The sequence below is a fragment of the Theropithecus gelada genome, chromosome 8 (assembly GCF_003255815.1).
Source record: "Theropithecus gelada isolate Dixy chromosome 8, Tgel_1.0, whole genome shotgun sequence".
Lineage (NCBI taxonomy): Eukaryota > Metazoa > Chordata > Mammalia > Primates > Cercopithecidae > Theropithecus > Theropithecus gelada.
The window spans coordinates 57,951,017-58,057,939 of NC_037676.1; the positions used below are offsets into that span (position 1 = coordinate 57,951,017).

Below are 106,923 nucleotides of genomic sequence, written 5' to 3' on the forward strand. Positions count from 1 at the left end.
GCCGGGCGCGGTGGCTCAAGCCTGTAATCCCAGCACTTTGGGAGGCCGAGACGGGCGGATCACAAGGTCAGGAGATCGAGACCATCCTGGCTAACACGGCGAAACCCCGTCTCTACTAAAAACACAAAAAATTAGCCGGGCGAGGTGGCGGCGCCTGTGGTCCCAGCTACTCGGGAGGCTGAGGCAGGAGAATAGCGGGAACCCGGGAGGCGGAGCTTGCAGTGAGCTGAGATCTGGCCACTGCACTCCAGCCTGGGCGACAGAGCGAGACTCCGTCTCAAAAAAAAAAAAAAATAAAATAAATAAATAAATAAATAAATAAATAAATAAAATAAATACTAGCTAACTGAATCCAACAACATATCAAAAAGATAATCCACCATGACCAAGTGAGTTTCATACAGGGATGCAGGGATGGTTTAACATATGCAAGTCAATAAACATGATATGGGTACGGTGAGGTGGCCCATGCCTGAAATCCCAGCACTTTGGGAGGCCAGGGTGGGTGAAGCACCTGAGGTCAGGAGTTTGAGACCAGCGTGGCCAAGATGGTGAAACCCCATCTCCACTGAAAACACAAAAATTATCTGGGTGTGGTGGCATGTGCCCATAACCCGAGCTACTCAGGAGGCTGAGACAGGAGAATCGCTTGAACCTGGGAGGCGGAGGTTGTAGTGAATCTAGATCACGCCATTGCAATCCAGCCTGGGCGATGAGTGAAATTCCATCTCAAAATAAATAAATAAATAAATAAATAAATAAATAAATAAATAAATGTGATACACCACATAAACAGAACTAAAAACGAAAATCACATGATCATTTCAATAGATGCAGAAAAAGCATTTGACAAAATCCAACATCTCTTTATGATTAAAACTCTCAGCAAAAGCAGCATACAAGGGACATACCTTAATGTACTAAAAGTCATCCATGACAAACCTACAGCCAACATAATACTGAAAGGGGAAAAGTTGAAAACATTCCCTCTGAGAATTAGAACAAGACAAAGGTGCCCACTGTCACCACTCCTCTTAAACCTAGTACTGGAAGTCCTAGCCAGAGCAATCAGACAAGAGAAAGAAATAAAGAGCATCCAAATCGGTAAAAAGGAGGTCAAATTGTCACTGTTTGCTGATGATTTAATCATTTACCTTGAAAACCATAACCTTCAGAAAGCTCCTAGAACTGATAAAAGAATTCAGCAAAGTTTCCAGATACAAGATTAATGAACACAAATCAGTAGCTCTTCTATACACAAACAGCGACCAAGCAAAGAATCAAATCAAGAAGTCAATCCCTTTTACAATAGCTGCAAATAAATAAATAAATAAATAAATAAAATACTTCAGAATATACCTAACCAAGGAGTTGAAAGACCTCTACAAGGAAAACTACAAATACTGCTGAAAAAAATCATAGATGACACAAACAAATTGAAACATATCTCATGCTCATGGATGGGTAGAATCAATATTGTGAAAACGACTCTACTGCCAAAAGCAATCTAAAAATTCAAAGCAATCCCCTTCAAAATACCACCATCATTCTTCACAGAATTAGAAAAAGCAATTCTAAAATTCATATGGAAAGAAAAAAAAGCCCACATAGCCAAAGCAAGACTAAGCAAAAAGAACAAATCTGGAAGCATCACACTACCTGATTTCAAACTATACTATAAGGTCATAGTCACCAAAACAGCATAGTAGTCATACAAAAATAGTTACATAGGCCAATGAAACAAACATAGAGAACCATGAAATAAACCCAAATACTTACAGCCAACTGATCTTCGAGAAAGGAAACAAAAACATAAAGTGGGAAAGGATACCCTTTTCAACAAATGGTGCTGGGGCAATTGGCTAGCCACATGTAGGAGAATGAAACTGGATCCTCATCTCTCACCTTATACAAAAATCAACTCAAGATGGATTAAGGACTTAAACCTAAGACCTGAAACTATAAAAATTCTAAAAGATAACATTGGAAAAACCCTTCTAGACATTGGCTTAGGCAAGGATTTAATGACCAAGAACCCAAAATGCAAAGATAAATACCTGGGACCTAATTAAACTAAAGAGCTTTTGCACAGCAAAAGAAGCAGTCAGCAGAGTAAACAGGCAACCCACAGAGTAGTAGAAAATTTTCACAATCTATACATCTGACAAAGGACTAATATCTAGAATCTACAATGAACTCAAACAAATCAGTAAGAAAAAACCAAACAATCCCATCAGCAAGTGGGCTAAGGACATGAATAGACAATTCCCAAAAGAAGATAATACAAATGGCCAATAAACATATGAAAAAATGCTCAACATCACTAATGATCAGAGAAATGCAAATCAAAACCACCATGCAATACCACCTCACTCCTGCAAGAATGGCCATAATCAAAAATATCAAAAAACAGTAGATTTTGGGGATGGCTGCAGTGAACAGGGAACACTTCTACACTGCTGATGGGAATGTAAACTAGTACAGCCACTATGGAATACAGTGTGGCTATTCCTTAAAGAACTAAAAGTAGAATAACCATTCGATCCAACAATCCCACTATTGAGTATCTACCCAGAGGAAAAGAAGTCGTTATTCAAAAAAGACACTTGCACACGCATGTTTATAGCAGCACAATTCACAATTGCAAACTCGTGGAACCAACACAAATGCCCATCAATCAATGAGTGGTTAAAGAAATTGTGATATAATATATATATATAAAATATATATCACAATTTATTATATATTATATATATCATATATATATGATAGAATATTATGCAGCCATGAAAAGGAATGAATTACCAGCATTTGCAGTGACCTGGACGAGATTGGACACTATGATTCTAAGTGAAGTAACTCAGGAATGGAAAACCAAATATTGTATGTTCTCACTGATATGTGGGAGCTAAGCTATGAGGACACAAATGCATAAGAACGATACGATGGACTTTGGGGACTTGGGGGGAAGAGTGGGAAGGGAGGCAAGGAATAAAAGACTACAAATATGATGCAGTGTGTACTGCTGGAATAATAGGTGCACCAAAATCTCATAAATCACCACTAAAGAACTTACTCGTATAACCTAATACCACCTGTACCCAAATAACTTGTGAAAAATATTTTAAAAACAAAAAAAAACTGCTTCATAGATATTGAGTTTAAACCTAAAATAATATGATAAAGTCTCTCAAATACCAAAATAACCCTAATACCACAGCCAGCCTGATGTGTAGACGTTAATATATGCAATATGGAAGAGATTTATAGGTTCATATCTTATTATTTTAGTTACATTCACACAAATAGGCATCATCTCTGAACATAAAAAATGAGGCTGAGCATGGTGGCTCATGCCTATAATTCCTGTACAGGCTGAGGCAGGAGGATCACTTAAGACCAGGAGTTAAAGATCAGCCTGGGCAATATAGCAAGACTCTGTCTCTACAATAAATAAATAAATAAATTTTTAAAAAATTAATTAGCCAAATGTGGCATCTCTACAGCTGGAGTGACCCTAAAAAATAAATGAAAAAAAAAAATGTGGTGGCACATGCCCATAGTACTAGCTACTCAGAGGAGGTGGGAGGATCCCTTGAAACCAGGAGTTTAAGACTGCAGTGAGCTATGATTGTGCCACTGCTCCCCAGCCTGGATGATGGAGCAAGAGCCTGTTCTAAGCAAATAAAAATATAAATACATAAGTAAATAAAAAATAATCATATAAAACTAATTAGGTGTGTCTTCACCACATCTATTCAACAAATTATAGGAAGTTCTAGTCAGAGCTCATGAGGCAAGCATAAGAAAGAAAATGTATCCCGACTGGAAAAGAAGAAGTAAAATTGTTAACAAAAATGGTTTCCAATCCAGACCCCAAAAGAGGGGTCTTGGTTCTTGCACAAGAAAGAATTTGAGGCAAGTCTATATAGTAAAGTGAAAGCAAGTTTATTAACAAAGTACAGAAACAAAAGAATGGCTACTCCACAGGCAGAGCAGCAGCATGGGCTGCTCAACTGAGTATAGTTATAGGTTATAGTTATTTCTTGGTTATATGCTAAACAAGGGGTGAATTATTCATGGATTTTCCAGAAAGGGGTGGAGGATTCTTGGAACTGAGAGTTCTTCCCCTTCTTAGACCATATGGGTAGCTTCCAGACATTACCATGGCATTTGTGAAGTGTCATGGTGCTGGTGGGAGTCTTTTAGCATGCTAATGAATTATAATTAGTGTATAATGAGCAGCAAGGATGACCAGAGTTCACTTTCATTGCCATCTTGGTTTTGGTGGCAGCTTTTATGCCATATTCTGTTTTATCAGCAGGGTCTTTGTGGTCTGTATCTTGTGATACCAATCCTGCCAACCTATCTCATCCTGTGGCTAAGAATGCCTAACCTCCTGGGAATGCAGCCCAGCAGCTCAGATCCTCATTTTACCCACTCCCTATTCAAGTTGGAGTCACTCTGGTTCGAATGCCTCTGACATATCCCACGCCAGCTTTTAAAAGGGGACCCTTAATCCCAAGGGTTGTAGCGGCATAAAGATCCATCTTCTGTGAATTCTTCAGGTTGAATAGGGGCAATGATATTCCTGCCTAACTACCAGGGTCTCTTGTATTCAGGGTAGAGAGGAGCTCAGTCAGCATCAGAATGGTGAGAGCCATTCATAACTCTGAGTCTTAACAAAAGGTGATATCTGGAAGATGAATGTCTGTTCCATTTAAGAAAACGTTTAGTAAGCTTATCCTGCATTCCTACACAAAGAGTACAACAGCAATATATTCCATAACAGTAAAGCAAAACAAGTAAAATTATCCCAAAGTAAACTAAATAAGGCTTTCCATGAGCTAGACAACTGATAGAACGAAGCTGATGTGGAGTCACTAGCCAATTCCAATATGTGCCCAGAATTAGATTATTGATCCAGATTTTTACATTTCCCATCCCTCTTATTTCTTCTGAGCTGCAGCCAGAGATCACTGGTTGGTTCACAGGAATAAGCAGAGTCAGTCTAAAATGCAGAAAATCTCAAAATGGTTGAGACTAGAATCTAATAAAAAAAACCCATAGTTTTTGAAACATAATTTTTCTCTCCCCAGTCTCCATTTTTATTAAAAACAAACTGCAATAGGATGGATTTGTCTGCAAAATAAGTTTTAGTTTTATTATACTTGACCTGATTATTTGTATAAGGTGCAGCAAGAATAATTACTTGCCATGTAGGCTCTTTTTGAATTAGCTTTGAAGGAACTTTGTTCCATAAGGAATCTCAGATTGGACCTTTGAAGCTTTGAGCCCAGCGATGGGTTTATCTTTGCCTGCAAATACCTATATGAATTGGGTAAATTCCTCTTCTCTTGAGGTCTCAAGATAACCTGGGGCTCCTGGGCCTATCAGAAAGTGAAATTCTTTACTTACCACAGGTTAAGAATCCTGTACAGGGAATGCATAGGCAAGGTATGAAGCTAGTTTTTCCAAGGGGCTTTTATTGGCTCTATGAGTCAACTTTGATTCCTTAGAGCAGGCTGTTTCTATTTGAAAGCATGCCATTCCAGTCAAAGTCTTGGTAAAAATAAATACATAAATAAATAAATTTCTCCAATTGTGTCCTATTACAAAAGAAAACAGATTCTTATTGCACTTATGCAAATAACTGTATCGCCATGCAAATACTCACAAATAGTTTCCAAATTCTGCTAAAATCAGGTGCAGTGAGATATGCTCCAAATATTTATTTACGGGACTATCCTTTACTTAACTGCTACATTTTAAGCAAAAAGTCATAAAAAGATTACTTTGACCTTTTATTAGTTTAGCCTTCACAGTTAACTCCTGTTTTGCTCAACATTTATGAATACATTGGTTTTCCAAGAGAATCTTGGAAGTTCTTTCCTCTTTATTTTAATAGCACACTTCCCAAAATTATCAGAGACTACATTTAAGAGTACTCATGACAGTGGTATAGCTAATTATAAACTGTCTTTGAAGGATGATCAAAATAAGGCAACAATTGTCTGTGGATGACAAAAAGTCTTAGAGCAGTCACAATCAAAGACAAAATTGATAAGAAAATTTGGTTACTACTTTGGTACACAACAATTTAACATAGTAATTATATTTATTACTCAAAACATATACCAAGTCATATCAGAATTACAGGATTTTCCCATAATTTTGGAACACATACCAATAACATACTTATACAAATACAACCTAAAGAAAACCAAACACCATTTCATATTTGACAATGCTACCTGTATGATTTTAATATACCAGAATAATCCAAATATGTCATTTTTGGACTTTAGGGGACTTAATATCTAAAAGATTAGTTAGGTAAGAAAAAGACATCACTTACAATTTGATTCTGGAAAGTTTGTCAAGTATCAAAGGTTTAAAATGCTTGTAAAATAAAATTCCATGTCACCATTAGTCATTTATTTAGCCAAAATGATGACTAAAAATTTTTTTAAAGGCAAAAACCTGTATTCATTGATAGAAGGAAGACTTCATTTTCCAAACCATCTCTTTTCTCCCCTCTTTTTATTGTAATTTATTCAAAAGGCAAACAGAAATCTTTCATTATCTTTTAATATTACACGAAAATTTTGTTTGAGAGAAAGCCAAATTTCACCTTTGCATTAGAGTACTATGAATGTCAAATCCAATTCTTAATAAAATCTTATAGACAAAGTATTCAACCTTTATCAGTTTGACCATGAGGTAAGATTATCATAAACCTTTTAGCAATTTTCTGCTAAACAGCAGATCAGGCCAAGTGTGGTGGCTCATTTCTGTAATCTCAGCACTTTGGGAGGCTGAATGGGCAGACTGCTTGTGCCCAGAAGTTCAAGACCAGCCTATGCAACATGGCAAAGCCCTGTCTCTACAAGAAATACAAAAAATTAGCTAAGACTAGGCACAGTGGCTCATGCCTATAATCCTACTACTTTGAGAGGTCAAGGTGAGTGGATTCCTTGAGCCCAGGAGTTGGAGACCAGCCTGGGAAACATGACAAAACCCCATCTCTACAAAAAATACAAAAATTAGCCAGGCATGGTGGCACACGCCTGTAGTTCCAGCTACTAGGGAGGCGAAGGTGGGAGAATCACTTGAGCTCAGGAGGTGAGGCTGCAGAGAGCTGTGATTGTGCCACTGCATTCTGGTCTGAGTGATACGGTGAGACCCTGCCTCCAAAAAAAATAAAAATAAAAATAAATTTAAAAAAATAAAGAGAGTAGATCAATATTCTTAAAAAAAAAAAAAACCCTCTTGTGCTTTTATTTTGATGTTCAATTTATTTAAAAATTAAATAATATTCCTTTAACTTTAGTCAATAGGTTCATATACAGAATTTTTTTACAAGATTAACTTCACAGCCCTTCATTTCTAGTCTATCTAACTTAAAACAATCCTTTAACTTTCTAATATAGGCACATAGAAAAATTCCATATTCCCATGCCTTCTTATAATCTTGTACTAAAACACATTTTACTTTCCTTACCCACCTTGCATGTAAAACTATTTTGCTAGTAGTCTCAATTATATATGTTTCAGTATTAACTCTTAGCAACTTTTATTTTGGTAAAAACTCTGGCAAGTAAGTGATTTTTTTTTTTTTTTTTTTTTTTTGAGGCGGAGTCTTCACTCTGTCCCCCAGGCTGGAGTGCAGTGGCACCATCTCGGCTCACTGCAAGCTCTGCCTCCCGGGTTCGCGCCATTCTCCTGCCTCAGCCTCCCGAGTAGCTGGGACTACAGGCGCCCGCCACCGCGCCCAGCTAATTTTTTTTGTATTTTAGTAGAGACGGGGTTTCACCTTGTTAGCCAGGATGGTCTCGATCTCCTGACCTCGTGATCCGCCCGCCTCGGCCTCCCAAAGTGCAGGGATTACAGGCGTGAGCCACCGCGCCCGGCCAAGTAAGTGATTTTATTTAGGTACCAGGTGTGGAGCCTAGGATACCAGACAGAAGTACAGATAAGGTCTGACTCTTTCCAGCATAGCTAGGGGGTATGGTTAACTCCACATGTCCCCTGCTTTATCTGGAATTTAGTGGCTCCAAGGCAAGTAATTTGAACAATTATCAAGTTAAAGAAGTAGTTTATGACATTAAGGCATTTATCAAATCTGTGACCTAATTTAGACCAAATGTCTAAATTTTGAAGGCATTTTTATTTTACTAATAATCTTTAAAACTGTCTTTATTGCCTAAAGATTGCTAAAGTCATATGAACTAAAAGGCATTAAAGTCTTTATTTTTCTGAGAAAATCTTTGATAAATAAGTGCTTATTTTTAAGCCAATTAAGCAGAGCTCTCATATATAAACATCACACACACAATACATATAAATAGAAACAGAAGAAGATCCAGTACTTGTAAGATTTTTCATTTCCCAGTTTTTAAGTTTCTTAATTAGATTACTGGCTTCTGGGTACAGCCCTTCAAGAAACAGGACCAGGAAGCATGCAGTTTCTATGGCCAAATAAGAAGGCACAGCTGGAAGGCAAAAAGAGATTGCTGAAAATTAAGAGTTCAATTCTTATACCAGGTCCTGTATACCAAAAAGAGGGAATTAGCTTATCCTCCATGGGGATCTTACTTCTCAGTGGCAGTGGGTAGGGATGTAACCATACCTTCTAGGTGGCCAAGAGCATGCTTCCCTTATCCAAACATGCAAAAAGCTGAGTTATCTCCCCATAATTGCCATTAGCCATCCCTAAAAGTATATTTTCCTACCTAGTTATTACCATTAAAGCTCTCTCATAATGCAAAGTAATTTCTGATACCCACCAACATCAAAGATATCAGGTAACTCAATGCAAAACAGAACAGAACCTTAGATTTTGAGAGGGATCTATTCACTTTCGATTCTTGGGGTTCCATGAGTAAATCAGAAGGTTTTCCCAAAATGGGGTCTGTGGCACCTCCTCTGCCTTTCTCCAGGAGTCCCAGGCTGTTAGAAATTACCTTAGGTCCTCTCATTTGGGTGTCAATAGTGGCAAGTCGATAAAATGGAGAAAAACAATTCAATCAACTAAGAAGAAAATAACTTTTTTCAGAAAAACAAGATTCAACCAGAGGGGGGAAAAAACCATAAAGACCTTTTAAATACATGTATAGCTTGAATAATCTGCTTTTACTTAAGCTGATGTTTAACCAGATCTCTTATTACCAGACTCTAGCAAGGACCTACAGCCACTATTTCTGGCTTTTGAACTTTACTAAAGGTAACTTCCCAGGTGAAACAATAAGCCTTAACTAAGTTTATGACTTCACCATGGGTGTATGAGGTATTTTCAAAGAGGTGGTAAGCAGTTTTTACAAGATCTAGAAACTTCAAAGGTAGCTCAGAGAAAGGAAAATTCAAGCTGGAAAGTCAGAGGTTGTTGTTCATGAAGGTGAAGAGAATCAACAAATGGCAAAGGTCACACAAATATCAACCAGAAAGTACTCATTCCCTAAGCTAGGAATTGAACCCAAGTCACCATTGTGAAATGGCAAAGCCTTAGCTTCTGAGATACAGCACTGGGCAGTGTTTATTGCCCTTCCCAGAAGGAACCTAGAGTGGCCAATTCTGAGCTTACAAAGGCTTTTAAGAGCCCAAGATATTAGGTTGGTGCAAAAGTAATCATAGTTTTGGCCATTTCAATGGCCAAAAGTTTTGGCCAAAATTCAGTGGCCTATAATTTTTAGGGCAACTATTGACATGAACCCCAAAATTTTCACCCTCTAGATAGTGGAGACCAAGAAAAAGTTTCCCCATATACTCATATCCTGAAACAGCTACATGCAGTTACGTGCTACATAGTAACATTTCAGTCAACAGTGGTCCCATAAGATTATAATACCTTATTTTTACTGTACCTTTTCTATATTTAGCTGTGTTTAGATACACAAATATTGTGTAGCAATTGCCCACAGTATTCAGTAGTCACATGCCGTATAGTTTTGTAGCCTAGGATCAACAGGCTGTACCATACAGCCTATTTGTGTAGTAGGCAATATATTTAGCTTTGTGTAAGTACACCTTATGATGTTCACACAATGACAAAATCGCCTGACGATGCATTTCTAGAATACATTCCCATCATTAAGCAATGCATGACTATACACAGTCTCAATCTCAAAATAAGTTTCCTTATTAAAAAGGGAAAAAATAGTAACTACAGGGAATGAACCTGGTGAATGCCATCTCAGCCAAGCGATCAAAGTTATTGCCACCACTAATGACACAAACCAACATATGTGCCTCCTGATGTGACGTCCTGGAGAGAGCCGCAGCATCATTCATGTTGTATTTCTAAAATAATGCATAGTCTGAATCAACTCGTAATGAAATGTGAGGCAAAAACAAACTGAGGGCTTATCTGCAAAATAAATGGTCCCTCCTCTCCAAAAAGGTCACTATCATTGAAGACAAAGAAGGGCTGAGGAATCATTCCAGATTAAAGGTGACTGAAGAAATAGGAAAACTAAATGCAATGTGTGATCCTTCCTTGGATGAATCAAGAAGAAAAATTGATATAAATGATATTACTGAGACAACTGGTGAAATTTAAATACGGTCTATAGATAGTAGTATTATGTCCATCAAGATTTTCCTGATTTTTTTTTTTAATCATTGTCTTGTGGTTTTATAAATGGATGATTTCACAGTCCAGGTAACAGTAAGGGGCATGGTATTTGCAATTTACTATCAGATGATCCAGGAGAAAAAGTATAGATATATATGTGGAGACAGCGAGGGCAACAGGAGTGTGAAAAGAATAAAACAAATGTGACATGTTACATTGGTGAATCTGGGTGAAGAGTATATGGGAGTACTCTGCACTATAATTGCAACTTTTCTGTAAGCTTCAAATTGTTTCAGAATGAAAGTTTTTAAAAATGAGTAAGAAAAACTTCCCATAAGTGGGCCATATTTACGCTTCTGGAGAGAGGCTCTTCATGCTTGCATCAGGTTCTGACTGTGAACACGCCTCAAAAAAGGGTCAAGACACATGAATAGAAGTGATAAGAAGGGAAAGAAAAATTATGGGAAAAAAAAAACTAATACACCTTCTTTCCATTACTTATGTTTCTTTTGTTTTTTCTTTTTTTTGAGACAGGGTCTCATTCTATTGCTGAGGCTGGAGTGCAGTGGCACAATCATTGCTCACTGCAGCCCTAATCTCTCCAGGCTCAACCTTCCACCTCAGCCTCCCAGGTAGCTGTAACTGCAGGTGTGCGCCACCATGCCCAGCTGATTTTTGTGGGGTTTTTTGTAGAGACAGGGTTTCACTTAGGCTGGTCTTGAATTCCTGGGCTCAAGTGACCCAGCTGCCTCAGCCTCCCAAAGTGTTAGGATGAGAGGTGTGAGCCACTGCACCCAGCTTAAAAAAAAAAAAAACAAGGCCGGGCGCGGTGGGTCAAGCCTGTAATCCCAGCACTTTGGGAGGCCGAGACGGGCGGATCACGAGGTCAGGAGATCGAGACCATCCTGGCTGACACGGTGAAACCCCGTCTCTACTAAAAAGTACAAAAAACTAGCCGGGCGAGGTGGCGGCGCCTGTAGTCCCAGCTACTTGGGAGGCTGAGGCAGGAGAATGGCTTAAACCCGGGAGGCGGAGCATGCCGTGAGCTGAGATCCGGCCACTGCACTCCAGCCTGGGCGACAGAATGAGACTCCGTCTCAAAACAAACAAACAAACAAACAAACAAAAAAAAACTTATTTGATAAGGGGTCTTGTTATGTTGCCCAGGTGGTCTCAAACTCCTGGCCTCAAGCAATCCTCCCAAAGGGCTGGGATTACAGGTGTGTGCCATCATGCCCAGACATATTTCTATATTTAGTCATATTCTCTGACTCTTATAAATGGGAATTAAACTCAAATAGCAAAGATAAAGATCTGAAGCACTGATGTTAGTCTGAATATCAGGGTTTTAAAACAAAAAAGGTTTTAATTGCCGGGCGCGGTGGCTCATGCCTGTAATCCCAGCACTTGAGGAAGCCGTGGGGGGCGGATCGCCTGAGGTCGGGAGTTCAAGACCAGCCTGACCAACATGGAGAAACCCCGTCTCTACTAAAAATACAAAATTAGCTGGGCGTGGTGGCACATGCCTGTAATCCCAGCTATTTGGGAGGCTGAGGCAGGAGAATTGCTTGAACTTGGGAGGCAGAGGTTGCGGTGAGCCGAGATCATGCCATTGCACTCCAGCCTGGGTAACAAGAGCAAAACTCTGTCTCAAAAAAAAAAAAAATTTAACTAAAGCAGTAAAACTTAAATATTGTAAAAATAATAGCTTTTGCCAAATTAGCAATAAATGTTGTTCTTTCTTTAGTCTTTATTAACAGAACCAGGGGCTTGCTCTATCACCCAGGCTGTGCAGTGGCACAATTGCAACTCACTGCAGCCTCGAACGCCTGGGCTCAAGCATTCCTCCCGCCTCAGCTTTCCAAGTAGCTGGACTACAGGTTCACGCCACCACTCCTGGCTAACTTCAGTCATTAAAACTCAATAGTTGACCCAAAACAAATTTCTCATTCATTTTATGATCATTTATTCATTCATTCTGAAATATTTCATCAATTTTGAACCAAACACTTCTCACTGCTGGGGGGAGGAAACTGCAAGTAATTATTAATTGACTCTTCTCATTGACCACAAAATTAAAATATATTTATTACACTGGAAAGTGAGGTTTCTTCATTGTGGTTACATAAAAGAATATGATTCTAGGTGAGAAATGTGTAAAGAGTACAAAAAAAAATCAATTTAAAATGATTATTTAGGGTGGGTGCAGTGGCTCACACCTGTAATCCCAGCACTTTTGGAGCCTGAGGTGGGCAGATCACCTGAGGCCAGGAGTTCAAGACCAGCCTGGCCAACATGATGAAACCCTGTCTCTATTAAAAATACAAAAATTAGCCAGGTGTGGTGGCGCACTTGTGTAATCCCAGCTACTCAGGAGGCTGAGGCAGGAGCATTGCTTGAACCTTGGAGGCGGAGGTTGCAGCCAGCCAAGACGGCGCCACTGCACTCCAGCCTGGGCAACAGACAGAGCAAGATTCCATCTCAAAAAAGAAAAAAAAAAAAAAAGATTTTTAAAATGTCACATGTAATTTCACAAGAAAATTAATTGCAACTCAGGTTTATTTTCACATTGTTTAATTTTATACACATTTCACATATCATAAATACACACAATACAAAAAGCTATACAAAAACCCTAGTAATTTAACATTTAAAAAAGGGAGAGGGAGATACTGTATTTGATTTCTGACACTTTTCTGTTTAAATAATACTTAAATTCATTTTTCAAGAAGACAAATTGAAAATCATTAATTTTTCAGAGGGCTCTGTGTTCCCATATATTTATCATTCAGGCTGGGCATGGTGGCTCACACCTGTAATCCCAGCAATTTGGGAGGCTGAGGCGGGTGGATCACCTAAGGTCAGGAGTTCGAGATCAGCCTGGCCAACGTGGCAAAACCCCATCTCTAAATAAAAACAAAACAAAACAAAAATAAATAAATTTATCATTCAAGTATATTTTTATTGAAGCAATAAACCACTTCATTGGCCGCAGAGTCAAACTGGGTAAGCCTCAATAGTGAGCAAAAGTAGAGAACTCTGCTTTCCTCAGCTTAGAATCAGCTTCTAACACACGAAATGCAGAGCATAACAGTGATTTTTAACTGGCGTTATTAAGACCATAGTATAGGGGTGACAATGCACAGCACACCCTATATTGTTTGCTTATAGACTCTTGTTAAAAATATCATACTAAAAATAATAAGAAATTTTATTTTTCCTAATTTCTTTTTTATTCAATTTAAAAAATAATAATCTTTTTCATTGTGCTTGGCAACTGGACATGATATCTGAAGACATAATTTAAACACACAATGGAGAAAATATATACATAACTCCTAAAGGATTTTGACATTGTTTAAATTAATTATAATTTTGGTTCAATAGTTATCAATCACAGCAAATATAAATAACAAAATAATATCATTCACCATACGATCATGTTTTTAAAAAGTGAATTGTTGAGGCACAAAAACATGACATGACTTGCCCAAGGTCATGAAGGGAATGAGGCGCAGAAAACAGCACTTTTTTTCTAATTTAAACAACTATACTAACCCCTAGCTTACGCCATCTATCAAAATCAGCTCAGGGCAACAGATACAGAAATTTAATGCATTATCCAGGAATGTTTGTTTAACCTAAACTGCTGTTATTAATAAACTTAACTTTAAGAATCTATATGTTTAGCATACATTATTAGGAATTTACAAATAAAACATATTTTTCTGAATTATTAGGTGTGTAATTTGTTAGTATTTGACACAATAGCAAAAACAAATTTGACAATACAATTTTAAACCAATGAATTCTGTGAAAGATGCTTACTAACATGATTTTTTAAAAAAATACTAATTATAGGACCTACAAAATTCAGAAGACAGTACCTTAGATACAAACACTTAATATAAATATAAATGTATTAAATCATCTTCTAGTTGACCCTTTATTATCAATGAAAACGTTCTAACAAAGCACTCATAATGTTTCCTGGTATTCTCTGATGCTTATCAATCAAAGCTTGAACAGCATTCTTCGTCTATTAAGAAAACAAAAGTTATTGTTAGTAGATCTTAATATAGATTGATTTACCTCCCATCACCCCTAAGAATTAATGATTTCCTTCTCAGTATACCCGAAGCATATATATTTTTCTTTTTTTTTATAGAGATGGGGTTTCACTATGTTTCCCAGGCTGTTCTCAAACTCCTGGGCCCAAGCAATACTTCCACCTTGGACTTCCAGTGTGCTGGGATTATAGGCATGGGCTACCGTGCCTAGCTGCAGCACATTTCTTATACTTATTTTATTAAGCCTTGAATTATAGTTGTTGTACACGTGTCTATTTTCTATACCACATTGTAAGCTCCTTAAGATACATCTTAGTATTTCTCCAGCATTAAGCACAGCAATATCTTGTACATGATAAACACTAAAGGGGACTTAAAGAAAAAATATTAAAAGGAAAAAAAGTAGAAAATTTTCAAGTAGGCAAATAGAAGACTTAGTTCTTTCCAGCTATTGGTAAACACTAATGTATATTTTCTTTTATCACCATATATACTGAATAATTATATCAGGGTCTCACTGTGTTGCTCGGGTTGGTCTCGAACTCCTGGACTCAAGAGATCCTCCTGCCTTGGCCTCCCAAGGTGCTGGGATTACAGGCATGAGTCATTATGCCTGGTCAATTTTTATTTTTAAATTGGTTTATGGCTATTTAAAATTCTGATATATGTATTTACATAGTTCATGGTACACACATATATACTTTTTTAGACTTTAACCTTTAAAGAAGATTAATAAACACTAGGCCAAAGATGTATTTTAAAAATACACCCCTTTGGCTGGGCATGGTGGCTCACACCTGTAATCCCAGGACTTTGGGAGGCTGAGGTGGGTGGATCACCTGAGGACAGGAGTTCGAGAGCAGCCTGACCAACATGGTGAAACCCCATCTCTACTAAAAATACAAAATTAGCAGGCATGGTGGCACATGCCTGTAATCCCAGCTACTTGGGAGGCTGAGGCAGGAGAATTACTTCAACACAGGAGGCGGAGGTTGCAGTGAGCCAAGATAGCGCCATTGCAATCTAGCCTGGGCAACAAGAATGAAACTTCATCTCAAAACAAAGCAAAACAAACAAACAAAAAAATGCCCCTCTAAACCACAGTTTTCATACCTGTAAAATGAGAACTACTTCATACAGTTATAAGGATTACATGAAACTGAAGGGACATCTTCAGGTACTTAACATAGTGACTGGCACATAGGTTGTGTTCTGTGATGTGTATTAAGTGTACCTCTAGAATTTTATTCATTCATTCAAAAAATATTAGGTGCTTTGGAAATTATAATATTAGTGAAACAAGTCTCTAATCTCAAGGAGTTCATAACTTAAAAGGAAGAATCAAGTACAAAATAACTAAAATGTGAGATCATTGGTGATGGGTATCATCTGAAGTATGAAAAGAAAGTGTTCAGAAGTTCAGACCTGAGAGCCCACTGGGTGGGCAGTGAGCAGGGGAGGACACATGAACAGGGTACTGTTTCGTGCGGGTCTCCAAGGACCCATAATATTCTAATAATGGTAAAGGAAGGAGCATGAGGAGAAAAGAGTACAGGAAAACCACAGTAAGGAATGGCGAGTTAGCCAGTTTGGCTGCAGTTTCAGGTATTCAAAGGTGGGTGAGGTAAGGCTTTAAAATTAATTTCAATTAAATCATGAAGGGAGTTAAATACCAAGTAAAAAAGCATAGACTTTGAGTATATAAAGCAAAAAAGTATAGACTTGTACCAAGTAAAAAAGTACAAACTGGTGGCATGTGTCTGTAATTCCAGCTATTTGGGAGGCTGAGGTACAAGAATCACTTGAATCTGGGAGACAAAGGTTGCAGTGAGTCAAGATTGCACCACTGCACTGCAGTCAGGGTTACAGAGTAAGACTGTATCAAAAAGGAAAGAAAGAAAAGAGGGAAATCCCATCACATGATACAACATAGATGAACCTTGAGGACATTATGTTAACTGAAATCAGTCAATCACAAAAAGACAAACACCATGTGATTTCACTCATATGAGGTATCTAAAGTGGTCAAAGTCTTAGAAAAGGAGAATGTTGGTTGCTAGGAGCTGGAGGAAGAGGAAATGGGAAGTTGGTGTTCAATAGGTATAGTCCATTTTGCAAGAAGAAAAAATTCTAGAGATCTGTTGCTCAACAATGTGAATGTACTTAATAGTACTGAACTGTATACTTTAAAATGGTTAAGATAGTACCTGTACCTGTTTTCAGAATAATTTGTTTTACTATGTTTTACCATATTATGTGTTTACCATATGTTTTACCATAATATGTGTTTTTACCATAATTTATATTTGTTTAAATAAATCAAACTATACATACACCAAAGACTATATAAAAATCATAATCAAAATATATTCATCCCATTTTATTTTTTGAGTGACAGTGTCTTACTCTGTTGCCCAGGCTGGCGTGCAGTGGCACAATCATAGTTCACTGTAACCTTGACCTCCTGGCCTCATGTCTTCCCACCTCAGCCTCCCAAGGTGCTCTGATTACAAGTGTGGGCCACCAAGCATGGCCCATTCATCCCATTTTCTAAATGATTCAGTTAACATGACATGTATTGCATTTAACAAGAATAGGGTAAAAAAGAAAAAGAGGAGAACATGACATTTGTTGGATTTTTTTTTTTTTTTTTTTTTTGTAATTATACTCTCTGAAAGTATAATTACAAGGTAGGCAGGCTTTTCTCCTCTTCATCTTCCTTCATCTCTTTTCAAAAACTAGTATTACTGACCATTCCCATTTTTTACTAAAACCTCACCTGCTGACTTCTGTCACACAAATTTACTTGTTCTCTTACCTCTCTGCCAGTTCCCTTTCAGTCAGCTCTGGCACTTCTTCCTTGGCCTTCTCCTTCAGTGCTACATCTCCTGCAGTCTGTTCTCAGCACTTTTCTTTCTCTCTCACCTGCCTTATAAAGCTCATGGCTTAAGTAACTGTCTCAGTGCAAATGACTGAAATCTCCATCATTAATTCTGACTTTCTCCCAAACTCCAGTCCAATATTTCCAAAATCATATGCATAGAAATATATTCCTATCCTATAGGTTACCATAAATTCTATCCCTGGCCCCCACCCATTAAATGTCTGTAGCACCCCCTCACACCCCAACTCCTGCCTGTAGTGACAATAAGTCTCCAGAGATTAGCAAATGTTCCCTAGGGGGTACAATCACCTCTGGTTGAGAACCAATGACCTAGACATGCTTGTAGAATATAAAAATAAATCAGCGACATTCAAAATATAATAATTGAAAATAAAAATCTGTCCTAAAACTAAAAAAGAAAAAGCAATTTACCTTTTCAGCTAATTCTTCCGCTGTTATCTTTGGGTCATACGGAATGGGGTCACCTAAATAGGTCCGTAACTTCACTGGAAAACCTCCATACATTGGAGCAAATGGATAGCGGAATTTTTCATAAAGCCACCTAAATAACCCTGTTTTAGAGTAAACACAATCATTTTAACTTGTTAAGTATTCTGATCATGTAATTGTAAACTTTCAAATTAATTATGTAGAATTTACAGGAAGGTGGCAAAAAGTATCATTTCTTGGCAATTCATACGATTTTTTAAAAAGAAGAGTTTTTCATCAATTATAACAAATATATCACACCAATGCAAGATATTAAAAATAGAAGAAATTGGGGGGTGGTGAGGAGATTTATGAGAACTCTCTGTACTTTCTATAAACCTAAAAATGCACCCCAAAAAAAGTCTATTAATTATTTTTTAATGAGCTTTTAAAAGTATAGAAATTTAACAAAAATAAGTAAAAATGAAAAATAAAAATAAAAATACAGTAATTTAAAAGGCAAACAAGTTACTATTATTGCAAAACAAAGGTTAAACTGCTACCAAACTACTAGAGGTGAAAAAGTCTAGAGACTCACAAATAAGAAACTTTGATAAATAAAAGACCAAAAAAAGGAAGAATAAATTTATGTAAATATGAGACTATAATGCAAAATAAACTAGGTAAAGACAAAACATTATTAATTAGGAAAAACACATCAAAGCAAATAACTACTAATACTAATGACCAAATATGAAATTTATCAGGATTAAATAAAAGTGGTAATAATGTAAAAATAAACTGATGGACTAAATTTTTTTTAAAATCTAAAATATCATCAAAGGAATCCAAAATAGGCAGGCCACATGGAACACACAGTCATGGATTGTACCAAAAGTTGAAAGTATTGCTTACACATCAAAACACAGAATACACCCTATCCTACAGGACACACACACACACACAAAATCACTAGATACTAGTTTTTGGAATATTCAACTTTAAAGTGAAAAAAAGTGAAAAAAAAAAAAAGCACAGGCAAAATGAATAAATAAAACGTCTGGAATAATTTCTGATTTGTCACAAATTCTAAATAAATTAGCCAAGAAAAAATTAGAAGAAATAGGCCGGGCATAGTGGCTCACACCTGTAATCCCAACACTTTGGAAGACTGAAGCGGGGTGGATCACATGAGGTCAGGAGTTCAAGACGAGCCTGGCCAACATGGCAAAACCGTGTCTCTGCTAAAAATACAAAAATTAGCCAGGCGTGCTGGCACATGCCTGTAGTCCCAGCTACTCTGGAGGCGAGGTGGGAGAATCACTGGAACCTGAGAGGTGAAGGTTGCAGTGAGCCGAGATCATGCCACCATACTCCAGCGTGGGTAACAGAGAGACTCTGTCTCAAAATAAATAGATAGATAGATGAAATAAATCCACCATGAAAGTTAAAGATCTCATCAATCTTCCTTTCCACTTTAAATCTGATAAAAAGGGAAAAAAATAAGACTTAAAAAACAGAATGCAGTATCAACAAAATAGCAATGTTATTATGCATATAAGAAACAAGGGCAGTTTAAAGCTCTTCAGAAGGGGACTTATAAGTGGATAGGAACACTAATAATAATAGTGCTAGGATAAAAAGCAAAACAAAACAAATAATAATGCTAGGAATATGTAATACAATCAATTACATATAATATGCAAACCATAGGGTACAACAACAAGCTGAATATTTCAAAATAAGAAAACAGGTATTGCAAAGAAAAAGCACACCTAATCATTTTTTTATTATTATACTTTAAGTTCTAGGGTACATGTGCACAACGTGCAGGTTTGTTACATATGTATACACGTGCCATGTTGGTGTGCTGCACTCATTAACTTGTCATTTACGTTAGGTGTATCTCCTAATGCTATCCCCCCTCCCCCCACCCCACGACAGGCCCCGATGTGTGATGTTCCCCTTCCTGTGTCCAAGTATTCTCATTGTTCAATTCCCATATATGAGTGAGAACATGCGGTGTTTGGTTTTTTGTCCTTGTGATAGTTTGCTGAGAATGATGGATTCCAGCTTCATCCATGTCCCTACAAAGGACACGAACTCATTCTTTTTTATGGCTGCACAGTATTCCATGAGCACACCCAATCATTAATATTGCTATAACTATATTAAAATCTGATTTTTAAAATCTATAAATAAAGGATAGGTAAAAAGAACTTTCCAGTGTAAATGTATTAGGCTGCAAAATATTTTTAAAAAGAACAAGAAGTGACAAATAAACCAAAGCATATGCTATTTCCTTAGGTAGTTCATCTTAGTTCAATATCACATTATCATCCATTTTTAAAGCTGTAACTTCTGGGGTAAGTTAACGAGACTGTTGGGATAGTTTGTAAATGTATTCTAAACCTTGTCACCATGGTTTAAAACAATAAACTAGCTAATTCACTGTGAAGTTTTTTTTTTTTTTTTTTTTTTTTGAGACAGAGTTTCACTCTTGTTGCCCAGGCTGGAGTGCAATGGCACAATCTTGGCTCACCACAACCCTCACCTCCTGGGTTCAAGTGATTCTCCTGCCTTAGCTTCCCGAGTAGCTGGGATTACAGGCACCTGCCACCATGCCCAGCTAATTTTGTATTTTTAGTAGAGATGGGGTTTCTCCACGTTGGCCAGGCTGGTCTCGACCCCTTGACCTCAGGTGATCCTCCCGCCTCGGCCTCCGAAAGTGCTGGGATTACAGGCGTGAGCCACCGCACCCGGCCTCACTATAAAGTTTTTAAAAGCCCATTTGAAGAACTTCAGTATGTATATGATACTCTCAACAAAAATAAGAGCATTAAGAACTGCCATTACTTAAAACTAGTTATCATTTGGACTTTAAACAGAAAAACGTCTAAACAGTATATCAATTTTCTAAAGATAATAATTCAAAAGGTTTCCTTGTAGGGTTCAACAGCCCAAATATTTTAAAAATTCCATTGTAATTCAAAACCATACAAATCAGAACTTACTTGTTCCTCCAAGTGATCTAAATCCTTCTCGAATATTTTGTGTAAACATAGGAATAATGGGCTAAAGAAAAGGAGAATTTGAATTAAAAAGTAAATAATCCATTCAATGTCTCCATTAAAGTAACTAATGCAAACTTTTTTTTTAAGAAAGAGAAAAGGCATCTATGGCCATGCCACCCTGAGCATGCCCTATTGCAGGATTAGGACAGCAGCCCGTAATGCAACGGGGTTCTCTCTTTGTTCCCAGGCAGATCGGCAGGTCGAGAAATAATAGACACACACAAGATAGTGAACGCTGGGTCCGGGGCGTCACCGCCTTCTGGTCCCGTGGTGCCACCAATGCACTGGATATGCCAGCATTTATTATTAAGTTTATTGAGGGCAGGGGTAGTTTAGTGAGGGATTTAGGGTCATTTGATTATGACAAGAGATGGTCACACGGGGATGAAGTAATTCTTTAACATAACATCTGTATGCAGAAGTACAGTATACAGAGATAAGAATTTACAATATAGTGTGTGCATCAGTAATTTCTAACAGAGCACTGAAACAGAAACACAGTCTTTCTATAACCTATGATTAGCAAGATATTAATCAGCAGTAACAGTTGCAGCAAGAGCTGGTTACAAACAATCCACAGAAACAGGATGTGAAGCTAGACAACCAGTTAGACCAGAAATTCTCAGAAGGGAGTATGCCTTAACCCTAAAGAGGCCTAGATGAGCCGTGGCAAGATGAGGGTGTTTATAGCCCTATCTTATTCATATGGACAGGCGTCCCTCATGCATCCATTTATAGGCTCTCCACAAGGGTCACATTCCATTCCCTGAGCTATGAACATCTGCTTTTCTGGGATAGGAATCTTGGTGATGTGAAACCTCCCTGACTGCACGTCCATTCATAGGCTCTCTGCAGGGGGAAGTACATCACGCACTGTTGGCTCATTCTGGCAGTCCAGCCTGGCATTGTCTTTACACAATCCTGCATGCAATTTTACATTTACAATAATCAGGAGCATTTTATCTTTTATTCTGTAGCAATAGTTTCAGGGGGTCTCCCTACAATGCCCAATCTCGTCTGATCTCAGAAGCTAAGCAGGGTCGGGTCTGGTTAGTACTGGCATAGGAGAAAGAGAAAAGGCATACAAATGTATTAGCATGGGAGTGTGGGGGATCACAAAGTGATTATGCAAACTTTTGAGGGCCTGTTTGATATTATGAAAACAAAATATTTTTAAAATAAAAGCACATATGATTGGTTTATCAACTAAATTCAACTTGATCATTTGTAAAAATAGAAATTGGAAACACTACCCTCCAGTGGTAATATATATTTCATTGACCAATTTTCCTAACATTTCACATAAAACCTTGAAACTCAAAATAGAGATTACAGTAATCACTAATTTCACTAAATAAAATGAATGTGGTAAACTGAATTGGCTTTAGTGGGCTACTGAATAGTACGCTCACTGGAAAAAAGTTGCAAGCAGGGATTCTAAGGGGAATTTTTCAGGGGGAGCTGGGGACAGAGTCTCACTCTGTGGCTCAGGCTGGATTGCAGTGGTGTGATCATGACTCACTGCAGCCTCAACCTCCCAGGTTCAAGCAATCCTCCTACCTTAGTCTCCCAAAGTGTTAGGATTATAGGCGTGAGTCACTGTACCTGGCTCCAAAGGGAAATTTATGTATATTTAAATGACAAGTTTTGGCAAGATGCTGTCATGGAATTGGTACAATTTTTTGTGAGTCTATTAAATCTAAAATACTCAACATCAATGAAAAGTAACTAGAAGACTCAACCACATAGACAAAAAGGAAAAGCACATATATTAAAGAATTTGGCCGGGTGCAGTGGCTCGTGCCTGTAATCTCAGCACTTTGGGAGACCAAGGCAGGTGGATCACTTGAGCCCAGAAGTTCGAGACCAGCCTAGGCAACATGGCAAAACCCTGTCTCTATAAAAAGATGTAAAATTATCCGGGTGTGGTGGTACGTGCCTGTAGTCTCAGTTACCTGAGAGGCTGAGGTGGGAGGATTGTTTAAGACCAGGAGGCAGAGGTTGCAGCGAACCACGATCACACCACTGCACTCCAGTATGGGCAACAGAGCGAGACACCGTCTCAAAAAAAAAAAAAAAGAATTCTCCATAATTGTTTGATGTTAGAGAATTTCTGCTAATAAGTTCATGATTTTTATTTTCCAAAAATATCAATGATCCAGTATGTTTTTTAATAATGAAGACCTTAAATACATATAAAATAATGAAATATTGATATGTAAAGAGGTTATGCCACTGTGAATACTGAAGTAGATAAAAAATTGAAACACTTGAAAATATACATAAGATACTGAATTAAATGATACTTCAGAATAGATAAAATTTTGGTTGGGGGAATATTATATTACTTACAGTCAACCATGAGTAAATGCCTAATACCAAATTACCTGCTTAATGAGTGAGATATTTAAATAAGCTGATATCTGAAAAGTCATTCCTACTAAGCTTTGGAAAACAGTAAAATACAGAGGACCGAAGGAAAGAGACTACAGGCAAAGCGTTCATAAAACCTACTACACTTCACACATAACTAACCAATCATTTGATATCTCTCTCCTCTCACCAGAAGGAAGATGCCTAATATACTGCAGCGACATTGTTTTGTTCACTGCTGTATAGCACCTAGAACAGTGCCTGGAATCCACTAGGTGCTAAAAGAAAGTGAGACGGAGGAATTAAACAAAGAGATAATGCTGCTAAATGAATTAATTTGTACTCTCTGAATACAAAAGTCAGAAGTAGACAGCAGCAATCTCAAAATCAGTTAGGAAAAGGGGAGAAGTTAGGTAAAGAAAAGCAGTCAGGGCTGGGTATGGTGGCTTACGCCTGTAATCCCAGCATTTTGGGAGGCCGAGGCAGGTGACTTGAGGTCAGGAGTTCGAGACCAGCCTGGCCAACATGGTGAAACCCCATCTCTACTAAAAGTACAAAAATTAGCCAGGCGTGGTGGCCGGCATCTGTAACCCCAGCTACTCGGGAGGCTGAGGCAGGAGAATCACTTGAACCCAGGAGGCAGAGGTTGCGGTAAGCAGAGATCACGCCATTGCGCTTCAATCTGGGTGACAGAGCAAGACTCTGTCTCAAAAAAAAATAAAAATAAAAAACAGCAGTCAAATGAAGAAATTAAAATTTGATGGAGTTAACTCATAAAGCTAAAAACACAAGAAGATAAAGAAGATAAAATACACTGAATTATTTATACATATAAGTAAATATAGTTTATTTGCTTGTTTTTGTAGAGATGGGGTCTTGCTTTGTTGCTCAGGTTAGTCTTGAACTGGCTTCAAGGGATCCTCCTGCCTCAGCCTCCCAAAGTGCTGGGATTACAGGCATGAGCCTCCATACCTGGCCTTTAATAATAATAATAATTATTATTATTATATAAATATTATATAATAGTTATATAATTATATTATTAATTATTATTATCTGGAAATCACTACTAGTTTTGTAAAATTAGTTATGTAAAATAAAATATTAGGATGGCTGAAATCATAATGTTTTAAATAGTTATAAAATGTCTTTAGAGTTGAGAACCGAAAATGTCCAAGAAGAAACAGAAATATTTCAGCTCGTGCGTATACCATTTGCCACTTCCAACCAGTATGGCTGGATTTATATCTACTGACTGGCATGATCCCAGAATTCTGTATTGATGTATGCATTTATAAAGACTTTTCTGTTGAAATATCATTCCTTAAATAGCTACCTCTCCAGAAGCTGGACATTTCTAGAGCCCACTAAATAAAAGAAAGCTTACCCTAGCAGGCTCAGTATTCCCCACTATAGTCTGGGAATATGGTTTCTACATTGGCACTCAAGCTTTCATCCTTAAAGCCACAAGCATTACTTTACCCCAACTTGATCTTGCAATATAATTATTCATTCCTCTTATTTAAGATGGAGTCTTGCTCTGTTGTTCAGGCTGGAGTGCAGTGGCATGATCTAGGCTCATTGCAACCTCCGCCTTTTGGGTTTTTAAGTGATTCTCCTGCCTCCGCTTCCCATGTAGCTGGGATTACAGGCATGCGCCACCACACCCAACTAATTTTTTTGCGTGTTTTTAGTAAAGACAGAGTTTGACCATGTTGGCCAGGCTGGTCTGGATCTCCTGACCTCAAGTGATCTGCCCGCCTCAGCCTTCGTTCCTTCTTTTATGCATACTTTGTACACAAAGGAGTTGCATCAGCAACCTAGAATTCAATTGTTTACATATATAAATGTGTCTATATGTATGTGTGTGTGTAAGAGCGGGGGGGAGAGAGACAGCGAGAGAGAGAAAGTATATATATTTTTTTTTTTGAGGCAGAGCCCTGCTGTTGCCCAGGCTGGAGCACAATGGCACAATCTTGGCTCACTGCAACCTCTGCCTCCCAAGCTCAAGTCATTCTCCAACCTCAGTTATCTGAGTAGCTAAGACTATGCCCAGCTAATTTTTGTACTTTTAGCAGAGATGGGGTTTCACCATGTTGCCCAGGCTGGTCTCGAACTCCTGGCCTCAAGTGATCCTCCTGCCTTGTCCTCCGAAAGTGCTGCGATTACAGGCATGAGCCTCCATGTTCAGCTAAGAATGTATATTTTTAAAAACTATTATTGGGGTCTTGACATCTTAACTCTGTCACTAAAAATGTGGTAGCCATTGTACAAGTTACTTACCATGTTTAAGCCTCACTTTCTTCATGCAAAACATGGGGATAAATAATAATAATTATCTCTATCTCAAAGCTTTTTATGGATAAAGTGAGATAATTAATATAATTTTATTGAAACAAAATATTATTTTCTTTTATATCTGCTATTTATTTTACAATTAAATGGGCTAGCTTTCTCAACTTATTTAGACATGAAATTAGCTAAAAAGTTCTTATCAAAGTCATAAATCTCAAGAATTCACAAAACCAGGGTGATTTGTATTATATCAAAAAGTCTGTCACTTTCAAATAAACCTTAATATTTTCTACCAATATTTGTGAACTTGCCTTGACAATCAGGCTTTTTCCCCTTTAATTTCTATTACTATGTCACAATTTAAATGTGGTTAATCCTATAACAATAGCCTTAAATTTTGTTCACAGCTTATAATTTTGTGAGGTCTATTAAGGGATTTTCCAGATGGGATACTTGTGCCACTTACAACTATATATATATATATATATTACTGAAAGGTTTCCCTCACGTATCTGGGAAGCCCCTTCAGTCTCGGATGTCAGCAGACTCACTGTGCAATGTAGTCAGGAATGGCAACAGTACCAGTTGCCTCGAGTTCTGAACTGTGTGCTCTGCTCTGCTGCTGCCTTGCTGAGTGACCAGATCCCTTCCATCCCTCCATCTCTCTGTGCCTGAGTCTCCTCATCTGCAACATTGGAATAATTATATGCATCACCTCCTTACTGAATAGGAGTACAAGATAGAGTTTAAAAGTGCTATGAGAGGCCGGGCGCGGTGGCTCAAGCCTGTAATCCCAGCACTTTGGGAGGCCGAGACGGGCGGATCACGAGGTCAGGAGATCGAGACCATCCTGGCTAACACGGTGAAACCCCGTCTCTACTAAAAATACAAAAAAAAAAAAATTAGCCGGGCGAGGTGGCGGGCGCCTGTAGTCCCAGCTACTCGGGAGGCTGAGGCAGGAGAATGGCCGGAACCCGGGAGGCGGAGCTTGCAGTGAGCCGAGATCCGGCCACTACACTCCAGCCTTGGTGACAGAGCAAGACTCCGTCTCAAAAAAAAAAAGTGCTATGAGATGTTAGGGTAGCACAATATTTATCAAATGTATAAGATTTCTGTTTGTTTTTAAACTTATAGAAAGGTATTTCTTAAACTTTCTGAAGTTTTATATACAAATCTCAATTAAATTATTTAGATTATTTAAATTAATTATCTGGAAACTCAAGGATTAGAAAGAGTTCTTTTCTCTATATCATTTATCCCTTTCAGGCCTTCTTCCAAGCAATATGCTGTTGAAAATGTAAACTAAAGAATGAGGAATTAGAATCCCATGGCATATTTATGTGATTTTAAATCTATTTTTGTCATCTTTATCTTAAACTTTTGAAGCAACAATTCTTTGAAAATATAAACTTGAAAACTTAACCTTATCTTTGATTAGGATTTTAGCTTTTATCATTGTTTTCATATACATTATATTATTCTTAATTTTTGTATAACTGCATATATCCTTTTATATTCTATATTATTCATATAGCCTAGGTTTTTGTTTTCTACGTCAGTGCTTAAGACTTTGAGAAATAAGTAAAATGTGCCATAATTCATTTTCTATACAACTAAAAAACTAAGTTACTGACAATATTCTTTAACTGGCCTGGAAAAAGAACAATACTCTATCAAACATAACTTCTTTTTCTGACAATCAAAATTAAACAGAAACCGAAGGAGAAACATCCCATAGGTAATAGATAAGTGTTTCATAGGCTAAAGTACAATATGGAGACCAAAAGGCTAGGAAATACTTTCCAAAGCCAAAATAAAAGAACAAAATGACATTCAAATTCTCCAGTCATGTTTTTTTTGTTGTTGTTGTTTTGTTTCTGAGAGAGAGTCTCGCTCTGTCACCCAGGCTGGAGTGCAGTGGTGTGATCTCAGCTCACTGCAACCTCCGCCTCCCAGGTTCAAGCAATTCTCCTGCCTCAGCCTCCCGAGTAGCTGGGATTACACGCATGCACCACCATGCCCAGCTAATTTTTGTATTTTTAGTAGAGACAAGGTTTCACCATGTTGGTCAGGCTGGTCTCAAACTCCTGACCTCGTGGTCCGCCCGTCTCAGCCTCCCAAAGTGCTGAGATTACAGATGTGAGCCACCGCACCTGGCCTATATACTAATTTTTAAAGTATTGCAGTGAAAGTGTCTAAGTTCTTATACACTTTGGCTCATTACTTAACCATGTATTTTAAATTTGACTAAACTTTACTTTAATAATTAATTTTATACAACTTACCACTTTTGCATCAATTGCAACCTGAGCAAAGCCTTTGCGATGACCCCATACAATGTTGTAAGTTTCATCACTAATTAGGGCTTCTCGAACTCCACCTGGTGAGATAGCTAACAAGTGGCCACTCCTCAGAATTTCAACACATTTTTCTCTTGGTCCATGTAGAGCACAAAACACATCCAGTAATAAACTAAAGCCTGTAAGAAACATGAGTATGAAGATACGACATAATTATTTCTTGTTTGATTCTTCTAAAGCAAAAATCTTCACAAACTACATAGTTTACTATTTATACTTAAATCATAACTTTTACGTTTTAAAATCAACAAAAACTCGAAAGGTTAACTTAAGCTTGATATTGTTGGTTAAGTAATAGCTGCATCTTACTTATCACCTACCATTGATTACCATCTCATACTGACTACCTACTACTCTGGCTCAAATTCTTAAGTAAAACTCACAACAATCTTGACAAACAGGTATTCTTCCCCCACCTTTACAAATGGGAAAACTTGGGCTTACAGAATAATAGCTTGCTCAAAGTCACACATCTAAGAAGTGGCAGGGCAGAGACTCCAGAAATGGGATTCTGATGGGATTCAAAAATGATATCCCATCAGCAATCAGAAATCTAATCTTCCATTAACCCTATAAAAAAGAGAATCACTCAGGAGAATGTTAATCAAACTATGCTTAGCTCTGCCAAAAGTGGCAAGATCATGATCAAATCTATTTAAATTAAAAGTTAGATAATGCTAATTCTATAATTAAATTTTTAAAATAATAATAGCAAACATCATTAAAAGATTTTAATAAAGTGAGAGTGCTTGACTCAGGAACAGCTAATTCCAAGTCTTAATATTTTACTGCTTTTCAAATTACAACTATTTATGGATGAAAGAAATAATCCTGTTTGTAATTAAATATTTTAATCAAATCACATATTGGAACTTCTGAGGACTGATGTTAGTATACATTATTCCCTGACAATGGGAAATATAGGGATGCATTTGATGTTAAAAACTACGCAGACTGGTCAGACACAATGGCTCACGCCTGTAATACCAGCACTTTGGGAGACAGAGGCAGGCGGATCACTTACAGTCAGGAGTTCAAGACCAACCTGGCCAACGTGGTGAAACCCTGTCTCTACTGAAAATACAAAAATCAGCCTGGCATGGTGGCATGTGCCTGTAATCCAACTACTCAGGAGGCTGAGGCAAGAGAATGGCTTCAACACAGGAGGCGGAGCTTGCAGTGAGCCAAGATCAAGCCACTGCACTCCAGTCTGGGCAACAGAGCGAGACTCTCTCAAAAAAAGGAAAAATAAAAATTTGTCACTCCACATCATACTAAATGTTCGCTGATTCAACTAGATACATTCTGATAATGAATGAATGAACAGGGGAGGATTCATACATAATAAAACATAAATTTTCTATTTTTTTTTGGAAACAGGGTCTTGCTCTGTCAACCAGGCTGGAACGCAGGGGCACAATAGTAGCTCACTAGAGCCTTGCTCTACTGGGCTCAAGCGATCCTCTCACTCAGCCTCCCAAGTAGATGGGACTCCAGGCACTGTGCCACCATGCCTGACTGATGTTTTTTTCTTTAACTTTTAGTAGAGACGAGGTCTTGCTATGTTGCCCAGGCTGGTTTCAACCTTCTGAGCTCCAGCAATACTCCACTTCAGCCTCACAACGTGCTGGAATTATAGCTGTGAGCCACAGCACTCACCCTAAAATCTCTCTTGTGCTGAGAATTATGATTTTATTCCTTCAGAAAGCAAAGAAGGACTTAAGGTAAATTAGTGTCAAAATATTTAAAAAATCATAAAGAGGGTAATTTTTTGAAAAAGGCAAATGCTAAAAATATTCACATTTTATTATTCCTAAAAACGAAAAAAAAAAAAAAAAAATAGAAGCAACCTAATGCTCCATAAGAGAAAAACAGTTAAGTAAATGTTCCAGTCATACACTAAAACTTTTTCTTATAAAACATGGTAAAAATGTTAATGCTAACATTAAATCTTAAAAAAAAAACCACAAAATTGCCTATGTGACTGTAAGTAAAAAAAATAAACTAAATAAAAAATGATAACATTATGTTAAGATGGTAAAATTATAATGATGTTCTGTTTTTTAGTTTCCAAATCTACTGCAGTGATCATGTTAGTTTTTTACAGAAAACATAGCCAATACTGCTTATACACAAAGTACAAACGGTTTTTTAGTGACACACGGATACCCAAAGCATTAGCTGTTATAGGCAATGAAGTAGATCATTACTTAATTCACTGTTTGGTTGTGTTTGTCTGGTTGATATGTCAGCTTTTGCTTTTATTCCACAGAACATACTATCAACTCTCTTGGCTTGTTTCTGGTGATTCAGTGACAGAAGAAAGTAAGATTTAATCTCAATGAGTTTACTCAAGAATGATATTTGTAAAACTCTAAACCATTTGGTTAATTAATCTTTTAAAAAAAAAAATATATATATATATATATATATAAGGGTGGCCAGGCACAGTGGCTCATGGCTATAATCTCAGTACTTTAGGGAGGCTGAGGTGGGCGAATCACCTGAGGTCAGGAGTTCGAGACCAGCCTGGCCAACACGGTGAAACGCCATCTCTACTAAAAGTACAAAAATTAGCCAGGCATGGTGGCGGGAGCCTGTAATCCCAGAGACTTGGGAGGCTGAGGCAGGAGAATCACTTGAACACGAGAGGCGGAAGTTGCAGTGAGCCGAGATTGCACCATTGCACTCCAGCCTGGGCAACAAGAGATTCCTTCACAAAATAAATAAATAAATACATAAACACATACACATACATACACATACACACACACACACATATGGCCAACCAGGCATGGCAGCTCATGCCTACAATCCCACCATTTTGAGAAACTGAGGCGGGTATATTACCTGGGGTCAGGAGTTCGAGACCAACCTGGACAACATGGTAAAACCCTCTCTACTAAAAATACAAAAATTAGCCAGGTTTGGTGACAGGCGCCTGCAATCCCAACTACTTGGGAGGCTAAGGCATGAGAACTGGTTGAACCCGGGAGGCAGAGGTTGCAGTGAGCCAAGATTGTGCCACTGCACTCTAGCCCAGGTGACAGAGCAAGACTCTGTCTCAAAATAAAAAAAATAAAATAAAAAAATATATATATACACACACACACACACACATATATACACACACACATACATACATATGACCTTTATAAACAGATTTTTTTTAATGTAATCTTCATGGCCGGGTGCAATGGCTCACACTTGTAATCCCAAACCTTTTGAAGGCCACAGTGGGACGATCACTTGAGGCAAGGAATTTGAGACCAGCCTGGGCAACATAGCAAGACCCCATATCTAAATAAATAAATATAAATAATGTAGTACTCAATCTTATTGTTATAAATTTTATCAGGCAAGTTACACATGATAAGAGACATGATATATATATTCTTTAGGGTAGTATAATATTATGTGAAGACAAAAATACATCTTTTTTTTTTTTTTTGAGAGAGAGTCTTACTCTGTTGCACAGGCTGGAGTGCAGTGGCACGATGTCAGCTTACTGTAATCTCCGCCTCCCAGGTTCAAGTGATTCTCCTGACTCAGCCTCCCAAGTAGTTGGGCCTACAGCAGGCCTATTAGCCACCATACTGGACAAATTTTTGTATTTTTAGTAGAGACGGGGTTTCACCATGTTGGCCAGGCTGGTCTTCAACTCCTGACCTCAGGTGATCTGCCCACCTCGTCCTCCCAAAGTGCTGGGATTACAGGCATGAGCCACTGTGCTCAGCCAAGACAAAATATATCATGACTTTTTATTTTTTTTAAACTAATTTTAATTTGCTATCAAACTGAGAGTTATCAAACTCTAATTATAACAAAATTAAACTCCAAAAATCAGTATTTCATGAAAAACTTCATTACATGAAAAATCAACTGAGCTCTAAATCAAAATATAAATTGGCAAAAATCACAATTTATGTTTCTAAAGTTACAGTTCAAGATACAACTTAGAAAAATAACAAGTAAATACCTGCTTAAAAAGGAAAAAATTACTAATTGGGTAGATATTCACTATGTAGTTAATGGGTACACTAGAAGCTCAGACTTCACCACTACACAATAGATGCATTAAGAAAACTGCACTTATACCCCCTTAATATATAAAATTTTTTTAAAAAGGAAAATTTAAAAACATTTTTAAAAAACATTATGCTGTATACCATAAAGTACAATTTTCACTTAAAAATAAACAATTTAAAAATGTATAAAATAAAAAATGAGCTAACATTTTTGGCCACAATGTCTTTATTTTTAGATATATTGCCTAAAAAGGATGATTAGATATTCCCATATTAGAGTTTCAAGTTTGTTACATACACCCTAAAAAGGCAAAAAGCTTTTTCAAATGACATTAGAGAGCTCAAGATAGAGATGATCACATAACTTGGTTTTGTTAATAAAACATTTTTACATTACTATCTACAGTGAAAGTTTACCTGGAATTTTAAAGACAAAGTGATCAGCTACTACTCGGCAAGTTCTGCCTTTGTGTATAAATATTTTGGCCATGAAATAGTAAAAATCTATAGGAATAGCTCCATGATAAAAAATTATAAGTGCTGGTCCATCTTCTGGTATTTTCTCCATTCCATGAACTTCATAACCTGTTCGAAAGACAAAATGCATACACTTAAGATAAATTCATTAATTTGTTTACACTAAAGGATGGTTGGTAGCTCAGCCTTTTCTCACAAAAGTCCACTAGTCTTCCTGGTTCTCTTCCCCTTTCCCCCTTCTTCCCTCTCTTTCCTCTTCTCTTTCTTTCTTGAACAAATCAGTCCTACAGCCATTAGGTGGGCCACAGTGAAGCGGACACCTGTTTGGAGAGGTGGCCTGGAGTGTTGGCACCAGACACTAAGGAGGGCACCAACACAGGTGGCGTGGAGTGGGGAGTCAGCCAGAGCAGTCATGAGGGTACCACACAGAAGACAGCCTATCACAGGGTAGGGGGCTGCTGAGGGGGAGGAGAGGAGGCAAGGGTCACAGAAGCTTGGGGGTCACAGCTTGAGTGAAATGGGGGCATCCACAACCAGCAGCAGCCTGGCAGGAGGGGCCAGAGCCCAAAACAGGTGGCCTGGTGTGGGGCATCACAGCCTGAGCGGCTAGCCAGGGCACTGCACAGAGTGGTGGCCTGGCACAAGCAGGAAGAGGGCATCCATGAGTTGTAGGGGAAGGCAGCAATGATGGGAGATGGGTAACACACAGGGGCACTGATCAAATGAGTCAACATAGCAAGAATAATGGGAGCCAGGTTTCACTGTTAGAGGAGAGGGTTGAAAACATTAACAAGGAGAGTATTATTAATAAAAGAAACTCTGTAGCCACAAGGGAACATCACTCCCACCCTACTAATGAGAAAAAGCCTGGAATACAAATCTTTTTTCTTAAGCATATCAGAGAGCAGAGGTCATAAGGCAACCAGGCAAACTGAACTTCAAAGGGTGATAAACCCCTCTAAGGAAAGATAAAACCTGAGAATGGGAGGAAGAGGCAGATGCCATAAAAGTGGGTAAGAAGTGACACATTAAAAAATACTTAAAGTCCCAGGGTGGGCTAGTATTCAATGTAGAATCTCTGGAAGCCCCAGGTAGTCACTCTCCAACTTCTCCACAGACCTCAGTGTGTGCTCACAAGAAAGATTAGAGGTAAAGCTGGAGAGTAAAGAGAGCCCCTGCTAATGGTACAGGGAACAAAAAACCCCACTCACTTCCTGGAATTTTCTCTCATGGAAGCAAAATCTGTCAGACACTGGGAAAGGGGCAGGAAACCCTTTCACTCCTTCTGAGAAAAGGGTATATGCAAAAGGCATGTAATGCTGGGAGGGGCAGAGCTCTACTCCCCTTCCCCACACACTCCTCCACCCTCACCAGCCCAGTGTCAGGTAAAAGCTCACTATTCTAGAGAAGGGGTAGAAGCAAAATATCTACCGCTGCGCAGTGGGGGTGGGTGGCAGGAAACTCTGGGGGGCCCAGAGTCCTTAAGTGACATAAATCAGAGCTCTACCACGGAGGCAGTGGCAGCAAACTTGCTCCCATGACAAAACCCCCAACACAAGGAGAAGGGAAGGGAACACAGAAAGCCTCACCCCTAAGCCCCAGGAATAAAGAACCCAATAAGATTTTAGCTAAACCTGAAAACTGAGGAGTGCTATACCTCAGCTCCCGGGGGAATGAGGGCAGGGGCATGAAGAAGGGGTGTGAGGAGTCCCCATGTACCCCCATGTGGAGTTATAAGCAAAGGCGACCTTTTCCTAGGGTCACAGGAGGGGCATGAAGAGACTCCTCCTGTGGCAAAGGCATACAGGAGTGAAGGTGGAGCAGAAACAACCAAAAAATCCCTCTACTTCAGGCCCTACACTATGCACAAGATAACAGTAGGAGTCTGAAGTCTGTGCTGAACTGAAGGTAGCTGCAGCGCAGCAATAAAAGCCAAATCCAGTTCAACCACTCAGTAGATTGAATCCACCTCCAACCAACCACCAGTGGCCTAACAGATTCTTAGTCATAAATACTATTTATGAGCCAATTCTCAGTCATAAATACTATTTACCCATTGTTCTTTTACAATGGCCATAATTGAATTAAAAAATGATGTAAAATAGCAAGAAAAAAACCCACTGTCAAGAGCTAAAACAATTAACACACCCAAATGTTGAAACTATCAGATGGAAACTATAAAATAACTATGATTAATAAGTTAAAGGTGAATGCAGTGGCTCAAGCCTGTAATCCCAACACTTTGGGAGACTGAGGTGGTAGGACTTTTGAGCCCAAGAGTTAAGAGACCAACCTGGGCAACATGGCAAGACCCACCTCTGCAAAAATGTAAAAACATTAATTGGGCATGGTGGCATGTGCCTGTAGTCTCAGTTACTTGGGAGGCTGAGGCGGGAAGATTGCTTGAGCCCAGAAGGTGAAGGCTGTAGTGAGCTATGATCATGCCACTGCACTCAAGGCTGGGTGACAGTGCAAGACCCTGACTCTAAAAATAAAAATAAATAAATAAACTTAAAGGATCTAGTGGAAAAGGTGGATACATGCGCAATCAGATTAGGAATTTCAGCAGAAAGATGGAAACTATAAAAAAATAGAGTCAAACAGGAAGGCTGTAAACTTAAATGAGCTCTAAAGATTTGATGTTAGTAACATAATAATGTTAATTTTCCAATTTTAATGGGTTTACTGAGGTTAAGTATGAGAACATCCTTATTTGCAGAAGCCATCAAATAAGTTACAACTTCCCTGAGATAACATGACCTACAGTAAATTTAAAAATGAGTCATAAAATAATTCATCAATAAAAACAGAAACAGTAGGCCAGGTGTGATGGCTCAAGCCTGTAATGCCAGTTCTTTGGGAGGCCAAGGCAGGAGGACTGCTTGAGGCTAGGAGTTCAAGATCAGCCTGGGCAAATCAGTGAAATCCCTGTCTCTACCAAAAACAAAAAAATTTTAAGTAAATACAGGCTGGGCACAGTGGCTCATGCCTATAATACCAGCACTTTGGGAGGGTGAGGCGGGAGGACCACCTGTGGTCAGGAGTTCAAGACCAGCCTGGCCAACATGGTGAAACCCTGTCTCTACTAAAAATAAAAAAATTAGCCAGGTGTGGTGGCATGCGCCTATAGTCCCAGCTACTCGGGAGGCTGAGGCAGGAGAATCGCTTGAACTTGGGAAGCGGAGGTTGCAGTGAACTGAGCTCACACCACTGCACTCCAGCCTGGGACACAAGAGAGAGACTCTGTCTCAACACTAAGTAAATATAAATAAAAATAAAAAATACATATTTTTAAAACAGGAAAAATTATTAGTGACCCAATGTAAAATAAAATACCATTTACACTGTTACATATACACAGATACCACAATGCTGTAAACTTTAAGTTCATTCACAAATGTAAGACTTCATTTTTATGTATTTAAACAATGTCTTAGAAATGTCCTCATTCTATTCATGAAAAAAACAAAAATGATTTTGTACAACCTTATTACATGTGGGGGAAAAACTTTAATAATAGATTTGAACTAGATTACAAGAAAATCTCTGTCCTGTAGTAGAAGCAAGATCAGAGGCTCATGCCATCCCTGCCCCTTCCTTCCACACTGCAAGCCCTATTTTACGTCTCTGTAAACGGAAGAAAGGGTTTCAGCAGTGGGAGTAAACGACAGGATGAAAGGTGGTGGACCTGGAGAGAGGATGATATCTGGAAGCTTCCTGCTAACATATGCCCAGTTCCAGCCTGGCTGTTTGTTCTCCTCCCTTTGCTAACATTACCTGCCTGCTGTCCTCTATATGGCTACCAAGGCCAACAAATTTATTTCTTACAGCAGCACTGTGCTGTTGGCAGTTAGTAGGGAATAGAAAAGATTTAAGTAAGATCCACCTATGCCTCAGAGGAAAATATCCTATGTATTTGATCACAGAAGTTGGGAAGTCAAGATATTCTAAGGAGTGAATAAAATGGTGATCATGGCACTAGCCATAAAATCCACATTCCCTTCCCATGTCACCACTGTCAGACACACCATTACAGACCACGGCCTCCACTGGTCCTGGCAAAAAGAAAAAAGTGAGCATCCAGAGATCAAGGGCAGAATCAGGGTCAAAGAAAAAGCGTGAAAAAGAAGGAAATCTAGAGTGGTTGTAATAGGAAAGTAAGTTCTTAGGGCCATATTCCTCCACATAGAACAGCTGTCTCTAGAAAGTCTGTCATTTGTATAGAAGACAAAACTAAAGTCCAGAATATAGAAATCTGAAAATATCAGTCTGTTTCTTTCCTTAAGTGTATTCCTGTCTGATCAGCTAAGAAATAAACATTCAAAAAATAAAGACTTCAGTCTAAATTTCAGAGCAGGAAATACATTTCTAAAGTAGTTTATAAGATCTTCACAAAACAGATTAAATTAAGTATGATAACTGTGATTCTAGTATGAAATAAGCTACTCAAATGGACTTGAGAATGTTTTGAAAAACAATTTAATGATATTCCGAGATTTTATATGTTTCCATATTATATCATTTCTTTCCAATTATATAATTCTAACTTAAGTAATTCAATTTACTTTAAGCTCTACAAAACAGTCACTGAGTTTGTCTGAGGATCAATTGTCCCATCAAATACATTTTCTGAGCAATAAAGAAACTCCTTTGAAGGATTCTATATAGAATATTACCGAGGTTCTCTCTGGCTTTATATTTTTTAAAATAATAAACAATTGAACTACTCACATAACACCAAACCACCTGGTTGGAAGCAGAAAAATCCAATTAATCAAATATTTTTTTTTATTTTATTTTATTTTTTTGAGACGGAGTCTCACTGTGTCTCCCAGGCTGGAGTGCAGTGGCGCGATCTCGGCTCACTGCAAGCTCCGCCCCCCGGGTTCACGCCATTCTCCCGCCTCAGCCTCCCAAGTAGCTGGGACTACAGGCGCCCGCTACCGCGCCCGGCTAGGTTTTTGTATTTTTTTAGTAGAGACGGGGTTTCACCATGTTAGCCAGGATAGTCTCGATCTCCTGACCTTGTGATCCACTCGCCTCGGCCTCCCAAAGTGCTGGGATTACAGGCTTGAGCCACCGCGCCCGGCCTCAAATATTTTAAAAAAAGAAGTTTACTATAGTGCCAATAAACATGAAAACCTAGTACTATTTAACTGTGTCACTCTTAAAGCAGATGTGATCATACTACTCCCTGCTGAGAAAGTATCAGTGCAATACCACTCTAGTCCAACACTTTCAAGCCCCTTGAGGCCCCCATTGCCTATGAGGTGACATTACATTATTTCATATATCATATGAACTAACTGTGGCTCCCAGAGTACTTTTCCACCTTTGTGCTTCTGCTCACGTGGTTGCTATTACTTGGAGCACTTCCTGTTCATGTATCCCTGTCTAGCAGTAGAAATCTTACTGCACTTTAACTCCTCCTCCCTCAAGACTCTACACTCAGTCCCCAAGTTCTGTCTATTTTACCTCCAAGAGCTCTCTCAAATGTATACTCCCAGGTATCTGGCGTCGTAACCTGGCTCTATTCCTAGTATACCCTGGGCAAATAACAACCTCTCTGTGCCTTAATTTCCTCATGAGTAAAATCGGGGTACCACATAGACTCCATTATGTTATGAGACTTAAAGCAGTTAATTTATGTTAAGCATTGGACAGTGTCTGGCATAGTAGGTGCTCAAAAAAAATTTGTAGGTTCGTTAAATATGTATGTAGTATTAAAATGACAACACACATTAGTGTAATAAGCATGTCATTGGTGGTGATTTCTACTAATAGCAGCCTAATAGTTCAGTGATATATATCCTCAAGCGTCATTTTAAAGTCTGTGCTTCCTTCCATGTCCTTCTATGAAACCACTTTGATGCTCAACAACATAATACAGAAAGCCAATGTTTGTTACATGGCTATTGAACCTTCAGTATTTCTGTGTAGTCTAAAAACAAAAGAGACCAACAAACTAGGTATTGGTAGAATAATGAAGTAAAAGTTGGTAGAGTGAAACACTAAACACTTAAAAACCAGAGGGCAATTTTCATGATGGCCAAACAAAGAAGAACCACCAATCATTAAGTATACAACATCAAAATTTCTTGAGTAATAAAAGAAAAGAATGACTATCCTGGAGAGAAACCTATTGCTATTTTATTTACTCAGAAAGACACACCAACCTCAGGAATGAATCAACAGAAAATGCGTAAATTTTGGTATGCAAATTATATTTAATGTAATATTATTTAATATTTCATTTTATTAAATCCACACTGGTAAAGTCAAACTTATTTTGAACAGAAGTAAACGCTAAATAATTGAAGCTTTTTTTTTTTTTTTTTCTGAGACAGAGTCTTGCTCAGTCACCCAAGCTGGAGTGCAGTGGCACAATCTTGGCTCACTGCAAGCTCCGCCTCCCGGGTTCACACCATTCTCCTGCCTCAGCGTCCCAAGTAGCTGGGACCACAGGTGCCCACCACCATGCCCGGCTAACTTTTTTTGTATTTTTAGTAGAGACGGGGTTTCACCATGCTAGCCAGGATGGTCTCGATCTCCCGACCTCGTGATCCACCTGCCTCGGCCTCCCAAAGTGCTGGGATTACAGGCATGAGCCACCGCACCCAGCCAAATGAAGCATTTTTAAAGCAGTTTCTATAGCTTTAATTAGTCTCTTACTCTTTTAGATGTTTTAAATATAAATTTTCATATTTCAGCTTATAGTCTATAGTGCTGCATGGTTGTTTAATGGAAACTAATGTCTGGGAAAACTCATTTTAAGAAAGACACATGCATATGTACAATGCATGCAAACAGATAACAGGGAATAGTAAATATCACTTCTATTGTATTTTTCAGGATCTTCTCAATCAATAAAATGGAAGGTAACACAGTTCCAATGCAACACATATGAATGGCAACACAGAGGTGAAAGTATCCTTGCTTACCATGCCAAACGGCTGCATGTCCATCCCACAGAGTTGCCACCGTTTTCCTTGCACCATCCCATAAATTATGAGAGTAGGCTTCTTTTAATACATTCTTTCTCTTATAAATGTGTAAGAAAATAATGGTAAGGTAGAGAAGAAAGATAGTAAAGTAAGGAAGTATTAAAAGTATTAGTGGTGTAAAAACCCACAAGAGATAGTTTGCAAAATTCAAATAGTCCTCCAACTGCTCCACACCAAACCATTCTTCGAGTATGTGAATCAGACAAAGCATATAGGGCACAGAATCCTGTCCTAGACCACAGGTTTGATTTTTGTCTATCATTTTTCTTTAGGTGAAAATGACAAATTCAGTTTCTTTCTTCATTGCCATAGCAGGTCGTTAATTTTGACACTAGAAGAGAAAAATAATCCAGCGTTATTTTCTCCACAGCTATAAAGTTAAATGTTTTACTCTACTTAAATAGTATATAGAGTCATTTCTTAATACCAAAAATGAGTAGATGGTTAATGGTTAACTTTGTTGCAGATTTAAATGTGAAAATTATAAGGTTTCATCTAGCTGTTCATGAAGTGTGTCATGTTTAGCTTTTGAAATAATTCACTATAATTGAAAGAAGAAAATAAAGCTATAATTAAGAGAAGAAAATAAAGCTGATGAGGATAACAATTTCAGATTGATTTTAATAATTTGACTCCTATCTTAACTGGATCATGTTGAAAACTTAGATCTTAAACCAGGTCATATTGAGATCACTTTTTTTTTTTTTCCTTCTTTGAGATGGAGTCTCACCCTGTTGCCCAGGATGGAGAACAGTGGCACGATCTCGGTCACTGCAACCTCCGCCTCCCGGGTTCAGGCAATCCTCCTGCCTCAGCATCCCGAGTAGCTGGGACTACAGGCATGTGTCACCACGCCTGGCTAATTTTTGTATTTTTAGGAGAGACAGGGTTTCACTATGTTGGCCAGGCTGGTCCCAAACTCCTGACCTCAAGTGGTCCACCCACCTTAGCCTCCCGAAGTGCTGAGATTACAGGCATCAGTCACCATGCCCAGCCATATTGAGATAACTCTGCACAAAAGAAAACATCAATATCTATCTAATTCAGTAAAAGTAACCCAATTCTTTAGGAAATGATGACATACATTTATGGATTTTTTTTTTAAATAGAGAAACAGATTTACAAAAAAGTTCATTATGCAATAAAAATTTATCAGTACTGCTTTTATCTTAAATCTTAAATGACTGAAAATATAGCTGTATAATTATTTTACGAATTCACTCTCTAAAACAGTTATTTGACTTACCAGAAGTTAGATAAATATCTTGTCCCAAACTTCAATGTCTGTATTCTGGAAAGCACAGTAAACAAATGTAAGAAATAAATTACTAAGAAAAAAAGATAATCATTAATACCTAAAATTAGAATTTCTATAAAATCAACAGCAAGAGACATTCATAAATGTTTGGGAAATATGATCACAGGCCCACACTGGTATATTACAATTAAAAAGTACATTCATGCTATCATTGCTTTGGTGAGGACAACTCTATACTGTTTAGTATCACTATACAGAGCCCCACCTAAGAATTTTTTTTAAACAAAGCTTTCAAAAGCTTTGTTTCTTAGGAGAAAAAGTATGAAAATGTATAACTGACTATGATTCTTTTTAGTAACTTTGCCAGATAAGCTGAAGGTGAAACATAATATTCAATTACACAATTATATTAGCCCTATGATAATATTTTCCTACAAAAGATTTCCTTTCTCCATACTTTGATTCTATTCTTACAGCTATTTTATGATTATTACATACTATATAATCTCACTGAAAATTATCTCAAGTCCTTTGTATCTGAGGCAAAAAGTGAATACGTGAAAGCAAAGGATGAAAGGAGAGGAGGAGATGTACATATAAGAAAAACTTATTGTTTTTATTCCAAGATTATCTTGCTAACTGGCTTATTAGGAAGGCAGGCACTGACTTGTTCTCTCAGGAATGAAACATTTCATCTAACTTCTTTGTAACCAATAGCATTTACTTGTGAGAAGTCTGGGTCTGTTATGGTAACGGGAGATGAACATAGCAAACATTGAGCCCACAACTTGGGCTTTATTTACATCATAATCTAATCAACCCACATAAAAAGCCAAATCACTGGCCGGGTGCAGTGGCTCACGCCTGTAATCCCAGCACTTTGGGAGGCTGAGGCACCCGGATCACCTGAGGTTGGGGATTTGAGACCAGCCTGACCAACATGGTGAAACTCCATCTCCACCAAAAATACAAAATTAGCCAGGAGTGGTGGTGCACGCCTGTAGTCCCAGCTACTCGGGAGGCTGAGGCATCGCTTGAACCTGGGAGGCGGAGGTTGCAGTGAGCTGAGATTGCACCATTGTACTCCAGCCTGGACAACAAGAGTGAAACTCCATCTCAAAAAATAAAAATAAAAAAGTCAAATCACTATAATTTACCCATGTTTGATCATTTAGAATGCAACATAGCAAAATCTAAAACTTTTATTTAATTATTTTTAATTTTATTTTTGAGACAGATTCTCGCTCTGTCGCCCAAACCGGAGTGCAGTGGCAATCTTGGCTCACTGTAACCACTGCCTCCCAGGTTCATGTGATTCTCCTGCCTCAGACCCTCGAGTAGCTGGGACTACAGGTGTGCGCCACCACGGCTGGTTAATTTTTTTTTTTTTTTTTTGTACTTTTAATAGAGATGAGGTTTTGCTATGTTGGCCAGGCTGGTCGTGAACTTCTGACAGGTGATCCACCCGCCTCGGCCTCCCAAAGTGCTCAGATTATAGGTGTGAGCCACTGCACCCAGCTGAAATGTAATACTTTTTAAAATGAGAGCTTTTCCCACTAGGATAGCTACAGAAAATCACCAAAAATGGAAATTATCAAGTACTTGATGATGATGTAGAGAATTTAGAATTTCCTATACTACTCATGGGAATGTAAAATGGGGTCGCTGCTGTGGAAATCAGTGTGGCAGTTCCTCAAAAAGCTAAACACAGAGTTACCATATGACCCTGCAATTCTATTCCTAGGTATATATCCACAAAACGATTGAAAATATGTATTCACATAAAAATTTGTACACAAATGTTCACGGCAGCATTATTCATAATACTCAAAGAGTGGAAACAACTGAGTGGATAAATAAAATGTGGCATATACATACAATAGGATGTTGTCCAGCCTCAAAAAAGTCACATACTGTATGATTCCATTTCTATTAAATACCCAGAGCAGGCTAATCCATACAGACAGAAAAATTAAGTGGTTGTCAGGGCTGGGGAGGGGAGAATGAAGAGTGACTGTTAATGGAAGAAACAGAGGTATCTTTGGGATAATGAAAATGTTCTGGAATTAGTAGTAATGGTTGTAAAATCTTGTAAATATACTAAAAACCACTGAACTATACACTTTTAAATAGTGAATGCTATGGTAAATTATAGCTCAACTTAAAAAGAGCTTTTAAATGTTGTTAATAAATTAACGAAATACATAACCCCTCATATATGTTAAAAGCAGCTTTTCCTAGCCCTGAAAACCAATCAGCATTTTTATGATCTGACCCTAACTACTGCTTAATAAAATTTCCTACAATAATCTAGTCATATTTGCAATTTTTTTTTTTGTTTTTGAGAAGGAGTCTCGCTCTGTCACCCAGGCTGGAATGCAGTGGTGCTCACTGCAAGCTCTGCCTCCCGGGTTCACGTCATTCTCCTGCCTTAGCCTCCCGAGTAGCTGGGACCACAGGCGCCCGCCACCACGCCCAGCTAACTTTTTTGTATTTTTTCAGTAGAGACAGGGTTTCACTGTGTTAGCCAGGATGTTCTCAATCTCCTGACCTCATGATCTGCCCGTCTCAGCCTCCCAAAGTGCTGGGATTACAGGCGTGAGCCACCACGCCCAGCCCACATTATCAATTTTTAACAGGATAGTAAAATCCTGTGATTTCTCTTTCTTTTGAGACAGAGTCTCACTCTGTCACCCAGGCTACAGTATAGTGGCTCACTGCAACCTCTGCCTCCTGGGTTCAAATGATTCTTGTGCCTTAGCCTCCCAAGTAGCTGGGATTACAGACATGCACCACCACACCCGGCTAATTTTTGTAGTTTTAGGAGAGACAGGGTTTCACCATGTTGTCCAGACTGGTTTCCAACTCCTGGCCTCATGTGATCTGCCCACCTCGCCCTCCCAAATTGCTGGGATTACAGTTGTGAGTCACTGCACCAGGCCAAATTCTGTGATTTAAAAACTTTGTTTCAGACCTCCCCAGACAAACTGGTAATAGAATTACACCTCTTATCCTCCTAATCTACATTGTGATTGATTATACATACTTAAAGAACACAGTAATGGGAAGAGGGTCACAGTACAGGCAGAGATCCAGTGAGTGGACTATGTGGAAACTTTTGTTGAGACCTAGTAGTCCCTTAACACTGCTGTATGTAAGAACCCTGCCTACAAATGGCCATTCAAACTTGATTTTGATTTAAACCCTTTCAGAACAGAAACTCAAAAGGTGTCCCATTCAGTCTCCACAACCATCTATCAGAACTACTAAAAAGGTCTTCCTTATACTTATTCCCCGGTAACTTTTCCCTACTGGACCTAGTTCTGTACCACAGACCCTCTTCCACTAAACAACCTTGTAAGTTTAAAAACAGCTGCCACGAGCCACAAAACTCCTTCTCCAGTCAGAATCCTTAATTCTTTCAACCACTTATCAGCCCCTGGTTTCTTAACCTTTCGGCACTCAAGACCACTCCGAGTTGCTGACTCCAGTTATCTGATACTGACAATACCATGTATGGTAACCCCTGTACCTCGGTTTGCTAAAACCTATAAAACTAGGATAATAATCCTATCTACCTCATGAGATTACTGTGATTAAATGGGCTAATCTGTGTAAAGATTGTTCTAGGCACAATACCTTACATGTAATCACTGTTACATGTTTGCTATCACTATCATTCACAGAATCACAGCAGCTTTTTTGGTAACTCTATCATGCTAACTCATTCGGCTAAAAATATGCTACTATTTTCTACATCTCTACAAACTGCACTTGAAAAAAACCTTTTTGAGTCCAGCAAAGATTATACATCTAATCTGCTTATTAACTTTCATGGGATGGGCTAAGACATAGCCCATCCTTTCAGTCTGTTTCAGGAACACAGTGGATGACATGAATGGGCTCAGGAGCCAGACTGCACATACTGGAATACTGGCTTTACAACCTTAAGCAAGTTACACCTCTCTGTGTCTCATTGTTTCTCTGAAAATGAAGATGATAAATCATTCTATAAAGACCTATTTAGCAGCTATGTATCCTAATATATACCAAGCATTTCCTCAGAAGCAAATAAAGCAGTCTACACCCTTAAGTGGCTTACATCCTAGAGGGGGAAGATAGACAATAAACAAAGAACTAGTAAATACATACTAGGTCAGATGATGACAGGTGCTAGGGAGATAGATAAACAGCAGTGTAAGAAGAATATAGAGTTCTATGTCAGGCACAGGAATAGGGGAAAGGAAGGGGTTGCTATGTTATATAGGGCATTCTGGGAAGACCTCTCTAAAAGATATTTTTGAGCAGAAACCTGAGGAAGTAAGGAGGCAAACCGTGTGGATACTTAGGGGAAGAGATTCCTAGCTAAATGAACAGCAAGTGCAAAATATGTGCACTTGATGTGGCCTGAGGAGCAGCAAGGATGCCAGGCTGAGAAAGTGACAGGGAGGGCACTCGGAAATGGACCAGAGAGGCAACACCGTAGAGCTTTCTATGCATGCTTTTATCTAAGTGAGATGGAGAAGGCATCAGAGGGCACTGAGCAGAAGGGTGAGGTTGCCTGGTTTGGGTTTCAAGTGGCTGCTGTGTTGAGAATATACTGCACAGGGAGCAAGTAGGAAGTTATTGCAATAATTGCGATAAGCGATGAAAGTGGCTTACATACATGTGGCAGAGGGAAGGCAGTAGGAAATGGTCAGTTTCTGGATATATTTTGAAGGTAAAGCCAACAGGATTTGCTAATAAACTGATGTAGAATCTGAGATAATTATATGGTGTTTTGGCAACCTGGGTTTGTATCCTGGGAGACTCTGCCACTTACCGTGTCACCTAGCAAGTACTTAAATATCTTTCTGCCTCAGTTTCTTCATCTGTAAAATAAAAATAACAGCATCTACCTAATAAAGCTATCGTGAAGATTACTTGTTAAAAAACTCTTAGAGGAGTGCTTTCGGCCATATAAGCATTAACTATTGCTATCATCATTATTTGCTTGCTTCTAAAAAAACGGAGTTGCAGGAAGAACAGGTTTGAGAGTGGGATGGAGATCAAGAATTCCACTTTAAACATGTTAAGTTTAAGATGTCTACTGGACATCCAAATGAAGACATTAAGTAGGCAGCTGGACATCAGTAGTTTAGCAGAAGATCAGGAATAGGATATAGGGTATAAGTGGATGGCCCTGATATAAATCTAGGAATTGGTAGCATATAGACAATATTTCAAACCATGGAACTACAGAAAATCCCTCCAGGGAACAAATACAGAGTAAAAAAGAATTTCTGGCCAGGTACAGTGGCTCACACCTGTAATCCCAGCACTTTGGGAGGCCGAGGCGGGAGGATCACCTGAGGTCGGGAGTTCAAGACCAGCCTGACCAACATGGAGAAACTCCGTCTCCACCAAAAATACAAAATTAGCCAGGCGTGGTGGTACACACCTGTAGTCCCAACTACTCGGTAGGCTAAGGCAGGAGAATCACTTGAACCTGGGAGGCGGAGGTTGCAGTGAGCCGAGATCATGCCACTGCACTCCAGCCTGGGCAACAACAGTAAAACTCAGTCTCAAAAAAAAGAATTTCCAGGACTGAGTCTTGAGGCACCCAACAATTTAGAAATTGGGAAGACAATGACAAGCCAGCTTCCTCCTTGTAGCAGTAGTATCCTGGAAGTAAGAGCTTCAAGAAGGAAGGTATATTCTGCTGTTTTAAATGCTGCTGACAGGCCTAGTAAGGTAAGAGATCACTTCCTTCCTGTAGGAGATAGCTTTAAAAAAAAAAAAAAAAGAAACAAATGATAATTGATCACTGGATTTTACAACACAGAGGAAACTGGCAAACCCTGATAAGAGCTGTTTTGGTACCATGGGGAACAAAACACTTTGGACAGGAGAGGACAGAAGCCGCTCCCCTTTACCCTTGAAGTTCAAGAATGAATGGGAGAAAAGGAATTGGAAACAGCAAATATAAAAACTCACAGAGGAAACAGGTGGGTATCTAGAAGGGAACACAGGTGAGTTGTTCCTTGCTGTTGCTGCTGCTGCTGCTGCAGCTGCTGCTTTTAAGATAGAGGCCAGGCATGGTAACTCACACCTATAATCTCAGCACTTTGGGAGACTGAGGCAGGAGGCTCACTTGAAACCATAAGTTCAAGACCAGCCAGGCAATACAGTAAAAACTCATCTCTAAAAAAAAATTTAGGCCAGGTGCGGTGCCTCACACCTGTAATCCCAACACTTTGGGAGGCCAAAAGGGGGGGCAAATCACTTGAGGTCAGGAGTTCAAGACCAGCCTTGGTAACACAGTGAAACCCCATCTCTACTAAAAATGTAAAAATTAGCCAGGTGTGGTGGTGCATTCCTGTAATCTCAGCTACTCAGGAGGCTGACGCACGAGAATGGCTTGAACCCAGGAGGCGGAGAGTGCAGTGAGCTGAGATCATGACACTGCACTCCAGCCTGGACAATAGAGTGAGACTCCACTCAAAAAGAAAAAAAAATTAAAAATTAGCCGGGCATAGTGGCACGTACCAGTGGTCCCAGCTACTTGGGATGCTGAAGGGGGAGTATCACTTGAGCCTGGGAGGTAGAAGCTGCAGTGAGTCATGATCAAGCTACTGCACTCCAGCCTCAGTGAAACAGCAAGTGACTCTGTCTTTTAAAAAAAAAAAAAAGGCCAGGCACAGTGATTCATGCCTGTAATCCCAGCACTTTGGGAGGCCAAGGTGGGTGGATCACTTCGGGTCAGGAGTTCAAGACCAGCCTGGCCAACATGGTAAAGCCCTGTCTCTACTAAAAATACAAAAATTAGCCAGGCATGATGGTACGTACCTGTAGTCTCAGCTACTTGGGAGGCTGAGGCACAAGAATTGCTTGAACCCAGGAGGCAGAGGTTATGTAAGCCGAGATTCTGACAGTGCACTCCAGCCTCGGGGACAGAGCGAGTCTCCTATCTCAAAAAAAAAAAAAAAAAAAGGTAGGAGAAAACATAGCCATGTTCAATGTCAATGATAATTCATCAATGGGAGAGAGAAATGGATGATGTAGGAGAGGACATAATTGTTAGAGCTCTGTCCTTGACTAGGCCAAAGGGGACAGGATACAATGTACAAGTGGATGGCCCAGAGAAGTTTGTGCCAGACACTATTCTAAATATATCAGTAAATAAAATAGATAGTTATCTGAGAAAACATACGAAAAACACTTAGAATACTTTCTGGCACATAGTAGGCACCTAACAAATGCTGGCTAAATATACAACTGAACTGTGTTCATCTAAAACTTTTTTTTTTTTTTTTTTTTGAGACAGAGTCTCGCTCTGTCACCCAGGCTGGACTGCAGTGGCTCCATTTCGGCTCACTGCAACCTCCACCTCCCAGGCTCAAGCAATTCTCATACCTCAGCCTCCCGAGTACCTGGAACTACAGGCAAGCATCACTATATCCAGCTAATTTTTGTATTTTTAGTAGACATGGGGTTTCGCCATGTTGGCCAGGCTTGTTTGGAACTCCTGGCCTCAAGTAATCTGCTCGCCTCCACCTTCCAAAGTGCTCGGATTACAGGCGTGAGCCATGCCACTTGGCCTCATCTAAATCTTTAATAAAAATCTGGATCAAAATGGTATCCTAAAACCTGCTACTAGGGAACTATCACAGGAATTTGAATAAAAGGCTTTTCAGTAGGTAAAATGTAGCACTTACTTTTGATAATATGATAAAGTGTCTTTAAATCTCAATGAATGCAATCCCTTAATTGTGCAGATAACAAAAAAAGTAAATACAGAAAGCCAAGTTTGCTTGCTTAAAATTACTAAACTAATTCAGTAAAAGCCAAGAACTAAAATTAAGATTTAGTCCTCTTACCTCCTGGTCTGGCTTCCAATACACTTTCTTTGATATATCTCTCTTTTTCTCTCTTGACAGAAAGACTGAAAATATTAAGATTGCAATTTCTGTCTTCCCTATACTTCTGCCTGGCCCTTTCCCTTCCCGGTCAGTTTACCTTGAGGTGCAACTGATTCCTTATCACTTTATTTCAATCCAAGAAAAATGACATGGGCCAGGGTGGCTCATGTGATTCCAACACTTTTCAAGGCCAAGGTGGAAGGACTGCTTGAGTTCAGGAGTTTGAGACCAGCCTGGGGGCAACATAGTGAAACCCTGTCTCTACCAAAAAAATTAAAAGTTCATCAGGCATGGTGGCACGTTCCTGTAAGTTGCAGTTACACAGAAGGCCAAGGCAGAAGGATTGCTTGAGCCCACAGAGTCAAGGCTGCAGTGAGCTATAATGATCACACCACTATACTCCAGCCTGGACAATAGAGCAAGACCCTGTCTCAGAGGGTAGAAAAAAAAACCCAAAACTCTATGTATTAGAAGATGTTTTGGGGGAAATACAATATTTTAGTTACCAAAATTCCAGGCTATTTTCTACTGCCCCCTGTCCCTAAAAATCTAAAATAAACATAGTCTAATGCATTATATATGAAGTATCTTAATTTCCCTATCTAGAAATCATGTAACTTTTGTAAAAACAAGTAGACAAGGCCGGGCGCGGTGGCTCATGCCTGTAATCCCAGCACTTTGGGAGGCATAGCGGGAGGATCCCCTAAGGTCAGGAGTTCGAGACCAGCTTGACCAATGTGGAGAAACCCTGTCTCTACTAAAAACACAAAATTATCCAGGTGTGGTGGCACATGCCTGTAATCCTAGCTACTTGGGAGGCTGAGGCAGGAGAATCACTTGAACCCGGGAGGCGGAAGTTGCAGTGAGCCAAGATCGCACCATAGCACTCCAGCCTGGGCAAAAAGAGGGAATCTCCATTTCCAAAAAAAAAAAGTTGACAAGCTCAAATATCACCATATTGACACTGATGGTGAGGATATGAACCTTATAGATGGTTAAAATCAGAGTATTTCAAAAATTAATACATCAGAACAGAGAATTTTTTGGCTTTCAAAAACCTTAAGAAAGTGTATCTATTTTAGGCTGGGTTCAGTAACTCATGCCTATAATCCTAACACTTTGGGAGGCTGAGGCAGGCAAATCACTTGAGCCCAAGAGTTCAAGACCAGTCTGGGCAATATGGCAAAACCTTGTCTCTACAAAACACAAAAACACACACACACACACACACACACAGTTTGGCGGGCATGGTGGCATGCCTGTAGCCCCAGCTACTCAGGAGGCTGAGGTGGGAGGATTGCTTGAGCCTGGGAGGTGGAGGTTGCTGTGAGCCGAGATTGCACCCCTACACTCCAGCCTGGGTGACAGAGCAAGATCCCGTCTCAAAAAAAAAGGAAGGAAGAATGGAAGGAAGGACGGAAGGAAGGACGGAAGGAAGGACGGACGGACGGACGGAAGGAAGGAATATATATTTTGAACACCCATTACCAGTACTTTTCCATTTTACTTTCAGTACATAAGCCACATTGAAAACATTCTGAAAATGCCAATTAAAAGATATAGTCACTGAAACACAAGTTTTCCTGTTTCCTTTCTGCATATTTAATAATGGTTTAACAGAGGCAAGCACTGTTTTACTGAATAAGACTTCTACTTCAAACCATGAATAAAGCTGCAGTTTAATATTTGTCAAGATAGCTGGTAAAGCTAATCCGTTTAGCTTTAATACTTTTTTTATTTCAAGCTTTAAACTCGAGGTTGATACAAATGACCCTTCAAGACTTTTCTTTTTTAATCCTAGAATGCCCAACTTCTAGCTAAAATCTTACACTCTGTTTCATAATTACTGTTCTACCCTTATTATCGTAACCCAGCTACTCATCCCAATAATGCTGCACATCTATACCGGTGTATCTGTAACTGTGCAGCACTCTTATCTTCTTGAACCACCAAAATCAGTCCATCTCTGACCTCAAAGCAGGGCAGTAGTGAGGAGGTGGGCATAAACATTTGAAAATGCATACTTCCACTAACTAGTAAATGTGGCCAAAATGCTAGTGACCATTCAAAATGCCTGAATATTAGCTCAGTTTTTATATAGTTCTAAAGAAGTACGAATACTATTTTGGCATTTCGTAGCACCAACCACGTCCTAAGCGCTCCAACTTCTCAAGTCTGAGCTTGTCTCTGAAGAAGCTGCCAGTGCAGCCTCCATGAATACCACACACCAAATACTGCTTTTTACAGATCCAGCAATGCTGCTGTTTCCATTTGCTCCATCCTATTTATGCGCACATGAACGTTTTTTTCTTATTAGATAATTAGTAACTTGAAGGCAGAGACCTGTTTTACAGGCTGCAAACCCCAGGGACCAAGACAGCACTTGGCGCCTACAAGGTCCAAACCGACGCCAACGATTAAGAGCACAAAAGAAAGGTGTAACATACACCGTTTCGTTTAGTTCTCCCTGCAGCCTCATGTAGCAGTTACTATTAATCATCCCCATTTCACAGGTGATCAAAGTTAGGCTCAGAAAGGTGAAGTCGCCTGCCCAGGTCACAGGTTAGGACCAGGATTCCAAGCCTGATCGGTCTGGATACGAACGCTCTACCCACGCGGCCTTCCCACTACACTCTCGGGATCACCACACACTTCCCCTCGGCTTTTACACTGGACGCTCGACCTGGGTCCCGGAACCAGCGAAGCCAATGGGCAAGCCTAGAGGCCTCTAGTGAGGCTAGAGACGCCTCGCCCCACCAGAAGCGTTAGGATGAAACTCGCCGAACCGAAGGTTTTAGAGAGCGAGGGGAGAAGAGGGGCGGGAAGAGCAGGCTCATTTGACCCAGAGGAGGAAGGATCTCCACAGCCGGCCACTCTGGCGACGGAGCCCAGCGGGAAGCCGAGCCTGCCCGCGCAGAGACTGGGGATTCCGAGGCGGCTTCTGGGAGACTGGACGCGCGCGGCCTCAGCCGCTCCCAGCCCCGCCAGACCCGACGCCCGGGCGGGAGAAGCGCGGGGGCCGACGCACCTCAGAAAGGAGGGGGCAGGAGCAGCTCTCCTTTACCCTAGAGCGGCGACAGAAGCTCTTCGGGGGCTCAGTGGCCAAGGGGGCGGACAGATTTGCGCGGCGGATTCCTCCTAAGCTACCCGTGTGAAAGAGTCAAGCGGAGGCTGCAGGCCGGGCTGCGATGGGGGTGACACCGCTCGTGGTCCCGCCCCTTCCCGGGCGGCTCGAAGCCACTTCCGGCGGCGGCGTCCGGGCTAGCTCCCGGCGCGAGCGGCCCCGGGCCGGTTCCTAACTTCTCATCCACGACTTGCCGGCGAGGCCTGGTTTAGATCTCCAGTAACCGAGCCGAGGCCCGGCAGGCGCGACCCGGGGTGCGAACGGCAGAGCTGCCTCAGAAGTGGTAAAATGTGCTGCGAGAAGTGGAGCCGCGTGGCGGAAATGTTTCTCTTCATTGAGGAGCGGGAGGATTCTAAGATCCTGTGCCTTTGCTCCAGGGCATTTGTAGAGTAAGTAGAAACGAGAATCTCTTCATTTTCTAGCACAGTCATTACCCAGAAATGTAGGTATTGCAAACGTAGTTGTAATTTATCTCTGAAACCAGCCAGAGCATCTGACCCTTGGGCACGGTGATGTTTAAGAAAAACAAAACCCTCAGACATGACGGAGTGGTCGCCCACTGCCGTTATTTTTAAGTGAAGGACTACATCTACTTGTTAGGCTGCTATGAAAAAATGTCGTAGGTGCTATATGCCATCTCACATTTGTAAATCGAGGGGACATTTAAAAATTGGGGGAAAGCTACATGTAAAATGAAATCTCTAGTGGATATGATGTCATAAAGTGAAAGTTTAAGGTTGAGTGACTTGCTTTGGTTAACGTCTTTTTAAACCTGAAAATCTACTTAAGCCCAAATGCACATAATTAAAACTTCAAACTAGTTGAGATAAAAGACAACTATATTTACATCAGTTTTTGTGATATCTTTATTTTGGGGAAATCTTTGTATCAGGTAAAAATTGCCCTACATGGAAAAGAGCTAGTATGCAGGAAAAATACCGTCAAGAGAATTCTAGGAATTGTTTTCTTTATATTAAATGCGTGAGTTAAGCCACTTGAATCTCTATAACGGGTATATTAATCTCACATGCTTATTTTGTTAGAGTTAAATCTTGTGGAGTTGAATTTTATGTGATAGACTTTTAATATAGTTTAATATAGTAGGTTTTAAGTTTGAAGGAATTCATTTTTCTCGTGTAATTTTGTGGAGTAATTTGAAAACGCAAAAAGAAGTTAAGCGTGTTAAATTTAATGTAAAAAGTATTGTAGCCTTTTTAGTCAGGCATGCATGTAATCATACAATCATTCTGAAAATGTTTTTTGTGCTCTTGTATATCAAGTATGCTGGTAGGCACGGAGGTACAAGACATTCTGTCCCTACTTGTCTTGAGTTTACTTCCTAGCAAAGAAGATCAATATTAAGACAATTGGTTACATTATTACTTGGTTGGTTATAGTTATAAGTGCCATGAGAGAGAAGTGCAGGGTGCTGTGAAAACAAGTAAGTTTTTCCAAGGGTCACAGAAGTTTCTTTGAGGAAGTAGCTTTTGCAGAGAGGTCTAACGGGAATAAATTGGCGTAAGTTTCAGTGGGAGGCAGCGTTCTCTGCAGGCTGAATTTAGTAAAGGCCTTGAGGGAGCAAAAGAAAGCCTGCCAAACTGAACAAAATGGCTGGGAGGGACGGCGGGCACGGTTGTGCATGCCTATAAATCCCAGCACTTTAGGAGGCCGAGGAGCGAGGATCGCTTGAGCCCAGAAGTTGGAGACTAGCCTGGGCAACATAACCACACCTCATCTGTACTGAAGTTTTTTTTAAAAAAAAATAGCCAGCTGTGGTGGCACATGCTTGTAGTCCCAGCTAATCGGGAGGCTTAGGCTGGAGGCCCTCTTGAGCCCAGGAGATCCAGGCTGCAGTTAGCCATTGTCGTGCCTGGATGACAGAGCCTGTCCCCCCACCAAAAAAAAAAAAAAAAAAGAAAAAAGAAAAAAAGACTGGGAAAGAAAGAAGATAGGGTGTGCACGGTGGGCAGAGTCAAAACCTGCAGGACTTTGTAGACTATAGGAAAACCTTAAGCTGGGGAATGACGCGATCAGATTTGCATATTTAAAATACTACTCAGGCCACAGTGTGGAGGATTGTTTGGAGGAAGAGAACCACTTAAGACCATTGTTTAGGCAAGAGATTATAGTGACTTGAATTAGGATAGATGGCAGTAGAAATGGAGAAACGTGGAAAGATAAGAGAAAACTTGTTGGGAGTGGGGATTGAATTGTATTGCTGCCTTTCACTGAGGTAGGGATAACTGGAGAATCATGGGTTTTATTTTGGGTCAACGAAGATGAGATCATGAGTTTGATTTTATATATTTTGATTTGGGAGTACCTGTGAGATAACCAAGAGTATAAGTAGTTAGATATATTGATTTGGAGCACTGGAGAGGTCTGGACTAGTTCTAAAAACTTGAGCCATTTAGCCTTAGATAGTAATTAAACCCATTAATGAAGTGTGGGGGAGTGGGATCCATCTTTGAGGAATTCCAACACTTTTTAAAGACAAGAAGAGATGGATTAACTAGGAAACAGACAAGCCGAAGTACACTGTCACCAAGTGTTTCAGTGAAGATATAATCAACATTGGAAAGCTGCCAAAATATCAAGCAAAATGAGGACTATATATCCACTAGAATTGACTAAATCCCTTGGATCAATTGATTGCAGCAGGAAGAGCTGCAGACAAAACCCCTCAGACACCGAGTTAAAGAAGGAAGGGGTTTATTTGGCCGGGAGCATCAGTAAGACTCCTGTCTCAAGAGCCGAGCTCCCCGAGTGAGTAATTCCTGTCCTTTTTAAGGGCTTCCAACTCTAAGGGGTTCCGCGTGAGAGGGTTGTGATTGATTGAGCAAGCAGAGGGTACGTGACTGGGGGCTGCATACACCGGTAATTAGAAAGGAACCGAACTGGACAGGAATCTTCACAGTGTCCTTTTCATTGCCTTTTTTTTTTTTTGAGACAGTCTCGCTCTGTCGCCCAGGCTTGAGTGCAGTAGCGTGATGTCTGCTCACTGCAAGCTCTGCCCCCTGGGTTCATGCCATTCTCCTGCCTCAGCCTCCCAAGTAGCTGGGAATACAGGTGCCTGCCACTACACCCAGCTAATTTTTTGTATATTTAGTAGAGACGGGGTTTCACCATGTTAGTCAGGATGGTCTGGATCTCCTGATCTTGTGATCCACCCGCCTCGGCCTCCCAAAGTGCTGGGATTACAAACACGAGCCACGGAGCCTGTGTAGTGCCTTTTTTATGCAAATAACCGATTAGGTCTTCAACTACTAGGCCCAGGGTGTGGCACTGGGTTATCTGCTTGTGGATTTCGTTTCTGCCTTTTAGTTTTTACTTCTTTCTTTGGAGGCAGAAATTGGACATAAGACAATATGAGGGGTGGTCTCCTCCCTTAGATGACTTATTAAGTGCCACCACTAATTGTTTTATATTTTGTACTGACAGAGGCGCTCCTTAACCAAACTTTACACAGGCTCCTCTGAGTGAGCTCTCCTTTTGATTAGGCCTTGTCATTTGGGACTTGTCTTCAACGTGTCTGGTCCAGTTTTAACAAGAGTCCTTCCAAGTCCCTTAGTTTTTTGTTTGTTGTTTTTTTTTGGTGGAGGTGGAGTGGTTCTTGGGTATTTTTTGTTTGTTTGTTTTGTTTTTTTTGGTCTTTGGAGGTTTATTTTGAGACTGGGTCTCACTTTGTCACCCAGGCTGGAGTGCAGTGGTACAATGATGGCTCACTGCAGCCTCAACTTCCCTGACTCAAGCAGTCCACCTACCTTAGCCTCCTGAATAGCTGGGACCACAGCTGTGCACCACCATACCTGCCTGATTTTTTTATTTTTTGTAGCGACAGGGATCTCACCTTGTTGCCCATGCTGGTCTGAAACTCCTGGGTACAAACAGTTTTCCCGCCTCAGCCTCCCAAAGTTTTGGGATTACAGGTGTGAGCCACTGCACCCAGCCTAGTCCCTTAGTTTTGGGTTTTTTTGGGGTTTTTTTTTTTAGCTAGAATCCTGCTAAGTCCATGTGGCAAGAATCTTCCCACCCTTAGTATCTGATCACTCTGGCCTGCCCTCAGCAAGAATCCTGTTGGTATAGCAACAATCCCCCCACCCTGGATGTCTCCCCTCTGTAATTTTCCATCCACTGACCACGCCCCCTGAATTCTGCCCATTGGCTATCTTCACCTGTCTTTGCTGTACTTGAAGTTAAGCAAAATTTCTTTCTCCATTGCCATTATCTTTTTTTTTTTTTTTTTCTTCTCTCTTTTGAGACAGAGTCTCACTCTGTCGCCCAGGCTGAAGTGCAATGGCATGATCTCGGCTCACTGCAACCTCTGCCTCACAGGTTCAAGCAATTCTCGTGCCTCAGCCTCCCAAGTAACTGGAATTACAGGAGTGCACCACCACACCCGGCTAATTTCTGTATTTTCAGTAGGGATGAAGTTTTACCTTGGAGGCTGGTCCCGAACTCCTGACATCAAGTGATCCGCCCACCTTGGCCTCCCAAAGTGCTGGGATTACATGCGTACGGCTACCATTATGTTGATTACTATCACAGTTATACTAAATAAAGCCTTTCTTTTCCATTTTAACAAATGTCAGAATAATTTTAAAAATTTTTAAGCCTTCTAGCAGCCCCATGAGGTATCTTGTTATCCTCACTTTATTCAAGTAGAAAATTGAGTCTTGGCTGGTTGTGGTGGCTGACACCAGTAATCCAAGTACTTCAGGAGGTTGAGAGGCAAATCGCTCGAGCCCAGAAGTTCAAGACCAGTCTGGGCAACATGGCGAAACCCCATCTCTACTAAAAATACAAAAAATTAGCCAGGCATGGTGGGGCACTCCTGTAGTCCCAGCTATTCTGGAGACTGAGTCCAGGAGGTAGAGGCTGCAGTGAGCCGTGATTGTACCACTACACTCTAGTCCAGGTGACAGAATGAGACCCTGTCTCAGAGTCTCAGTGGTGGCCGAAAAAAAATCACATAGCCAGTAAATGACAGCCTTGGAATTCTACCCCACATCTGTATGACATGAGAGCCTTTCTACTATGCTACCAGTTGGCATAAAACACATTTTCATTGAATCTCCCTCATTAAGGTATTTAAGTAGTCTAAAGTCACTAGAACAACTGGTGTTCTGTTCAGATACTTTAACATTAATATAGATTCGTGGAGATAGAGGACTATTCTGGAAACTGAAGAGCCTGTATTTCCCTCTGATTATACTCATGTGACAGTGTCTGATGGTGATCTCTAGTCTTTGATATATGATACAAAAAAATCGTTTGATATGTTTTCCCCCCAACAGGTTCCTGAGTCAGAATTTAAAAGAGTAGTGACCTTAAAGACAGCATATCTATCTGCTTTTATAAAACTCAGCTGTGTGGCCTTGGGCAAGTCACATATTACTTCTGTGATCCTCTTTTAACACTTTCAGAAAGGACTTCCTTTCCATTTTACTACTTGAAAATTAATCCAGCCGCGTGCAGTGGCTCACGCTTATAATCCCCGCACTTTGGGAGGCCAAGGCAGGCAGATCATCTGAGGTCAAGAGTTTAAGACCAGCCTGGCCAACATGGTGAAACCCTGTTTCTACTAAAAATACAAAAATTAGCTGGGCGTGGTGGTGCACGCCTATAATCCCAGTTACTTGGGAGGCTGAGGCAGGAGAATTGCTTGAACCTAGGAGGTGGAGGTTGCAGTGAGCTGAGATCACACCATTGCACTCCAACCTGGGCAACAGGGTGAGACTGTCTCAAAAAAAAAAATTTAAAAAAAGGAAAATGAAGCTGATTCACAGTCCCTTTGCAAAAGAGGAATTGCTACTTGTACTTCAGAGATTTCCGAGAATCTTTTATTCAGCATTTATTTCAGACACCCAAGTGTCGGGTACTGCAATAGAAAGATGACTTAGGCATCATGGTGATGATTGCTGTATTCAGAGGTATGAGGATAAGAATTCAGGTGGCTGCTTAGGGCTCTAAGGAGAGCAGTATCTTGGTGGGATTACTGCAATCCAGGTTGGGTCTCCTGCTTTATAATTCAAGTCAGTAGTTAAGATTTATTTAGTCCTTACATGTGCCAGGTCCAGCAATTACAACAAATCTTCTCTCTATTTTTGAGGCCATCAGTTCATCCAGAGTCATTATGCTCTGTGGATTAAGTTACACTAATCAAACTCAAAGATGGCTTTATAGAGAATACTTAGCAAGCATAATGGAAATTCTTCAAATGCCAGGCATTAGAAATACATCATTCCCGGTGATGAATGCTCTTGGAGATACTTGAAAGTTTTAAGTAAGAAACAGTTTTCATAAAAATTTAAGAGCTGGTATTCTCTTGTTGCTGATCTTTCTGCCTCAAATTAACAGTAGCCTTGGAACATACTAGTAATAACCTTGGACATCTGATTTACCTCTCACCCATGAGGAAAGGCCTTTCTGCCGCTTTCTCAGGACCTGACCTGTTAAGCTGGGCCCATCCTCCAGAAGGCTTACAGGCTAGCACTGTGGTGGGACCAAGAAGCCCACTAGAAAAAAGTACCTGGCTCTATGTAGGAGATGCAGGCCAGGAAAGGAGAGTCATCTTGTAGTCAATGGCAGCCAAGACTACATGCTTAATTCATGGCCCACAGTATGATCAGGTACTGATGTTACGTTTAGGAAGCCCTACTTCTAAAAGAGAAGAGAGAGAGAATGTAAGTTTATGAAATATAAAAAGTTGAGAATATTTCACAACTCACACCTCCAGAAAATAATACACAATTGGATTTGAATCAGAATGACTTCTAAAACACTGTTTAATGACCATCTTATCAATTCCATTGAATTTAATCTTTTTGAACTGAAATGTATATGCTTTTCATTATAAATAATTTCGTTTGTATTCTTTTTTTTCCTTTTTCTTTTCTTTTCTTTTTTTTTTTTTTTTAAAGACAGAGTCTTGCTCTGTTGCCCAGGCTGGAGTGCAGTGGCAACCTCCACCTCCTGGGTTCAAGCAGTTCTCATGCCTCAGCCTCCCAAGTTGCTGGAACTACAGGCCCACACCACCACACCCAGCTAATTTTTGTTATTTTTAGTGGAGACAGGGTTTCACCGTGTGTGCCAGACTTGTCTCAAATTCCTAGACTCAAGTGATCCACCCATCTCTGCCTCCCAAAGTGCTAGGCTTATAGGCATGAGCCACCTTGTCTGGCGTGGCTTTTTTTTTTTTTTTTTTTTTTTTTTTTTTTTTTTTTTTTTTTTTTTTGAGTCAGAGACTCACTCTGCTGCCCAGGCTGGAGTGCATTGGTATGATCATTGCTTACTGCAGCCTCAACCTCCTGGGCTCAAGTGATTTCTCCCAGCTCAGCCTCCCATGTAGCTAGAACCCTAGGTGTGCACTACACCCGGCTAATTTTTTTTATTTTTTCTAGAGATGGGGTCTGACCTTGCATAACTTGGGTCTGTCTGATGTTTCATCAGGAATAGTTGGGTCATGGCTTAGCAGGAATGCCACAGAAATGATGGCTGTGCCCAGTTCTGTGTGGCCTCAGGAGGCACTTTTTGTAGATAGTATACCACCATGGGTGATGTTGCTGAATGCCAGGTTTTCTACTGTAAAGTCACAATGGTTCCCTCTGTATTAATCAGTATTTTGTGGGGGCATATTCCAGTGTTGTATCAGTGTCTTGTTTTCCAGTAAACCCACAAGCCTTGTCCTTCTTTGATAACTTCCACCTGAATCAGGTACCTCTGTTAAGGATGCCAAGGAGTGGTTCTTGTCTCCTTCGCTCCTACTGCATTTATTAGTTAGCATTCTGTAAGGAGCGCTTTCCCTTCTCTCCCCATGTATTTATTCATTTATGTTAACACGGAATCTAGATTCTTAGTTTACTAACAGGTTATATTCCATTGCTAACATCAATTTGGTGCTGATACTGTCTTTAATTTGGCCAGTGGGGAACTCTTTAAAGTGGCTCCGGTGTCCTTTTGGTATTTGTAGCGTTGAGTGCTTCCTAACCTTCTGGCATAAGATGACCCAGGTTTATCTTTTACAGTTCATGCTCCAACTTGGAATTGTCATTTCTCCAGGGCAGCTTGGCTCCTTTAGTGGAAAATAGTATTTAGAAACCAAAAGCTGGGTGCTCATTGTGCTTATTGCTCCTGTGCCCTCTTAGTAGAGAGAGTTGAGCAGTGTATAGATGTGTGTTTTACACACATACATGAGTGTGTCTATATATGTGTGTATACATACATATATACACACATACGTAACACTTTTGAAAACTTTTTATGTCTGCTGTGTATATAAACTTAAATGCCATGAGTTTATAACAATATTTCTTAATATTGACCCAACACCTGAGGGTTCTTTCTAGCCTTCCTTCCTATCAGATGATGTCTTGAGCCCACCTTGTTTTTAAATAACCTTCATTTCTATTAAAAAAAATTATTTAAAAACATTAAAATAAATTTTAAAATATTAAATAAAGTAAATAAGTAACCTTCAACAAGGAAAATCTTGGCTGACATTATCTTCAACATATTTACATATTTGCTCATTGTAACCAACTTGCAACCATACTGGTCCTCTCCTTCACCTGACACCTCAGTGCCTCATATCTTTAGGTGCTTTTGGGGAGACCAGTGATGCCCCGTGTGCAGCTCCTGCTCCCCACCCCCAATGCCTATGTTCTTGGGGACCAGTTGCTGCCAAAGCACATTTGCACATCACCCCCTTGCCTGTTCACCATCCTGCTAAGTCACCACCTACTTTACATTTCATATAGTATCTCCAAAAAAGAAACAAGAGGATGTGAAATAGAGCAAGTACACTAGAATTTTATTTAGTTAAATTGATTATAGCTCCATTAGAAAAGTTATGTTAACTTCCACTTGCAATTGGCCTTCTTGTGGCAGTTACAGTGGCGTTTATTACAACTGAATTTATAGTCAGGAAGATATTAAAAGCAAAATCTTTCACTTTTTTTTAAGTGTTCTGTTAGGTTTATTTTGGTAACCTTTGCTCAGACCATGAATACCTTGTCTATTATTCACAATGGATAGTTTGTCTTATTAGCAAATGGATTAGGGTGTGCATATTGATTTATGTGTATGTAAGCTAAATCTTTCCACTGTTAATTTTATACTCACAACAAAATTTAGAGAACACCCCATTGTTTATGTTTCAAAAGGAATATCAGATTCTTCCCCCAATGTCCAGGAAAAATTACCCTTAATTTTTTTTTTTTTTTTTTTTTTTTTGAGATGGAGTTTTGCTCTTGTTGCCCAGGCTGGAGTGCAGTGGTGTGATCTCAACTCACTGCAACCTCCGCCTCTCAGATTTAAGCAATTCTGCCTCAGCCTCCCGAGTAGCTGGGATTGTAGGTGCCTGCCATCACGCCCGGCTAATTTTTGTGTTTTTAGTAGAGATGGGGTTTCACCATGTTGGCCAGGCTGGTCTCAAACTCCTGACCTCAGGTGATCTGCCCACCTCAGCCTCCCAAAGTGCTGGGATTACAGGTGTGAGCCACCGTGCCTGGCCTTAATTTTAGTAACTAGTAGTTATAGTAATAAATGCTACCATGTGTTAAGCATTGTGCTAAATATTTTAATATACTGTCAGTCCTTACAGCAGCTCCATGAGAAATGTATTATTGCCTCTACATTGTAAGTGAGGAAAATGTGTTAGCAGATTGCTTTTCTGTTTCATAAGCTTTTTATTAATTAATCTGTGATGGCTTGAGATTTCTTTCCCTCTAAACTTATGGCTTAATTCATTTCAAAATGAACTGCTTAATCTGCTTTGCAGGGATCGAAAATTATACAATTTGGGATTAAAAGGCTATTACATCAGAGACAGTGACAACAATTCAGGTAATATAGTATAAAATTATATAATCCTTTTTTGCTGAAATTAGCCATAATGTGTTTATTTATGTATAATTTGTTATAATATTGTATTGATTTGTTAGCATAAAATATAAATGCCAAATAATTCTGTAATCAATTTTTATTTTCTTTTATAACGTGGTTCTGGAATCTCTATGAAAGCAGATCTTTTATTTTTCTATAGCTCCTGTGATGACAGTGCAGCCTCTTTTGCCCTGTGCAGTGTTCCTTCCTGAGTTGCCGCCATTAGATATGAGCAACCTGGAATTTAAAGCTTTGAAAAGTAGAGAATATGTGGTTTCTGGCTGGATGTGGTGGCTTATGCTTGTAATCCCAGCATTTTGGGAGGCCAAGGCAAGCAGATCACTTGAGGTCAGGAGTACAAAACCAGCCTGGACAACGTGGTGAAACCCCCGTCTCTACTAAAAATACAAAAATTATCCAGGTATGGTGGTGGGCAACTATAATCCCAGCTACTCAGGAGGCTGAAGCAAGAGAATCCCTTGAACCCAGGAAGCAGAGTTGGCAGTGAGCTGAGATCGTGCCACTGCACTCCAGCCTGGGCAACAGAGCAAGACTCCATCTCCAATTTAGAATATGTAAATTCTAATCATAATACTAATCAGAAGTGTATTATGGAGGTAAATGCTGCAGGATAAAAATTCCAGGTGAACATCTATAGTCTTTTGCCTGAAGTAAAGAGACTGTCATCTTGGTTAACTTTCCCAAATAACAGATATAATTTATACTGTATGTTGAGGCTCACTTTGGTCTATCAAACTTCCCTACTGCATTTGTCCTTCCACATAGGCCTTTTGTGTTTCTAGACACAGAGAAAATTACAGCATGGAGTTAGAAGCCAAAGTCAGCCCAAGTACAGTGTCATAGTTACCTTTGGAAATCCTTTAACTCTCATGGTGATGGAACAAATTACTGTTTCTTCAGTTGATCACTGGATGGAATGTTCGGTTTGTGTTTCAGTGCTATGCTGTACAAATAAAGTTCCTATAACACTAGGCTCCTCAAGCATAAGAAAATATGCATACTATGAAAGGAACGTAAAACTTAGTTTACTCATCTTCTCCATTTTGCTGTCTCCTGAGCTTTCGTAAGTATATTGAATGGAGTAACGAGTGGAATCCCCTTCATTATTTAGAAAGGTATCTTTCTCCCTCTTGTAGTAGAATTTGCACACATGAGATTTCTCTTTATCTGTTTTCATTTTGGCTGTGTCAGATTTACTGTTCTGTTGCCTGAGATCATCAAGCTGGAGTGCAGCCTGATGCTAATTGAGTATGCTAATATATAAAATGATTTTTGTTATCTAAATTTTAAACAGTTAATAGAGCACTTGAATGGCATATGTTCCATTAATGGTATAATTACTGTTAGATAACCATATTAGGGTAAAGTAAAACTTACTTTGTTGTAATAAATGGTTTTTCTATAAGAATTAGAGTCAGAGCTTAAAAAAAATATTCGAGTTCAGTGGATTTCAAACCTTTCCCTTTTTTTAGAGAGAGAGAGGGTCTTGCTCTGTTGCCCATGTGGCGATTGCTTAAGCATTCCTCTCGCCTCAGCCTCCCAAGTAGCAGGGACTATGGGTGCCACCACACCAGGGTAGTTTTGTTTTTGTTTTTTGTTTTTTTTGTAGAGACAGGGTCTCGCTGTGTTGCTCAGACTTGTCTCAAACTCCTGGCCTCAAGCAGCCTCTCAAAATGCTGAGATTAGAGCCATAAGCCACTGTGCCCAGCCCCAGGATTTCAAACTTCTGATAGCAGGATCCTTTCATTAAATCAGCTCTTCCACAGAATCCCAGAACCTAAGGCCCAGATGTATTGAAGTGTCTGTGAGGGGCATGAAGACATAATTCTCACCTGCTCTTGCTAACACCTAAAATAACTTCACAAATCATTATTTTTAAATTCACTGACTTTGTTCAGTAATTTTGCAGGTAAAGAATGTGAACATATAAATATTTTCTCCACAGACCAGAGTTACATGGCCTGTTCTGTCTTCCTTCCATCCTCAGTATTTTGCACAGTGCCCAACGTAGAGCAGATGCCCAATAAGCGTAAGTTAAATGGGCAGCTGGATGAATAGTGGCAGGCAGAGCCCAACGAGAAATTGTCTCTTGATTCTTCATTGGCTTTTTTTGTTACTAGTCCATCAATTGGGTTTTTTTGTTTTGTTTTTTATTTTGTTTTGAGACCGAGTCTCACTCTGTCACCCAGGCTGGGGTATTTGTGGCACGATGTTGACTCACTGCAACCTCCGTCTCCCAGGTTCGAGCAATTATCCTGCCTCAGCCTCCCGAGTAGCTGGGATTACAGGCACCTGCTACCATACCCAGCTAATGTTTGTGTTTTTGGTAGAAACGGGTTTTCACCATGTTGGCCAGGCTAATCTCAAACTCCTGACCTCAAGTGATCTGCTTGCCTGAGCCTCCCAAAGCACTGCGATTACAGGCATGAGCCACCGTGCCCAGCATATCATCAGTTGTTTTTTGTTGGTTTGTTTTCTTTTTTTCCTTTAAAAATTGTAACTTTGCAGGCCAGGCAAGATGGCATGCAACTGTAATCCTAGCTGCTTGTGAGGCTGAGGCAAGAGGACTGACTGAGCCCAGGAGTTCAGAGCTTTTTAGTGCATTATGATCACACCTGCAAATAGCTGTTATACTCCAACCTGGGCAGTACTGTGGGACCCCCATCTCTAAAAAATAAAAAATAAATATTGTAACATTTGCCTACCTTTGTTTTGGGCAGGTCCTGTAATCAGTCACTCTGGATCTCAGGGTTTTTTTAAATGAAAATAAGAAAACCTGCCTCTTAAGTTTTCCTTAAAACTAAGCTAATAAATGCTATCTATAGGAGACCAGGCGACAGAAGAGGAGGAAGGTGGTTATTCTTGTGGTACTGCGGAATCACGTGACAACAAAGGCATATGCCTAGATGAAAGTGAGCTTGATTCTGAGGCTGAACTCATGAGAAGTATGGGATTGCCACTTCAATTTGGTAGGATATCTGCACATAAGAATTTTGAGGTAAATATTAATTTACTTTTATTCTCTCTCAGTTTTCTTTATAAAATATCGCAGGGAGTTACTTTTTATCAGATTAAATGCATTCACAATCAGCACTCTCTGCCTCTTTTTAAATGTATGTATTTATAAATTAACCAGAACTGCAAGTTGTAATATGTCTCACGTGTGACTCTTCCTCCTCTTGGAAACTTAGACAGTATGTCACTTGTTTGTGGAGCTGAAAGCCCATAGTGGGACTTTGAGAGTAGTTTGTTTAATTTAATGTCAAAATAGACTTGGATTCTGCTTTCTTGTATAGTTTATGAAGTACATTTTATATTCAAATTATTTATCTGATGTAGGTATCTATGAATACTAGAAATAAAGTTAAAATAAAAAAGAAAAAGAAGAAACATCAAAAGAAATACTTAGATGAAATTATGCAAGAATCTTGGAGAAAAGAATATGAAGAAGAACACATTTTGGCTTCAGATGATCCATCTTCAATTGAACAGGATGAGAACACCAGAATATGTGAACTTCAAAGCAAAAAAGATACTGAGACAGAAAATCTTCCTATTGAAAACACATTATCTCCAAAGCTAGAAATTACAGAGAAATGGGAAAAGTATTGGAATGAATACGGAGGAGGACTATTGTGGCAGAGTTGGCAAGAAAAACATCCAGATCAAGCACTATCTTCTGAACCTTGGAACTTTCCTGATACAAAGGAAGAATGGGAGCAACATTATAGTCAACTTTATTGGTATTATTTGGAACAGTTTCAGTATTGGGAAGCTCAGGGTTGGACTTTTGATGCCTTGCAAAGCTGTGATACAGATACTTACACATCTAAAACAGAAGCTGACAACAAGAAAGATGAAAAATGCTTGAAAGTTGACTTAGTATCTTTTCCATCTTCACCTATTACAGTTGATAATGACAGCTCTGGTACAAGTGATAAGGATTGTAGTGAAATACTTGATGGAATTAGTAACATAAAACTAAATTCAGAGGAAGTAAAACAGAGCCAATTAGATTCCTCTACAAGTCATGATGGTCATCAACAGCTAAGTGAAGTTAGTAGCAGAAGAGAGTGCCCTGCTTCCGGCCAAAGTGAACCACATAATGGAGGAACCAATGAGGAAAGCAGCTCACCGGGGAATACAAGCACAGACCCACCAGCTCAGGGTAAGATTAACCAATATTTATTCTGCCATGTAATGGTTAGCAAAATGAATTCATTCAGCAAAATAACTACTAATCCTTTATTGTAGAGTTCAGTAATACCAACTACATTTCATATAGTAATGAAATGATTTAATCCATTCTATTTTCATATCACAAGTTGTTACCCTTTTCTGTTAATAAGAATATTTGCATACAGTTCTCAAAAACATCATTCCTTCTTGTACTTTGGTGGCTAATGAAAACGTGGAATCTCTTGAGAAATCTAATTTAGAGTGAGCTTGGAACTTTTAGTTTTTCAGAGCAAATGAGTTTATAAGAGGCATGTTAGAAAGCAATTGAGAACGTACATTTGACATTAGGCAAATGTCTTATGAGTCATAGTGGAATTCATGTAGGACAAGCAAAGTCTTGCTGTGAAAAAAGATCTCAGTGGGGCCCAGAATTAATTTATAACTGGAATAATTTCAGGATTCTCATCAATAAAATATCCAGGATAAGGAACTTGGTTGATTCCTGAATAACTGATCCAAAAAAAAAAAAAAAAAAAGGCTCGTTGTGCAAACTGGTGCCACTCAGGACTAGAGAATGCCAATGAGAAGTGCTTTGAAAGGAGTTAATCGGAGTAGGGTGGGATGAGAATGTTTACTTTGCATTGCTGTAAAGGAATACCTGAGACTGAGGAATGTATAAAGATAAGAGGTTTATTTTGGCTCACAGTTTTGCAGGCTGCACAGGAAGCATAGCCTCAGCATCAACTCCTGGTGAGGGCCCCAGGAACCTTCCAATTATGGCAGAAGGTGAAAGCGAAATAGGCATGCCACATGGCAAGAGAGACAGCAAGAGAGAGGGGGGAAGTCCCAGGCTCTTGTTAGCAATCAGATATTGCAGTAGCTCATTACCATGGGGAGGCACTAAGCCATTCATGAAGGATCTGCTCCGTGACCCAAACACTTCCCACCAGACCCCACTTCCAACATTAGGGATCACATTTAAATATGAGGTTTAGAGGGGACAGTCATCCAAACCATATCAGTGTTCTTGCTAAGGAGAGGGTTCTGCCAATTAACAGCACCAGGAAAATGAGAGAGGAGGAAATTTCTGTGACATCTGCATATCCTGAAGTTTTGGCATCCTGATGTTACATGCTGAGGACATCTAGTGTAGAGGAACTTTCTTCTCAGCCTTACTCCTTTGTGAAACAAATGGTTTTGACCTTTTACTTAACCATCAGATTTGCTTTGCTTATCTCAGATTGCTGATAATACTTATCTAGCTGAGAGTTTCTAAAGAGCTCTGCCAACTTGCTTTTTTCTCTGTATTCTTAGATTCTTATAGTGGAGCCTACCTCAGCATAATATTCTCATAATATTCTCATTCCTTTCTATTTAGGTGATATATTTTCACCTTTTTTTTTATTTTTTTTTTAAGATGGAGTCTTACTCTGTCACCCAGGCTGGAGTGCGGTGGCATGAACTCAGCTCACTGCAAGGTCCACCTCCGGGCTCAAGCAGTTCTCCAGCCTCAGCCTCCCGAGTAGCTGGGACTACAGGTGTGTGCCACCACTTCCAGTTAAATTTTTTTTTTTTTTTTTTTTTTTTTGTAAGTAGATACGGGGTTTCACCATGTTGGCCAGTCTGGTCTCAAACTCCTGACCTCAGGTGATCGTCCCACCTCAGCCTCCCAAAGTGCATAGGCGTGAGCCACCATGCACAGCCATCCTTTTTTATTTGAAGATTTTATATTAATATTCTGATACTCTTCTATACTCTCCTGATACCTTTCTGTACATATTTTGACCATAAAGTTTATAATATACACATGGGGCATTGTTTTGGCCTCTGACTTACTGTCTCATTTACCCTCTTTGGTTCTCCTCCCTCATCTGCCTGCTTTTTTCTTTGCCAAACACAGTAATTCTCACAGTCGCTGCCTTCTGTTGCCTGTTCCCTTACTTATGTTTATAGATTGTCCATTTCTGTAATAATTCCAGTTTGTCTGCCATCAGGATGAATATGAGGGTTTTAGATTTTGATTTGTTTTAGATCCTCCCATGAGTTCAAAATTTAAGGTATAGGTTATGCTTCTATGTAAGTATGTTTTCTACTCTTTGTGGATGGTGCTTTTCTGAAAAGAGTCAAAGCTTCCCACCGTCTACCCTGCAGACATCTTTTTCCTCCTGGTCTCAGCTACCCGCTTTCTTCCAGTCTCACAAGATAGAGAACAAAGACAGATTTGTGCCTCAGTTTTTGTCACCATAAGTTAAAGAACTCTTCTTAAAGATAGTATTGTCTTTGTTACTCTCATTACTAATGTTACTTTCATACTATATTAAAGGCAAATGAAGAGAAATTCTTCTTAATCAATGTGATTATGCCCCCTTTATAGTCATTTCAATTAAAATTCCATAAGAATGTGACTGCTAACAGCTACACAAAGGCAGCTTTGTGGGTTAATTTGTGTAGATTTGGGCAGCTATGAAGTAGTTTTAGTTTGTTGTTTTTTTTTTAAGTAGTTAGATCATGAACATTTTAAAACCTGTTAAAAACTTTAGACAAATTAAATTTAATAGAGTTTAATTGAGCAAAGAACGATTCTCGAATCAGGCAGCTCCCGGAACCAGAATAGGTTCAGAGCAACTCCAGGGTTGCCACATGATTGGAATAACATTTATAGACAAAGAAAGAAAAATGATGTACAGAAGGCAGAAGTGAGGTACAGAAACAGCTAGATTGGTTACAGCCCAGTTTTTGCCTTATTTGAACACCATTTGAACAGTTGGCTGCCTGTGATTAGCCAAAACTGTGCTTGGTACAAGAGTAGGTTATAGTCTTTTTATACAACCAATTAGGTTACAGTTCACTATGTGTGGAGAAACCTTTAAGCTGAGCTTAAAATGTGTACATGGACAGCTTTAGACTAAATTTAATTTAACAAACCTTATAGTTAGGATTTTTAAGATGCTCAGACTCTGCATGTAGACACACAAACAGGTAGATGTGACCTGGTACTTTGATGCACATGTACAGTTCATTGCAGAAAAGGGGCTAAAATATTTTGATTGGCTTTGCAAATAGCAGAAAAGTTGTCAAACCAAGGGGGAAAACCTATGCAATATTTCTGCCTCTTTAGAGTCACAGAAGTCTTCAGGAACAAACACAAGCAAAGACAGACCACATGCCAGTGGTACTGATGGAGATGAAAGTGAGGAAGATCCACCTGAGCATAAGCCAGGCAAACTGAAGAGGAGGTAAGTTGCATGAGACCCCTCTCACCAGAGCGTGTTAGAGTAAGCATTTGTATCCGTAAGCAAGTGGTTATTAAATGATTGTTACATTCACAACACTGGTAATCATGTAAGAAGAGGCAGGGTCTACTGGTAAGATTCTGAGCCTTTGGACCTAGACCTGTGGTCAGAGCCAAACTCTGCCACTCAGAAACTCTGAGTACATTTCCTTCTTTTTTTTTTTTTTAAGACACAGTCTCGCTTTATCGCTCAGGCTGGAGTACATGGCACGATCATAGCTCACTATGATCTTGAACTCCTCAGCTCAATTGAACTTGAACTTCTCACTTCAGTTGATCCTTCTGCCTTGAGTAGCTGGGACTACAGGCGTGTGCCACCACTCCTGGTTAGTTTTTAAAAATTTTTTGTAGAGACAGGGTCTCGCTGTATTGCGCAGGCTGATGTCAAACTCCTGGCCTCAAGTGATCCACTTGCCTTGACCTTCCAAAGCACTGGGATTACAGGTGTGAGCCACCACACCTGGCCTAAGTACATTTCTTAATTTCTCATCTATAAGATTGGACTGATGCCTTTTTTGTGATCGTTGGGTGGACAGGAGCTAGCATATAATATGTCTGACACTTAGTAGCTATCAATGGATCATAACTTTTAACTAATAATTAGATTCATATCCTCTCTCTCTCACCAGTTCTAATGTTTTTCAAGTCTGTATATATCTTATCCCAGATTTGTATTGCTGAAAAAGACCTCAAGGTCATGCTTTCATTGTATAGATAGGAACACTGAGGCAAATAGGAGTGAGTATCTTTCTTGCTCAGTTTCTTCATAGCAATGGCAGCTCTAAAGCCAGAGCCCAGACCAACTACTCAAAGCAGTGCAATTTCTGTTTACCACTGTGAAAGTTGTAAGAGTCAAAACAGAGTCACTTGTGTCAAACACTGGTAAAATGTCTCCAGGGAAGGCCGTGAAAGACTCTCATGCACTATTTGCCTGGTAACAGGAACTGTCACAAGAAATTTTTCCAAGCCAAAACATCACACAAGAACAGATAGCTGCTTATACAGGAACATGTGCCTGACACAGTCTCACAAGCCCAATTCAAAACTACAGAGGCCTAACCGTAACTCTCAGATTGCAAGTTCCACCTAACAACCTCTGGCTCTCCTAATCAAAGCTCACCAGCTGTTTGTTGTAAGATGCTGCAAATGCCAGTGAACTAACTTTCTAAACAACATGCGTGACCTCTTTCCTCAGTGAAACTCTAGCCTTTTCCTTTCTTCTTTGGACATTTCATGAGGCCACCTCATTCTGTGCTTATGTCCCAAACTGCAGTTCTGTTTTTGTGTTTTATAACCAAATAAAAGTTCTTTGTTTTTTTTGGTGTTCATCCCTACATTTTTTTCTTGGAGGTTTATACCACTTCTACACATAATTAAACACGTAGAGAATAATGTAAGGTGGGATATAGTCAGATGCTAACGCTGTAAGTAACAAGGAAAGGATGAATCATTACTGAACTTGGAAGTTAGCTGGACACTTCATTTCTCTGACAGGATATGAGGTGCTCCATGTAAGACGCTTGTACTCCAAATGGCTTATTTTTGTACTCCAAAAATAAGCGTGCCTCTACTATGCTCCCTCTATATGGTAGACATTGCTTGTTAACTCCTCAGTTCCTGCTAGTTACTGAAGGCAAAGATCGTGTGTGTTCAATGAGCATAACTTATTTTTAAGGACAAACTTTGTAAGAATTATTTCTCACCATTTTCCTTTACTTGGAATTATGGCCAGCGATAGTCACTGTTTGCTAAAAGATCTCTGGTAGGTGGATTCTCCAGGGTTACCTAACATCACTTGAATCACAACATTATTCTTTTTAATATTTTTTTTCTTTTAAAATTTTTTTGGATTGGATTGATACTTACCAAACCTTTCCTTGTTTGTTTTTAAGGGAAACCTCTGGAGAAATCACTTTGGAAGATTAATTTAAGGCTGCAGCTTTTACTGGTGTTTTTCCAAAGGAAAATTGAGAGATGATATTTGTACCATACCTAGGAATAGAAATCATTACTTGACATGGATTAAGATGGGAGTACTTACCCAAACACTCCTGGGTACTTACCTCATTTGGAAAATTCTAATTATTCTTTTTCCTGGTTTCCTGGATCTGTGAACTATGGTTGATTATGGTGACGGGAAGTTTCATGTGTCGATTATATTGCCTTTTTTATATTTATCTGAACTGGTGGGCTCTGGTAGTAATGGCTGATCACTGTTTACCTTTTCTTTATTTGTTTAGCCATGAACTGGACATCGATGAAAACCCAGCTTCAGACTTTGATGACAGTGGTTCCCTTCTAGGATTCAAGTATGGCTCAGGACAAAAGTAATGATTCATAAAAGCTATTGTTTTCCCAAATTCCTAACCACTTCAGCTATCTTAGAGCACTCTGATACTCAGATAACTAATAAATGATCATGTGTTGAGATGTTATCATTAAAGCACTTCTTGTTAGAATTGTGGTAGAGATATCCCTGTACATTTGATGTGTTCATATGCTTTAACTCAGGTGCCTTTTATGGCAATCCAGTGTTGTTACTCCATTTCATAGATAAAGCAACTGTAGCTCACAGAGGCTTTGACTTGGTCAAGATCACATTATTTACTGAAGAGGGAATTTAGGCCCAGCTCTTGTGACTTCTAAGCATGGTTCTCTTCTCACCTAGTATCTCACGTGTGTACATGTGAAGACCATAGCAAACATGCCATGAAAAGTTGAAATCTGCAATAACCTGTTTTTATTATGAAAGAGTAAAATTAAAACAACCCAAATAACAAGTAAAAAGTAAAAAATATTTTGCTTCCAGTCATTCTCAGATGTAGGCAGTGTTTTAAAGAGTTTGGCACTTTGGGAGGCTGGGCAATATAGGGAGACCCCGTCTCTACAAAAAATTTAAAAATTAGCTGGGTTTAGTGGTGCATGCCTGTGTTTCCAGCTCCTTGGGAGGCTGAGATGGGAGGATCACTTGAGTCTGGGAGGTTGAGGGTGCTCTGAGCCATGATAATGCCACTGCACTCCAGCCTGGGTAACAGAGTGAGACTCTCAAAAAAAAAGAGTTTGGCATATGTCCCTCCAAATTTATTGTTGTGTGCTATGACTACATACAGGTACACACATTTTTTGTTTGTTGGTTTTGTTTTGTTTTTTGAGACAGTCTCACTCTGTCACCCAGGTTGCAGCGCAGTGGCGTGATCTCTGCCCACTGCGACCTCCGCCTCCTGGGTTCAAGCGATTCTCCTGCCTCAGTCCCCCAAGTAGCTGGGACTACAGGCATGCACCACCATGCCCAGCTAATTTTTTTTTTTTTTTTTTTTTTTTGTATTTTTAGTAGAGACGGGGTTACACCATATTGGCCAGGCTGGTCTCAAACTCCTGACCTCAGGTGATCTGCCCACCTTGGCCTCCCAAAGTGCTGGGATTATAGGCATGAGCCACTGCGCCTGGCCATGTACGCGCATTTTGCTTCTCTTTGTGTAAAACAGAAAAATTAGATCATATTATAGATACTCTTCAGGTTGCTTTTCTCCCTCAACAATGTACCATGGACACTTGTTGGTAGAAACATTTAGCTAATTCTGTAAATGAGGGCTTTGTGTTTTATCAATTGCCCTAATTAACAACATGTAAATTGTTTCCTAAGATCTAAGCATAATCCCTCCAGGTTATTACGTGTGCCTGCCTGCCTTCCTTAGCGTCTCACTCTGTAACACAGGATGGAGTGCAGTGCTGTTTTAAGTTTTTTCATAGAGATGGGGTCTTGCTATGTTACCCAGGCTGGTCTTAAACTCTTGGCCTCAAGTGATCCTCCCATCTCAGCCTCCTAGAGTGCAGGGATTGCAGGCATGAGCCACCATTTATTCCTTCTTATTGCTGAATAGAATTCCAGTGTATGGATGTACCAAAATTTGTTCAACCATGCAACAATTGAAGGGCATTTGGATTATTTCTGGCATTTTGCTCTTACAAATAAAGTGGCAGTGCAGGTGCAATGGCTCACACCTGTAATCCCAGCCCTTGGGGAAGCTGAGGTGAGAAGATTGCCTGGAACCAGAGGTCAAGACCAGCCTAGGTAACATAGCAAGGCAGAAAATTAAAAAATAAAATGAAATTTCAAAAGTCAACAAAGCTGCTATGAACATTTGTGTATAGAAGACATAAGATGTCTCTGGGATTAAATGCCTAAGCATTAAATATAAAGGAACATGTTTGAATAAGTGGGTAATTGTGTTAGAACAACTAGAGATTTTATCGCACATGACATGAAGACTAAACTGAGTAGGTAAGGCCTGATAAAGACAGCTTCCACCAGTAATCTAAACCATGACTGGGTTCTTTGATGTTTCTAAGGGTTGAGATTTCAGGTCCTACTTATCTATTTCATAAGTTGTGAAATACAGATACCTACACATTATGAAATCAGCAAGAAAGGGACATGAGGAATGCCTCAAAATTGAATTGAATTCAAATTAGTTCAGAAGTACATGTTGACTCTTACAGTTTCTAAAGATTATCAGTTTTTCTCCCTTAGGTATTTCAAAGCAATTATAGTTCCTATAATCAATAGTTCATATAATCATTAAAGGCTAAGATCATAAAGTTTAGCAATGTAAAAAGATTCTTAAATTCCTGGCAGGATTTATTACTATGCACATGTAGTTTTATTGAGGAATCCTTGGGTTGATTTTGGTAGTATACTCTTGTAGAGATCTATTTCTTTTCTTGCCTGAGATTTAACTTAACTACTCTTCTATTTAGAGCACCCAATTCTACTTAAAAGAGAAGGATAAAATATCCTGTTTTTTAAAAGAAGTTTATAATATGGCTACAAAGTAAGACCTGATGTTTAAACTCAAAGTATTCTGGATTTTATAAATACTAAAGTGTATGTGACACTCTTAAGTTCCTAACAGTTTGTAGGAGAGGGAGTTATTTGAGGCTTACTATAATCAAAGGAGGCTTCATAACAGATACATATCTTTTAGGACTGGAAAATTTCAGATGGTTAAATCAGACATTCTCTAATTATTTAGATACTAAGGTTTTGCTTCTTTTGTAAGCTCAGATTTAGATAATTCAAACACATTCAGAAATGTGTTAAAGAGCTTTGACATCACCCCACCTTGAGAATATTTATATTTCGCTAACAAGGGGATAGGGTTTTATGTATGTATATATATATATATATATATACACACACACACACACACACACACTGTTTATTTATTGCAGTCTACAATGTAATTTATACTTTCTGGTCTATATTAGATATGTTGCGCTTCCCAACTTTGGTGTTACACATTTGCTTTAGAATTAACATAAAAGTTAGACCATCAACTCTTCTGCAAGTTGAACTTGATTTTCTCACTTTCATAATTTTAAAAAGGGAACTAAAATGGTGTAAAAATGAGTGAAAATGTTAGTTTCATTCTCTCTTCCTCTAAGGAAATATAATCCTGGAATTTAAGGTGTGAATCACTTGTTTTGATCTGGTCACAGATATGGTGGAATTCCAAATTTCAGTCATCGGCAGGTCAGATATTTAGAGAAGAATGTGAAGCATAAGTCTAAGTACCTGGACATGCGCAGACAAGTAAAGATGAAAAACAAACACATCTTCTTTACCAAAGAGTCAGAAAAACCATTTTTCAAGAAAAGCAAAACTCTGAGTAAGGTATGTATAAATTTTGTTGTATACTTGTAGATAGAATCATGTTTTGTAAGTTTGACCTCTTAAAATTGTTGTATTCAAATAGGAAGCGTGTTTCTACGCAGGTATCAAGGTACATAATTTTTTTTTTTTTTTTGACTTGCTTCTTGAAGACATATATTATGTAAACTAAATCTGCAAAAAGGCAAGTTGAGGTGGGGTGAAAAGGAAGTGTTTGAAAGCTATAAAGTAGTAGTGTCTGACATGATTTTTAAAAAAGCAGCCGCTGGGCGTGGGGGACTCATGCCTGTGATCCCAGCACTTTGGGAGGCTGAGGTGGGTAGATCACCTGAGGTCGGGAGTACCAGACAAACCTGACCAACATGGAGAAACCCCATCTCTACTAAAAATACAAAATTAGCCAGCATGGTGGCGCTTGCCTGTAATCCCAGCTACTTGGGAAGCTGAGGCAGGAGAATCGCCTGAACCCAGGAGGCGGAGGTTGTGGTGAGCCGAGGTGGCGCCATTGTACTCTAACCTGGGCAACAAAAGCAAAACTCCGTCTCAAACAAAAACACGCAACCTTGGCCAGGCATGGTGACTCACACCTGTAATCCCAGCACTTAGAGAGGCCAAGGCGGATGAATCACCTGAGGTCAGGAATTCAAGACCAGCCTGGCCAACATGGTGAAACCCCATCTCTGCTAAAAATACAAAAATTAGCCAGGCGTGGTGGCGAGCACCTGTAATCCCAGCTACTCGGGAGGCTAGGCAGGAGAATCGCTTGAACCTGGGAGGCAGAGGTTGCAGTGAGCTGAGATCGCGCCATTGCACTTCAGCCTGGCTGACAGAGTAAGACTCCATCTCAATAAACAAAAACACTGCCTTACCTATGTAGTAACAGACAAGAACAAGGAGCAATTTATCTTCTGTTTCAGGCTCAGTAGGTATATTAGTCTGTTCTCTGGCTGCTAATAAAGATATACCTAAGAGTGGATAATTTTTGATGGAAAGAGATTTAATTGACTCACAGTTCTGCAGGGCTGGGGAGGCCTCAGGAAACTCACGATTATGGTGGAAAGGGAAGCAAACAACTCCTTCTTCACATGGCAGCTAGAGAGAGAAATGAGTGCCCAGCAAAGGAGGAAGCACCTTATAAAACCATCAGATCTCATAAGAACTAACTCACCATCACAAGAAGAGGATGGGAGAAACCGCCCCCATAATTCAACCATCTCTACCTGATTCCTCCCACAGCACGTGGGGATTATGGGAACTGTGATTCAAGATGAGATTTGGGTGGAGACACAGCCAAACCATACCAGTAGGATCCTAATAGTCCAAATTCTGATACAGCTTAATATTATAAGCTTTAATTCTGAGTTCTTCCAGAAGTGATCAGTCAGTTTATACCTGTAACAAGTTCACCCTGATAGCATGAAACACAAGTCCAATTTATTGTTTGACATTATTACCTGAAATATTCATATTCCCTCTCTTGGACTTTGCTATATCTACCATCCAAGTACCTGGGAAACAACATTAGTTAGGAAATTGCTTTGTGTGATGAATTACCCTTCTTTATTCAAAGGGATAAAAAACGCTTTCTAATGAGCAGAACCTTGATGTCAGTCACATCTCCAGCAGCTCTTTGGGACAGTAGACCATAATCTTAGACTCCATGATGACTCTGTTTCTGTTGTCCGTTTTTAAGGCTAGTCAGATGACTCTGGTTTCCCCTCAAGAAACATTGTCCTCTCTAACTTAAGCGTACTTGTAAAATATGCTACATATATGTAACTGGTTTTATTTTGTATTACATTTCAGGTTGACTGGCTGCTGGTGATATTTTAATAAATATGTTAGTGGTGCTAGTTATATCTGAAACAGACTGCCTAGTATTAGTCCAGTCAGTGCCGTAGGACTTTCCATAATGTGTTGGATATAATAGCCCCCATGCATTCATCTATAGATGAGTGCAGAAACATAGCTGCTAGGCATTGCTGAGGAAAAAAGGTATGTGACTGCTGTGTCTAACTTAGATACCTAATTTGTTTATAGGCATATTCCCTTAGAGGAAGATTTTGGGTTGTTGCTCATCATGTCCACCACTTCCTTTCTAATTTCCTCATTCTTAGAAAGGTCATGAAGACAAGATCGGAAGAATATTCATGTTACAGAAGATGCAAAGAAGTATATGATCTTATGCTGAGCCTTGTTCACATTTCAAAGAACAAACATTTGCTAGGACATATATTACTAGCTCTACTGTTGCGTTAAAAGGCAACTTTCATTTTTTTCCAAGATACACTGCTGCTATTCTTACAGAAAAATTGGCCCTAAAACTGTAGGGTTCATCTTTGATGCTAAATAACATTTACATAGATTGCAGCTTGAACATTGCAGAAAAGTCTATATAATTTGAAAAACTAAAATTAATGATTCAGTAGTAAGTAGGTACATTTGTAATGTAGCTGTTGCACACAGCACAGTTAAATTGTTAGGAATCCTTATGGAAAAACCACTGGGACAATTTGGCTTTATCCTCTTAGTGTTTATTGATAGCAGGAAGTGTTTAATCTGATACTTTTTTCCTTTTAAAGAAAACTTTAATAAGGTCATAGGATGCCCAGATAACATTCTGATTAGGTCAGAATTACTTACTATTAGCTTGTGTGATGCAGTCTACTTTTCAAAGCCAATAATTTTGACACAGCTTGTCAGTCAAGTCACAGATGGTAAAAGGTAGGAAGATTCTGTGTAGTTTGGAATTCCTGCTCATGATGTCATCTTAAAATTTAAGGTAGAAAAATTCCTCACATGGGTTAACAAACCAATGGATGAAGAAGCATCACAGGAATCGTCTTCTCATGACAATGTGCACGACACTTCCACAAGTAGTGATTCAGAGGAACAAGACATGTCTGTTAAAAAAGGTGATGACCTACTGGAGACTAGTAATCCAGAACCTGAACATTGTCAGACCGTATCTTCAGCTGGTGAACTTGAAACAGAAAACTGTGAAGGAGACAGCTTGGTAGCAACTGTTCCAGATGAGCAGGATTGTGTTATTCAAGAAGTACCAGATTCCCTCCAGGCAGGAACTAAAGGTAACACTAAATATACTTCAACTTGCTAATGAATTTAGATAAATTTTTTTTCATTAATATGTTTTTTCTTAGTTTTCACTTGTTAATCTTCTGTACCTAAGGAGTCACTGCTATTTATTTTTAAGTGAGAGAAGTCATATTAAGTGCACATGTTCTAACTGGCTATGACTTAGCACCCACAGCACTCCTCACTCTTGGCTGAGCGAACATGATCAAGTTGAAAAGGAAAGACTGTTGGGAGCATTGTGCCTACAGACCACTGTCTGCAGTTCAGCTTGGCCTCTGCTGCTACTCAGTTCCATGTGCTAAAGGTGACCATCCTTTGCCCTCTACACATGTGGTGTAGCTTTGGTTTACTTGTTCCTTTTTTTTTTTTTTTTTTGGAGACGGGGTCTCATTCTGTCACCCAGGGTAGAGTGCAGTGGTGTGATCACAGCTCACTACGCCTTGACCCCCAGGGCTCAAGCAGTCTTCCCACTTCAGCTTGAGTAGCTGGGACTACATGCACATACCACCATGCCTGCCTAATTTTTTAATTTTTTTTGTAGAGATCCAGGGTCTCACTATATTGCTCAGGCTGGTTGCCAGAGGTTCAAGCAATCCTCCCACGTTGGCCTCCAAAAGTGCTGGGATTACAGACATGAGCCACCGTGCTCGGACTGTTTTCCTTTTGATATTTTTTTATTTTGTGTGTGTGGTTGATGATGGTCATGTGTTTCTGATGGCACATTAATTTAAAAAGTATTCAGAGTAGTTGGCTCTAATGAATGAACTGAGTAACATCTTCAATTTATGCACTTTTGTATTAGAATTTTTATAACAAAAGCTCTTACATAGTTTAATAATGGTATTATGAAACATTATATTTATTGTGATCATCATTTTTCTTAATTTATTACTATGGAAAATAACTTGAGTCTTGACTTTTTTTTTTCTTAGTGCAAGTGTGGGTGCGTGTGTATCTCTGATCTTTCTATCACTTATTTCTTTACATTCTAAACAGCATACATATAGTAGTTTACATTTCTTTTATTGTCAATGTTATAATAACTGATGTTCATATGACATTTGTAGGTTTCTGAAATGCTTTTATGCGCCTTATTCTCATTTAATCTGTAAGGTAGCCCAAGGAAGTAGGTGGAATTATTTTCCCTTCTGGAAATACAGAAAGAAAAGCTGAGAGAAATATAAAAATTAACCCAAGTAAGTGGCATAGCTAGGACTCATTACCAGCTTCTCCGATTGCTAAGTCCCATTTTCCTGCACTACCCCACTTCCATAAACACCAGTTCTCATAATGTTGGTTGTTCTTACCTGGGGTAGTACCACCTTCATAGGGGCATTTGGAAGATGCTGGTTGTTAGAATGGCATTAGAAATTCTGGCATTTAGTACTCAGTTACTTAATGTTAGGTCATGTACAAGATGGTCTTGCACAACAGAGAATTATTCCACCCACAATGTCATTATACTCCCTGTTGAGAAATAATCACCGTACTTTGCTATTGGTGACACTTTTGGGGATGGGAAGATCTGACCTTACTGACTCATGATGACACTTTTTACTATTTACAATGATAAGATAAATGTATTAGAACATAGCCCAATCCTTGAGGACCATTTGAGTGTGTAATGGAGTCTTATTATTTGTTAGCCATCACCTCTTGTTTTTGTACTTAACTCTGAAAAAAAGTCTTATCTGTCTATGTTGTTGCTTCTAATTTGCTGAGGACTGAAACCAAATAACCAAACTGATAAAAATTAATTAAGGAAAAAATCAGTCTCTGAATGAATGAGATCATTTTCTGTGGAATGGAGCTGGTGACCCTTGTTTCAGGTTCTCAGATGCCAGGTGACTTTGATGTGGCTGAGAGCTAGAGCCTAATCTAGTCCTTGATAGAAAGGAAATGTTTAGATTCTGTAATTCACCACATAAAGCAGTATCTTGGCTAACAGAAGTAATAACTTTTATGTCTATAGCAGTATTTCTACATATTTCCTATCATTGCCGGGAATTAAGTTGGTTAAATACCACTCCCTAACTAATTCATTCTTTTTTTTTTTGGAGACAGAGTCTTGCTCTGTCACCCAGGCTGGAGTACAATGGCACATTCTCAGTTCTCAGCTCACTGCAATATCCGCCTCCCAGGTTCAAGCGATTCTTCTGCCTCAGCCTCCCAAGTAGCTGGGATTACAGGTGCCTGCCACCGTGCCAGGCTAATTTTTTTTTTTTTTTTTTTTTTTTTTCAGTAGAGATGGGGTTTCACTATGTTGGTCAGGCTAGTCTCAAACTCCTGACCTCAGGTGATCCGCCTGCCTCGGCCTCCCAAAGTGCTGGGATTACAGATGTGAGCCACCGCGCTCTGCCCATTCATTCCTTTTATAGGAATTAATAATTGGAGCTTAAAGAGCCTCGGTTACTTTTCCAAGCTTACAAAGCCAATAAGTAGCAAAGTGCTGGCAGTGATTGAAACCAATGGCATTTCCATCAGGCTTTCCTGTTTCTCTGGGCGTGTCATTATATACATCTTCTGCTTGTAATTATTTGGTGTGGCTTCATTTTTAGATAAACTCACCTGTGATACTAATTTTTTCTTAGCATCTCTATTCTTTATTATTTTAGCTGAAGTTAAAAAGAAGAAGAACAAGAAGAAGAACAAAAAGGTGAATGGTCTGCCTCCTGAAATAGCTGCTGTTCCTGAGCTGGCAAAATACTGGGCCCAGAGGTACAGGCTCTTCTCCCGTTTTGATGATGGGATTAAGTTGGACAGAGGTAAAGTATATATGTATTTTTTAGCTTTATTTTGAAACCATTTCAAATTTACAGAAAGTTGTAAGAATAATACAGGGAATGTTCATATCCCCTTTCCCAGATTCAGCTATTTTCAACATTTTGCCCCATTTACGTTCTCATTCTGTCTCCATTTGTATGTGTGTGTATCTTTTTCTGATCAGTACTTAACACACATCATGCCCATATTCCTTAATACTTTAGCGTATATTTCCTAAGAACAAATATATTGTTGTTTAAAACAGTAAATTATCAATTTAACATTGTTCCAGTATTATAATCAACAGTTTATATTCTAGTTTCATCAGTTGTCCTAATCTTGTCCTTTATCACATTTTTTTTTCCTTCCAGTATAGGATCATTTATTGCATTTATTTTTCATGTTCTTTAGTTTCCTTTAACCTGGAATCTTTCCTTAGCCTTTTTTGTCTTTCATGACTAACATTTTTCAAAGGATCAATGGCCGTTTATTTTATAGAATGTCCTTCAATTTGGGTATATATATATGTGTGTGTGTATTTTTAAAACTTCAGATTTGGGTTTAATCTGTATTTGTAGCACCTTAGGATAGATAGCAAAAGCGATTGATAAGTTATTAAATGGAAAACCCGATCAAGAAATACCTAGTGCAGAAAGACATAGTTTAATTAATTAACTTTGCAAGTTTTGAATTCTTTCTCCAGCTTTCCTGCCATGATCTGCAACAACTTACTTAACTCAGTCTTGCAGACTGATGCTCATTTTCATGTTGGGGTTACCTCAATATTGGTTTTTATTAACTATCAAAATCAGAAGTTCTTAATCTATGATGGAATTTCAGGGGTTCTCCAACCCTTTTAAAACAATTTGCAAAATGCTGTGTATTGGAAGAAGAAGTACATAGGAATTTGTAAGGAGAAATAAGAGTGGAAAACACTTGCAATTATATAAAAGTGTATATTCTTATTTTTCCAGTATCAAAGAGCCATTTAAAGTTTTGGTAAGGGGAAGCAACAGGAAAATTAACACACATTATTTTTATTTCTTTTTCTTTTCTTTTATTTTTATTTTTATTTATTTATTTATTTATTTTTGAGACAGGGTCTCACTCTGTCACCCAGGCTGGAGTACAGTGGCACAATCTCGGCTCACTGCAACCTCCACCTCCCAGGCTAAAACAATCCTCATGCCTCAGCCTCCTAAGTAGCTGGGATTGCAAGCAAGCACTATCATGCTTGGCTAATTTTTTGTAGAGACAGGGTTTTGCCATGTTGCCCAGGCTGCTCTCAAACTCCTGGGCTCAAGTGATCCACCACGCCCAGCCCAGCACATCATTTTGTTCAGATAAATGTCTTTCTGAAAAAATGTGAATTTTTCCTACTAGGAAAGAAGGAGGTCAGTATTCTGTTTCCTCTAGAATGGACACAGGACCTCATTTCTGAAAATGATGAGGGCTCTGCTCTTCCTATACTTCTGCAGCCCTGTTGCCTTTTGCTATCAGCTCCTGCTTTTTCTGACCCTTTAAAAACATGCAGTTTTGGCCAGGCATGGTGGCTCACACCTGTAATCCCAGCACTTTGGGAGACTGAGGCAGGCACATCACTTGAGGCTAGGAGTTCAAGACCAACCTGGCTAACATGGCAAAACCCCATCTCCTAAAAATACAAAAATTGGCTGGGTGTGGTCGCTTGTGCCTGTAGTCCCAACTACTCAGGAGGCTGAGGCGTGAGAATCGCTTGAAGCCAGGAGGCAGAAGTTGCGGTGAGCCAAGATCATGCCGTTGCACTCCAACCTGGGCAACAGAGCAAGACACTGTCTCCAAAAAAAAAAAAATCCGTTTTTTCTGGAGTGTCCAATACAAATCCAGGCTATTGCTTCAACCTTAGGAGTGAAATTATTGGGAAACTCAGTGGAGTGTGGGGAGCTAGCCAATTAGAGCAGCTAGTTCTCTATTTTCCACAGGAGTCAGTAGTTAAAGACTCAAACAGAAACATCAAAATTGTAATTCAGTTATTGCAAAGATGGAGGTACACAGTGTTACAAGAGAATTCAGTTAAGAATGAGGTCATCATTTCTGTGGAAATTGGGAATGATGCTGCTTTTTATAACAAACTTTGAAATTTTTTTCGTTAAAACTGGGTAATTTATAATTTTTTAAAAAGGGAAACTAAGCTTTTTAAAAGTATGTAAGATATAGTAATGTTTGCTATGTTTATGCTTGCCTTGGCTTCTTGAAATTGAACATGTTAACACAAATATTCTTCCTTTGCAGAGGGCTGGTTTTCAGTTACACCCGAGAAGATTGCTGAACACATTGCTGGCCGTGTTAGTCAGTCCTTCAAGTGTGATATTGTAGTAGATGCATTCTGTGGGGTTGGAGGAAATACCATTCAGTTTGCCTTAACAGGAATGAGAGGTAATTAGCCATCAATGGGAGAGAACTATTTTATGTTCAGTTTATTCAGTAAATGTTTCAATTTTGCTACAGCCTATCTTACTGAGATTTAACATATAATTAATAATTTAATATGAAATGATATAATAGCTAGCATGTATTAAGCATATACTTTCTATTGCATACTGGTGTAAATGCTTCCTACAGTTGACACTTGGACAATACGGGGTTGAACTGCATGAGTCCATTTATACCCAGATTTTTTTCAGTAAATAAATTGGAAAATGTTCTGGAGATTTGTGACAATTTTAAAAAAAAAAAAAATGCAGGTGAATCCCCTGTAGCCTAGATACATTGAAATAATTTAAAAGTTAAGAATGTCATGAATACATCAAACATATGTAGATACTAGTTTGTTTTATCATTTACTACCATAAAATATGCACAAATCTGTTGTAAAAAGTTAAAATTTGCCTGGGCACGGCAGTTTATGCCCATAATTCTAGCAATTTGGGAGTTAGAGGCAAGAGGATCACTTGAGGCCAGGAGTTTGAGACCAACCTGGTCTCTAGAAAAAAAATTTAAAAATTGACCAGGCACAGTGGCTTATGCCTGTAATCCCAGCACTTTGGGAGGCTGAGGTGGACAGGTCACCTGAGGTCGGGAGTTCGACACCAGCCTGGCCAACATGGCGAAACCTCGTCTACTAAAAGTACAAAAATTAGCTGGGCGTGGTGGCATGCACCTGTAGTCGCAGCTATGGGAGGCTGAGACAGGAGACTCACTTGAACCCAGGAGGCGGAGGCTGCAGTGAGCTGAGATCATGCCATTGCACTCCAGCCTGGGCAACAAAGTGAGACTCCATCTAAAGAAAAAATTTAAAAATTAGCCAGGCATGGTGGTGTGTGCCTATAGTCCCAGCTACTCAGGCTGAGATGGGAGGATGACCTGAGCCCAGAAATTGCAGGCTGCAGTGGTGCTGGAGTGCACCACTGCATTCCAGCTGGGGCAACAGAGTGAGACCCAGGCTCTTAAAAAAAATTATAGGCTGGGCATGGTGGCTCATGCCTGTAATCCCAGCAGTTTGGGAGGCTGAGGTGGGCCGATCACTTGAGGTCGGGAGTTCGCGACCAGCCTGCCCAACATGGAAAAACCCCATCTCTACTAAAAATACAAAATTAACCAGGTGTGGTGGCGCATGCCTGTCATCCCAGCTACTCAGAAGGCTGAGGCAAGAGAATTGGTTGAACCCGGGAGGTGGAGGTTGCAGTGAGCCGAGATCATGCCACTGCATTCCAACCTGGGCAACAGAGCGAGACTCCATCTCAAAAAAAAAACAAAAAAAACAAAAAAAAAACCTACCTTATCAATAAATACAGTACTGTAAATGTATTTTCCTTATGATTTACTTAGTAACAGTTTTTTTCTCTAAGTTCCTTTATTTTAGGAATACTATGTATAATACATACAACGTACAAAATATGTGTTAATTAGCTGTTTATTGATGAGGCTTCAGGTCAACGGGAGGCTATTAAAAGTTAAGTTTGGGGAGTCCAAAATTATATACAGATTTTTGACTTCACAAGGGGTCAGGGCTCCTAATGTCCATGTTAAGGGCCAACTATATGTATTAATTTATTTAATCAACAATCTTGTGAATTATGTCTTACTATCTGTGCTTCACAGATAAACTGAGACATAAAGAGATGAAATAACTTGCCCAAGATTATACTGACACACCTACTAACTTGAAGCCAAGATCATAATATTTTATAAAACCAAAAATACCAAAACGGGAGAGTATTGAACAGTAGACAGGGAGTCCCAGCCTTTGCACTCACTATCTTTATGACTTTGGACATCATTTAACCTTAATTTAAAGGAGACATTGAATTTAGATGACCACTGTGACACCTTTCAAAAAGCTTTAAATTTCAGAGACTACAAATTATTTAAATATTACCTCATTGTCATATAATATTTGTTGCTTGACTTTGGGATCACAAGAAAGAAAACCCCTACCACTGTGTAACTGCCAGTAACTGTGTCAAGTAGGTAATGTGCTTTTCCCCAGGGGAAAAAATGGGTTGAAGAAGTTGAACATTCTGCCCAAACTGATATAGCTGGGTCATAAAACAGGGGGGTTTTTGTTTGCTTCTTTGTTTCTTTGTTTTGTTTTTAGACAGTGTCTCACTATATCTCCCAGGCTAAAGTGTAGTGGCATGATCAGGACTCATTGCGGCCTTGACTTCCTGGGCTCAAATGGTCCTCCCATCTCAGCCTCCCAAGTAGCTGAGACTACAAGCATGTGCCACCATGCCCTGCTAATTTTTTAAAATTTTTGTATAGACAGGATCTTGCTGTATTCCCTAGGCTAGTCTTAAACCCCTGGCTTTAAGCAGTCCTCTCCTTGGCCTCTAAAAGTCTGGAATTACATGAGCCACCACAGTGAGACAAGAAGCAGAGTTTTTATTTAGTTTTCATTCTGAAGATGCATATTTTTAAATATCTTCATATTATACATATCAATGATAGTTTCATTTCAACAGATTTCTACTGAATCTTATTAATTTACATGAAGTTAATGTTAAGTAGGAAGCGTAATATGATTTTGGAAAGCACGTAGTAGCTGTAGAAAAAAACAGACTCAGTCCTTGCTCGGTCTAGTCAGAGAAACTGACTTTAATCAAGTTGCACTGAAAATGATCTTACCGCCTTGCCGTTACATAGATTTTTAAAGTCAGTGCTGATGAAATGTGGCCCCTGTTTTAATACTCCTATGCTCCAAGGCATGATATTTGCTAACTTTACATGGTCTCCTGATAGCCTAGAGATAAGCTACTTTCATGTTTACTAGAGTAGTGGTTATTTTCTTTTTTCCTTGAATTTACTATTTACTACTAAAGTTCTTCTCAGACTTTGCCAGATAAGCCATTCCTATGGGCTAAAATCAATATTTATTGCCTAAAAAATGGTTTTTCCTTAAAAGTTGTAAAATGTATCTTCATTTTGGCCTTACATCATAACACAATGATTGAAACACCTGCTCCCTGATAAAGTAGCAAAGAGATGTGAAAATTTTCTCAGATTTATTACTCAGACCGTCTATATATAGGTATGTATTTCTTTTTTTTTGAGATGGAGTCTCACTCTGTTGCCCAGGTTGGAGTGCAGTGGCGCAATCTTAGCTCACTACAACCTTTGCCTCCCGGGTTCAAGTGATTCTTCTGCCTCAGCTTCCCAAATAGCTGGGACTACAGGGGCCTGCCACGACGCCCAGCTAACTTTTTTATTTTTAGTAGAGATGGGGTTTCACCATGTTGGCCACCCACCTCAGCCTCCCAATGTGCTGGGATTACAGGCGTGAGCCACCGCCCTTAGCCCATAGATTTGTATTTCTAGGAGTATAGATCTTTTTCCAAGGCTTTCTGTATTTAGTGCACATTTACTAAAGGAAGATGTCTAATGTGGGTCCCGAGCTAAAGGGACTAACCCTTAGAGATTGCCAGCCTCTGGGGAAAAACGGAGGCAGACAGCAAACCCCGTGGCCTTCCCAGTGCTGTCATGACGTAACTTCTGCCTTTGCAGCATGTGGTACTGGAAACTCAGGAACCCTCCAGCATGTTCAGGGTAGTGGAGTCCCATAACTTGCCTCCCGAACCAGAAGTGGTAGTTCACAGGTGTTCCATGAATGTCAGTTATCAGTACTCCTCCTAGTATCCCCCTAGGATGGTTGAGCTAACTACATTATGGCAGGGAATTCAAAACAATTAAAGTATAATTGATTTAGTGCGTTTGTGTGTACATATGTAAATATACACATATAATCAATTACACTTGACTGTTTTGAGTTCCCTATCATAAATGTATGTTCATGTATGCTCATATACATACTCATATAATCAGTTATGCTTGAACAGTATGTGCATTTATACATTTACATATATATGCAACATACATACAAAAAGATGGCATTGCATATAGTTGAGATTATCCCTTTGTGCCAGATTTATTTCCACTCAGATAGTTGCTGTCTGTGCGTAACTAAAGAGTTAGGGAATCTGTAAAGTTTTGCATGTTACTGTTGTTAAAGATATCTTTCCCCTTTGTATGTGTTCCAGTAGTTTAGCAACAGTACTGCCTGGTAGAACTTTTTGCGATGACTTATATGTTCTGTAGGTGTGCTGTCCAATATGATAGCCACATGTGGCTATTAAGCAGTTGAGGTGTGCTAGTATGACTGAGGATTAACATTTGTCAGCTTTTTTTTTTTTTTTCAGTTGTGGGGTGGAGGTGTTTCGGTCTGTCACTCAGGCTGAAGTGCAGTGGCACAGTCTCAGCTCACTGCAGCCTCCTCCTCCTAGGCCCAAGTGATTCACTTAAACCTCCTGAGTAGCTGGGACTGCTGGCACATGCCACCCCACCTGGCTAATTTTTTGTGTTTTTGATAGAGATGAGGTTTCAAACTCCTGAGCTCAAGGGATCTACCCGCCTCAGCCTTCCAAAGTGCTGGGATTACAGGCATGAGCCACCGTGCCCAGCCAGCACTTCTTTTATGTGATAGATTGAATGCTTCCATTCTTATTAGGCCTAAAAGTCTGCCTTCAAAAGAAATACAGATGAAAATAGGATTAACTGAATAGATTTGATGTTGAAAGTCACTTTTTCTTTTGAATTTTTAGTATTATCAGCATATCTTTCCCTGTCTCTGAACTATAAATATAACAGACTGAGCAGCTGAAAAGGATCTTTTCTCTTACAAATGTGAATGTTAGTTTATTTAGAACAGGAAAAACAGCATCATAAATGTATGATTTTGCAATGCATTATAATTGGTGCTTATATTTATTGTTCAAGTGATTTAGCACATTATTTCTCTAAAACGTTAACAAATTTGGGAACTAGCATTTTCTGGAAAACAACTACATTTCCATGACAACCACGCTGTAAGCGTCACTGTTCCACTTAGCCCTTTCAAATAAAGAATACTGCCATTAACACTGGTGCACATGCAAGTGTACTGAGTAGTTTACTGCAAAACATGGATAGGCTAAAATTAAATTATGTCTATGTTGCTAATTATAAAATTGGAATAAAGTAAATGAAAGTCCATTTGGTGAAAACATAATATTATCTGTTTCCTCTACCTAAAATGTCTCATTCAACATTATCGGCAGGTGTTTTTTTGTTTTTTTTTTTTTTTTGAGACGGAGTCTCGCTGTGTCTCCCAGGCTGGAGTGCAGTGGCGTGATCTCGGCTCACTGCAAGCACCGCCTCCTGGGTTCACGCCATTCTCCCGCCTCAGCCTCCCAAGTAGCTGGGACTACAGGTGCCCGCCACCACGCCCGGCTAGTTTTTTGTATTTTTAGTAGAGACAGGGTTTCACCATGTTAGCCAGGATAGTCTCGATCTCCTGACCTCGTGATCCACCCGCCTCGGCCTCCCAAAGTATCGGCAGGTGTTTTTACACTTCTTCTTCATCACTTGGCTATATAAGTTTGTAAAAATGTGTTTTATTTTGGTTTTCCTTAGAAGTTGTCGAATTTGTGTTCATTTGGGCATTGCTACATTTTGAGGAAGTTTGTCTTTTCCAAAACCTAGCATTATAGGCTGTCCATACAGTGACCTTTTCAAGTGTTTCCTGCTCAGGCTGTAGCACAGCACAGTGGTGGCCACATATTTGGCACTCAGTAGATATTTTGTGGCAGGTATTACCACTTGCTTAGGAAAAGCTGTAGAATGAGACAAGAAAGCCAAGACCTTCAGTCACATTTTCTTGGTACAACACAAGTGAATCTTTCTAATTTAAATCAAAAATTTAAATGGAAGTCTATATATTGGGTATATGTGGCCAAATGTCTCCTCCTCTTTAAAAAGAGTTCTTATACAGAAGATGACAGACTATTCAAAAGATAAACTATCTTATATAAGTAATAATCAGTGTCAATTAACTCATTTTTTTCTTTTCCCATTTTTAGTGATTGCCATTGATATCGATCCTGTTAAGATTGCCCTTGCTCGTAATAATGCAGAAGTTTATGGGATAGCAGATAAGATAGAGTTCATCTGTGGAGATTTCTTGCTGCTGGCTGCTTGTTTAAAGGCTGATGTTGTGTTCCTCAGCCCGCCTTGGGGAGGGCCAGACTATGCCACTGCAGAGACCTTTGACATTAGGACGATGATGTCTCCTGATGGATATCCTTTGGAAGTCTTAAGAGTTTACTGAAACAGTGATTGTGGAGAGAAAGGAGCATGAGAGTGAGAGAAACAGGGAGTGTGGGAGGGTGGACGGGGTGGCTCACATTTGTAATCCTAGCACATTGGGAGGCTGAGGCAGGTGGATCACCTGAGGTCAGGAGTTCGAGACCAGCCTGGCCAACATGATGAAACCCCGTCTCTACTAAAAATACAAAAATTAGCCGAGCGTGGTGGCACGTGCGTGTAGTCCAGCTACTCGGGAGGCCAAAGCACAAGAATCACTTGAACTCAGGAGGCAGAGGTTGCAGTGACCTGAGATCGTGCCACTGCACTCCACCCTGGGGAACAGAGCGCGACTCTGTCTCAAAAGAGAGAGAGAGATTGGCCAGGCACAGTGGCTCACGCCTGTAATCTCAGCACTTTGGGAGGCCGAGGCAGGTGGATCACGAGGTCAGGAGATCAAGACCATCCTGGCCAACACGGTGAAACCCCGTCTCTACTAAAAATAACAAAAAAATAGCCAAGCATGGTGGCACGCGCCTGTTCTCCCAGCAACTCAGGAGGCTGAGGCAGGAGAATCGCTTGGACCTGGGAGGCTGAGGTTCCGGTGAGCTGAGATTGCGCCACTGCACTCCAGCCTAGGCGACAGGGCGAGACTCCCATCTCAAAAGAAAGAGAGAGAGGAATTAGTGAAGAGACAGAATATTACCTAACAGCATTTGGTAAATTCTAGTTTATTTTACATAAAAAGCAGGTATGTAAAAATTATGTGGGGGTCGATCTCCAAAAGTGATGACAAATATGAGGTCGTGTTTCCCTTGCTTGCTGTTCGATTTTACCATTATAAAACAAGGACTAGAACACAAAGATTGGACTTACTGTCTTGTGAATTGGGAATTTCCTCAAAAAATATCCCTGGAGTTTGTCGGTAACCATTCTATAACTCTTCAGTTGACACTGATGCTGGCTAATTTGCTGTATATCTTCCCATTTTTCCTGTTACTCTTCCAGGATGTCAAAGCAAAACCTTAATTCATGGAGTAACATTTGTTATTTGTCCCTTTTGCTACGTGCCACTCCACAGTAATCATCTGTTTGACTCTTAACAGGAAACATTTCTAAATTGCTATTAAAATTTAGAGTGTGCTCCGGGGTGTGGTGGCTCACGCTTGTACTCCCAGCACTTTGGGAGGCCAAGGCAGGCAAATCACTTGAGGTCAGGAGTTCAAGACCAGCCTGAACAACACGGCTGAACCCCGTCTCTACTAAAAATATAAAAATTAGCTGGGCATGATGGTGTGCGCCTGTAATCTCAGCTACTCAGGAAGCTGAGGCAGAAGAATCACTTGAACCTGCCACTGTACTCCAGCCTGAGTGACAGAGCAAGACTCTGTCTCAAAAAAAATAATAATTTACAGTGTAAATTAGCTGGGCATGGTGGCACATGCCTATAATCCTGTAGTCCCAGCTACTCAGGAGGCTGAGGCAGGAGAATCACTTGAACCCAGGAGGAGGTTGCAGTGAACTGAGATTGCACTACTCTACTCCAGCCTGGGCAGCAGAGCCAGACCCTGTCTCAAAAATAAATAAATAAGCAGAGCCAGACTGTATCTCAAGAATAATAAATAAAATCAAAAATTAAAAAATAAAATTTAGAGTGTAGACTACGATGGCCCTGGTTACTTTATTCTTTACTGGGAATATGTGGTATTGTGCTTTCCTATTTCCTATTCTGTTTTTCAATCATTAGGAAATGACAGAGAAAGGATCTGTATTTCTGACTCTTGCCTAGTACCTACCACTAGGATAATTGAAATCGATTTAACTATTAGTCTTTGAATTATTGATACAGTATTTTGCTGAATTACAAAATTTTGTATGTAATTCTCTTTTAGGTTCCATTAAAGGGTTTAAGTTTTTGCTTTTTAGTTACATTTTGAAATACATTTGAGTTATGATAAGTAAAACATACCTCTTTCTGATTAGAAATTAGCTGCTGTTTTCATTATTTTTCCTTAACTGCTGTCCACCTTTGAAATTTTCAGACTTTCCAAGAAGATCACTAATAATATTGTTTATTTTCTTCCAAGAAATGCTGATATTGACCAGGTAAGCCATTACTGAAAAACTTCCATGAGTTTCTGTCTTAACTGTTACAAGTACAGTAAAAGATACAGGACGTTTCCTTACCAGAGAATGTGTTTTTGAGTAGTCCCTGAAAGTATCTGGAGGTTATATTAAATGTAGACAGGCTCATTTGAGTACTTGAATAATGAGAGGAAATCACTGTTTATCATGCAATTTATGCTGATTAATTTTTTCTAGTTACATTAACACTTTCACAAAGAGAAAGTTAACTTTTTCTTTAACTTGTGTTTTTGGTTTATTTCAAAAACTTTCCAGAATTGGAGTTGGTGATTCATGTTTTTTGCCTCTAGAGGGAGTAATGATACTAGGGAATAATGAAACCAAGAAAGACTGAGATTTCAAGTGTATTATTTTATTATTATTATTTCAAGTGTATTTTTTTGCTATCAAATTTAGATCAGATTACAATGGGAAATCAACTTTTTTTAAATGAAGAAAATGTATTCATATGTAGGAACTTTTTAATGACAGTTGCAAAGAAATTGACTTTTTTTTGTTAAGGAACTTTTAGAATGTTATAACAACCTGAATTTACAGATGGTTTGGGTTCCCAAGTGTGTCACAGTCTGCTGTTTGAAACTCGGGCTGTATTTTTCTCATAGAAATGTCTGTGAAGGATAGTTAATTTCCCATCCAGGGAGATTGTACTCTTAGATAATGTTTATATCATCCTAAATAGCATGGACTCAATACAAATACAACTTATCTCAAATATTTCCATGTAAGAGATGATGCTAATTGTTTTCTGTATCTAGTGAAATGTTTTTCTAGGTCCCTTATTACCTCAATCTTCTATTCCTTTTTTCTCTTCGGAGATGATTCCAAGACATGCATTTCTTGCTAAGAACTCTAAGAACTGAGTAATTTAGAAAAATATCTTTTTGTGAGAGGCTCTTTGGAGGTAAGGTATATACCTTACTGTTTGAAATTGCTGTTGAAACCCAAGAACTAATATTTATTTATTTATTTAATGGAGATAGGGTTTCTCTCTGTCACGCGGACTGGAATGCAGTAGCATGATTGTAGCTCACTGCAACCTCAAATTCCTGGGCTCAAGTGATCCTCCTGCCTCAGCTTTCTAAAATGCTAGGATCTCAAATCCAATTCAGAAAGCCCAGAGTAAACATATTTTATCTGCTTGATGCCTGTATCTTGCCATGCTTTCCTTTCTTTCTTTCCTTGGACAGCCGGAGAATTCCAACTAATTCTAGCTTTGGATTTACCATGCTTCGCAAACATGAAAGGTTTCTCTTTTAAGTGGTAAACCTATTGAATATATTAATAGATAAAAATCTCTGAACAGACAAGGACTTAGTCCTTCCCAAAGGAAGATGCAGGCAGCAATTATCAAACACCACCTTTGTGTGAAGTCCTTGTGGGTGGAATCTCTGACATAAGGAGTCTTGTCTCTTAGCCCAAGGCAAGAACGAAGAGAGGAAGTCTGCTGGTCTATTTGATATGGCAGCTCCTTATCCTTGTTTAATTTTATAATTAGACATAAAGTATTTAGTCTCAGAAGAGTGATAGCATTTGTACTTTCCAGGTAAGATAATTTAAGTTACTTATCTTTATGTTATAATATGTATCTTGCCAATACAGAGAGCAGGGCAACATTAAGCAACATCCCTAAGAATTATGTTTAAAAAATGAACTGTATTGTGTTAATTCCTGGCCTTTGTCTAGCAGACACACTCTACCCTTCCATGGCTTCCCCAGGCACATGTCATGGTAACATTTGGGCCAGGCAAACCCTACCTACTTTATTTCCTCATAAAGTGGAGAAGTTTACAAATTAACTAATAATTAAATAAACCCTAAGTATAAAATTGTTGTTAGATTTAATAATGGGATTCATCTCTCTTTTTTTTTTTTGTTTTTGTTTTTGTTTTTGAGACAGAGTCTTGCTCTGTCACCCAGGCTGGAGTGCAATGGCACGATCTCGGCTCACTGCAACCTCTGCCTGCCTCCCGAGTTCAAGCGATTCTCCTGCCTCAACCTCCCAAGTAGTTGGGACTACAGGCGCACACCACCACGCCCAGCTAATTTTTGTATTTTTATTAGAGACAGGTTTCACCATGTTGGCCAGGATGGTCTCGATCTCTTGACCTCTTGATCCGCCCACCTCGGCCTCCCAAAGTGCTGGGATTACAGGCATGAGCCACCGCCCCTGGCCCTCATCTCTCCTTAGTTGGCAGAGTACTTGAAGCTCCAATTGTCTTTTTATATTTTGTTCTATAATGTCTAGAAAGGGAAACGTTCCTCATTGTAACAGTCACTTCTAATAGTTTATTTTGGTAGATAGGTAGGTAGATGGATAGATAGGTCGATAGGAATGAGGTACTTATAGGTAATACTTCTAAAACTTATCATAAGAATAGAATTGTAAGTATTTGAATAATGAACTGTTTGTAAATATGAAAAACTATTAAGTAATATTGTTATGTGGAAAATGTTTTAAATATAACTAAATTCAGTTTATTAGCATTTTTGGTGGTTTTGGCTAAATACAATAAAAATGTATCACAGATTTATTTGCAAATATTCTAAGTAATTATAGTATCTGTGTACTTAATAAATGGAAGATTGGGCCCTAACTGGTTTCTAAATATTCGATTTTTTTAATTTGTGTCAAATTTTTCTGAATTAAGTTAATATAGTGGAAATCTAATCTAATGGTAGCTCTCGTATAAGTAGAGAACATTAGTCCAGGTTTAGGAACCAGAAGCATGGGAGAGTAAAAAGAAGGCTAAGAACTGGATTGGGCTTCTGGTACATGTTGGAATAGTAGACTCCAAGCTAGTTACTTGAAAATAGCCTTTACAGCTCATAGCACTCCACAGTTCGTTCATTCCTACCACACTAAGAATACCCTGCATTCATACACTATACATCTACAGCATAGGAGCTGGCATACATGCTTAGGTAGGGTGTACAGTGTCCTCTTAGCCATTTCATTGACTCATCATGAGATTCTGGAGCAGTATGTTTCTGAAGCACCTGATCTCATTGGTGGCTAAACTATGGAGGTATGGGGATTTGCCTGGTCATTCTGCCGCACAGCGACAGTCTTACTACACCTTGCTGTCTCCCACTGACACAGTGTTTGTTACCAAGAAGAAACAGATTTATCTGTTACCACAATATTAGCTCACCATGAGACTGGAGCAATAAGTAGAATTTGACTCTTTCAGTAATTGGTTCCCAATTTTTTTTTGAGACAGAGCCAGGCCAGAGGACAGTGGCATGATCACGGCTCTCTGCAGCCTCCCAGACTGAAACGATTCCCCCACCTCTGTCTCCCAAGTACCTGGGACTACAGGTGTGCACCACCACACCTGGCTAGTTTTTATATTTTTTTGCAGAGATGGGGTTTCGCCATGTTGGCCAGCTATTCTTCACCTCAGCATCCCAAAGTGCTGGGATTACAGGCATGAACCACTGCACCCAGCCTGGTTCCCAGTTTTTTTGTTTGTTTGTTGTTTTGTTTTGTTTTGAGATGGAGTATCTCTCTGTGGCCCAGGCTGGAGTGCAGTGGCGTGATCTCAGCTCACTGCAAGCTCCGCCTTCTGGGTTCACGCCATTCTCCTGCCTCAGCCCCCCGAGTAGCTGGGACTACAGGCGCTCACCACCACGCCCGGCCAATTTTTTTGTATTTTTAGTAGAGACGGGGTTTCACCGTATTAGCAAGGATGGTCTTGATCTCCTGACCTAGTGATCCGCCCACCTCAGCCTCCCAAAGTGCTGGGATTACAGGCGTGAACCACCGCGTCCGGCCCAGTTCCCAGTTTTCTAGACCAACTCGGTTCTTAGTGAAATCACTGCTTAATCATACACTGCAATTCATGATAAATACGTGATCAGTTCCTAATATTTACTAGCCAGCTTTTCCCTTGGGAAGTTTGCTGCTGCACAATTAGAGCAGAATCGTTTGCTCTTAAACCGTATATATTATCATGCTCTAGAGGGGTTGTAGAACTGATTGGCCTCATAGTTGACTTGGGAAGACACAAATGCAGTTTTGCTGAAATGCTTCTAAATATATCTTGTATCTCCTTCACTTCTGTGGGTAACTTTTCTCACTAAATGATGGAGATAGAAATTAGAGGGATACCCAGCTCTTCTGCGCCACACAGTGCTATCTGCCAGTCCTGTACTGATAGCCTGTGCTTCCTGTAATTTGTTGAACAGTCTTCATGTTTCCGGTATCTGGTTCTGAGAATGAGTGAAGGACAGAACTTAGTGAACTGGTTGTTTTTGGGTTTCGGTGGGGTTTTTTCCTTCTTTGGAGGCAGAGCCTCGCTGTATCCACGAGGCTGGAGTACAGTCACATGATCACAGCTCACTGCAGCCTCAAACCCCAAGCTCAAACAATCCTCCTACCTCAGCCTTCAGAGAACCATATGCACGGGCCACCACGCCTGGGTAATTTTTTTATTTTTTGTAGAGACAGGGTTTCACCACGTTGCCCAGGCTGGACTTCTGGGCTAAAGCAGTCTTTCTACTTCAGCCACCCAAAGTTCTGGGATTACAGGCATGAGCCACCGTAACTGGCCTGGTAGCCTCCTTTTAGGACACCAGTGTAAGTTAGCTTGTGATGCCTTTTTTTTTTTTTTTTTTTTTGAGACGGAGTTTTGCTGTTGTTGCCCAGGCTGGAGTGCAATGGCCTGATCTCAGCTCATCACAACCTCCACTTCCCGGGTTCAAGCCATTCTCCTGCCTCAGCCTCCCAAGTAGCTGGGATTACAGGCATGCACCACTATGCCCGGCTAATATTTTTAGTAGAGACGGGATTTCTCCATGTTGGTCAGGCTGGTCTCGAACTCCCGTACTCAGGTGATCTGCCCGCCTCAGCCTCCCAAAGTGCTGGGATTACAGGCCTGAGCCACTATGCCCGGCAGCCTGGAAGAATTTTTTTTTGACCTATCACCAGGTGTTCCTGTTGATGATGGTGGCTTTAAGATTTATTTACTTAAGCATAGAAATCTCATTTCTGTTTACCATGTGCAGAGAATGGAACTAATTTAATGAATATTTTTAAGTTTGAATGACACCTGATTTTCTGCTGACTAAAAAATATTTTCTTCTTTCACCTCCCAGAGAACTTTTAATTACCAGAAATGTTTTCTCAACTTTGTTTTATTTTCGTGTGATTATTAGTTGGATCTAGCAAAAGAAAAGAGGACAAAAAGAACTAGTGGTAAGGCACTTACTTGGCCTGTGTGACATTAGGTTTGTAGTCACAGCCAGTATTTCAGATGCTTGCTGCTGCTAGCATTGTATTTGACACAGATCTGAAGGCCACATAAAATGGTCTTTATCTGGTACAATTATCTTCTACCCACATTTCTGCATATCATAGATACAATCTCTTCCATGTAGTAATAGGGCATTTTTCAGTGCTCTGATGTTTCTGTGTCTTTCTTGTAGTAAAGTGTATCTATGATTAGTAATTATTATATATTCTTCCAGTAGGATGCAGTTGGGAGGTTATTTTCTCTCATTCAGTTATCATGCACTTTTACTTTATTCAGTTTCTTTTGAAAAAATGCAGTTTTGCTCCGGGCACAGTGGCTCATGCCTGTAATCCCAACACTTTGGGAGGCCGAGGCAGGTGGATCACCTGAGGTCAGGAGTTTTGAGACCAGCCTGGCCAACATGGTGAAACCCCATCCCTAATAAAAATACAAAACTTAGCCGAGTGCAGTGGTGGGTGCCTGTGATCCCAGCCACTCGGGAGGCTGAGGCAGGAGAATCGCTTGAACACAGGAGGCAGAGGTTTCAGTGAGCCGAGATTGTGCCACTGTACTCCAGCCTAGGTGATAGAGTCAGACTCATCTCAAAAAAAAGAAAAAAAAATGCAGTTTTGAATGTATATTTGATGCTTAAATCTTCTGTACTTTAACACCTTCATTGTGATCTTTTCTGTTTCTCCTTTCCCAGTCCCCAAATAACTTTACTGCCTGATGTCAAATCTAGTCGAGAGTTCAGTCCTTAATTCTAGTTTTGTTCCAAATTAATTGGGATTTATTTTAGTAAAATTAATATATTTAGGTAATATGCCAAAAAGTGGAAAGTAATCCAGAGCTGCTAATCTTTATCTGTTTCTACCTGCTGTTATCCCTCTCTGCGTCCTTCCTACCCTCTCTTCCTCTCACAGTTTACTAAATTCTAAGAAAGGGGAGGGAACCAAATAACATTTTGCCAGCTAAACCTTCTAGTGAAAAATAAGGACAGCTAGAAAATGGCATTCATTAAATTTGTCTGAAGCAAGGTTATTTTGCTTGAATTACTAAATTTATAGTCTTTCCAACTCCAAAATTCTAACTTTTAAAATATATGTAGTTGTGAAAATATGAAAAAGTACAAAAAGGCTAAAGTTAGAAATTATTTGTAATCAGAACACATGAAAGTAACATGTTAAGTTAAAAAAAAAAAATTGTTTCTAAACACTAAGTAGATAAGAGTTTTCTCACTATATTTTGTCACATAGGTTCACCCTCTTCTTCAGTATTAGGAACAATATTTGTTTTATTTGTCCATCATCTGACTCTCCCAACTAGAATGTAAAATTCATGAAGGTGGGGATTTTTGTTTGTTTGTTGCTATACTACACTACCTAGAACAGACACCTGTAAGCTTTCAGTAATAGTTATTGAATAAAGTAATTTATGAACTCTTTTGCACAGACTTCAGAACTCAACGATTTCTGAGAAAACTCCCATCTTACCTTCGTTTTTTATTGTAATCCCAAGCAGCCACATCTAGACAACCCTCTGAAAGGTATTAAGAGATACAAAAAAAATTACCCTATCTTCTCAGAAATTGGTTTTTGTGTAATCCTATTTATGGCTTATATAAGAAATAATAATTATATTTATAGTACCTTTATTTTTTTTTTCAAGTAAACCTCAGAAATGATTTTTCTTTTCTTTAAAATGCTCTTTTAGGGAGAGAGACAGTATTCCTATTTTTTGGATTTAGAAAGCCAAAGCCTATTTTAATGGCTTTCTTAACAACAGCAAAAATGTTTTTTTTGTTGTTGTTTTTTTTGTTTTTGGTTTTTTGGTTTTTTTTTTCCTGGCGATGGAGTCTCGCTGTGTAGCCCAGGCTGGAGTGCAGTGGCACAATCTTGGCTCACTGCAAGCTCTGCCTCCTGGGTTCATGCCATTCTCCTGCCTCAACCTCCTAAGTAGCTGGGACTACAGGTGCCCACCACCACACCCGGCTAATTTTTTGTATTTTTAGTAGAGACAGGGTTTCACTGTGTTAGCAAGGATGGTCTCGATCTCCTGACCTCCTGATCCGCCCGCCTTGGCCTCCCAAAGTGCTGGGATTACAGGCATGAGACACCACGCCAGGCCTCAAAATGGCTTTTTAAATTAATGCAGCAAATTGTTGGTAGAACTGGGGATTTTTAAGTTATTTGTTAAAAGGCACAGCAGAAATGCTACATTTGAGTTATATCTCAACTCAAAGAAAAATTATTGTGGAAAAGTGATAAACTGTTCAAAATGGCTTTTATTGGCTAAAGACAAAATAACTTTTTTTTTTTTTTTTTTTTTTTTGCCCTTTCTTGTAAAAATATCAGACTGGCATAAAGATACCAAAATAGAATTTAAAACATTTATTCCTAATAATTGCTACTGTGAGTCTACTTGGCTGTTTCTACATTTCTAGTTTCACTTTAAGTATTCCTTACCAAAAAAAAAAAAATAGTAGGGAGGGTGCATTTAATCATTATAAGGGATACTGTATTTGACTTATTTTCACATAGTGTACCATGGAATGACTGGTTGATTATTCCCTATTTCTGTGTCTGTGACTTTTTACATACTCACTGGAAATGCATAATAAATCTTCCCTTCTACCAGAAGCTGGGGTGGTATGCATAATACCACTGAGATTACATTCTCTCAACCCTTAAAACCAAACCAGACTGACTGAACACCTCTCTTTACAAAATACACAACTATAATTTTGCTGATTACAGTTACAGAAAATGCTTGTTTCTTGTTGTTTATGCCTGTCCCTAATACTTTGGGTGTGCTTTTTTCTATTGCTGTGTCTTCTATTCTATTCTCTGATTGCCAGGGCTCCCCACTGCATTCTGCCTTCTCTTGATCTTTCCTCTTACTACCCTGAAAAACTGATCTCTGGTGAAATAATCATGAGTTACAAAGTAACATATTTGCTATTTAAAAGATTTCTGAGAGTTTGGTTGACAAAAGTACTGAACAAAAACAAAACCTTACCTGTATAAGAACTTAGGGTAAAACATTACTACTTTATAATGTACCAAGGTGAGTGCAAGCATTACTGTCATGGAACAAAAGAATCTTTAGCAGCTAACTGCCCCATTCCACTGTCAAATGCTGGTCATTTGGCTAGCATCCTTTTGATGCTAACTGTGGAGGTGGGGAAGGAGCAGTGCTTTCAGCTTCCTAATAAAGGAGTCAGTCACTATATTCTGGTAGACCTCAAAAAGAGCAATGTATTTTACCAAAATTGTTGTAGAAAGCATTTAAAATACATAAAGGGGCAACAGGTAGAAGAGGTGGTCCAAGGTGAGAGAAAAGAAAGGAGATCAGTGAGAGAAGGAAAAGTCACTAGAGGCTAGACTCCTCGTGACAGTAGGGATCCTGGCCTGGATCAGAGCTAGGATTATGTAGCAGGTACTCAGTAAATACTGTCGAATGAATGAGAGGGTGAGATGCAGACAGTAAGATGAACAGGACAAAGGCTTTCAGGAAAGGGAAATACTCTTTAAATATTTTTGTTAAGAAATAAACCTGGGGAGGAGGAGGAAAAAGGGTGAGAAAAATAGTAATAATATTTTAAAAATAAACCTAGGCCAGGTGCTGGCCTGTAATCCCAGCACTTTGGGAGGCTGGGCCGAGCAGATCACCAGGTCAGGAGTTCAAGACCAACCTGGCCAACTTGGTGAAACTCCATTTCTACTAAAAAAAAATACAAAAATTAGCTGGTCATGGTGGCATGCACGTGTAATCTCAGCTACTCAGGAGGCTGAGGCAGGAGAATTCCTTGAACCTGGAAGGCAGAGATTGCAGTGAACCGAGACCGCACCACTGCACACCAGCCTGGGCGACAGAGTAGGACTCCATCTCAAAAAACAAAAAAAAATAAATAAACATGACTTTGGGAGACAGAGGTGAGAGGAATGCTTAAGACCAGGCATTCAAGACAAGCTTGGGCAACAAAGTGAGACCCTGCCTCTAATGTTTAAAAATAAAAATAAAAATTTTTAATAAATCTGATGTTTGGGAAGGATTTGTTCATTTTTTTTCTTCCTCTGAGTTCTTTAGCTATGGCGTTGGAGAGATCAAGTCCTATACAACAGCGTAACACTGAACTTTCCTATAATATCAAAAGGACCTGAAACAAGTATTCCTACCACCAAATACTGCATCGACGCCTGGGAAGTAGCAGTGAACATTTGAGATGCCTCGTTATTCAAAGGACTTAAAAGCCAGAGTCTTCCTATTATTTGACAAAACAGTACAAATGGAAGACTTTTGAAATTATGCTTATGTGTGTGTGTGACTTTCTTCTGTTCATCTTTTTAGGTGGCATCCTTAGCTGGGCCTGGAGGGCAAGTGGAAATAGAACAGAACTTCCTTAACAATAAATTGAAGACAATCACTGCATATTTTGGTGACCTAATTCGAAGACCAGCCTCTGAAACCTAACTATGCAGCAGTGTGAGAACCAAAGATCATGGAGTGGTCAAAACATTCAGATGAGACATTTGGCATGTCTTCCTTTATTCGCTGATATATTCTATCCATGGTCTTATATCACTGTATGAAATGGAAACTTACAGGACTCAAATATCAGTGAAATATTTTGAGATCTTTGAATAATTCCTTTAGAGGAATTATACAAAATTAATATATATGAGTTCTTTGTAATTTTTTTTTTTTTTTTTTTTTGAGACAGGATCTCACTCTGTCACCCAGGCTGGAGTGCAGTGTCATGATCACAGCTCACTGCAGGTTCAACCTTCTGAGCTCAAACAATCCTTCTGCCTCAGTCCCCCCAGTAGCTGGGGCTTTAGGTGGGCACTGCCACACGAGACTAATTTTTGTATTTTTTATAGAGACGAGGTCTCACCATGTTGGTCAGGTTGGTGTCAAACTCCCTGGGCTCAAGTCAGTCCACCCACCTTACCCTCCCCAAGTGCTGGGATTACAGGCATGAGCTACTGTGCCCAGCCTTACGGACGTCCTTTTGAAGTATCTTTTTCACTCATAGAATGTGAATACATTTATTTAGACTTTTTCTAGAACTTTCCTGTTTTCATGTCTTTGCTTCATCTGGAATTGGCTTCTTGACACCCTTTTATAAAGTCTGTGTTTGTAAAATTTCCATTGCGACATCAATACGAAATATATTTTGTAATATAGGAGTTTATATTCTTTTTTTATTAAAATGGCAATGAAAGCAAAAGGGATATGTGTTGCTTAATTGTTCATCTAAAAAGTGTGTTGGGGCAAAAAAATAGTGACATACAACTCTGTCCATTGAAGGTTAGACCTGTGACTTCTATATTTTAATAATATGAGCATGTTAAACATTAAACAGAACATGATATTGGCTGGGATGAGATTAGAGAATTGAAATAAATTTGGGGAATTTCCAAGAAATACTGGAAAATTAGACTAGAAAAATATCTGTTATATAAATAACTTTGTTGGAGTATGTTAATTTTAGTGTCTTGAAACTTTACAGTACAGTAGTAACTGAGCTGATCATTAAAGGTGAAATTACTTTTTTCATTAATTCACACCTTCAAAATCTGTCCAAATGTTCTTGGTTTTTAAACTTTATGTAGCATTCTTAAAGTCACTAGGGAGATGGCAGGTGAAGTAAAGGCAGATTTCCAAAATCAATTTTTTTTAGTTTTCTGTCACTTCCACAACTAATTTTCTTACTTGTATGTTAATAAAACTAACTCATCTTCCTGAACATACATGATCTTATATGAGAAGAACAGGAAGCTTAGCCTTAGTTAGCTAAAACTAAGATATTCTTGCCCACTAATCACACAGGGATAAAACTAATTAATAGACTGTTAAGATTGTCAGTACCCAATAGGATTTCAGAAGCGTTCTAGTCCATTGTGTGAATCAGGTTCAAAAAAATCTTATTAAGAAGACAAATACATAAAATGGATAAAAAGACTGGGTGCAGTGGCTCACGCCCAGCACTCTTGAGAGGCCAAGGTGGGCGGATCACCTTGTGGTCAGGAGTTCTAGACCAGCCTGGCCAGCATGGTGAAACCCCGCCTCTCTAATAAAAATGCAAAAATTAGCCGGGTGGGGTGGCACACGCCTGTAATCCCAGCTACTCAGGAAGCTGAGGTAGGAGAATTGCTTGAACCCAGAATGTATACGTTGCAGTGAGCCGAGATCATGCCACTGCACTCCTGCCTGGACAACAGAGCAAGACTCTGTCTCAAAAAAAAAATTGTGAAAGTACTCCCCACCTGCCACATTTTCTTTCCCCGTGAGACCCCATCTCAAAAAATAAGTACATAACCATAATTTGTTAATTACAGCAGTTCTCATATATTTGTTCCATGTCTATTAAAAATGATAGTACAGATTGATATCTACGTATTTGGAGATGGGGGCTCACGCCTGTAATCCCAACACTGGGAGGCTGAGGTGGGCAGATCACCTGAGGTCAGGAGTTCAACACCAGCCTGACCAGTGAAACCCTATCTCTAGTAAAAATACAAAAATTACAGTGGTGATGCAAGCCTGTAGTCCCAACTACTCGGGAGGCTGAGGCAGAAGAAATTCTTGAACCCAGGAGGCAGAGGTTGCAGTGAGCCGAGATTGCACCACTGCACTCCAGCCTGGGTGACAGAGCAAGACTCTGTCTCAAAAAAAAAAATGCTTTTGATTTTTGTGTCTTTATATTCAGTCGTCTTACTGAAATCGTTTATTAGTTCTAATAATTTTTGTTTGTTCCCCCCTCCTTTCCCCCCCATAGTTTTTAATTGATACACTTTGATTTTCTAAATAAGCAGTCATGACATCTACACATGAGTTTTTCTCTTTGCAAAAATGTAAGCCTCTTAATTTTTATTTTCCTGTTGCATTGGTTTGGACTGCCAGGAATGTTGTAATAGCACTTGTTCCTTCTTATTTTGCAGTGAAAGGTTAGAAGCATTTCTATTAGATGTTATTGTAGCTTACATCAAAATTAAGATATTGCCTCTCCTATTTTTTTTTTTTATTTTAGGCTTCCTCAAATCAGGGGGTTCCACTTTTTTATTTAATGTAGGAAAGTCTAAATTACCTTAAAATTTTCAAATTATTTAACCCTATCTGTGTTCCTTTAATTAAATCCAACTGTATCATAATGTATTATATAGTTCACTACTGGGTTTCATTTGATAAATATACTTTGTTTTGTTTTGTTTACGTTTGCTTTTGAGCACTTCGCCTGGTTTTGGCATCCAAGTTAAGCTATTCCGGCAGAATGCTTTTAGTAAGTGTTTCATTTTTTTCTTTCTACGCTCCCGCCTCTCCGCCCCGCCTTTTTTTTTTTATAATTTTCATTTCACAGGTACATGTGTAGGTTTGTTACATGGATATGTTACCTGATGTTGTTGACATTTGGGCTTCTACTGATCCCATCACCCAAATAGTGAATATAGTGCTCAATAAATTGTTCTGGGCCGGGCGCGGTGGCTCAAGCCTGTAATCCCAGCACTTTGGGAGGCCGAGACGGGCGGATCACGAGGTCAGGAGATCGAGACCATCCTGGCTAACACGGTGAAACCCCGTCTCTACTAAGAAATACAAAAAACTAGCCGGGCGAAGTGGCGGGCGCCTGTAGTCCCAGCTACTCGGGAGGCTGAGGCAGGAGAATGGCGTGAACCCGGGAGGCGGAGCTTGCAGTGAGCTGAGATCCGGCCACTGCACTCCAGCCTGGGCTACAGAGCGAGACTCCGTCTCAAAAAAAAAAAAAAAAATAAATAAATAAATAAATAAATAAATAAATAAATTGTTCTGTGTCCTAAATAACATTGGCAATGTCTGTTCACTAAACTCTTGGTGGAACTGCGTGAAGATTGGGCCGGGTAACTTTCTGAGCAAGATGTTTTGATTGCAGCTTTTTTTTTTTTTTTTTTTAAAGACAGGGTCTCGCTCTGTCACTCAGGCTAGAGTGCAGTGGTGCAGTCTCCACCTCCTAGGCATAAGCAATCCTACCACCTCAGCCTTCAGAGTAGCTGGGACCACAGGCATATGCCACCATGTCCAGCTAATTGCTAATTTTTTTTTTTTTTTTTTTTTTTTTTTTTAGAGACAGGGTCTCACTATGTTGCCCAGGCTAGAAGTGCAGCTATTTTTTATTTTAAACTTACTGTCTATTTGTTTATTATTCTGATTTAGTCAAATGCCAGCATTTTTTTAAATACTTTTTTTTTTTTTTGAGACGGAGTCTCTCTCTGTCACCCAGGCTAGAGTGCTGTGGCATGATCTCAGCTCACTACAACCTCCACCTCCCAGGTTCAAGCAATTCTCATGTCTCAGCCTCCCAAGTAGCTGGGACTACAGGTGTGCACCACTACACCCAGCTAGTTTTTTGTAGTTTTAGTAGAGATGGGGTTTCACCATGTTAGACAGGATGGTCTTGAACTCCTGGCCTCAAGTGTTCCGCTGGCCTTGGCCTCCCAAAGTGCTAGGATTACAGGCGTGAGCCACCACGCCTGCCCAGAAAATAGCTATTTATTTAGATTTTGACAATATAAAGTTAATACGTTATCTCATACTTGTTTTAATTCTTTTTTTAACTTCATTTTTGAATAATTTCTGACTTGTAAAAACCTGAAAAATAGTACAAAGAATATCTCCAGCTACTCAGAAGTGAACACAGTCCTTATCCTGCCATCATAATGTTGCCATGTCTGTGTCAATATATCCTGTTGTTACTTAATTTTTAAACTTAAAAGTGATTTGTAAAGGAATTACAAATACTGCCACAAATGAGAAATCACTATCTCTTTTAATATTTGCATATTAATATGAAAAATGTTCATTAATTTTTTACCTAAAAGAACACTGCAGGCCAGGAGCAGTGGTTCACACCTGCAATGCACTTTGGGAGGCTGAAGCAGGTGAATCACCTGAGGTCAGGAATTTGAGGCCAGCCTGTTCAATCTGGTGAAACCCTGTCTCTACTAAAAATACAAAAATTAGCCAGGCATGGTGGCATGCGCCTATAGTCCTAGCTACTCGGGAGGCTGAGACAGGAGAATTGCTTAAACTAGGAGATGGAGGTTGCAGTGAGCCGAGATCACACCACTGCACTCCAGGCTGGGCAACAGAACCAGACTGCATCTCAGAACAAGAAAGAACACTGCATACCACACTTCAGGGAAACTTGGAATGGATGATGAACAATAAAGATAAAGACCCATATTGCCCCCTCCAGGAGCGAGGATGTGTCACATGTTGTGCCGGTGTACACGAAAAGGCTGCCCTTTGAACTGTATGGTACGTTATCACAGGAGACACAGTAGAAATTTTCCAGATTAAAAGGTTGGGACAAGACATTCCAAGGAAAGAAACAGCATTTAGAAGGCACAAAGGCAAATGAAGGCTGAGCATATGTGGGCATCAGTAAATGCTGAATTTACCAAGAAGTCACTGAAGTTATGACTGATGAGGTAGCAGGGTCTCCTGTGCTGAACTGAGGAGTGAAGGCTGGCTGCATCCTGAAGGCAGTGGGAGCCTTTCAGACTTTGAAAGCTTGGTAAAGCCTAAGGGCTCCTCGTCAGAAAAGAAAAAAATTACGGCGTGGTGGCTCAGGCCTGTAATCCCAGCACTTTGGGAGGCCGAGGCAGGTGGATCACGAGGTCAGGACTTCAAGACCAACCTGGCCAAGATGGTGAAACCCCATCTCTACTAAAAATACAAAAGAATTAGCCGGGCGTGATGGTGGGTCCCTGTAATCTCAGCTACTCAGGAGGCTGGGGCAGAGAATTGCTTGAACCTGGGAGGCAGAGGTTGCAGTGAGCCAAGATCTCGCCACTGCACCACTCCAGCCTGGGCGACAGAGCAAGGCTCTGTCTCAAAAAAAAAAAAAAAAAAAAGGTTTTAAATGCATAGAATAAGGCCAGGCACGGTGGCTCACACCTGTAATCCTAGCACTTTGGGAGGCCAAGGCGGGTGGATCACTTGAGGTCAGGAGTTCAAAACCAGCCTGGCCAACATGGTGAAACCCTGTCTCTACTGAAAATACAAAAAAAATTATCCGGGCATAGTGGTGGATGCCTGTAATCCCAGCTATTCAGGAGACTGAGGCAGGAGAATTGCTTGAACCCGCGAGGCAGAGTTTACAGTGAGTTGAGATCATGCCATTGCAGTCCAGCCTGGGTGACAGAACGAG

General features: G+C 39.6%; 2 protein-coding genes across 8 annotated transcripts; one reads left to right on the forward strand and one right to left on the reverse strand.

Moving 5' to 3' along the window:
• Positions 1 to 13,130: 13,130 nt before the first annotated feature.
• TMEM68 (transmembrane protein 68) lies at positions 13,131 to 51,928 on the reverse strand. Of its 6 annotated transcripts, none has more exons than XM_025394461.1 (8): positions 51,791 to 51,917; positions 40,814 to 40,858; positions 39,505 to 39,898; positions 32,504 to 32,671; positions 27,984 to 28,177; positions 20,971 to 21,031; positions 17,960 to 18,099; positions 13,131 to 14,612 (listed from the first exon to the last, which is right to left on the reverse strand). In XM_025394461.1, the coding sequence occupies exons 3-8, from the start codon at positions 39,827 to 39,829 to the stop codon at positions 14,526 to 14,528; spliced, it is 975 nt and encodes a 324-aa protein (XP_025250246.1). In that variant the 5' UTR covers positions 39,830 to 39,898; positions 40,814 to 40,858; positions 51,791 to 51,917; the 3' UTR covers positions 13,131 to 14,525. The 6 variants fall into 6 exon arrangements, 5 of the variants coding, with proteins under 5 accessions (XP_025250246.1, XP_025250247.1, XP_025250249.1 ...); XM_025394462.1 differs by having other exon boundaries at positions 51,755 to 51,899; XR_003120832.1 differs by lacking the exon at positions 20,971 to 21,031 and having other exon boundaries at positions 51,791 to 51,899.
• Positions 51,639 to 101,964, forward strand: TGS1 (trimethylguanosine synthase 1). 2 transcript variants are annotated; one of them, XM_025394459.1, is made up of 13 exons: positions 51,639 to 52,239; positions 61,632 to 61,696; positions 64,582 to 64,754; positions 65,096 to 65,924; positions 69,054 to 69,171; positions 71,468 to 71,554; positions 74,727 to 74,901; positions 77,681 to 77,987; positions 80,610 to 80,759; positions 83,029 to 83,172; positions 89,130 to 89,346; positions 91,380 to 91,458; positions 101,082 to 101,964. In XM_025394459.1, exons 1-13 carry the CDS (start codon positions 52,139 to 52,141, stop codon positions 101,202 to 101,204), a joined length of 2,568 nt encoding a protein of 855 aa, XP_025250244.1. In that variant the 5' UTR covers positions 51,639 to 52,138; the 3' UTR covers positions 101,205 to 101,964. The 2 variants fall into 2 exon arrangements, with proteins under 2 accessions (XP_025250244.1, XP_025250245.1); XM_025394460.1 differs by lacking the exon at positions 61,632 to 61,696 and having other exon boundaries at positions 51,966 to 52,239.
• The last annotated feature ends 4,959 nt before the right edge of the window (positions 101,965 to 106,923 follow it).

What these genes read in the sequence shown, in the direction of transcription:
- TMEM68 (XM_025394461.1), bottom strand. Translation starts at nt 39,829, where the DNA reads ATGATAGACAAAAATCAAACCTGTGGTCTAGGACAGGATTCTGTGCCC. An exon ending in CTTTGTCTTTAAAATTCCAG is followed by an intron (nt 28,178 to 32,503) that starts GTAAACTTTCAC and finishes TGTTTCTTACAG; the next exon opens with GCTTTAGTTTATTACTGGAT. An exon ending in TAGATCACTTGGAGGAACAA is followed by an intron (nt 18,100 to 20,970) that starts GTAAGTTCTGAT and finishes ACTCTAAAACAG; the next exon opens with GGTTATTTAGGTGGCTTTAT.
- TGS1 (XM_025394459.1), top strand. Translation starts at nt 52,139, where the DNA reads ATGTGCTGCGAGAAGTGGAGCCGCGTGGCGGAAATGTTTCTCTTCATT. An exon ending in AGACAGTGACAACAATTCAG is followed by an intron (nt 61,697 to 64,581) that starts GTAATATAGTAT and finishes TGCTATCTATAG; the next exon opens with GAGACCAGGCGACAGAAGAG. An exon ending in CACAGACCCACCAGCTCAGG is followed by an intron (nt 65,925 to 69,053) that starts GTAAGATTAACC and finishes CTGCCTCTTTAG; the next exon opens with AGTCACAGAAGTCTTCAGGA.